At 46.9% G+C, this 144179-nt stretch overlaps 1 protein-coding gene across 2 annotated transcripts; it reads left to right on the top strand.

The window, feature by feature from the left end:
- The first annotated feature begins 63048 nt into the window (after positions 1-63048).
- Positions 63049-133169, top strand: LOC138655207 (gastrula zinc finger protein XlCGF66.1-like). Of its 2 annotated transcripts, XM_069743571.1 has the most exons (5): positions 63049-63075; positions 116698-116847; positions 118305-118481; positions 118563-118686; positions 132323-133169. In XM_069743571.1, the coding sequence occupies exons 2-5, from the start codon at positions 116770-116772 to the stop codon at positions 132529-132531; spliced, it is 588 nt and encodes a 195-aa protein (XP_069599672.1). In that variant the 5' UTR covers positions 63049-63075; positions 116698-116769; the 3' UTR covers positions 132532-133169. The 2 variants fall into 2 exon arrangements, with proteins under 2 accessions (XP_069599672.1, XP_069599671.1); XM_069743570.1 differs by having other exon boundaries at positions 118305-118686.
- The last annotated feature ends 11010 nt before the right edge of the window (positions 133170-144179 follow it).

Genomic DNA, 144179 nt, shown 5'->3' with positions numbered 1-144179 from the left:
CATAACGCTATGTCCTTGTGATCCCACCTGATACTTGGCCTAAAAGCCTTACGCTGACGAAACTGTTCGTCATAGCGTAACCAACCCTGTCCCCCATAGGTCCTGTAAGCCTCCCCTATGGCATCTAAGTAACAAAATAATGCCGAGCAATTTTCCGGGGCCTTCTCCCCGATTACGCTAGCCATAATAGCGAAAGCTTGCAGCCAATTTGAAAATGATCTGGGAATCAGCCTATATCTCCGTTTCTCCTCATCTTCTTTTTTAGAGTCCTCCCTTCTAGGTCTATCCAAATTAAATCTCTCTAGGGGTAAAAGAGAAAATATTTCTATGCACTCCCCTTTCCAGATTTTTTCCCTAACCTCTTGTTTTAAATGTGCCCCTAACGGGCCCTCGAAGCAGACATAGACCTCCCCCCTAGCCGCATCGTCTAGTTGCGGTACATCCTCCTTTTCCTTATCCTGCAAAGCTCCCTCACCTGGTGCATCAATTCCTGACCCAGGCCCTGGTGCTGTTCCGTCCTTCTCCCTTGATGAGCTCCCCGTGTCTGCCGCAGGACCCGCACTGCTGGATGTACCCGTAACTTCAGACAACTGTCTAGACCCCTCAAACGACCCCGTATTTCCCAACCAAGCAGCTGACGGCAAAGACCCCCTGCTAAGACCGGACCCCCACAAGCCCGCTAGCTCCCCTAAACCTCTAAGGATTAAACCCATACCCCCGCTAGCAACTCCCGAAGTAATGTCAGTATTCCTAGCTTCAGGGGAAACTATGCCTGGCAAATTAAAGATAGGGAAAATGTTCTCACCTAGCTGCCTGGGTGCTGTGAGCCCAGCAGCCGAAGATCCAGCTCCCAGCCGAAGGTGTCCTGCATCCCGACCGGCTTGATCCGCGATGTTGCCCGCCGGACTCCTGGCGGCCGTATCCGTGTCCTGGCGACTCGGTGATGCCGTCGACTGCCCTGGTGCTGCGGAAAGGGAAAAGGCCGAGCCAGCATCCTGCTGCCCGATGGAAGATGTGCGGCTCCTTGCCACGGATACGTCCCCGGCACTGCGTACCGAAGCGACGGAATGTCGCCTGCCGGAATCCGGAAAATTTCCGCCACCACCAGCAGAGGACGCAGATCCAGGAAAGTTCCGGCCATCACCAGCAGAGGGCGCAGATCCAGGAAAATCCCGGCCATCACCAGCAGAGGGCGCAGCTGCAGGAAAATCCCGGCCAACACCAGCAGAGGGCGCAGAACTTGCAATATCCAGGCCACCACCAGCAGAGGGCGCTGCTGCGTTGAAGACTCCAGAGCTGTGCACTGCAGAAGGCCGCACGCTGATGCCAGGGCCAGCCGACTGCCGCCCGCATAATCCTCGGCGCTGAGGGGCCACCGCACCTGACCCCCGTCTCCTCGGCTGTCGCTGCCTCCCACGCTGAGCGGTGCCAGCGGGCATGCTGGCGGCCGCCGTACCGGCTCCTGCTCCTGCCGCCCCACGTCGCCCGGACACTGAAGGAGGGGAGGAAGGATCCACCCCCCGTTGTAGGCCCCGCCGCACTGGAGGATTCCTCCCGGCGCCGCGCTGTGAGGTGGAGGGAACAGCGCTGCTTACCGGAGGGTCCGCAGAGGGGCTCCTATTTCGGCGCCGGGCCCTGGGGATGATGTCCGGGCTTAGGCGCGCCGGAGGCCTAGTCCTCCGCGGCCGGCGCCCGTCCTGCGGTGCCTGCGATGGTGCTCCCGATGTCCCCTGGAGAAGGCTGTTAACGGATGCATTCAGCCAATCTGTCCCCTGGGAGCTGGCTGCCGTCCGGAGACGCTGGAGGATCGCTTCAACATCCATTCTGGTAAGTGTGACAGAGATTCCTCACTTGTCACGCAGGCACCTAAAATGGATGCCTGCGTGAGGAGCGTGCCCCTTTTTATGTGCCCCCTCCCCACAGTCCCCTAGTTCCACCCCTTATTTTCAAAAAATGCCCCTAAAGCCACCCCTCAAGTTCCCAGTTAACCCCTTACCACCGTATCCCTTCTAACTGCTCCAGCTCCCCAGGTCCCACGTAACCCCGTCATGGCGGCCTCCCTTTACGTGCCGTGGGCCCCCAGTACGGCCTTTCTGGATGGGAGCAGCACATGACAGAACGGGGCGCAGGATGGCCGCAGCACATGACAGAACGGGCGCAGGATGGCCGCAGCACATGACAGAACGGGCGCAGGATGGCCGCAGCACATGACAGAACGGGCGCAAGATGGCAGCAGCACATGACAGAACGGGCGCAGGATGGCAGCAGCACATGACAGAACGGGCGCAGGATGGCCGCAGCACATGACAGAACGGGCGCAAGATGGCAGCAGCACATGACAGAACGGGCGCAGGATGGCAGCAGCACATGACAGAACGGGCGCAGGATGGCAGCAGCACATGACAGAACGGGCGCAGGATGGCAGCAGCACATGACAGAACGGGCGCAGGATGGCAGCAGCACATGACAGAACGGGCGCAGGATGGCAGCAGCACATGTCAGAACGGGCGCAGGATGGCCACAGCACATGACAGAACGGGCGCAGGATGGCCGCAGCACATGACAGAACGGGCGCAGGATGGCAGCAGCACATGACAGAACGGGCGCAGGATGGCCGCAACACATGACAGAACGGGCGCGGGATGGCAGCAGCACATGATAGAACGGGCGCGGGATGGCCGCAGCACATGACAGAACGGGCGCGGGATGGCAGCAGCACATGACAGAACGGGCGAAGGAAGGCAGCAGCACATGACAGAACGGGCGAAGGATGGCAGCAGCACATGACAGAACGGGCGCAGGATGGCAGCAGCACATGACAGAACGGGCGCAGGATGGGAGCAGCACATGACAGAACGGGCGCAGGATGGCAGCAGCACATGACAGAACGGGCGCAGGATGGCAGCAGCACATGACAGAACGGGCGCAGGATGGCAGCAGCACATGACAGAACGGGCGCAGGATGGCAGCAGCACATGACAGAACGGGCGCAGAGTGGCAGCAGCACATGACAGAACGGGAGCAGGATGGCAGCAGCACATGACAGAACGGGCGCAGGATGGGAGCAGCAAATGACAGAACGGGGGCGCAGGATGGGAGCAGCAAATGACAGAACGGGCGCAGGATGGGAGCAGCGCATGACAGAACGGGCGCAGGATGGGAGCAGCGCATGACAGAATGGAGGCGCAGGATGGGAGCAGCAAATGACAGGATGGGGGCGCAGGATGGAGCAGCACATACCAGGATGGAGACCATATACCAATATAAATGCTCGCCACCCGGGCGTAGAACGGGTTCAATAGCTAGTATATATATATATGTATAGGAGCAGCGACTCAGTATACTGGCCTCATCCATGGCATTATATACTGTGTATATATATATATATATATGTATAGGAGCAGCGACTCAGCATACTGGCCTCATCCATGGCATTATATACTGTGTATATATATATATATATATATATATATATATATATATATATATATATATATATATATATATGTATAGGATCAGCGACTCAGCTTACTGGCCTCATCCATGGCATTATATACTGTAATATATATATATATATATATATGTATAGGAGCAGCGACTCAGCATACTGGCCTCATCCATGGCATTATATACTGTATATATATATATATATATATATATATATATATATATATATATAGGTATAGGAGCAGCGACTCAGCATACTGGCCTCATCCATGGCATTATATACTGTGTATATATATATATATATATATATGTATAGGATCAGCGACTCAGCTTAGTGGCCTCATCCATGGCATTATATACTGTGTATATATATATATATATGTATAGGATCAGCGACTCAGCTTACTGGCCTCATCCATGGCATTATATACTGTATATCTATAATATAATGCTGGGAGCGTCACTCTGTCCGAAGCCTCTATAGACTGCGCAAGCGCAAGCGCCGGCGCAGTCTGGGCCTCACAGAGCGACGCTCCCGGGAGATCGCGGTATGCGTAAGCACTGAACGCATACCACGATCTCCACCGGAGAGTCAGGGACTGCCAGGAGGGAGGGTAAGTATACTCACCTTTCCCGGTTCCAGCGCTGCTTGCGGCTCCGGCTCCCGGCTCCTCTGCTCCCGGCTCCGGAGGGCGCGGACTGCGCAGGCGCCGATTCCTGCTGCCGGAATCGGCGCCTGCGTAGTCCGCGCTTTCCGGCGCCATTTTCTTGAAGACACACTCCGGCTCCACTGCAGGTGTGTCTTCAAGAAAATGGCGCCGGAAAGCGCGGACTGCGCAGGCGCCGATTCCTGCTGCCGGAATCGGCGCCTGCGCAGTCCCCGCTTTCCGGCGCCATTTTCTTGAAGACATACCTGCAGTGGAGCCGGACGATAGGTGAGTATGGTATTTTTTATTTTTTTTATATGGCAGCAGCATTCGGGGGCATACACACTGGAGCGGGGGGCATATAATACAATGGTGGCGCAGGATGGAAGCACCACATGACAGAACGGGCGCAGGATGGCAGCAGCACATGACAGAACGGGCGCAGGATGGCCGCAGCACATGACAGAACGGGCGAAGGATGGCAGCAGAGCATGACAGAACGGGCGAAGGATGGCCGCAGCACATGACAGAACGGGCGCAGGATGGCCGCAGCACATGACAGAACGGGCGCAGGATGGCAGCAGCACATGACAGAACGGGCGCAGGTTGGCCGCAACACATGACAGAACGGGCACGGGATGGCAGCAGCACATGACAGAACGGGCGCGGGATGGCCGCAGCACATGACAGAACGGGCGCGGGATGGCAGCAGCACATGACAGAACGGGCGAAGGATGGCAGCAGCACAAGACAGAACGGGCGAAGGATGGCAGCAGCACATGACAGAACGGGCGCAGGATGGCAGCAGCACATGACAGAACGGGCGCAGGATGGCAGCAGCACATGACAGAACGGGCGCAGGATGGCAGAAGCACATGACAGAACGGGCGCAGGATGGCAGCAGCACATGACAGAACGGGCGCAGGATGGCAGCAGCACATGACAGAACGGGCGCAGGATGGCAGCAGCACATGACAGAACGGGCGCAGGATGGCAGCAGCACATGACAGAACGGGCGCAGGATGGCAGCAGCACATGACAGAACGGGCGCAGGATGGCAGCAGCACATGACAGAACGGGGGCGCAGGATGGGAGCAGCAAATGACAGAACGGGCGCAGGATGGGAGCAGCGCATGACAGAACGGGCGCAGGATGGGAGCAGCGCATGACAGAATGGAGGCGCAGGATGGGAGCAGCAAATGACAGAATGGAGGCGCAGGATGGGAGCAGCACATGACAGGATGGGGGCGCAGGATGGAGCAGCACATACCAGGATGGAGACCATATACCAATATAAATGCTCGCCACCCGGGCGTAGAACGGGTTCAATAGCTAGTATATATATATATGTATAGGAGCAGCGACTCAGCATACTGGCCTCATCCATGGCATTATATACTGTATATATTATATATGTATAGGAGCAGCGACTCAGCTTACTGGCCTCATCCATGGCATTATATACTGTATATATATATATATGTATATATATATATATGTATAGGAGCAGCGACTCAGCATACTGGCCTCATCCATGGCATTATATACTGTGTATATATATATATATATATATATATATGTATAGGATCAGCGACTCAGCTTACTGGCCTCATCCATGGCATTATATACTGTGTATATATATATATATATATATGTATAGGAGCAGCGACTCAGCTTACTGGCCTCATCCATGGCATTATATACTGTATATATATATGTATAGGAGCGGCGACTCAGCTTACTAGCCTCATCCATGGCATTATATACTGTATATATATATATGTATAGGAGCGGCGACTCAGCTTACTAGCCTCATCCATGGCATTATATACTGTATATATATATATATGTATAGGAGCGGTGACTCAGCATACTGGCCTCATCCATGGCATTATATACTGTGTATATATACAGTTAGGGCCAGAAATATTTGGACAGTGACACAAGTTTTGTTATTTTAGCTGTTTACAAAAACATGTTCAGAAATACATTTATATATATATAATATGGGCTGAAAGTGCACACTCCCAGCTGCAATATGATAGTTTCCACATCCAAATCGGAGAAAGGGTTTAGGAATCATAGCTCTGTAATGCATAGCGTCCTCTTTTTCAAGGGACCAAAAGTAATTGGACAATGGACTCTAAGGGCTGCAATTAACTCTGAAGGCGTCTCCCTCGTTAACCTGTAATCAATGAAGTAGCTAAAAGGTCAGGGGTGGATTCCAGGTGTGTGGTTTTGCATTTGGAAGCTGTTGCTGTGAGCAGACAACATGCGGTCAAAGGAATTCTCAATTGAGGTGAAGCAGAACATCCTGAGGCTGAAAAAAAAGAAAAAATCCATCAGAGAGATAGCAGACATGCTTGGAGTAGCAAAATCAACAGTTGGGTACATTCTGAGAAAAAAGGAATTGACTGGTGAGCTTGGGAACTCAAAAAGGCCTGGGCGTCCACGGATGACAACAGTGGTGGATGATCGCCGCATACTTAATTTGGTGAAGAAGAACCCGTTCACAACATCAACTGAAGTCCAGAACACTCTCAGTGAAGTAGGTGTATCTGTCTCTAAGTCAACAGTAAAGAGAAGACTCCATGACAGTAAATACAAAGGGTTCACATCTAGATGCAAACCATTCATCAATACCAAAAATAGACAGGCCAGAGTTAAATTTGCAGAAAAACACCTCAAGAAGCCAGCTCAGTTCTGGAAAAGTATTCTATGGACAGATGAGACAAAGATCAACCTGTACCAGAATGATGGGAAGAAAAAAGTTTGGAGAAGAAAGGGAACGGCACATGATCCAAGGCACACCACATCCTCTGTAAAACATGGTGGAGGCAACGTGATGGCATGGGCATGCATGGCTTTCAATGGCACTGGGTCACTTGTGTTTATTGATGACATAAGAGCAGACAAGAGTAGCCGGATGAATTCTGAAGTGTACCGGGATATACTTTCAGCCCAGATTCAGCCAAATGCTGCAAAGTTGATTGGACGGCGCTTCATAGTACAGATGGACAATGACCCCAAGCATACAGCCAAAGCTACCCAGGAGTTCATGAGTGCCAAAAAGTGGAACATTCTGCAATGGCCAAGTCAATCTCCAGATCTAAACCCAATTGAGCATGCATTTCACTTGCTCAAATCCAGACTTAAGACGGAAAGACCCACAAACAAGCAAGACCTGAAGGCTGCGGCTGTAAAGGCCTGGCAAAGTATTAAGAAGGAGGAAACCCAGCGTTTGGTGATGTCCATGGGTTCCAGACTTAAGGCAGTGATTGCCTCCAAAGGATTTGCAACAAAATATTGAAAATAAAAATATTTTGTTTGGGTTATGTTTATTTGTCCAATTACTTTTGACCTCCTAAAATGTGGAGTGTTTGTAAAGAAATGTGTACAATTCCTACATTTTCTATCAGATATTTTTGTTCAACCCTTCAAATTAAACGTTACAATCTGCACTTGAATTCTGTTGTAGAGGTTTCATTTCAAATCCAATGTGGTGGCATGCAGAGCCCAACTCGCGAAAATTGTGTCACTGTCCAAATATTTCTGGCCCTAACTGTATATATATATATATATATATATATATATATATAGGAGCAGCGACTCAGCATACTGGCCTCATCCATGGCATTATATACTGTATGTATATATATATATATATATATATATATATATATATATATATATAGGAGCAGCGACTCCGCATACTGGCCTCATCCATGGCATTATATACTGTGTATATATATATATATATATATACAGTGGGGCAAAAAAGTATTTAGTCAGTCAGCAATAGTGCAAGTTCCACCACTCAAAAAGATGAGAGGCGTCTGTAATTTACATCATAGGTAGACCTCAACTATGGGAGACAAACTGAGAAAAAAAAATCCAGAAAATCACATTGTCTGTTTTTTTAACAATTTATTTGCATATTATGGTGGAAAATAAGTATTTGGTCAGAAACAAAATTTCATCTCAATACTTTGTAATATATCCTTTGTTGGCAATGACAGAGGTCAAACGTTTTCTGTAAGTCTTCACAAGGTTGCCACACACTGTTGTTGGTATGTTGGCCCATTCCTCCATGCAGATCTCCTCTAGAGCAGTGATGTTTTTGGCTTTTTGCTTGGCAACACGGACTTTCAACTCCCTCCAAAGGTTTTCTATAGGGTTGAGATCTGGAGACTGGCTAGGCCACTCCAGGACCTTGAAATGCTTCTTACGAAGCCACTCCTTCGTTGCCCTGGCGGTGTGCTTTGGATCATTGTCATGTTGAAAGACCCAGCCACGTTTCATCTTCAATGCCCTTGCTGATGGAAGGAGGTTTGCACTCATAATCTCACGATACATGGCCCCATTCATTCTTTCATGTACCCGGATCAGTCGTCCTGGCCCCTTTGCAGAGAAACAGCCCCAAAGCATGATGTTTCCACCACCATGCTTTACAGTAGGTGTGGTGTTTGATGGATGCAACTCAGTATTCTTTTTCCTCCAAACACGACAAGTTGTGTTTCTACCAAACAGTTCCAGTTTGGTTTCATCAGACCATAGGACATTCTCCCAAAACTCCTCTGGATCATCCAAATGCTCTCTAGCAAACTTCAGACGGGCCCGGACATGTACTGGCTTAAGCAGTGGGACACGTCTGGCACTGCAGGATCTGAGTCCATGGTGGCGTAGTGTGTTACTTATGGTAGGCCTTGTTACATTGGTCCCAGCTCTCTGCAGTTCATTCACTAGGTCCCCCCGCATGGTTCTGGGATTTTTGCTCACCGTTCTTGTGATCATTCTGACCCCACGGGGTGGGATTTTGCGTGGAGCCCCAGATCGAGGGAGATTATCAGTGGTCTTGTATGTCTTCCATTTTCTAATTATTGCTCCCACTGTTGATTTCTTCACTTCAAGCTGGTTGGCTATTGCAGATTCAGTCTTCCCAGCCTGGTGCAGGGCTACAATTTTGTTTCTGGTGTCCTTTGACAGCTCTTTGGTCTTCACCATAGTGGAGTTTGGAGTCAGACTGTTTGAGGGTGTGCACAGGTGTCTTTTTATACTGATAACAAGTTTAAACAGGTGCCATTACTACAGGTAATGAGTGGAGGAAAGAGGAGACTCTTAAAGAAGAAGTTACAGGTCTGTGAGAGCCAGAAATCTTGATTGTTTGTTTCTGACCAAATACTTATTTTCCACCATAATATGCAAATAAATTGCTAAAAAAAACAGACAATGTGATTTTCTGGATTTTTTTTTCTCAGTTTGTCTCCCATAGTTGAGGTCTACCTATGATGTAAATTACAGACGCCTCTCATCTTTTTAAGTGGTGGAACTTGCACTATTGCTGACTGACTAAATACTTTTTTGCCCCACTGTATATATATGTATAGGAGCAGCGACTCAGCATACTGGCCTCATCCATGGCATTATATACTGTATATATATATATATATAGATATGTATAGGAGCAGCGACTCAGCATACTGGCCTCATCCATGGCATTATATACTGTATATATATATATATATATATATATATATATATATATGTATAGGAGCGGCGACTCAGCTTACTGGCCTCATCCATGGCATTATATACTGTATATATATATATATATAGGAGCGGCGACTCAGCATACTGGCCTCATCCATGGCATTATATACTGTATACTGTATGTATATATATATATATATGTATATGTATACATGTGTATATGTATACATATATATATATATGTATAGGAGCAGCGACTCAGCATACTGGCCTCATCCATGGCATTATATACTGTATATATATATATATATATATATGTATAGGAGCAGCGACTCAGCATACTGCCCTCATCCATGGCATTATATACTGTATATATACACACTTTAAAAATAAGATCGACCAGACAAGGCAAGTCTTTATTGTTCAACCACCACAACCCCTTTGTATACCAGACCAATGCCCAAACCCCATAACCTCCCTATCCAACATCACTGAAGGGGGACTTAATTGTCTCCTCTCCAAATCCCATCTCACCACCTGTGCGCTCGACCCCATCCCATCTCCTCCCCAACCTCACCACCACACTTATCCCATCCCTAACCCACCTCTTCAACCTATCACTAACTTCTGGCACCTTCCTCTCTGCGTTCAAACATGCCACAATCACGCCTATCCTTAAAAAGTCAACCCTCGATCCAACTGCTATGTCCAGCTATCGCCCAATATCGCTGCTCCCATTTGCTTCCAAACTCCTGGAGCAGCACGTCCATGCTGAACTCTCCTCCCACCTCTCATCTAACTTGTACGACAATCTACAATCTGGTTTCCGCCCCCATCACTCAACTGAGACTGCCCTGACCAAAATCACTAACGACCTACTTACCGCCAAGGCTACTGGACAATACTCTGTACTCCTCCTTCTAGACCTGTCCTCTGCTTTCGACACAGTTGAGCACTGCCTCCTACTGCAGATGTTCTCCTCCTTTGGCATCAAAGACCTCGCCCTATCCTGGATCGCCTCGTACCTTTCCAACCGCACATTCAGCGTCTCCCACTCCCATACTACCTCCTCATCCCGCCCTCTCTCTGTTGGAGTCCCCCAAGGCTCTGTTCTAGGACCCCTACTCTTCTCAATCTATACACTTGGCTTGGGACAACTCATAAAGTCCCATGGATTCCAGTACCACCTCTATGCTGATGACACTCAGATCTACCTCTCTGGCCCAGACGTCACCGCTCTGCTGTCCAGAATCCCAGAGTGCCTATCAGCCATATCCTCCTTCTTCTCCTCTCGCTTCCTCAAACTCAATGTGGACAAATCTGAACTCATCATCTTTCCTCCATCCCACAAATCTTCCTTACCTGACCTATCTATCGCAGTCAATGACATCATGCTTTCCCCTGTACCCGAAGTCCGCTGCCTCGGAGTAACCTTCGACTCTGCCCTGTCCTTCAAACCACACATCCAAGCTCTTTCCACCTCCTGTCGCCTCCAGCTCAAAAATATCTCCAGGATCCGTCCTTTCCTCAACCCCCAATCTACTAAAATGCTTGTGCATGCCCTCATCATTTCCCGCCTTGACTACTGCAACATCCTTTTCTGTGGCCTCCCTGCTAACACCCTTGCACCTCTCCAGTCCATCCTTAACTCTGCTGCCCGACTAATCCATCTCTCTCCTCGCTACTCCTCCGCTTCCCCCCTCTGCAAATCTCTTCACTGGCTCCCATTCCCTCAGCGTATCCAGTTCAAATTGCTAATACTGACCTACAAAGCCATCCACAACCTGTCTCCTCCATATATCTCTGAACTAATCTCTCGATATCTTCCCTCACGTGATCTCCGGTCCTCCCAAGACCTCCTTCTCTCCTCCACACTTATTCGCTTCTCATCCAATCGCCTCCAAGACTTCTCCCAAATATCCCCCATCCTCTGGAACTCTTTGCCCCAACACGTCCGACTATCAACCACAGTCGGTGTCAAATGTATAATACAGTCTGTATAGAGTCTTGTGCGTGGGTGCCAGGAAACACAGAAGACACAGGCTTGTTTAAGTAGTACTTGTATTACTTCATACAAGTAAGGGTTAACACAGTTGCAGGCAGGATACAAGTCAGGCAGGAATAAACCTTAAGTCCATCTAGTTACAGAAACAGGTTAAAGGTTCTCTCTCTACTTCCCTTGCCAATGTTGATGGTAAGCTGAGAGATTCCTGAGTCCACACATGTCCAAGGATCTGAAGTAGAAGGTGGTAGGATAATAAGTCCAAGTCTTCCAGGAGCAAGGTGTCAAGTAAACTGCAGACTTGATTCTGAAGCACTGATTAAACAGCTGATGCTGCTTAAAAGGGCAAGTGGCAGAGAACAGGGCGGAAACATTGAAACTGAGAATTCCATGCAGGTTAAGGGCAAAGTAGATACAGCAGAACAGAAAGCAAAATGGCCGACAGGAAAAACTAGGTTCTAAAAAAAATAACTGCAGATATAGCAAATCGTCTAAAACCTTACATTACTCCCCTCTTAGGGACAGCCTCCGGATGACCCCAGACCCGGCTTGTCTGGGTACCTCTGATGGAACTGGCGAAGTAAGCGAGGAGCATTAATGTTATCAACCGGTTCCCATGAGTTGTCTTCAACTGAGTAGCCTTGCCACTTAATCAGGTATTGTAGCTGATTTCTATGCAACCTAGAATCCAGAATCCTTTCCACTACAAATTCCTCCTGACCATCAATCAGCACTGGGTCAGGATGAGGAGAAGAACGTCCAGGAAACATATTAGGTACTGCTGCCTTTAGTAGGGAAACGTGAAAAACAAGGTGAATTCTCATGGTTCTGGGCAGACGAAGACGACAAGCCACGGCACTTACAATCTTATTGATCCTGTAGGGACCAATGTACTTATGTCCCAATTTGGATGATGGAATCCTTAACTTAAGGTTCTTAGTTGACAGCCAGACCAAGTCTCCTACCTTGAAGGCTGGTGCGGGTTTACAAAATTTATCAGCTGCTCTTTTATATTTCTCCTGAGCGGATTCCAGATTCTCTTTTAGAAGATTGACATTCCGTTGTAGGGAAGCGATTCTGTCAGTCACAGCTGGCAGAGGCGTATCTATAGGAAATCGAGGAAGTATGTTAGGATGATAACCTAGATTAGCATAAAAAGGAGACTGCTTAGTGGAGGCACTCTGAGCGTTATTATAAGAAAATTCAGCCAAAGGAAGTAAATCCACCCAATCATCCTGTAGGTGGCAGATAAAGCAGCGGAGATACTGCTCCAGGGTCTGGTTGGTCCGTTCTGTCTGGCCATTTGTCTGAGGATGAAAGGCAGAAGAAAGATTTACTTTAACATCCAATGCGGCACAGAAGTTCTGCCAAAACCTTGAAGTGAATTGCACCCCTCGATCAGAAATGACCTCATCCGGTAGTCCATGCAAACGAAACACCTCTTGAATTATTAAATCTGCGGTCTGTTTAGCAGTGGGTAAGCCGCTACAGGGAATAAAGTGAGCTGCCTTTGTCAAACGATCCACCACCACCAAAATGGTGTTTTTCCCTTGCGAGGTTGGCAACTCCACAATGAAATCCATGGAAATGGATCCCCATGGACGGGATGGGGTGGGTAGGGGTTGTAATAGACCCGTCGGTGAAGAACGTGGTGTCTTGCATCTCGCACACACTTCGCATGAAGAGACATAATTTAGAACATCTTTTCTATAAGTGGGCCACCAAAAGAAACGAGAAAGGAATTCTTGAGTCTTTAGGACTCCTCTATGTCCCGCTATCTTGGAGTCGTGGATGAGCTGTAGTACTCTCAGTCTGACCCGTTTCAGGTATATACAAACGTTGGCCTTGAAACCACACACCATTCTTATAAACAAGACTTACATCCCTAGGAGGTTGAGCCAGAAAGGAATCCGAATGGTATGCCTCCTTGATGTCATTAAGTAGGTCTTGATTGTGAATCACTCCCAGGAACCTGGAATCGGGAAGAATAGTCTTAGAAGTAGTGAGTGGAGAGGTCTCAGTTGAATGGATCCTAGAGAGTGCGTCTGCTTTTCCATTGCACGACCCTGGCCTATAAGAGATTACAAAATTGAATTGATTCAAGAACAGACTCCAACGAGCCTGGCGAGGAGTCAGGCACTTAGCTGATCTGATAAATTCAAGATTGCGATGGTCGGTCAGGACGACTATCTGCTGTGCAGTTCCCTGAAGATGATGTCTCCATTCCTTGAAGGCAGCAATGATGGCCAACAATTCTCTAATGCCCACGTCGTAGTTCTTTTCTGCTGCAGACAACCGCTGTGAAAAAAAAAGCACAGGGATGCAAAACATTCTTCTCACCTGTTCTCTGGGAGAGTATAGCTCCGATGGCACAGTCAGAGGCATCCACTTCTACTATGAAGGCCAGTTCAGGGTTGGGATGCACTAGGATAGGTGCTGTGGTAAATTTACTCTTCAGGTGAGAAAATGCTTCTTGGGCTTGAGGAGTCCAGGTGAAGGTAGATCTTTTACGGGTAAGTTGCGTGATAGGTGACACTACCTCAGAAAAGTTCCTAATAAAACGCCTGTAGAAATTGGCAAACCCGATGAAGCGCTGTACTTCCTTCACATTCTTCGGAACTGGCCAGTTCTTGATGGCTTGGGTTTTACTCTCATCCATACAAATTCCTCGTGATGACATTACATACCCCAAAAATTGAATCTCGGTCTGATGGAATTCGCATTTTTCAAGTTTGATATAAAGATGATTCTGTCGTAGGCGTTCTAAGACCATCTTCACGTGTCCATGATGTTCCTCTGTAGAGTTAGAAAAAAATCAAAATATCATCTAAATAAATCACTACAAAAGTATCCAAAAGATCCCTGAAAATGTCGTTCACTAAATGTTGAAAAGTTGCTGGGGCATTACATAGACCGAACGGCATGACTAAGTATTCGAAATGTCCATAACGTGATCTGAATGCGGTCTTCCATTCATCCCCAGGTCTAATACGGACCAAATTATAGGCCCCACGGAGATCCAGTTTAGAAAAAATCTTGGCATGCCGTACTCTCTCCAATAACTCAGGGATCAAAGGCAGTGGGTAACGGTTTCTGATAGTAACCTTATTAAGCTCCCGGTAATCTATGCAGGGTCTAAGAGATCCATCTTTCTTCTTCACAAAGAAGATGGGTGCACCTGCAGGAGATGAGGAGTGGCGTATGAAGCCTTTGGCTAAATTCTCATCAATATAGTCCTTCAAAGCCTTTAGCTCGGGCCCTGCCAAAGGGTAGATCTTACCAAAGGGTATACCTGCTCCTGGCAATAGTTCAATTGGACAATCATATGGACGATGAGGGGGAAGCTGATCAGCGTTCCTCTTGTCACATACGTCGGCATACTCATGGTACATAGCTGGTAGCTCTGAAAGCGTGGAGGATCCCTCAGGAACAGCACAAACTGCAACTTCTGGACCTATCTGTTTCTCCGGGAAGTGCAACTCCTTGGTCTCCCAGTTAATTGTAGGGTTCTGAGCCTGCAGCCATGGCAACCCTAAAATGATGGGAAAATGGGGAGAAGCAATAAGCATAAAAGACAATCTCTCTTGATGATCTTTACCCATGAACACCTTCAAGGGTTCCGTCTCCTGATCCACTGGTCCAGAGTTTAACAGGGAACCATCCACAGTCTCCATCTGTACAGGAGTAGCTTTCTTCACGGGACGTATCCCATGTTTCTGGGCAAAAGAGATGTCCATAAAATTGCCACTTGCCCCTGAGTCAATCATGGCAGAGCTACACACCCATACCGAGTCAACCCAGAGTTTGATGGAGAGGGAGCAATGAGAGTTATGCTTCTTACAGCTCAACTGGGATACTGTTGGGGAAACTTGAAAAATTGCTGCATTTATACAATCATCAGGCTCTGAAATAATGGAGTTTAAGTCCGAGAAGTCAGTATCTATAGCTGCAGATCTCCCTAGAACTTGAGATTCGGATTTGACAGATCCCCTTTCGCAGCACTCACAGTGTATGACTGCTGCAGCAGTCTTACGAGAACGGTTGGGGCAGCTTGTAATGAAGTGCCCTGACTTACCACAATAGAAACATAGATTTTCTTTTAGTCGATGTTCCTTGCGGGCATCACTCACCCGTCTCTGTAAGGAGTCCACCTGCATTGGTTCAGGTTCTGGTTCCCGTGTGGTCCGGCTCACAGACTCCTTAGCTGGGGAGGAAGGCAGGTAATGATTAGAACGATTAATTTCAGACCATCTCTCCTGTCTGCGTTCAGTAAGACGGGCATCAATACGGATGCAGTAGTTAATAAAATCTCCCAACGCGGTGGGAGGGTCGGCACGAGCAAGTTCGTCTTTAATCATAGGAGACAACCCTTTACGGAAAATTGATTTCTTCGCGGAACTGTCCCAAGTGGTATCAAGAGCCCATCTCCTGAAATCCAAGGCATATTCAGCTACTGAGCGCTTACCTTGGCGCAAAGCCAACATGGCTGCTTCAGCTGTTGCACCTCGGTTTGGGTCATCAAAAACCTGCCCCATAGCTGAAATGAAAGCTTCAAGATTATTTAGACATTCATCCTCAGTCTCAATCAGGGGGTTTGCCCACATCAGAGCTTTGTTGGAGAGCAGCATGATTATGGTTAGCACCTTGGATCGTTCGGAGAGAAATTGTGAAGCATGAGCAGAGAAAAACAGTTTGCATTGATTAATAAATCCCCTAAATTTTTCCCGTTCACCGCCAAAACGGAAAGGTGGCAACTTTGGAAACCCAGAACCCGGGGATGTGGATGGTGCCAGGACTCGTTCCTCCAGAGCCTCAATCCTGTTTCGCAATTCCTGCGTATTTTGTCCGAAAACTTGCAAGTTGTGATTATTAAGATCTTGCTGGCTTGAAAAGCTGGTCTTTAAAGCCTGAATATCCGCAAGAATCTTATCAGTAACTCCACATAAATCTTTTACACGAGCCTCCATCTTCCCAGATATTTTACGGCAGAAAAGCTGGAAAAGAGGAAAGAGCGCACAATAGTGTTCACCTGTGGTAACACACCTGGCTGAAAAAAGGGAATGCGCTCACCTGAACTGGTTGTGAGAAGTCACAACCACTATCATCACAGAATGTATAAATTAATATCTTCCCAGATCCTTTAAGATAGAAATGCTGGAAAAGAAACAAGGGCGCACAATAGTGTTCACCTGTGGTAACACACCTGGCTGAAAAAAGGGAATGCGCTCACCTGAAATGGTTGTGAGAAGTCACAACCACTGTCGTCACAGAATGCATATATTAATATCTTCCCAGATCCTTTAAGATAGAAATGCTGGAAAAGAAACAAGGGCGCACAATAGTGTTTACCTGTGGTAACACACCTGGCTGAAAAAAGGGAATGTGCTCACCTGAACTGGTTGTGAGAAGTCACAACCACTATCATCACAGAATGTATAAATTAATATCTTCCCAGATCCTTTAAGATAGAAATGCTGGAAAAGAAACAAGGGCGCACAATAGTGTTTACCTGTGGTAACACACCTGGCTGAGAGGAAAAAAAAAAAGAATGTGCTCACCTGAAATGGTTGTGAGAAGTCACAACCACTGTCGTCACAGAATGCATATATTAATATCTTCCCAGATCCTTTAAGATAAAAATGCTGGAAAAGAAACAAGGGCGCACAATAGTGTTTACCTGTGGTAACACACCTGGCTGAAAAAAGGGAATGTGCTCACCTGAACTGGTTGTGAGAAGTCACAACCACTGTCGTCACAGAATGTATAAATTAATATCTTCCCAGATCCTTTAAGATAGAAATGCTGGAAAAGAAACAAGGGCGCACAATAGTGTTTACCTGTGGTAACACACCTGGCTGAGAGGAAAAAAAAAAAGAATGTGCTCACCTGAAATGGTTGTGAGAAGTCACAACCACTATCATCACAGAAGGTATAACTGGATATCTGGCATTCACAGTCCACAGCAGACTCTAACGTTGGCTTCAGAATCTTGTCAAATGTATAATACAGTCTGTATAGAGTCTTGTGCGTGGGTGCCAGGAAACACAGAAGACACAGGCTTGTTTAAGTAGTACTTGTATTACTTCATACAAGTAAGGGTTAACACAGTTGCAGCAGGATACAAGTCAGGCAGGAATAAACCTTAAGTCCATCTAGTCACAGAAACAGGTTAAAGGTTCTCTCTCTACTTCCCTTGCCAATGTTGATGGTAAGCTGAGAGATTCCTGAGTCCACACATGTCCAAGGATCTGAAGTAGAAGGTGGTAGGATAATAAGTCCAAGTCTTCCAGGAGCAAGGTGTCAAGTAAACTGCAGACTTGATTCTGAAGCACTGATTAAACAGCTGATGCTGCTTAAAAGGGCAAGTGGCAGAGAACAGGGCGGAAACATTGAAACTGAGAATTCCATGCAGGTTAAGGGCAAAGTAGATACAGCAGAACAGAAAGCAAAATGGCCGACAGGAAAAACTAGGTTCTACAAAAAATAACAGCAGATATAGCAAATCGTCTAAAACCTTACAGTCGGATCCTTCAGACGGAACCTGAAAACTCATCTCTTCAGGAAAGCCTACAGCCTGCACTGACACCGCTGCTGCCTCATCACTATTGAAGCTACCGCCTCACCAACACCGGAGCTACCGCCTCACCAACACCGGAGCCACTGCCTCACCAACACCGGAGCTCCTGCAACCCTCAACCTACTGTCTCCTTCCCCATAATCCTGTAGAATGTAAGCCCGCAAGGGCAGGGTCCTCGCCCCTCTGTATCAGTCCGTCATTGTTAGTTTGTTTACTGTATGTGATATTTGTAACTTGTATGTAACCCCTTCTCATGTACAGCACCATGGAATCAATGGTGCTATATAAATAAATAATAATAATAATATATATAGATTCAAGATTCAAAGAAGCTTTATTGGCAGGACCAAATACACATCAGCTTTGCCAAAGCTAGTGTATAAAGGCAATAGGGATAGGGACTGTGGGGATGTTGGGTAGGAGCTGTAGGGAAGGTGGATGGGGGCAGATCCATTGTGGGGGCTATAGTCCATGGTATAGGGGAGGTGGATGGGGGCAGATCCAGGGTGGGGGCTATAGTCCATGGCATAGGGGAGGTGGATGGGGCAGATCCAGGGTGGGGGCTATAGTCCATGGTATAGGGGAGGTGGATGGGGGCAGATCCAGGGTGGGGGCTATAGTCCATGGCATAGGAGAGGTGGATGGGGGCAGATCCAGGGTGGGGGCTATAGTCCATGGCATAGGGGAGGTGGATGGGGGCAGATCCATTGTGGGGGGTATAGTTCATGGCATAGGGGAGGTGAATGGGGGCAGATCCATTGTGGGGGCTGTAGTCCATGGCATCATAGTTCTTTCTCGCAGTCTATGACATTCGCTCACATACCGCGCTGCTATCTCCACTGCTCTCTCTTCTTCTCCCAGCAGGATATATGTTTTCTCTTCCTCCTTCATGGTGATGAAGTCTGGGAAGAGATGTGAGAGTCTCCTGAAGTGAGTGTCCCTCACTGCTGAGTATTTGGAGCAGTGTAGCAGGAAGTGGGTTTCGTCCTCTATGGCCTCCTGGTCACAGTGTTGGCACAGTCTTTCCTCCCTGGGCTTATAGCTCTGCCTGTGTCGGCCACATTCGATGGCCAGACTGTGGGCGCTGAGTCTATATCGGCTCAGGATCTGGCGGTCTCTGGGGTCCGGGAGTTTCTCCAGATATGGCGCCAGTCTGTAGTCTCTCTGTAGGCTCCGGTACATGCTCAGTTTCTGTGAGCTGATGATATCATTCTTCCAGTCACTGACATACCTCTCCTGGCCTTCGTCTGCCATCTTCCTAATTCCGGCTTTTGTCAGGTTGTTGTGATTGGTGTTCTGGTCCGGTTGGGTTTGGCTGGGCTGTTCCGAGGGTTCTGGTTTTTCTGTTTCACCTACATGTATCAGGGCTTTATGGTGATGGGAGCTTGGATTGCTCCTATGCAGATGAGCCCGGAATGACAGCGCCCTCTTTAGAACTATTAGGTGTAGAGGGAATCTGCCCAGCTCGGCCCGACAAGCACTGTTGGAGGTGCTCCGATGGACCTGGAGAAGGTGCTTGCAGAATTCCAGGTGGAATATTTCTGTTGGACTGGAATCCCATTTTGACCAGTCTGGGTAGGTGTGAGGACCCCAGACTTCGCTGCCATACAGGAGGATTGGGGCGATGATGGAGTCGAAGATTTTTAGCCAGACCCTCACTGGTGGCTTCAGATCGTAGAGTGTCCTTCGGATGGCATAGAAGGTTTTGCAGGCCTTGTCTTTCAGGGTCTCTATGGCTTGTTTGAAGCTCCCTGACCGGTGAATCTCTAGGCCCAGGTAGGTATATTTGTCTGTTCCTGTGAGGTCGCAGTTGTTGAGGATAAATGATGGGTGTTGGTCTGATCTTCTCTTTCTCCTCTGGAACACCATGGTGTTGGTTTTCTTTAGGTTGACCGGTAGAGCCCAGGTGGAGCTGAATTTCTCTAGGATTTTCAGGTTGTCCTGGAGGCCTTTCTCGGTTGGTGACAGCAGCAGCAGGTCATCTGCATACAGCAGGAATTTCACCTGAGCGTCGTGGAGGGTGAGACCTGGTGCTGAGGAGGATTTCAGGGCGGTAGCCAGCTCGTTGATGTAGATGTTGAAGAGCGTTCTTTTGCCGTTCACACTCACGCTGCAGCGGTTCTCGGTGTAGGAGCTTTTGATGACATCGTAGGTCTTTCCTCCTATTCCACTCTCCAGCAGTTTCAGGAATAAGCCCGGGTGCCACACTGAATCAAAGGCCTTTTTAAAGTCCACAAAGCAGGCATATATCTTCCCATTCTTTGTATTGTAGACGTGTCTCTGAATGAGGCTGTGCAGAGTATAGATGTGGTCAGTGGTGCGGTGGTTCGGCATGAACCCTGCTTGGCTCTTGCTGAGGACGTTGTGCTCGGTGAGGAAGGTGAGGTGTTGTGAATTCTGTGGCAGAGCTCCCTCCTGTGGTCACAAGTGGTACTTCGGCTGGTTCTCTCTGTGAGCTTCCGTTGGTGGAGGAAAGTGGTACTGCGGCTTCTGAGTTTCCTTCCTCAGGTGATGTGGTGAAGTCGTTAGGTGCTGCTCTATTTAACTCCACCTAGTGCTTTGATCCTGGCCTCCAGTCAATGTTCTAGTATTGGACCTGTTTCCTCCTGGATCGTTCCTGTGGCCTGCTGCTCTGCATAGCTAAGTTCCTCTTTGCTATTTGTTTGCTGTTTTTTTCTGTCCAGCTTGTCTATTTGTTTTTTTCTGCTTGCTGGAAGCTCTGGGACGCAGAGGGTGTACCTCCGTGCCGTTAGTTCGGTACGGAGGGTCTTTTTGCCCCCTTTGCGTGGTTTTTGTAGGGTTTTGTGTTGACCGCAAAGTTACCTTTCCTATTCTCGCTCTGTTCAGAAAGTTGGGCCTCACTTTGCTAAATCTATTTCATCTCTACGTTTGTCTTTTCATCTTAACTCACAGTCATTATATGTGGGGGCTGCCTTTTCCTTTGGGGTATTTCTCTGAGGCAAGGTAGGCTTATTTTCTATCTTCAGGCTAGCTAGTTTCTCAGGCCGTGCCGAGTTGCATAGGGAGCGTTAGGCGCAATCCACGGCTGCCTTTAGTGTGGTTGGAGAGGATTAGGGATTGCGGTCAACAGAGTTCCCACGTCTCAGAGCTCGTTCTTGTTTGTTGGGTTATTGCCAGGTCACTGTATGTGCGCTGACCTCTATGTCCATTGTAGTACTGAATTACCTTTCATAACAGTACTGGAGGCCAAAAGTACTAATGATTCCCAATAGAGGGAAAAAAGAAGTTCTGAGACCATTTTTTTTTCTTTGCACTGTGTTTTGCCTTTTTTTTCCCCTAGACATTTGGGTGGTTCAGGACACAGGTGTAGCAATGGACATTAAAGGTCTGTCTTCATGTGTGGATCAGCTCACGGCAAGAGTACAAAGTATTCAAGACTTTGTGGTTCAGAATTCTATGTTAGAACCAAGAATTCCTATTCCTGATTTGTTTTTTGGAGATAGAACTAAATTTCTGAGTTTCAAAAATAATTGTAAACTATTTCTGGCTTTGAAACCTTGCTCCTCTGGTGACCCAGTTAAACAAGTTAGGATCGTTATTTCTTTTTTGCGTGGCGACCCTCAGGACTGGGCATTTTCTCTTGCGTCAGGAGATCCTGCATTAAGTAATATCGATGCATTTTTCCTGGCGCTCGGATTGCTGTACGATGAGCCTAATTCTGTGGATCAGGCAGAGAAGAATTTGCTGGCTCTGTGTCAGGGTCAGGATGAAATAGAGGTATATTGTCAGAAATTTAGAAAGTGGTCCGTACTCACTCAGTGGAATGAAGGTGCGCTCGCAGCTATTTTCAGAAAAGGTCTCTCTGAAGCCCTTAAGGATGTCATGGTGGGATTTCCTATGCCTGCTGGTCTGAATGAGTCTACGTCTTTGGCCATTCAGATCGGTCGACGCTTGCGCGAGCGTACATCTGTGCACCATTTGGCGGTATTACCTCAGCTTAAACCTGAGCCTATGCAGTGCGATAGGACTTTGACCAGAGTTGAACGGCAAGAACACAGACGTCTGAATGGGCTGTGTTTCTACTGTGGTGATTCCACTCATGCTATCTCTGATTGTCCTAAGCGCACTAAGCGGTTCGCTAGGTCTGCCACCATTGGTACGGTACAGTCAAAATTTCTTCTGTCTGTTACCTTGATCTGCTCTTTGTCATCGTATTCTGTCATGGCATTTGTGGACTCAGGCGCTGCTCTGAATTTGATGGACTTGGAGTATGCTAGGCGTTGTGGGTTTTTCTTGGAGCCCTTGCAGTGTCCTATTCCATTGAGAGGAATTGATGCTACGCCTTTGGCCAAGAATAAGCCTCAGTACTGGACCCAGCTGACCATGTGCATGGCTCCTGCACATCAGGAGGTTATTCGCTTTCTGGTGTTGCATAATCTGCATGATGTGGTCGTGTTGGGGTTGCCATGGCTACAAGTCCATAATCCAGTATTAGATTGGAAATCCATGTCTGTGTCCAGCTGGGGTTGTCAGGGGGTACATGGTGATGTCCCATTTCTGACTATTTCGTCATCCACCCCTTCTGAGGTTCCTGAGTTCTTGTCTGATTACCGGGATTTATTTGATGAGCCCAAGTCCGATACCCTACCTCCGCATAGGGATTGTGATTGTGCTATCGATTTGATTCCTGGTAGTAAATTCCCAAAAGGTCGACTGTTTAATTTATCTGTGCCTGAGCACGCCGCTATGCGGAGTTATGTGAAGGAGTCTTTGGAGAAGGGGCATATTCGCCCGTCATCGTCGCCATTAGGAGCAGGGTTCTTTTTTGTAGCCAAGAAGGATGGTTCACTGAGACCTTGTATAGATTACCGCCTTCTAAATAAGATCACGGTTAAATTTCAGTACCCCTTGCCATTGTTATCTGATTTGTTTGCTCGGATTAAGGGGGCTAGTTGGTTCACCAAGATAGATCTTCGTGGTGCGTATAATCTTGTGCGTATTAAGCGAGGCGATGAGTGGAAAACTGCATTTAATACGCCCGAGGGCCATTTTGAGTATCTAGTAATGCCATTCGGACTTGCCAATGCTCCATCAGTGTTTCAGTCCTTTATGCATGACATCTTCCGAGAGTACCTGGATAAATTCCTGATTGTGTACTTAGATGACATTTTGCTCTTCTCGGATGATTGGGAGTCTCATGTGAAGCAGGTCAGAACGGTGTTTCAGGTCATGCGTGCTAATTCTTTGTTTGTGAAGGGATCAAAGTGTCTCTTTGGTGTTCAGAAGGTTTCATTTTTGGGGTTCATCTTTTCCCCTTCTACTATCGAGATGTACCCTGTTAAGGTCCAAGCCATCCATAATTGGACTCAGCCGACATCTCTGAAAAGTCTGCAAAAGTTCCTGGGCTTTGCTAATTTTTATCGTCGCTTCATCTGCAATTTTTCTAGTATTGCTAAACCATTGACCGATTTGACCAAGAAAGGTGCTGATTTGGTCAATTGGTCTTCTGCTGCGGTGGAAGCTTTTCAAGAGTTGAAGCGTCGTTTTTCTTCTGCCCCTGTGTTGTGTCAACCAGATGTTTCGCTTCCGTTCCAGGTCGAGGTTGATGCTTCTGAGATTGGAGCAGGGGCTGTTTTGTCGCAGAGAAGTTCTGATTGCTCGGTGATGAAACCATGCGCCTTCTTTTCCAGGAAGTTTTTGCCTGCTGAGCGAAATTATGATGTGGGCAATCGAGAGTTGCTGGCCATGAAGTGGGCATTCGAGGAGTGGCGTCATTGGCTTGAAGGAGCTAATCATCTCGTGGTGGTCTTGACTGATCATAAGAACTTGACTTATCTCGAGTCCGCCAAGCAGTTGAATCCTAGACAAGCTCGTTGGTCATTGTTTTTTGCCCGTTTTGACTTTGTGATTTCATACCTTCCGGGCTCTAAAAATGTGAAGGCGGATGCTCTGTCTAGGAGTTTTGTGCCCGACTCTCCGGGTGTATCTGAGCCGGCGGGTATCCTCAAAGAGGGAGTAATTGTGTCTGCCATCTCCCCTGATTTGCGGCGGGTGCTGCAAAAATTTCAGGCTAATAAACCTGATCGTTGCCCAGCGGAGAAACTGTTTGTCCCTGATAAATGGACGAGTAGAGTTATCTCTGAGGTTCATTGTTCGGTGTTGGCTGGTCATCCTGGAATCTTTGGTACCAGAGAGTTAGTGGCTAGATCCTTTTGGTGGCCATCTCTGTCGCGGGATGTGCGTACTTTTGTGCAGTCCTGTGGGATTTGTGTTCGGGCTAAGCCCTGCTGTTCTCGTGCCAGTGGGTTGCTTTTGCCCTTGCCGGTCCCGAAGAGGCCTTGGACACATATCTCTATGGATTTTATTTCAGATCTTTCCGTCTCTCAAAAGATGTCAGTCATTTGGGTGGTCTGTGATCGCTTCTCTAAGATGGTCCATTTGGTACCCTTGTCTAAATTGCCTTCCTCCTCTGATTTGGTGCCATTGTTTTTCCAGCATGTGGTTCGTTTACATGGCATTCCAGAGAATATCGTTTCTGACAGAGGTTCCCAGTTTGTTTCGAGGTTTTGGCGAGCCTTTTGTGGTAGGATGGGCATTGACTTGTCTTTTTCCTTGGCTTTCCATCCTCAGACTAATGGCCAGACCGAACGAACCAATCAGACCTTGGAAACATATCTGAGATGCTTTGTTTCTGCTGATCAGGATGACTGGGTGTCCTTTTTGCCTTTGGCTGAGTTCGCCCTTAATAATCGGGCCAGCTCGGCTACCTTGGTTTCACCGTTTTTCTGCAACTCTGGGTTCCATCCTCGTTTCTCTTCAGGGCAGGTTGAGTCTTCGGACTGTCCTGGTGTGGATACTGTGGTGGACAGGTTGCAGCAGATTTGGACTCATGTAGTGGACAATTTGACTTTGTCCCAGGAGAAGGCTCAACGTTTCGTTAAAAGCAGACACTGTGTGGGTCCCTGACTTCGGGTTGGGGACTTGGTTTGGTTATCTTCTCGTCATATTCCTATGAAGGTTTCCTCTCCTAAGTTTAAACCTCGTTTTATTGGTCCGTATAGGATTTCTGAGGTTCTTAATCCTGTGTCTTTTCGTCTGACCCTTCCAGATTCTTTTTCCATACATAACGTATTCCATAGGTCATTGTTGCGGAGATACGTGGCACCTATGGTTCCATCTGTTGATCCTCCTGCCCCGGTTTTGGTGGAGGGGGAGTTGGAGTATATTGTGGAGAAGATTTTGGATTCTCGTGTTTCAAGGCGGAAACTCCAGTATCTGGTTAAGTGGAAGGGTTATGCTCAGGAAGATAATTCCTGGGTCTTTGCCTCTGATGTCCATGCTCCCGATCTTGTTCGTGCCTTTCATATGGCTCATCCTGGTCGTCCTGGGAGCTCTGGTGAGGGTTCGGTGACCCCTCCTCAAGGGGGGGTACTGTTGTGAATTCTGTGGCAGAGCTCCCTCCTGTGGTCACAAGTGGTACTTCGGCTGGTTCTCTCTGTGAGCTTCCGTTGGTGGAGGAAAGTGGTACTGCGGCTTCTGAGTTTCCTTCCTCAGGTGATGTGGTGAAGTCGTTAGGTGCTGCTCTATTTAACTCCACCTAGTGCTTTGATCCTGGCCTCCAGTCAATGTTCTAGTATTGGACCTGTTTCCTCCTGGATCGTTCCTGTGGCCTGCTGCTCTGCATAGCTAAGTTCCTCTTTGCTATTTGTTTGCTGTTTTTTTCTGTCCAGCTTGTCTATTTGTTTTTTTCTGCTTGCTGGAAGCTCTGGGACGCAGAGGGTGTACCTCCGTGCCGTTAGTTCGGTACGGAGGGTCTTTTTGCCCCCTTTGTGTGGTTTTTGTAGGGTTTTGTGTTGACCGCAAAGTTCCTTTCCTATCCTCGCTCTGTTCAGAAAGTTGGGCCTCACTTTGCTAAATCTATTTCATCTCTACGTTTGTCTTTTCATCTTAACTCACAGTCATTATATGTGGGGGCTGCCTTTTCCTTTGGGGTATTTCTCTGAGGCAAGGTAGGCTTATTTTCTATCTTCAGGCTAGCTAGTTTCTCAGGCCGTGCCAAGTTGCATAGGGAGCGTTAGGCGCAATCCACGGCTGCCTTTAGTATGGTTGGAGAGGATTAGGGATTGCGGTCAACAGAGTTCCCACGTCTCAGAGCTCGTTCTTGTTTTTTGGGTTATTGCCAGGTCACTGTATGTGCGCTGACCTCTATGTCCATTGTAGTACTGAATTACCAGTCTAGCAGCGGGTTAGAGGGTAAATATTAAAACTTAACTTTTACTTTAGTACTAATAAAACTCACGAACAAAACCAAAAGTGAAACAAAAGTGCCAGTGCTTTAAAAAAGCCGAGAACGACCACAAAAAACACACAACAGATTACAGATAAAAACCAAATAGAACAATGTTTGTAGATCACTCATATGTTACAGGCATTGTTACCCATATGGTGCTACAACAACAGATGAGCAAGCTCAGCAAGTAATAGAAGGCGGGCCGCACCCCAACCTCTTAGATTCAACCCACCAATAGCACCAGAATACATATATGCCTCAGAAAATTGGTGCACATAGGCATATGTTCAAAAGGTGTCTATGCGTGGATAAATATTTTAGCAGCGTTTCAGTTTATACTCATCCTGTGGGACCAATGCTCTCAGCGGTGCCCCCCTCAGAGTTTTCCGGGACTTCGATGCGGATCATGCCGTACTATCATTAATCCCGGCAGAGGTCTATGTCTCCCGACGCGTTTCTTTTTTCAAATCATCAGGGGAGTGATGACATATGTTCTCTCACATATACGAGCGTTGCTAGTCCATATGACCTTTACCTGTCTTAAATAGCGTTCGTATGCTTCCTCCATGCAGCGCGTGCGTGGCTACCGGCAACTCATTTCCGGTTTCTATCGCCCGCGCGCTGCACATCTCAGGGTGACGTAACCGCCATGTGTATCTCCGGGCCGCGTGCTTCCGGTTATCGGAAAGTCACTTCCGGTCTCTCGGGGACGCAAATAGCGCCGCACATATTGCTGTGCTTAATGGTGCCGTAAAGCCTGAGTAGGCGGACATTTAGGGGGGTGCGCCCATCATTTCCCTTAGATGATTACATGCCGTACCCTGACCCAAACACGTCACAATCGTCTCTTGATCACATGATCAGAGACGCGATTCAAATAACCCCAATGAGCTCTTTGTTAGTCAGACCAGCTCTGGGTTCAAAACATCCGCAATAGTGCATATCAGCACATTCCCTGTGGATGCTGTCCTTTTCATAAAGGTAATGTGCATATTTACACAGTCCACATTCTTATCATACCAACGGCGGAGTATTGATTTTCATAGTGTCTCATTCTTCCAGAAAACCCTTCACGTAGATGTCAGATTAGTAAATGAGATATAGTGTTGTAATGATGAGCAACCAGAGCAAATATAAAACCGGAAAGATAGAGAAAGTAATAAAAACTTTGAAAAAAATTTTTTTTATATATATTACATATGGCTGAAAAAAAGACTCAAAAACAAAAAGAAAAAAGAAAAAAGACAAAAGCGGGGTTGGGAACCGATGGACCTCCTCCCTGTTATGAAGGCAATCCAGTGACACAGTGTGCCAGAAATCAGAGCACATACAGTGATCTGACAAAACCCAAAAACAATAGAACAAGCTCTGAGACGTGGAATCTCTGTAGACCGCAATACCTGAACCTATCCTAAACACAACTAAAGGCAGCTGTGGATTGCGCCTGACACTACCTATGCAACTCGGCACAGCCTGAGGAGCTGACTAGCCTGAAGATAGAAAAACAAGCCTGACTTGCCTCAGAGAAATACCTCAAAGGAAAAGGCAGCCCCCCACATATAATGACTGTTAGCAAGATGAAAAGACAAACGTAGGGATGAAATAGATTCAGCAAAGTGAGGCCCGATATTCTAGATAGAGCGAGGATAGCAAAGAGAACTTTGCAGTCTACAAAAAACCCTAAAGCAAAAACCACGCAAAGGGGGCAAAAAGACCCACCGTGCCGAACTAACGGCACGGCGGTACACCCTTTGCGTCTCAGAGCTTCCAGCAAAACGAATTGACAAGCTGGACAGAAAAAGTAGCAACAAAAGCAAAGAAGCACTTATCTAAGCAGAGCAGCAGGCCACAGGAAAGATCCAGAAGCTCAGATCCAACACTGGAACATTGACAAGGAGCAAGGAAGACAGAATCAGGCGGAGTTAAATAACAAAGCAGCCAACGAGCTCACCAGAACACCTGAGGGAGGAAGCTCAGAAGCTGCAGTACCACTTGTGACCACAGGAGTGAATTCAGCCACAAAATTCACAACAGTACCCCCCCCTTGAGGAGGGGTCACCGAACCCTCACCAGAGCCCCCAGGCCGACCAGGATGAGCCACATGAAAGGCACGAACAAGATCTGGAGCATGGACATCAGAGGCAAAAACCCAGGAATTATCTTCCTGAGCATAACCCTTCCATTTAACCAGATACTGGAGTTTCCGTCTAGAAACACGAGAATCCAAAATCTTCTCCACAATATACTCCAATTCCCCCTCCACCAAAACCGGGGCAGGAGGCTCAACAGATGGAACCATAGGTGCCACGTATCTCCGCAACAACGACCTATGGAATACATTATGTATGGAAAATGAGTCTGGGAGGGTCAGACGAAAAGACACAGGATTGAAAACCTCAGAAATCCTATACGGACCAATAAAACATAGTAACATAGTAACATAGTAACATAGTTAGTAAGGCCGAAAAAAGACATTTGTCCATCCAGTTCAGCCTATATTCCATCATAATAAATACCCAGATCTACGTCCTTCTACAGAACCTAATAATTGTATGATACAATATTGTTCTGCTCCAGGAAGACATCCAGGCAACGGGCACAGCGACGATGATGTCATAAAGGACGTAGAAATCCCGCGTCTGATTGGTCGAGGATTGATCAGTCCTCCTGACACTTCTGTATTGATCAGTCCTCCTGACACTTCTGTATTGATCAGTCCTCCTGACACTTCTGTATTGATCAGTCCTCCTGATACCTCTATATTGATCAGTCCTCCTGACACTTCTATGTTGATCAGTCCTCCTGACACTTCTATATTGATCAGTCCTCCTGACACTTCTGTATTGATCAGTCCTCCTGACACTTCTGTATTGATCAGTCCTCCTGATACCTCTATATTGATCAGTCCTCCTGACACTTCTATGTTGATCAGTCCTCCTGACACTTCTATATTGATCAGTCCTCCTGACACTTCTGTATTGATCAGTCCTCCTGACACTTCTGTATTGATCAGTCCTCCTGACACTTCTATGTTGATCAGTCCTCCTGACACTTCTATATTGATCAGTCTTCCTGACACTTCTATATTGATCAGTCCTCCTGACACTTCTGTATTGATCAGTCCTCCTGACACTTCTATGTTGATCAGTCCTCCTGACACCTCTATATTGATCAGTCCTCCTGACACTTCTATATTGATCAGTCCTCCTGACACTTCTATATTGATCAGTCCTCCTGACACTTCTATATTGATCAGTCCTCCTGATACCTCTATATTGATCAGTCCTCCTGACACTTCTATATTGATCAGTCCTCCTGACACTTCTATATTGATCAGTCCTCCTGACACTTCTATATTGATCAGTCCTCCTGATACCTTTATATTGATCAGTCCTCCTGACATTCTATATTGATCAGTCCTCCTGACACTTCTATATTGATCAGTCCTCCTGACACTTCTATATTGATCAGTCCTCCTGATACCTTTATATTGATCAGTCCTCCTGACATTCTATATTGATCAGTCCTCCTGACACCTCTATATTGATAAATCCTCCTGACACTTCTATATTGATCAGTCCTCCTGACACAGCCTCGACCAATCAGCAACGGGCACAGTCTGCCGCGAATTCTGGAATCATCATTGTCCATATACTACGGGGACATGCATATTCTAGAATACCCGATGCATTAGAATCGGGCCACAATCTAGTATATATATATATATGTATAGGAGCAGCGACTCAGCATACTGGCCTCATCCATGGCATTATATACTGTATGTATATATATATATATGTATAGGAGCGGCGACTCAGCATACTGGCCTCATCCATGGCATTATATACTGTATATATATATATATATATATATGTATAGGAGCAGCGACTCAGCATACTGGCCTCATCCATGGCATTATATACTGTATGTATATACAGTTAGGGCCAGAAATATTTGGACAGTGACACAATTTTCGCGAGTTGGGCTCTGCATGCCACCACATTGGATTTGAAATGAAACCTCTACAACAGAATTCAAGTGCAGATTGTAACGTTTAATTTGAAGGGTTGAACAAAAATATCTGATAGAAAATGTAGGAATTGTACACATTTCTTTACAAACACTCCACATTTTAGGAGGTCAAAAGTAATTGGACAAATAAACATAACCCAAACAAAATATTTTTATTTTCAATATTTTGTTGCAAATCCTTTGGAGGCAATCACTGCCTTAAGTCTGGAACCCATGGACATCACCAAACGCTGGGTTTCCTCCTTCTTAATGCTTTGCCAGGCCTTTACAGCCGCAGCCTTCAGGTCTTGCTTGTTTGTGGGTCTTTCCGTCTTAAGTCTGGATTTGAGCAAGTGAAATGCATGCTCAATTGGGTTTAGATCTGGAGATTGACTTGGCCATTGCAGAATCTTCCACTTTTTGGCACTCATGAACTCCTGGGTAGCTTTGGCTGTATGCTTGGGGTCATTGTCCATCTGCACTATGAAGCGCCGTCCAATCAACTTTGCAGCATTTGGCTGAATCTGGGCTGAAAGTATATCCCGGTACACTTCAGAATTCATCCGGCTACTCTTGTCTGCTCTTATGTCATCAATAAACACAAGTGACCCAGTGCCATTGAAAGCCATGCATGCCCATGCCATCACGTTGCCTCCACCATGTTTTACAGAGGATGTGGTGTGCCTTGGATCATGTGCCGTTCCCTTTCTTCTCCAAACTTTTTTCTTCCCATCATTCTGGTACAGGTTGATCTTTGTCTCATCTGTCCATAGAATACTTTTCCAGAACTGAGCTGGCTTCTTGAGGTGTTTTTCTGCAAATTTAACTCTGGCCTGTCTATTTTTGGTATTGATGAATGGTTTGCATCTAGATGTGAACCCTTTGTATTTACTGTCATGGAGTCTTCTCTTTACTGTTGACTTAGAGACAGATACACCTACTTCACTGAGAGTGTTCTGGACTTCAGTTGATGTTGTGAACGGGTTCTTCTTCACCAAATTAAGTATGCGGCGATCATCCACCACTGTTGTCATCCGTGGACGCCCAGGCCTTTTTGAGTTCCCAAGCTCACCAGTCAATTCCTTTTTTCTCAGTATGTACCCAACTGTTGATTTTGCTACTCCAAGCATGTCTGCTATCTCTCTGATGGATTTTTTCTTTTTTTTCAGCCTCAGGATGTTCTGCTTCACCTCAATTGAGAGTTCCTTTGACCGCATGTTGTCTGCTCACAGCAACAGCTTCCAAATGCAAAACCACACACCTGGAATCCACCCCTGACCTTTTAACTACTTCATTGATTACAGGTTAATGAGGGAGACGCCTTCAGAGTTAATTGCAGCCCTTAGAGTCCATTGTCCAATTACTTTTGGTCCCTTGAAAAAGAGGACACTATGCATTACAGAGCTATGATTCTTAAACCCTTTCTCCGATTTGGATGTGGAAACTATCATATTGCAGCTGGGAGTGTGCACTTTCAGCCCATATTATATATATAATTGTATTTCTGAACATGTTTTTGTAAACAGCTAAAATAACAAAACTTGTGTCACTGTCCAAATATTTCTGGCCCTAACTGTATATATGTATAGGAGCGGCGATTCAGCATACTGGCCTCATCCATGGCATTATATACTGTATATATATATATATGTATAGGAGCAGCGACTCAGCATACTGGCCTCATCCATGGCATTATATACTGTATATATATATGTATAGGAGCAGCGACTCAGCATACTGGCCTCATCCATGGCATTATATACTGTATATATATATATATATATATATATATATATATATATATATATATATATATATATATATACAGGTCCTTCTCAAAAAATTAGCATATAGTGTTAAATTTCATTATTTACCATAATGTAATGATTACAATTAAACTTTCATATATTATAGATTCATTATCCACCAACTGAAATTTGTCAGGTCTTTTATTGTTTTAATACTGATGATTTTGGCATACAACTCCTGATAACCCAAAAAACCTGTCTCAATAAATTAGCATATCAAGAAAAGGTTCTCTAAACGACCTATTACCCTAATCTTCTGAATCAACTAATTAACTCTAAACACATGCAAAAGATACCTGAGGCTTATATAAACTCCCTGCCGGGTTCATTACTCAAAACCCCCATCATGGGTAAGACTAGCGACCTGACAGATGTCAAGAAGGCCATCATTGACACCCTCAAGCAAGAGGGTAAGACCCAGAAAGAAATTTCTCAACAAATAGGCTGTTCCCAGAGTGCTGTATCAAGGCACCTCAATGGTAAGTCTGTTGGAAGGAAACAATGTGGCAGAAAACGCTGTACAACGAGAAGAGGAGACCGGACCCTGAGGAAGATTGTGGAGAAGGACCGATTCCAGACCTTGGGGAACCTGAGGAAGCAGTGGACTGAGTCTGGTGTGGAAACATCCAGAGCCACCGTGCACAGGCGTGTGCAGGAAATGGGCTACAGGTGCCGCATTCCCCAGGTAAAGCCACTTTTGAACCATAAACAGCGGCAGAGGCGCCTGGCCTGGGCTACAGAGAAGCAGCACTGGACTGTTGCTAAGTGGTCCCAAGTACTTTTTTCTGATGAAAGCAAATTTTGCATGTCATTCGGAAATCAAGGTGCCAGAGTCTGGAGGAAGACTGGGGAGAAGGAAATGCCAAAATGCCTGAAGTCCAGTGTCAAGTACCCACAGTCAGTGATGGTGTGGGGTGCCATGTCAGCTGCTGGTGTTGGTCCACTGTGTTTCATCAAGGGCAGGGTCAATGCAGCTAGTTATCAGGAGATTTTGGAGCACTTCATGCTTCCATCGGCTGAAATGCTTTATGGTGATGAAGATTTCATTTTTCAGCACGACCTGGCACCTGCTCACAGTGCCAAAACCACTGGTAAATGGTTTACTGACCATGGTATTACTGTGCTCAATTGGCCTGCCAACTCTCCTGACCTGAACCCCATAGAGAATCTGTGGGATATTGTGAAGAGAAAGTTGAGAGACGCAAGACCCAACACTCTGGATGAGCTTAAGGCCGCTATTGAAGCATCCTGGGCCTCCATAACATCTCAGCAGCGTCACAGGCTGATTGCCTCCATGCCACGCCGCATTGAAGCAGTCATTTCTGCCAAAGGATTCCCGACCAAGTATTGAGTGCATAACTGAACATTATTATTTGATGGTTTTTTTGTTTGTTATTGAAAAACACTTTTATTTGATTGGATGGGTGAAATATGCTAATTTATTGAGACAGGTTTTTTGGGTTATCAGGAGTTGTATGCCAAAATCATCAGTATTAAAACAATAAAAGACCTGACAAATTTCAGTTGGTGGATAATGTATCTATAATATATGAAAGTTTAATTGTAATCATTACATTATGGTAAATAATGAAATTTAACACTATATGCTAATTTTTTGAGAAGGACCTGTATATGTGTATAGGAGCAGTGACTCAGCATACTGGCCTCATCCATGGCATTATATACTGTATATATATATGTATAGGAGCAGTGACTCAGCATACTGGCCTCATCCATGGCATTATATACTGTATATATATATATATATATATATATATATATATGTATAGGAGCAGCGACTCAGCATACTGGCCTCATCCATGGCATTATCAGAGACCTGGGATTTCCTGGACAGACAGACAGACAGACGGAAAATCCCTTAGGCAATTATATATATAGACTAGATTGTGGCCCGATTCTAACGCATCGGGTATTCTAGAATATGCATGTCCCCGTAGTATATGGACAATGATAATTCCAGAATTCGCGGCAGACTGTGCCCGTCGCTGATTGGTCGAGGCAACCTTTATGACATCATCGTCGCCATGGTAACCATTATGACATCTACGTCGATACTGTGCCCGTCGCTGAATCAGAAACGTGAGATGTCTACGTCCTTTATGACATCATCGTCGCTGTGCCCGTTGCTGATTGGTCGAGGCTGTGTCAGGAGGACTGATCAATATAGAAGTGTCAGGAGGACTGATCAATATAGAGGTGTCAGGAGGACTGATCAATATAAAGGTATCAGGAGGACTGATCAATATAGAGATATCAGGAGGACTGATCAATATAGAGGTATCAGGAGGACTGATCAATATAGAAGTGTCAGGAGGACTGATCAATATAGAAGTGTCAGGAGGACTGATCAATATAGAAGTGTCAGGAGGACTGATCAATATAGAAGTGTCAGGAGGACTGATCAATATAGAGGTGTCAGGAGGACTGATCAATACAGAAGTGTCAGGAGGAATGATCAATATAGAGGTGTCAGGAGGACTGATCAATAAAGAAGTGTCAGAAGGACTGATCAATATAGAAGTGTCAGGAGGACTGATCAATATAGAAGTGTCAGGAGGACTGATCAATATAGAAGTGTCAGGAGGACTGATCAATATAGAAGTGTAAGGAGGACTGATCAATATAGAAGTGTAAGGAGGACTGATCAATATAGAAGTGTCAGGAGGACTGATCAATATAGAAGTGTCAGGAGGACTGATCAATATAGAGGTGTCAGGAGGACTGATCAATATAGAAGTGTCAGGAGGACTGATCAATATAGAAGTGTCAGGAGGACTGATCAATATAGAGGTATCAGGAGGACTGATCAATATAGAGGTATCAGGAGGACTGATCAATATAGAAGTGTCAGGAGGAATGATCAATATAGAAGTGTCAGGAGGACTGATCAATATAGAAGTGTCAGGAGGACTGATCAATATAGAAGTGTCAGGAGGACTGATCAATATAGAAGTGTCAGGAGGACTGATCAATATAGAAGTGTCAGGAGGACTGATCAATATAGAGGTATCAGGAGGACTGATCAATATAGAGGTGTCAGGAGGACTGATCAATATAGAGGTGTCAGGAGGACTGATCAATATAGAGGTATCAGGAGGACTGATCAATATAGAAGTGTCAGGAGGACTGATCAATATAGAAGTGTCAGGAGGACTGATCAATATAGAAGTGTCAGGAGGACTGATCAATATAGAAGTGTCAGGAGGACTGATCAATATAGAAGAGTCAGGAGGACTGATCAATATAGAAGTGTCAGGAGGACTGATCAATATAGAAGTGTCAGGAGGACTGATCAATATAGAGGTGTCAGGAGGACTGATCAATATAGAAGTGTCAGGAGGACTGATCAATATAGAAGTGTCAGGAGGACTGATCAATATTGAAGTGTCAGGAGGACTGATCAATATAGAAGTGTCAGGAGGACTGATCAATATAGAGGTGTTAGGAGGACTAATCAATATAGAAGTGTCAGGAGGACTGATCAATATAGAAGTGTCAGGAGGACTGATCAATATAGAGGTGTTAGGAGGACTAATCAATATAGAAGTGTCAGGAGGACTGATCAATATAGAAGTGTCAAGAGGAATGATCAATACAGAAGTGTCAGGAGGACTGATCAATATAGAAGTGTAAGGAGGACTGATCAATATAGAGGTGTCAGGAGGACTGATCAATATAGAAGTGTCAGGAGGACTGATCAATATAGAAGTGTCAGGAGGACTGATCAATATAGAATGTCAGGAAGACTGATCAATATAGAATGTCAGGAGGACTGATCAATATAGAGGTGTCAGGAGGACTGATCAATATAGAAGTGTCAGGAGGACTGATCAATACAGAAGTGTCAGGACGACTGATCAATATAGAAGTGTCAGGAGGACTGATCAATATAGAAGTGTCAGGAGGACTGATCAATATAGAGATATCAGGAGGACTGATCAATATAGAAGTGTCAGGAGGAATGATCAATACAGAAGTGTCAGGAGGAATGATCAATATAGAAGTGTCAGGAGGACTGATCAATATAGAAGTGTCAGGAGGACTGATCAATATAGAGGTATCAGGAGGACTGATCAATATAGAAGTGTCAGGAGGACTGATCAATATAGAGGTATCAGGAGGACTGATCAATATAGAAGTGTCAGGAGGACTGATCAATATAGAGGTATCAGGAGGACTGATCAATATAGAAGTGTCAGGAGGACTGATCAATATAGAAGTGTCAGGAGGACTGATCAATATAGAAGTGTCAGGAGGATTTATCAATATAGAGGTGTCAGGAGGACTGATCAATATAGAGGTATCAGGAGGACTGATCAATATAGAAGTGTCAGGAGGACTGATCAATATAGAGGTGTCAGGAGGACTGATCAATATAGAGGTGTCAGGAGGACTGATCAATATAGAAGTGTCAGGAGGACTGATCAATATAGAAGTGTCAGGAGGACTGATCAATATAGAAGTGTCAGGAGGACTGATCAATATAGAAGTGTCAGGAGGATTTATCAATATAGAGGTGTCAGGAGGACTGATCAATATAGAGGTATCAGGAGGACTGATCAATATAGAAGTGTCAGGAGGACTGATCAATATAGAGGTGTCAGGAGGACTGATCAATATAGAGGTGTCAGGAGGACTGATCAATATAGAAGTGTCAGGAGGACTGATCAATATAGAAGTGTCAGGAGGACTGATCAATATAGAAGTGTCAGGAGGACTGATCAATATAGAAGTGTTAGGAGGACTGATCAATATAGAAGTGTCAGGAGGACTGATCAATATAGAAGTGTCAGGAGGACTGATCAATATAGAAGTGTCAGGAGGACTGATCAATATAGAGGTGTCAGGAGGACTGATCAATATAGAAGTGTCAGGAGGACTGATCAATATAGAAGTGTCAGGAGGACTGATCAATACAGAAGTGTCAGGAGGACTGATCAATATAGAGGTATCAGGAGGACTGATCAATATAGAAGTGTCAGGAGGACTGATCAATATAGAGGTGTCAGGAGGACTGATCAATATAGAGGTATCAGGAGGACTGATCAATATAGAAGTGTCAGGAGGACTGATCAATATAGAAGTGTCAGGAGGACTGATCAATATAGAAGTGTCAGGAGGACTGATCAATATAGAGGTGTCAGGAGGACTGATGAATATAGAGGTCTCAGGAGGACTGATCAATATAGAAGTGTCAGGAGGACTGATCAATATAGAATGTCAGGAGGACTGATAAATATAGAAGTGTCAGGAGGACTGATCAATATAGAGATATCAGGAGGACTGATCAATATAGAAGTGTCAAGAGGAATGATCAATACAGAAGTGTCAGGAGGAATGATCAATATAGAGGTGTCAGGAGGACTGATCAATATAGAATGTCAGGAGGACTGATCAATATAGAAGTGTCAGGAGGACTGATCAATATAGAGGTGTCAGGAGGACTGATCAATATAGAGGTGTCAGGAGGACTGATCAATATAGAGGTGTCAGGAGGACTGATCAATATAGAAGTGTCAAGAGGAATGATCAATACAGAAGTGTCAGGAGGAATGATCAATATAGAAGTGTCAGGAGGACTGATCAATATAGAGGTGTCAGGAGGACTGATCAATATAGAGGTGTCAGGAGGACTGATCAATATAGAAGTGTCAAGAGGAATGATCAATACAGAAGTGTCAGGAGGAATGATCAATATAGAAGTGTCAGGAGGACTGATCAATATAGAAGTGTCAGGAGGACTGATCAATATAGAGATATCAGGAGGACTGATCAATATAGAAGTGTCAGGAGGAATGATCAATATAGAAGAGTCAGGAGGACTGATCAATATAGAAGTGTCAGGAGGACTGATCAATATAGAATGTCAGGAGGACTGATCAATATAGAAGTGTCAGGAGGACTGATCAATATAGAATGTCAGGAGGACTGATCAATATAGAATGTCAGGAGGACTGATCAATATAGAAGTGTCAGGAGGACTGATCAATATAGAAGTGTCAGGAGGACTGATCAATACAGAAGTGTCAGGAGGACTAACGCATCGGGTATTCTAGAATATGCATGTCCCCGTAATATATGGACAATGATGATTCCAGAATTTGCGGCAGACTTGCCCGTCGCTGATTGGTCGAGGCAACCTTTATGACATCATCGTCGCCATGGCAACCATTATGACATCATCGTCGCTGTGCCCGTTGCGGCCTCGACCAATCAGAGACGCGGGATGTCTACGTCCTTTATGACATCATCGTCGCTGTGCCCGTTGCTGATTGGTCGAGGCCTGGCGGCCTCGACCAATCAGAGACGCGGGATTTCTACGTTGATGCTGTGCCGGTGTCTGAGTGGTCGAGGCCTGGCGGCCTCGACCAATCAGAGAGCCGGGATTTCCAGGACAGACAGACAGACAGACAGACGGAAAAACCCTTAGACAATTATATATATAGATAGGAGCAGCGACTCAGCATACTGGCCTCATCCATGGCATTATATACTGTATATATATATATGTATAGGAGCAGCGACTCAGCATACTGGCCTCATCCATGGCATTATATACTGTATATATATATGTATAGGAGCAGCGACTCAGCATACTGGCCTCATCCATGGCATTATATACTGTATATATATATGTATAGGAGCAGCGACTCAGCATACTGGCCTCATCCATGGCATTATATACTGTATATATATATATATATATATGTATAGGAGCAGCGACTCAGCATATTGGCCTCATCCATGGCATTATATACTGTATATATATATATGTATATGTATAGGAGCAGCGACTCAGCATACTGGCCTCATCCATGGCATTATATACTGTATATATATATATGTATAGGAGCAGCGACTCAGCATACTGGCCTCATCCATGGCATTATATACTGTATATATATATATGTATAGGAGCAGCAACTCAGCATACTGGCCTCATCCATGGCATTGTATACTGTATATATATATATATATGTATAGGAGCAGCGACTCAGCATACTGGCCTCATCCATGGCATTATGTACTGTATATATATATATATATGTATAGGAGCAGCGACTCAGCATATTGGCCTCATCCATGGCATTATATACTGTATATATATATATATATATATATATGTATAGGAGCAGCGACTCAGCTTACTGGCCTCATCCATGGCATTGTATACTGTATATATATATATATATATATATATATATATATGTATAGGAGCAGCGACTCAGCATATTGGCCTCATCCATGGCATTATATACTGTATATATATATATATATATATATATATATATATGTATAGGAGCAGCGACTCAGCTTACTGGCCTCATCCATGGCATTGTATACTGTATATATATATATATATATATATATATATGTATAGGAGCAGCGACTCAGCATATTGGCCTCATCCATGGCATTGTATACTGTATATATATATATATATATATATATATATATATATATGTATAGGAGCAGCGACTCAGCATATTGGCCTCATCCATGGCATTATATACTGTATATATATATATATATATATATATGTATAGGAGCAGCGACTCAGCTTACTGGCCTCATCCATGGCATTATATACTGTATATATATATATATATATATATATGTATAGGAGCAGCGACTCAGCTTACTGGCCTCATCCATGGCATTGTATACTGTATATATATATATATATATATATATATATATATATATGTATAGGAGCAGCGACTCAGCATATTGGCCTCATCCATGGCATTATATACTGTATATCTACTATATAAAGCTGAATGTGTGTGTATGTGTGTGTGTATGTCCGGGATTGGCATCTGCACCGTAGCAGCTACAGCCACAAAATTTTGCACAGTCACACGTCTGGACCCCGAGAGCGTCATAGCCTATGTTGTGAGGCGAAATTTTAACCCTGCGCTTTCCAATTCACCAAACAATTTTGCCCCTATCTACATAATGGGGAAAAAGTGAAAGGAAAAGTGTTGGAGACGTCGCAGCTACAGCCACAAAATTTTGCACGGTCACACGTCTGGACCCCGAGAGCGTCACAGGCTATGTTGTGAGGTGAAATTTTAACCCCGCGCTTTCCAATTCACCAAATAATTTTGCCCCTATCTACATAATGGGGAAAAAGTGAATTGAAGTGTTGGAGGCAAATTGACAGCTGCCAGATGTGAACAAGGGGGACTTAAAGAATGAGAGCGATGGTGCCAAAGAGTATATACTGTACAGTTGCTAAGGTGGGGCCACCACATGGGATACTCACCACACACGGGGATATGAACACACACACAAAATGCGCCACACACTACCACGTGCTTGAACACATATACCACCCTCAGCACACATTTCACCACACATACACCAACCTCGCCACATAAAAGTCGAAACACAAAAGTCGCCGCTCAAAACTCGCCACGCGCAAAACTCGCCACATGCAAAACGAGGCTCACGCAAAACTTGCACCCGCGGAAAAATTGCCACATGCACAAAAGTTGCAACACATGCAAAAGTTGCCTCAAACAAAACTTGCACATACTCAAAAGGCACCACACAAAACTCGCCACGCGCAAAACTCGCCATGCACAAAACTTGCTGCACACAACTTGCTACACTAACCTGTCACATGCAAGTCGACACACAAAAAGTTGCTACACGCATGTCGCCACACAAAACTCATCTCACAAAAGTCGCCACATGCATGTCGCCACATGCAACTCAACACACACAACTTGACAAACGAAACTCGCCCTAAAACACACACAAGTCTGGTATTATCCTTCAAAAATAAAAATCTGATTAATAAGCAGACAAACTACAAGAGCAACAAATGTACCATATAGGAAATACACCAGCTGTCAGTCACATGACCTGTCTATTATGTGTATGTGTGAGCTAATATATACTGCCATGGGGAAGGCTTCCTGTTGGCTGGTGATTTATCAGGCTGCCAATTTAGCTTACAAATACTGAGGTAAAAATACTGACCAAATAACGTGTGAACGAGGTCTAACACAGGAGATCACACAGGTATATACTATATACAGGGGAGATGACACACAGGTATATACTATATACAGGAGAGATTACACAGGTATATACTATATAGAGGAGGAGATGACATACAGGTACATACTATATACAGGAGGAGATGACTTACAGGTATATACTATATACAAGAGGAGATGACACACAGGTATATACTATATACAGGAGCAGATGACCTACAGGTATATACTATATACAGGAGGAGATGACATACAGGTATATGCTATATATAGGAGATGACATACAGGTATATACTATATACAGGAGGAGATGACATACAGGTATATACTAGATATAGGAGGAGATGACATACAGGTATATACTATATAAAGTGGAGACAACACACAGCAGGTATACACTATATACAGGGGAGATGACATACAGGTGTATACTATATATAAGGGAGATGACAAACATGTATATACTGAGGTGAAAATGAGAGGTGTGAGGTGATAATGAAAAGTTGTGAGTGCAAAATGAGAGGACTGAGGGAAAATAGTGGAGTGATCGGAAAATGACAGATGTGAGGTCGAAATGACAAGTGTTAGGCGGAAATGAAAGGTGTGAGGAAGAAAATAAGAGAAGTGAGGTGCTATAACTAAACACAGATATTTACTATGCCTAGGCAATGCCGGACTCTTCAGCTAGTATATATATATATATATATATATATATATATATATATATATATATATATATATATATATATATATATATATATATAGGAGCGGCGACTCAGCATATTGGCCTCATCCATGGCATTATATACTGTATATATATATATGTATAGGAGCAGCGACTCAGCATACTGGCCTCATCCATGGCATTATATACTGTATATATATATATATATGTATAGGAGCAGCGACTCAGCATACTGGCCTCATCCATGGCATTATATACTGTATATATATATGTATAGGAGGAGCGACTCAGCATACTGGCCTCATCCATGGCATTATATACTGTATATATATATATATATGTATAGGAGCGGCGACTCAGCTTACTAGCCTCATCCATGGCATTATATACTGTGTGTATATATATATATATATATATATGTATAGGAGCAGCGACTCAGCATACTGGCCTCATCCATGGCATTATATACTGTGTATATATATATATATATATATATATATATGTATAGGAGCAGCGACTCAGCTTACTGGCCTCATCCATGGCATTATATACTGTGTGTATATATATATATATATATATATATATATATATGTATAGGAGCAGCGACTCAGCATACTGGCCTCATCCATGGCATTATATACTGTGTATATATATATATATATATATATATATATGTATAGGAGCAGCGACTCAGCATACTGGCCTCATCCATGGCATTATATACTGTATATATATATATATGTATAGGAGCAGCGACTCAGCATACTGGCCTCATCCATGGCATTATATACTGTATATATATATATATGTATAGGAGCAGCGACTCAGCATACTGGCCTCATCCATGGCATTATATACTGTGTATATATATATATATATATATATATATAGGAGCAGCGACTCAGCATACTGGCCTCATCCATAGCATTATATACTGTGTATATATATATGTATGTATATATATATATATATATATATATATGTATAGGAGCAGCGACTCAGCTTACTGGCCTCATCCATGGCATTATATACTGTGTGTATATATATATATATATATATATATATATATATGTATAGGAGCAGCGACTCAGCATACTGGCCTCATCCATGGCATTATATACTGTGTATATATATATATATACAGTGGGGCAAAAAAGTATTTAGTCAGTCAGCTATAGTGCAAGTTCCACCACTTAAAAAGATGAGAGGCGTCTGTAATTTACATCAAATGTAGACCTCAACTATGGGAGACAAACTGAGAAAAAAAAATCCAGAAAATCACATTGTCTGTTTTTTTAACAATTTATTTGCATATTATGGTGGAAAATAAGTATTTGGTCAGAAACAAACAATCAAGATTTCTGGCTCTCACAGACCTGTAACTTCTTCTTTAAGAGTCTCCTCTTTCCTCCACTCATTACCTGTAGTAATGGCACCTGTTTAAACTTGTTATCAGTATAAAAAGACACCTGTGCACACCCTCAAACAGTCTGACTCCAAACTCCACTATGGTGAAGACCAAAGAGCTGTCAAAGGACACCAGAAACAAAATTGTAGCCCTGCACCAGGCTGGGAAGACTGAATCTGCAATAGCCAACCAGCTTGAAGTGAAGAAATCAACAGTGGGAGCAATAATTAGAAAATGGAAGACATACAAGACCACTGATAATATCCCTCGATCTGGGGCTCCACGCAAAATCCCACCCTGTGGGGTCAGAATGATCACAAGAACAGTGAGCAAAAATCCCAGAACCACGCGGGGGGACCTAGTGAATGAACTGCAGAGAGCTGGGACCAATGTAACAAGGCCTACCATAAGTAACACACTATGCCACTAAGGACTCAGATCCTGCAGTGCCAGACGTGTCCCACTGCTTAAGCCAGTACATGTCCGGGCCCGTCTGAAGTTTGCTAGAGAGCATTTGGATGATCCAGAGGAGTTTTGGGAGAATGTCCTATGGTCTGATGAAACCAAACTGGAACTGTTTGGTAGAAACACAACTTGTCGTGTTTGGAGGAAAAAGAATACTGAGTTGCATCCATCAAACACCATACCTACTGTAAAGCATGGTGGTGGAAACATCATGCTTTGGGGCTGTTTCTCTGCAAAGGGGCCAGGACGACTGATCCGGGTACATGAAAGAATAAATGGGGCCATGTATCGTGAGATTTTGAGTGCAAACCTCCTTCCATCAGCAAGGGCATTGAAGATGAAACGTGGCTGGGTCTTTCAACATGACAATGATCCAAAGCACACCCCCAGGGCAACGAAGGAGTGGCTTCGTAAGAAGCATTTCAAGGTCCTGGAGTGGCCTAGCCAGTCTCCAGATCTCAACCCTATAGAAAACCTTTGGAGGGAGTTGAAAGTCCGTGTTGCCAAGCGAAAAGCCAAAAACATCACTGCTCTAGAGGAGATCTGCATGGAGGAATGGGCCAACATACCAACAACAGTGTGTGGCAACCTTGTGAAGACTTACAGAAAACGTTTGACCTCTGTCATTGCCAACAAAGGATATATTACAAAGTATTGAGATGAAATTTTGTTTCTGACCAAATACTTATTTTCCACCATAATATGCAAATAAATTGTTAAAAAAACAGACAATGTGATTTTCTGGATTTTTTTTTCTCAGTTTGTCTCCCATAGTTGAGGTCTACCTATGATGTAAATTACAGACGCCTCTCATCTTTTTAAGTGGTGGAACTTGCACTATTGCTGACTGACTAAATACTTTTTTGCCCCACTGTATATATATATATATATATATATATATATATATATATATGTATAGGAGCAGCGACTCAGCATACTGGCCTCATCCATGGCATTATATACTGTGTATATATATATATATATATATATATATATGTATAGGAGCAGCGACTCAGCATACTGGCCTCATCCATAGCATTATATACTGTGTGTATATATATATATATATATATATATATGTATAGGAGCAGCGACTCAGCATACTGGCCTCATCCATGGCATTATATACTGTATATATATATATATATATATATATATATATATATATATATATATGTATAGGAGGAGCGACTCAGCATACTGGCCTCATCCATGGCATTACATACTGTATATACAGTGCCTACAAGTAGTATTCAACCCCCTGCAGATTTAGCAGGTTTAATAAGATGCAAATAAGTTAGAGCCTTCAAACAAGAGCAGGATTTATTAACAGATGCATAAATCTTACAAACCAAAAAGTTTTGTTGCTCCGTTAAATTTTTATAAATTTTAAACATAAAAGTGTGGGTCAATTATTATTCAACCCCTAGGTTTAATATTTTGTGGAATAACCTTGTTTGCAATTACAGCTAATAATCGTCTTTTATAAGACCTGATCAGGCCGGCACAGGTCTCTGGAGTTATCTTGGCCCACTCCTCCATGCAGATTTTCTCCAAGTTATCTAGGTTCTTTGGGTGTCTCATGTGGACTTTAATCTTGAGCTCCTTCCACAAGTTTTCAATTGGGTTAAGGTCAGGAGACTGACTAGGCCACTGCAACACCTTGATTTTTTGCCTCTTGAACCAGGCCTTGGTTTTCTTGGCTGTGTGCTTTGGGTCGTTGTCTTGTTGGAAGATGAAATGACGACCCATCTTAAGATCCTTGATGGAGGAGCGGAGGTTCTTGGCCAAAATCTCCAGGTAGGCCGTGCTATCCATCTTCCCATGGATGCGGACCAGATGGCCAGGCCCCTTGGCTGAGAAACAGCCCCACAGCATGATGCTGCCACCACCATGCTTGACTGTAGGGATGGTATTCTTGGGGTCGTATGCAGTGCCATCCAGTCTCCAAACGTCACGTGTGTGGTTGGCACCAAAGATCTCGATCTTGGTCTCATCAGACCAGAGAACCTTGAACCATTCAGTCTGAGTCCTCCAAGTGATCATGAGCAAACTGTAGATGAGCCTTGACATGACGCTTTGAAAGTAAAGGTAACTTACGGGCTCGTCTGGAACGGAGACCATTGCGGTGGAGTACGTTACTTATGGTATTGACTGAAACCAATGTCCCCACTGCCATGAGATCTTCCCGGAGCTCCTTCCTTGTTGTCCTTGGGTTAGCCTTGACTCTTCGGATATGCCTGGCCTCGGCACGGGAGGAAACTTTCAAAAGCTGTCCAGGCCGTGGAAGGCTAACAGTAGTTCCATAAGTCTTCCACTTCGGATGATGCTCCCAACAGTGAGACAGGTAGGCCCAACTCCTTGGAAAGGGTTTTGTACCCCTTGCCAGCCTTGTGACCCTCCACGATCTTGTCTCTGATGGCCTTGGAATGCTCCTTTGTCTTTCCCATGTTGACCATGTATGAGTGCTGTTCAGAAGTTTGGGGAGGGTCTTAAATAGTCAGAAAAGGCTGGAAAAAGAGATAATTAATCCAAACATGTGAAGCTCATTGTTCTTTGTGCCTGAACTACTTCTTAATACTTTAGGGAAACCAAACAGAATTCTGGTGGGTTGAGGGGTTGAATAATAAATGACGCTCTGAAAAGACTTTTCACAATTTACAAAAAAAAAAAAAAACATTCTTTTTTGCTGCAGTGCATTTCACACTTCCAGGCTGATCTACAGTCCAAATGTCACAATGCCAAGTTAATTCCAAATGTGTAAACCTGCTAAATCTGCAGGGGGTTGAATACTACTTTTAGGCACTGTATATATATATATGTATAGGAGCAGCGACTCAGCTTACTGGCCTCATCCATGGCATTATATACTGTATATATATATATATATAGGAGCAGCGACTCAGCATACTGGCCTCATCCATGGCATTATATACTGTATATATATATGTATAGGAACAGCGACTCAGCATACTGGCCTCATCCATGGCATTATATACTGTATATATATATATATATGTATAGGAACAGCGACTCAGCATACTGGCCTCATCCATGGCATTATATACTGTATATATATATATGTATAGGAACAGCGACTCAGCATACTGGCCTCATCCATGGCATTATATACTGTATATATATATATATATATATATATATATATATATATATATGTATAGGAGCAGCGACTCAGCATACTGGCCTCATCCATGGCATTATATACTGTATATCTATATATATAGGAGCAGCGACTCAGCATACTGGCCTCATCCATGGCATTATATACTGTATATCTATATATATAGGAGCAGCGACTCAGCATACTGGCCTCATCCATGGCATTATATACTGTATATATATATATGTATAGGAACAGCGACTCAGCATACTGGCCTCATCCATGGCATTATATACTGTATATCTATATATATAGGAGCAGCGACTCAGCATACTGGCCTCATCCATGGCATTATATACTGTATATATATATATATATATGTATAGGAGCAGCGACTCAGCATACTGGCCTCATCCATGGCATTATATACTGTATATCTATATATATAGGAGCAGCGACTCAGCATACTGGCCTCATCCATGGCATTATATACTGTATATATATATATGTATAAGAGCGGCGACTCAGCATACTGGCCTCATCCATGGCATTATATACTGTATATATATATATGTATAGGAACAGCGACTCAGCATACTGGCCTCATCCATGGCATTATATACTGTATATCTATATATATAGGAGCAGCGACTCAGCATACTGGCCTCATCCATGGCATTATATACTGTATATCTATATATATAGGAGCAGCGACTCAGCATACTGGCCTCATCCATGGCATTATATACTGTATATATATATATATGTATAAGAGCGGCGACTCAGCATACTGGCCTCATCCATGGCATTATATACTGTATATATATATATATGTATAGGAGCGGCGACTCAGCATACTGGCCTCATCCATGGCATTATATACTGTATATATATATGTATAGGAACAGCGACTCAGCATACTGGCCTCATCCATGGCATTATATACTGTATATCTATATATATAGGAGCAGCGACTCAGCATACTGGCCTCATCCATGGCATTATATACTGTATATCTATATATATAGGAGCAGCGACTCAGCATACTGGCCTCATCCATGGCATTATATACTGTATATATATATATGTATAAGAGCGGCGACTCAGCATACTGGCCTCATCCATGGCATTATATACTGTATATATATATATATATGTATAGGAACAGCGACTCAGCATACTGGCCTCATCCATGGCATTATATACTGTATATCTATATATATAGGAGCAGCGACTCAGCATACTGGCCTCATCCATGGCATTATATACTGTATATATATATATGTATAAGAGCGGCGACTCAGCATACTGGCCTCATCCATGGCATTATATACTGTATATATATATATATGTATAGGAACAGCGACTCATCATACTGGCCTCATCCATGGCATTATATACTGTATATCTATATATATAGGAGCAGCGACTCAGCATACTGGCCTCATCCATGGCATTATATACTGTATATCTATATATATAGGAGCAGCGACTCAGCATACTGGCCTCATCCATGGCATTATATACTGTATATATATATATGTATAAGAGCGGCGACTCAGCATACTGGCCTCATCCATGGCATTATATACTGTATATATATATATATGTATAGGAGCGGCGACTCAGCATACTGGCCTCATCCATGGCATTATATACTGTATATATATATATATGTATAGGAGCAGCGACTCAGCTTACTGGCCTCATCCATGGCATTATATACGGTATATATATATATGTATAGGAGCAGCGACTCAGCATACTGGCCTCATCCATGGCATTGTATACTGTGTATATATATATATGTATAGGAGCGGCAGAGCCGTGTGTGTAGAGCAGAGCCGTGTGTGTGTGTAGAGCAGAGCCGTGTGTGTGTAGAGCAGAGCCGTGTGTGTGGAGCAGAGCTGTGTGTGTGTGGAGCAGAGCCGTGTGTGTGTGTAGAGCAGAGCCGTGTGTGTGTGTGGAGCAGAGCCGTGTGTGTGTGTGTGTAGAGCAGAGCCGTGTGTGTGTGTAGAGCAGAGCCGTGTGTGTGTAGAGCAGAGCCGTGTGTGTGTGTGGAGCAGAGCTGTGTGTGTGTGGAGCAGAGCCGTGTGTGTGTGTAGAGCAGAGCCGTGTGTGTGTGTAGAGCAGAGCCGTGTGTGTAGAGCAGAGCCGTGTGTGTGTAGAGCAGAGCCGTGTGTGTGTGTAGAGCAGAGCCGTGTGTGTGTGTAGAGCAGAGCTGTGTGTGTGTGTAGAGCAGAGCCGTGTGTGTGTAGAGCAGAGCCGTGTGTGTGTGTAGAGCAGAGCTGTGTGTGTGTGTAGAGCAGAGCCGTGTGTGTGTAGAGCAGAGCCGTGTGTGTGTGTAGAGCAGAGCCGTGTGTGTGTAGAGCAGAGCCGTGTGTGTGTGTAGAGCAGAGCCGTGTGTGTGTGGAGCAGAGCCGTGTGTGTGTGTGGAGCAGAGCCGTGTGTGTGTGGAGCAGAGCCGTGTGTGTGTGTAGAGCAGAGCCGTGTGTGTGTGTAGAGCAGAGCCGTGTGTGTGTAGAGCAGAGCCGTGTGTGTGTGTAGAGCAGAGCTGTGTGTGTGTGTAGAGCAGAGCCGTGTGTGTGTAGAGCAGAGCCGTGTGTGTGTGTAGAGCAGAGCCGTGTGTGTGTAGAGCAGAGCCGTGTGTGTGTGTAGAGCAGAGCCGTGTGTGTGTGGAGCAGAGCCGTGTGTGTGTGTGGAGCAGAGCCGTGTGTGTGTGGAGCAGAGCCGTGTGTGTGTGTAGAGCAGAGCCGTGTGTGTGTGTAGAGCAGAGCCGTGTGTGTGTAGAGCAGAGCAGTGTGTGTAGAGCAGAGCCGTGTGTGTGTGTAGAGCAGAGCCGTGTGTGTGTGTAGAGCAGAGCCGTGTGTGTGTGTAGAGCAGAGCCGTGTGTGTGTAGAGCAGAGCCGTGTGTGTGCAGAGCAGAGTCGTGTGTGTGTGTGGAGCAGAGCCGTGTGTGTGTGTAGAGCACAGCCGTGTGTGTAGAGCAGAGCCGTGTATGTGTGTAGAGCAGAGCCGTGTGTGTGTGTGGAGCAGAGCCGTGTGTGTGTGTAGATCAGAGCCGTGTGTGTGTAGAGCAGAGCTGTGTGTGTAGAGCAGAGCCGTGTGTGTGTGTAGAGCAGAGCCGTGTGTGTGTGTGGAGCAGAGCCGTGTGTGTGTAGAGCAGAGCCGTGTGTGTGTGTAGAGCAGAGCAGTGTGTGTGTGTAGAGCAGAGCCGTGTGTGTGTGTAGAGCAGAGCCGTGTGTGTGTGTGGAGCAGAGCCGTGTGTGTGTGTAGAGCAGAGCCGTGTGTGTGTGTGGAGCAGAGCCGTGTGTGTGTGTAGAGCAGAGCCATGTGTGTATGTGTGTAGAGCAGAGCCGTGTGTGTGTGTAGAGCAGAGCCGTGTGTGTGTGTAGAGCAGAGCCGTGTGTGTGTGTGTGTGGAGCAGAGCCGTGTGTGTGTGTAGAGCAGAGCCGTGTGTGTGTGTAGAGCAGAGCCGTGTGTGTGTGTAGAGCAGAGCCGTGTGTGTGTGTAGAGCAGAGCCGTGTGTGTGTAGAGCAGAGCCGTGTGTGTGTGTAGAGCAGAGCCGTGTGTGTGTGTGGAGCAGAGCCGTGTGTGTGTAGAGCAGAGCCGTGTGTGTGTGTAGAGCAGAGCCGTGTGTGTGTAGAGCAGAGCCGTGTGTGTGTGTAGAGCAGAGCCGTGTGTGTGTGTGGAGCAGAGCCGTGTGTGTGTGTAGAGCAGAGCCGTGTGTGTGTGTGTGTGGAGCAGAGCCGTGTGTGTGTGTGTGTAGAGCAGAGCCGTGTGTGTGTGTAGAGCAGAGCCGTGTGTGTGTGTAGAGCAGAGCCGTGTGTGTGTAGAGCAGAGCCGTGTGTGTAGAGCAGAGCCGTGTGTGTGTAGAGCAGAGCCGTGTGTGTAGAGCAGAGCCGTGTGTGTGTGTAGAGCAGAGCCGTGTGTGTGTGTGGAGCAGAGCCGTGTGTGTGTGTAGAGCAGAGCCGTGTGTGTGTGTGTGGAGCAGAGCCGTGTGTGTGTGTAGAGCAGAGCCATGTGTGTATGTGTGTAGAGCAGAGCCGTGTGTGTAGAGCAGAGCCGTGTGTGTGTAGAGCAGAGCCGTGTGTGTGTGTAGAGCAGAGCCGTGTGTGTAGAGCAGAGCCGTGTGTGTGTGTAGAGCAGAGCCGTATGTGTGTGTAGAGCAGAGCCGTGTGTGTGTGTAGAGCAGAGCCGTGTGTGTGTGTAGAGCAGAGCCGTGTGTGTGGAGCAGAGCCGTGTGTGTGTGTAGAGCAGAGCCGTATGTGTGTGTAGAGCAGAGCCGTGTGTGTGTGTAGAGCAGAGCCGTGTGTGTGTGTAGTGCAGAGCCGTGTGTGTGTAGAGCAGAGCCGTGTGTGTGTGTAGAGCAGAGCCGTGTGTGTGTAGAGCAGAGCCGTGTGTGTGGAGCAGAGCCGTGTGTGTGTGTAGAGCAGAGCCGTGTGTGTGTGTAGAGCAGAGCCGTGTGTGTGTGTGTGTAGAGCAGAGCCATGTGTGTGTGTGTGTGTGTGTAGAGCAAAGCCGTGTGTGTGTAGAGCAGAGCCGTGTGTGTGTGTAGAGCAGAGCCGTGTGTATGTAGAGCAGAGCCGTGTGTGTGTGTAGAGCAGAGCCGTGTGTGTGTGTAGAGCAGAGCCGTGTGTGTGTAGAGCAGAGCCGTGTGTGTGGAGCAGAGCCGTGTATGTGTGTAGAGCAGAGCCGTGTGTGTGTGTAGAGCAGAGCCGTGTGTGTGTGTAGAGCAGAGCCGTGTGTGTGTGTAGAGCAGAGCCGTGTGTGTGTAGAGCAGAGCCGTGTGTGTGCAGAGCAGAGCCGTGTGTGTGTGTAGAGCAGAGCCGTGTGTGTGTGTGGAGCAGAGCCGTGTGTGTGTGTGTAGAGCAGAGCCGTGTGTGTGTGTAGAGCAGAGCCGTGTGTGTAGAGCAGAGCCGTGTGTGTGTAGAGCAGAGCCGTGTGTGTGTGTAGAGCAGAGCCGTGTGTGTGTAGAGCAGAGCCGTGTGTGTGCAGAGCAGAGCCGTGTGTGTGTGTAGAGCAGAGCCGTGTGTGTGTGTGGAGCAGAGCCGTGTGTGTGTGTAGAGCAGAGCCGTGTGTGTGTGTAGAGCAGAGCCGTGTGTGTGTGTAGAGCAGAGCCGTGTGTGTGTGTAGAGCAGAGCCGTGTGTGTGTGTGGAGCAGAGCCGTGTGTGTGTGTAGAGCAGAGCCGTGTGTGTGTGTGGAGCAGAGCCGTGTGTGTGTGTAGAGCAGAGCCGTGTGTGTGTAGAGCAGAGCCGTGTGTGTGTGTAGAGCAGAGCCGTGTGTGTGTAGAGCAGAGCCGTGTGTGTGTGTAGAGCAGAGCCGTGTGTGTGTGTGTGTGTGTAGAGCAGAGCCGTGTGTGTGTAGTGCAGAGCCGTGTGTGTGTAGAGCAGAGCCGTGTGTGTGTGTAGAGCAGAGCCGTGTGTGTGTGTAGAGCAGAGCCGTGTGTGTGTAGAGCAGAGCCGTGTGTGTGTAGAGCAGAGCCGTGTGTGTGTGTGTAGAGCAGAGCCGTGTGTGTGTGTAGAGCAGAGCCGTGTGTGTGTAGAGCAGAGCCGTGTGTGTGTAGAGCAGAGCCGTGTGTGTGTAGAGCAGAGCCGTGTGTGTGTGTAGAGCAGAGCCGTGTGTCTGTGTAGAGCAGAGCCGCGTGTGTGTGTAGAGCAGAGCCGTGTGTGTGTGTAGAGCAGAGCCGTGTGTGTGTGTAGAGCAGAGCCGTGTGTGTGTAGAGCAGAGCCGTGTGTGTGTGTAGAGCAGAGCCGTGTGTGTGTAGAGCAGAGCCGTGTGTGTGTGTAGAGCAGAGCCGTGTGTGTGTGTAGAGCAGAGCCGTGTGTGTGCAGAGCAGAGCCGTGTGTGTGTGTAGAGCAGAGCCGAGTGTGTGTGTAGAGCAGAGCCGTGTGTGTGTGTAGAGAAGAGCCGTGTGTGTGTAGAGCAGAGCCGTGTGTGTGTGTGGAGCAGAGCCGTGTGTGTGTGTAGAGCAGAGCCGTGTGTGTGTGTAGAGAAGAGCCGTGTGTGTGTAGAGCAGAGCCGTGTGTGTGTGTGGAGCAGAGCCGTGTGTGTGTAGAGCAGAGCCGTGTGTGTGTGTAGAGCAGAGCCGTGTGTGTGTAGAGCAGAGCCGTGTGTGTGTGGAGCAGAGCCGTGTGTGTAGAGCAGAGCCGTGTGTGTGTAGAGCAGAGCCGTGTGTGTGTAGAGCAGAGCCGTGTGTGTAGAGCAGAGCCGTGTGTGTGTGTAGAACAGAGCCGTGTGTGTGTGTAGAGCAGAGCCGTGTGTGTGTGTAGAGCAGAGCCGTGTGTGTGAAGAGCAGAGCCGTGTGTGTGTGTAGAGCAGAGCCGTGTGTGTGTGTAGAGCAGAGCCGTGTGTGTGTGTAGAGCAGAGCCGTGTGTGTGTGTAGAGCAGAGCCGTGTGTGTGTGTAGAGCAGAGCCGTGTGTGTGTAGAGCAGAGCCGTGTGTGTGTAGAGCAGAGCCGTGTGTGTGTAGGGCAGAGCCGTGTGTGTAAAGCAGAGCCGTGTGTGTGTGTAGAGCAGAGCCGTGTGTGTGTGTAGAGCAGAGCCGTGTGTGTGTGTGTAGAGCAGAGCCGTGTGTGTGTGTAGAGCAGAGCCGTGTGTGTGTAGAGCAGAGCCGTGTGTGTGTAGAGCAGAGCCGTGTGTGTGCAGAGCAGAGCCATGTGTGTGTGTGTAGAGCAGAGCCGTGTGTGTGTGTAGAGCAGAGCCGTGTGTGTGTAGAGCAGAGCCGTGTGTGTAGAGCAGAGCCGTGTGTGTAGAGCAGAGCCGTGTGTGTGTGTAGAGCAGAGCCGTGTGTGTGTGTGGAGCAGAGCCGTGTGTGTGTAGAGCAGAGCCGTGTGTGTGTGTAGAGCAGAGCCGTGTGTGTAGAGCAGAGCCGTGTGTGTGTAGCAGAGCCGTGTGTGTGTGTAGAGCAGAGCCGTGTGTGTGTGTGGAGCAGAGCCGTGTGTGTGTGTAGAGCAGAGCCATGTGTGTATGTGTGTAGAGCAGAGCCGTGTGTGTGTGTAGAGCAGAGCCGTGTGTGTGTAGAGCAGAGCCGTGTGTGTGTGTAGAGCAGAGCCGTGTGTGTAGAGCAGAGCCGTGTGTGTGTGTAGAGCAGAGCCGTATGTGTGTGTAGAGCAGAGCCGTGTGTGTGTAGAGCAGAGCCGTGTGTGTAGAGCAGAGCCGTGTGTGTGTGTAGAGCAGAGCCGTGTGTGTGTGTAGAGCAGAGCCGTGTGTGTGTGTAGAGCAGAGCCGTGTGTGTAGAGCAGAGCCGTGTGTGTGTGTAGAGCAGAGCCGTGTGTGTGTGTAGAGCAGAGCCGTGTGTGTGGAGCAGAGCCGTGTGTGTGTGTAGAGCAGAGCCGTGTGTGTGTGTAGAGCAGAGCCGTGTGTGTGTGTGTGTAGAGCAGAGCCATGTGTGTGTGTGTGTGTGTGTAGAGCAGAGCCGTGTGTGTGTAGAGCAGAGCCGTGTGTGTGTAGAGCAGAGCCGTGTGTGTGTGTAGAGCAGAGCCGTGTGTGTGTGTAAAGCAGAGCCACGTGTGTGTAGAGCAGAGCCGTGTGTGTGTGTGTAGAGCAGAGCCGTGTGTGTGTGTGTAGAGCAGAGCCGTGTGTGTGTGTGTAGAGCAGAGCCGTGTGTGTGCAGAGCAGAGCCGTGTGTGTGTGTAGAGCAGAGCCGTGTGTGTGTGTGGAGCAGAGCCGTGTGTGTGTGTAGAGCAGAGCCGTGTGTGTGTGTAGAGCAGAGCCGTGTGTGTAGAGCAGAGCCGTGTGTGTGTAGAGCAGAGCCGTGTGTGTGTGTAGAGCAGAGCCGTGTGTGTGTAGAGCAGAGCCGTGTGTGTGCAGAGCAGAGCCGTGTGTGTGTGTAGAGCAGAGCCGTGTGTGTGTGTGGAGCAGAGCCGTGTGTGTGTGTAGAGCAGAGCCGTGTGTGTGTGTAGAGCAGAGCCGTGTGTGTGTGTAGAGCAGAGCCGTGTGTGTGTGTAGAGCAGAGCCGTGTGTGTGTGTGGAGCAGAGCCGTGTGTGTGTGTAGAGCAGAGCCGTGTGTGTGTGTGGAGCAGAGCCGTGTGTGTGTGTAGAGCAGAGCCGTGTGTGTGTGTGTGTAGAGCAGAGCCGTGTGTGTGTGTAGAGCAGAGCCGTGTGTGTGTGTAGAGCAGAGCCGTGTGTGTGTGTAGAGCAGAGCCGTGTGTGTGTAGAGCAGAGCCGTGTGTGTGTGTAGAGCAGAGCCATGTGTGTGTGTGTGTGTGTGTAGAGCAGAGCCGTGTGTGTGTAGTGCAGAGCCGTGTGTGTGTAGAGCAGAGCCGTGTGTGTGTGTAGAGCAGAGCCGTGTGTGTGTGTGTAGAGCAGAGCCGTGTGTGTGTAGAGCAGAGCCGTGTGTGTGTAGAGCAGAGCCGTGTGTGTGTGTGTAGAGCAGAGCCGTGTGTGTGTGTAGAGCAGAGCCGTGTGTGTGTAGAGCAGAGCCGTGTGTGTGTAGAGCAGAGCCGTGTGTGTGTAGAGCAGAGCCGTGTGTGTGTGTAGAGCAGAGCCGTGTGTCTGTGTAGAGCAGAGCCACGTGTGTGTGTAGAGCAGAGCCGTGTGTGTGTGTAGAGCAGAGCCGTGTGTGTGTGTAGAGCAGAGCCGTGTGTGTGTGTGTAGAGCAGAGCCGTGTGTGTGTAGAGCAGAGCCGTGTGTGTGTGTGGAGCAGAGCCGTGTGTGTGTAGAGCAGAGCCGTGTGTGTGTGTAGAGCAGAGCCGTGTGTGTGTAGAGCAGAGCCGTGTGTGTGTGGAGCAGAGCCGTGTGTGTAGAGCAGAGCCGTGTGTGTGTAGAGCAGAGCCGTGTGTGTGTAGAGCAGAGCCGTGTGTGTGTAGGGCAGAGCCGTGTGTGCAGAGCAGAGCCGTGTGTGTGTGTAGAACAGAGCCGTGTGTGTGTGTAGAGCAGAGCCTTGTGTGTGTAGAGCAGAGCCGTGTGTGTGTGTAGAGCAGAGCCATGTGTGTGTGTGTGTGTGTGTAGAGCAGAGCCGTGTGTGTAGAGCAGAGCCGTGTGTGTGTGTAGAGCAGAGCCGTGTGTGTGTGTGTAGAGCAGAACCATGTGTGTAGAGCAGAGCCGTGTGTGTGTGTAGAGCAGAGCCGTGTGTGTGTGTAGAGCAGAGCCGTGTGTGTGTGTAGAGCAGAGCCGTGTGTGTGTGTAGAGCAGAGCCGTGTGTGTGTGTGTAGAGCAGAGCCGTGTGTGTGTGTGTAGAGCAGAGCCGTGTGTGTGTGTGTAGAGCAGAGCCGTGTGTGTGTGTAGAGCAGAACCGAGTGTGTATAGAGCAGAGCTGTGTGTGTGTGTAGAGCAGAGCCGTGTGTGTGTAGAGCAGAGACGTGTGTGTGTAGAGCAGAGCCGTGTGTGTGTGTAGAGCAGAGCTGTGTGTGTGTGGAGCAGAGCCGTGTGTGTGTGTAGAGCAGAGCCGTGTGTGTGTAGAGCAGAGCCGTGTGTGTGTGTAGAGCAGAGCCGTGTGTGTGTGTAGAGCAGAGCCGTGTGTGTGTGTGGAGCAGAGCAGTGTGTGTGTGTGGAGCAGAGCCGTGTGTGTGTGTAGAGCAGAGCCGTGTGTGTGTGTAGAGCAGAGCCGTGTGTGTAGAGCAGAGCCGTGTGTGTGTGTAGAGCAGAGCCGTGTGTGTGTGTGGAGCAGAGCCGTGTGTGTGTAGAGCAGAGCCGTGTGTGTGTGTGGAGCAGAGCCGTGTGTGTAGAGCAGAGCCGTGTGTGTGTAGAGCAGAGCCGTGTGTGTGTGTGTAGAGCAGAGCCGTGTGTGTGTAGAGCAGAGCCGTGTGTGTGTGTAGAGCAGAGCCGTGTGTGTGTGTAGAGCAGAGCCGTGTGTGTGTGTAGAGCAGAGCCGTGTGTGTGTAGAGCAGAGCCGTGTGTGTGTGTAGAGCAGAGCCATGTGTGTGTGTGTAGAGCAGAGCCGTGTGTGTGCAGAGCAGAGCCGTGTGTGTGTGTAGAGCAGAGCCGTGTGTGTGTGTAGAGCAGAGCCGTGTGTGTGTGTGTAGAGCAGAGCCGTGTGTGTGTAGAGCAGAGCCGTGTGTGTGTAGGGCAGAGCCGTGTGTGTAGAGCAGAGCCGTGTGTGTGTGTAGAGCAGAGCCGTGTGTGTGTGTAGAGCAGAGCCGTGTGTGTGTGTGTAGAGCAGAGCCGTGTGTGTGTGTAGAGCAGAGCCGTGTGTGTGTAGAGCAGAGCCGTGTGTGTGTGTGTAGAGCAGAGCCGTGTGTGTGCAGAGCAGAGCCGTGTGTGTGTGTAGAGCAGAGCCGTGTGTGTGTAGAGCAGAGCCGTGTGTAGAGCAGAGCCGTGTGTGTAGAGCAGAGCCGTGTGTGTGTAGAGCAGAGCCGTGTGTGTGTAGAGCAGAGCCGTGTGTGTGTAGAGCAGAGCCGTGTGTGTGTGTAGAGCAGAGCCGTGTGTGTGTGGAGCAGAGCCGTGTGTGTGTAGAGCAGAGCCGTGTGTGTGTGTAGAGCAGAGCCGTGTGTGTAGAGCAGAGCCGTGTGTGTGTGTAGAGCAGAGCCGTGTGTGTGTGTGGAGCAGAGCCGTGTGTGTGTGTAGAGCAGAGCCGTGTGTGTGTGTGGAGCAGAGCCGTGTGTGTGTGTAGAGCAGAGCCATGTGTGTATGTGTGTAGAGCAGAGCCGTGTGTGTGTGTAGAGCAGAGCCGTGTGTGTGTAGAGCAGAGCCGTGTGTGTGTGTAGAGCAGAGCCGTGTGTGTAGAGCAGAGCCGTGTGTGTGTGTAGAGCAGAGCCGTATGTGTGTGTAGAGCAGAGCCGTGTGTGTGTGTAGAGCAGAGCCGTGTGTGTGTGTAGAGCAGAGCCGTGTGTGTAGAGCAGAGCCGTGTGTGTGTGTAGAGCAGAGCCGTGTGTGTAGAGCAGAGCCGTGTGTGTGTGTAGAGCAGAGCCGTGTGTGTGTAGAGCAGAGCCGTGTGTGTGGAGCAGAGCCGTGTGTGTGTGTAGAGCAGAGCCGTGTGTGTGTGTAGAGCAGAGCCGTGTGTGTGTAGAGCAGAGCCGTGTGTGTAGAGCAGAGCCGTATGTGTGTGTAGAGCAGAGCCGTGTGTGTGTGTAGAGCAGAGCCGTGTGTGTGTGTAGAGCAGAGCCGTGTGTGTAGAGCAGAGCCGTGTGTGTGTGTAGAGCAGAGCCGTGTGTGTAGAGCAGAGCCGTGTGTGTGTGTAGAGCAGAGCCGTATGTGTGTGTAGAGCAGAGCCGTGTGTGTGTGTAGAGCAGAGCCGTGTGTGTGTGTAGAGCAGAGCCGTGTGTGTAGAGCAGAGCCGTGTGTGTGTGTAGAGCAGAGCCGTGTGTGTGTGTGGAGCAGAGCCGTGTGTGTGTGTAGAGCAGAGCCGTGTGTGTGTGTAGAGCAGAGCCGTGTGTGTGGAGCAGAGCCGTGTGTGTGTGTAGAGCAGAGCCGTGTGTGTGTGTAGAGCAGAGCCGTGTGTGTGTGTAGAGCAGAGCCGTGTGTGTGTGTAGAGCAGAGCCGTGTGTGTGTGTGTAGAGCAGAGCCGTGTGTGTGTAGAGCAGAGCCGTGTGTGTGTAGAGCAGAGCCGTGTGTGTGTGTAGAGCAGAGCTGTGTGTGTGTGTAGAGCAGAGCCACGTGTGTGTAGAGCAGAGCCGTGTGTGTGTGTAGAGCAGAGCCGTGTGTGTGTGTGTAGAGCAGAGCCGTGTGTGTGTAGAGCAGAGCCGTGTGTGTGCAGAGCAGAGCCGTGTGTGTGTGTAGAGCAGAGTCGTGTGTGTGCAGAGCAGAGCCGTGTGTGTGTGTAGAGCAGAGCCGTGTGTGTGTGTAGAGCAGAGCCGTGTGTGTAGAGCAGAGCCGTGTGTGTGTAGAGCAGAGCCGTGTGTGTGTGTAGAGCAGAGCCGTGTATGTGTAGAGCAGAGCCGTGTGTGTGCAGAGCAGAGTCGTGTGTGTGTGTAGAGCAGAGCCGTGTGTGTGTGTAGAGCAGAGCCGTGTGTGTGTGTGGAGCAGAGCCGTGTGTGTGTGTGGAGCAGAGCCGTGTGTGTGTGTAGAGCAGAGCCGTGTGTGTGTGTGGAGCAGAGCCGTGTGTGTGTGTAGAGCAGAGCCGTGTGTGTGTGTGTGTAGAGCAGAGCCGTGTGTGTGTGTAGAGCAGAGCCGTGTGTGTGTGTGTGTAGAGCAGAGCCGTGTGTGTGTAGAGCAGAGCCGTGTGTGTGTGTAGAGCAGAGCCACGTGTGTGTGTAGAGCAGGGCCGTGTGTGTGTGTAGAGCAGAGCCGTGTGTGTGTGTAGAGCAGAGCCGTGTGTGTGTGTAGAGCAGAGCCGTGTGTGTGTAGAGCAGAGCCGTGTGTGTGTGTGGAGCAGAGCCGTGTGTGTGTAGAGCAGAGCCGTGTGTGTGTGTAGAGCAGAGCCGTGTGTGTGTAGAGCAGAGCCGTGTGTGTGTGGAGCAGAGCCGTGTGTGTAGAGCAGAGCCGTGTGTGTGTAGAGCAGAGCCGTGTGTGTGTAGAGCAGAGCCGTGTGTGCAGAGCAGAGCCGTGTGTGTGTGTAGAACAGAGCCGTGTGTGTGTGTAGAGCAGAGCCGTGTGTGTGTGTAGAGCAGAGCCGTGTGTGTGTGTGTAGAGCAGAGCCGTGTGTGTAGAGCAGAGCCGTGTGTGTGTGTAGAGCAGAGCCGTGTGTGTGTGTAGAGCAGAACCATGTGTGTAGAGCAGAGCCGTGTGTGTGTGTAGAGCAGAGCCGTGTGTGTGTGTAGAGCAGAGCCGTGTGTGTGTAGAGCAGAGCCATGTGTGTGTGTAGAGCAGAGCCGTGTGTGTGTAGAGCAGAGCCGTGTGTGTGTGTGTAGAGCAGAGCCATGTGTGTGTGTGTGTAGAGCAGAGCCGTGTGTGTGTGTAGAGCAGAGCCGTGTGTGTGTAGAGCAGAGCCGTGTGTGTGTGTAGAGCAGAGCCATGTGTGTGTGTAGAGCAGAGCCATGTGTGTGTGTGTGTAGAGCAGAACCATGTGTGTAGAGCAGAGCCGTGTGTGTGTGTAGAGCAGAGCCGTGTGTGTGTGTGTAGAGCAGAGCCGTGTGTGTGTGTAGAGCAGAGCCGTATGTGTGTAGAGCAGAGCCATGTGTGTGTGTGTGTAGAGCAGAGCCATGTGTGTGTGTGTGTAGAGCAGAACCATGTGTGTAGAGCAGAGCCGTGTGTGTGTGTAGAGCAGAGCCGTGTGTGTGTAGAGCAGAGCCGTGTGTGTGTGTAGAGCAGAGCCGTGTGTGTGTGTAGAGCAGAGCCGTGTGTGTGTAGAGCAGAGACGTGTGTGTGTAGAGCAGAGCCGTGTGTGTGTGTAGAGCAGAGCCGTGTGTGTGTGGAGCAGAGCCGTGTGTGTGTGTAGAGCAGAGCCGTGTGTGTGTAGAGCAGAGCCGTGTGTGTGTGTAGAGCAGAGCCGTGTGTGTGTGTAGAGCAGAGCCGTGTGTGTGTGTGGAGCAGAGCTGTGTGTGTGTGTGGAGCAGAGCCGTGTGTGTGTGTGGAGCAGAGCCGTGTGTGTGTGTAGAGCAGAGCCATGTGTGTATGTGTGTAGAGCAGAGCCGTGTGTGTGTGTAGAGCAGAGCCGTGTGTGTGTAGAGCAGAGCCATGTGTGTGTGTGTGTAGAGCAGAACCATGTGTGTAGAGCAGAGCCGTGTGTGTGTGTAGAGCAGAGCCGTGTGTGTGTAGAGCAGAGACGTGTGTGTGTAGAGCAGAGCCGTGTGTGTGTGTAGAGCAGAGCTGTGTGTGTGTGGAGCAGAGCCGTGTGTGTGTGTAGAGCAGAGCCGTGTGTGTGTAGAGCAGAGCCGTGTGTGTGTGTAGAGCAGAGCCGTGTGTGTGTGTAGAGCAGAGCCGTGTGTGTGTGTGGAGCAGAGCCGTGTGTGTGTGTGGAGCAGAGCCGTGTGTGTGTGTAGAGCAGAGCCGTGTGTGTGTGTAGAGCAGAGCCGTGTGTGTGTGTAGAGCAGAGCCGTGTGTGTGTGTGTAGAGCAGAGCCGTGTGTGTGTGTAGAGCAGAGCCGTGTGTGTGTAGAGCAGAGCCGTGTGTGTGTGTAGAGCAGAGCCATGTGTGTGTGTGTAGAGCAGAGCCGTGTGTGTGTAGAGCAGAGCCGTGTGTGTGTGTGTAGAGCAGAGCCGTGTGTGTGTAGAGCAGAGCCGTGTGTGTGTAGGGCAGAGCCGTGTGTGTAGAGCAGAGCCGTGTGTGTGTGTAGAGCAGAGCCGTGTGTGTGTAGAGCAGAGCCGTGTGTGTGTGTAGAGCAGAGCCGTGTGTGTGCAGAGCAGAGCCGTGTGTGTGTGTGGAGCAGAGCCGTGTGTGTGTGTGGAGCAGAGCCGTGTGTGTGTGTGGAGCAGAGCCGTGTGTGTGTGTGGAGCAGAGCCGTGTGTGTGTGTAGAGCAGAGCCGTGTGTGTGTGGAGCAGAGCCGTGTGTGTGTGTAGAGCAGAGCCGTGTGTGTGTAGAGCAGAGCCGTGTGTGTGTGTAGAGCAGAGCCATGTGTGTGTGTGTAGAGCAGAGCCGTGTGTGTGTAGAGCAGAGCCGTGTGTGTGTGTGTAGAGCAGAGCCGTGTGTGTGTAGAGCAGAGCCGTGTGTGTGTGTGTGTAGAGCAGAGCCGTGTGTGTGTGTAGAGCAGAGCCGTGTGTGTGTAGGGCAGAGCCGTGTGTGTAGAGCAGAGCCGTGTGTGTGTGTAGAGCAGAGCCGTGTGTGTGTGTAGAGCAGAGCCGTGTGTGTGTGTGTAGAGCAGAGCCGTGTGTGTGTGTAGAGCAGAGCCGTGTGTGTGCAGAGCAGAGCCGTGTGTGTGTGTAGAGCAGAGCCGTGTGTGTGTGTGGAGCAGAGCCGTGTGTGTGTGTGGAGCAGAGCCGTGTGTGTGTGTGGAGCAGAGCCGTGTGTGTGTGTGGAGCAGAGCCGTGTGTGTAGAGCAGAGCCGTGTGTGTGTGTGGAGCAGAGCCGTGTGTGTGTGTGGAGCAGAGCCGTGTGTGTGTGTAGAGCAGAGCCGTGTGTGTGCAGAGCAGAGCCGTGTGTGTGTGTAGAGCAGAGCCGTGTGTGTGTGTGGAGCAGAGCCGTGTGTGTGTGTGGAGCAGAGCCGTGTGTGTGTGTGGAGCAGAGCCGTGTGTGTGTGTGGAGCAGAGCCGTGTGTGTAGAGCAGAGCCGTGTGTGTGTGTGGAGCAGAGCCGTGTGTGTGTAGAGCAGAGCCGTGTGTGTGTGTAGAGCAGAGCCATGTGTGTGTGTGTAGAGCAGAGCCGTGTGTGTGTAGAGCAGAGCCGTGTGTGTGTGTGTAGAGCAGAGCCGTGTGTGTGTAGAGCAGAGCCGTGTGTGTGCAGAGCAGAGCCGTGTGTGTGTGTAGAGCAGAGCCGTGTGTGTGTGTGGAGCAGAGCCGTGTGTGTGTGTGGAGCAGAGCCGTGTGTGTGTGTGGAGCAGAGCCGTGTGTGTGTGTGGAGCAGAGCCGTGTGTGTGTGTGGAGCAGAGCCGTGTGTGTAGAGCAGAGCCGTGTGTGTGTGTGGAGCAGAGCCGTGTGTGTGTAGAGCAGAGCCGTGTGTGTGTGTAGAGCAGAGCCATGTGTGTGTGTGTAGAGCAGAGCCGTGTGTGTGTAGAGCAGAGCCGTGTGTGTGTGTGTAGAGCAGAGCCGTGTGTGTGTAGAGCAGAGCCGTGTGTGTAGAGCAGAGCCGTGTGTGTAGAGCAGAGCCGTGTGTGAAGAGCAGGAGAGCCCCTGGCTCAGTCCCGCACTGACTGCTCTGAGTGATGACGTCACCGCAGGTCCTTCTCCTCCCGCACTGACTGCTCTCAGTGATGACGTCACTGCAGGTCCTTCTCCTCCCGCACTGACTGCTCTCAGTGATGACGTCACCGCAGGTCCTTCTCCTCCCGCACTGACTGCTCTCAGTGATGACGTCACCGCAGGTCCTTCTCCTCCCGCACTGACTGCTCTCAGTGATGACGTCACCGCAGGTCCTTCTCCTCCCGCACTGACTGCTCTCAGTGATGACGTCACCGCAGGTCCTTCTCCTCCCGCACTGACTGCTCTCAGTGATGACGTCACTGCAGGTCCTTCTCCTCCCGCACTGACTGCTCTCAGTGATGACGTCACTGCAGGTCCTTCTCCTCCCGCACTGACTGCTCTCAGTGATGACGTCACTGCAGGTCCTTCTCCTGCACTGAGTGCTCTCAGTGATGACGTCACCGCAGGTCCTTCTCCTCCCGCACTGACTGCTCTCAGTGATGACGTCACCGCAGGTCCTTCTCCTCCTCCTCAGCACACGGTGAGTGTCTCCCTGTCTCCGTCCCTGTGCACATTACACCCCGGGTAATTCTGCGCTTTTGTTTGGACACTTGGAGCCTTTTCTCATTTTCCCTTGTAGGCCGCAGGCTGCACACTGTCCTTGTTTTCACCTTGTGTTTCTGATGCTTTTATTCCCTGTTTTGCCCCTCAGTGTAACGCACTTTAGTTTACAAATTTCTTCTTATGTTTCTTTAGAAGTTTCTGCCTGAAATATAGAGAATAGAATAATAAGAGAATAAATTCCATTAAATTGTGCAATCATTTCCCTCCTCTATGTGGAGCCTCTCCATCTTCAGGAGATATTGTTATGGCTCATTCTGTGGCCGCCGCGGACAGTGGGAAAGCTGGGTTACAGTTTACTGATTATACAGTCTGAGATGGTAGCAGAGCATTGGAAAGTTGGGTTATAGCTCAGTAGTAATCCATCCTGAGACTGGAAAAGCTGTGCTATGAATGATATGTTGAAGGCTGCAGCTCACAATGGGTGAGAGGGGCTACAGCACAGTGTGATTCCATAGTCTGCTGCTGCCACTGGGAAAGCTGGGTTACAGCTTAGTGATGATACATCCGGTGAATCCAGCTGCCACTGGGAAAGCTTTCTTACAGCTTAGTGATGATACATCCAGCGAATCCTGCTGCCACTGGGAAAGCTGGGTTACAGCTTAGTGATGATACATCTGGCGAATCCTGCTGCCACTGGGAAAGCTGGGTTACAGCATAGTGTGATTCCATAGTCTGCTGCTGCCACTGGGAAAGCTGGGTTACAGCTTAGTGATGATACATCCGGTGAATCCAGCTGCCACTGGGAAAGCTTTCTTACAGCTTAGTGATGATACATCCAGCGAATCCTGCTGCCACTGGGAAAGCTGGGTTACAGCTTAGTGATGATACATCTGGCGAATCCTGCTGCCACTGTGAAAGCTTTGTTACAGCTTAGTGATGATACATCCGGTGAATCCTGCTGCCACTGGGAAAGCTTTCTTACAGCTTAGTGATGATACATCCAGCGAATCCTGCTGCCACTGGGAAAGCTGGGTTACAGCTTAGTGATGATACATCCGGTGAATCCTGCTGCCACTGTGAAAGCTTTCTTACAGCTTAGTGATGATACATCCGGTGAATCCTGCTGCCACTGGGAAAGCTTTCTTACAGCTTAGTGATGATACATCCAGCGAATCCTGCTGCCACTGGGAAAGCTGGGTTACAGCTTAGTGATGATACATCCGGTGAATCCTGCTGCCACTGTGAAAGCTTTCTTACAGCTTAGTGATGATACATCCGGTGAATCCTGCTGCCACTGGGAAAGCTGGGTTACAGCTTAGTGATGATACATCTGGCGAATCCTGCTGCCACTGGGAAAGCTGGGTTACAGCTTAGTGATGATACATCCGGTGAATCCTGCTGCCACTGGGAAAGCTTTCTTACGGCTTAGTGATGATACATCCAGCGAATCCTGCTGCCACTGGGAAAGCTGGGTTACAGCTTAGTGATGATACATCTGGCGAATCCTGCTGCCACTGTGAAAGCTTTGTTACAGCTTAGTGATGATACATCCGGTGAATCCTGCTACCACTGGGAAAGCTTTCTTACAGCTTAGTGATGATACATCCAGCGAATCCTGCTGCCACTGGGAAAGCTGGGTTACAGCTTAGTGATGATACATCCGGTGAATCCTGCTGCCACTGGGAAAGCTTTCTTACAGCTTAGTGATGATACATCCAGCGAATCCTGCTGCCACTGGGAAAGCTGGGTTACAGCTTAGTGATGATACATCTGGCGAATTCTGCTGCCACTGGGAAAGCTGGGTTACAGCTTAGTGATGATACATCCGGTGAATCCTGCTGCCACTGGGAAAGCTTTCTTACGGCTTAGTGATGATACATCCAGCGAATCCTGCTGCCACTGGGAAAGCTGGGTTACAGCTTAGTGATGATACATCTGGCGAATCCTGCTGCCACTGTGAAAGCTTTGTTACAGCTTAGTGATGATACATCCGGTGAATCCTGCTGCCACTGGGAAAGCTTTCTTACAGCTTAGTGATGATACATCCAGCAAATCCTGCTGCCACTGGGAAAGCTGGGTTACAGCTTAGTGATGATACATCTGGCGAATCCTGCTGCCACTGGGAAAGCTGGGTTACAGCTTAGTGATGATACATCCGGTGAATCCTGCTGCCACTGGGAAAGCTTTCTTACGGCTTAGTGATGATACATCCAGCGAATCCTGCTGCCACTGGGAAAGCTGGGTTACAGCTTAGTGATGATACATCTGGCGAATCCTGCTGCCACTGTGAAAGCTTTGTTACAGCTTAGTGATGATACATCCGGTGAATCCTGCTGCCACTGGGAAAGCTTTCTTACAGCTTAGTGATGATACATCCAGCGAATCCTGCTGCCACTGGGAAAGCTGGGTTACAGCTTAGTGATGATACATCCGGTGAATCCTGCTGCCACTGGGAAAGCTTTCTTACAGCTTAGTGATGATACATCCAGCGAATCCTGCTGCCACTGGGAAAGCTGGGTTACAGCTTAGTGATGATACATCTGGCGAATTCTGCTGCCACTGGGAAAGCTGGGTTACAGCTTAGTGATGATACATCCGGTGAATCCTGCTGCCACTGGGAAAGCTTTCTTACGGCTTAGTGATGATACATCCAGCGAATCCTGCTGCCACTGGGAAAGCTGGGTTACAGCTTAGTGATGATACATCTGGCGAATCCTGCTGCCACTGTGAAAGCTTTGTTACAGCTTAGTGATGATACATCCGGTGAATCCTGCTGCCACTGGGAAAGCTTTCTTACAGCTTAGTGATGATACATCCAGCGAATCCTGCTGCCACTGGGAAAGCTGGGTTACAGCTTAGTGATGATACATCTGGCGAATCCTGCTGCCACTGGGAAAGCTGGGTTACAGCTTAGTGATGATACATCCGGTGAATCCTGCTGCCACTGGGAAAGCTTTCTTACGGCTTAGTGATGATACATCCAGCGAATCCTGCTGCCACTGGGAAAGCTGGGTTACAGCTTAGTGATGATACATCTGGCGAATCCTGCTGCCACTGGGAAAGCTGGGTTACAGCTTAGTGATGATACATCCGGTGAATCCTGCTGCCACTGGGAAAGCTTTCTTACGGCTTAGTGATGATACATCCAGCGAATCCTGCTGCCACTGGGAAAGCTGGGTTACAGCTTAGTGATGATACATCTGGCGAATCCTGCTGCCACTGTGAAAGCTTTGTTACAGCTTAGTGATGATACATCCGGCGAATCCTGCTGCCACTGGGAAAGCTGAGTTACAGCTTAGTGATGATACATCCGGCGAATCCTGCTGCCACTGGGAAAGCTGGGTTACAGCTTAGTGATGATACATCCGGTGAATCCTGCTGCCACTGGGAAAGCTTTCTTACGGCTTAGTGATGATACATCCAGCGAATCCTGCTGCCACTGGGAAAGCTGGGTTACAGCTTAGTGATGATACATCTGGCGAATCCTGCTGCCACTGTGAAAGCTTTATTACAGCTTAGTGATGATACATCCGGTGAATCCTGCTACCACTGGGAAAGCTTTCTTACGGCTTAGTGATGATACATCCAGCGAATCCTGCTGCCACTGGGAAAGCTGGGTTACAGCTTAGTGATGATACATCCGGCGAATCCTGCTGCCACTGGGAAAGCTGGGTTACAGCTTAGTGATGATACATCCGGTGAATCCTGCTGCCACTGGGAAAGCTTTCTTACGGCTTAGTGATGATACATCCAGCGAATCCTGCTGCCACTGGGAAAGCTGGGTTACAGCTTAGTGATGATACATCTGGCGAATCCTGCTGCCACTGTGAAAGCTTTATTACAGCTTAGTGATGATACATCCGGTGAATCCTGCTGCCACTGGGAAAGCTTTCTTACAGCTTAGTGATGATACATCCAGCGAATCCTGCTGCCACTGGGAAAGCTGGGTTACAGCTTAGTGATGATACATCTGGCGAATCCTGCTGCCACTGTGAAAGCTTTGTTACAGCTTAGTGATGATACATCCGGTGAATCCTGCTGCCACTGGGAAAGCTGAGTTACAGCTTAGTGATGATACATCCGGCGAATCCTGCTGCCACTGGGAAAGCTGGGTTACAGCTTAGTGATGATACATCCGGCGAATCCTGCTGCCACTGGGAAAGTGGTAGTTGGAGGCAGGTATATCTTGCCCAGGTGTTTGTCCTATGTGAATTAGGCCACTCCGTATCTTCAGGGTGCTAATGGGTTAATGATTGCAGGAATAAAAGATGACCAGCTGGGGGTTTCCAGCGTCTGCCTGGGGCACACAGATTGCCTGTCTGTGTGAGACAAACGTGAGTGAGAGCTCTGCTCAAGAATTGTGTGATGTTAGCTGGGTGGGAGAAGCCCCCCCAGTTGTTAAGTTAGCAACGTGTTTGTTTAGTTAGTGCCGGACAGGCTAGGATTCATTTTTATGTTTTGTTTTTCTGTGTTGCTTTCACTTTAATAAATCTGACCTGAGGTCAGCCTACTTGGAAACCTGCTGTACGCCTCAGAAATTCAATGCACAAACCACGTGACCTTTGACCCCAGCAAAGGCGATCCCGGAGTGTTGTGTCACATTGTGGTGGAGAATGCGGGCATACCGTGGCACAGGCAACAGCATGGAAGACGTGGTGAAAGCCTTAGTACAGTCCACTACGAAGCTAATCGCTTGATGGCCGCACAGCTGAAGGAGTTAGTGGACATGACGGTTGCAGACCGCCAACTTCTCCAACAGGTGGCGCAGCGCCTGGTGAGCATGCCTGACGCTGACCCGGAAGCAGAGTCCAGGAGGATCCATGTGAGTCGATACTGGCAAAAGCTGACTGCAGAAGATGACGTCGAGGCATACCTGACAACGTTTGAGCGGACGGCATTGAGAGAGAAGTGGCCGAAGGCACGATGGGCCGATTTGATTGCCCCGGAGGTCGCTCAGGACTTTGAGAAACTGAAAGCTGAGATCCTGGCCCGGCTGGGTGTGACGACGGCTGTCCGGGCACAGAGGGTACATCAGTGGACATACCAGCAAGATAAACCGGCGCGGTCTCAGATGTTCGACCTGATCTACTTAACAAAGAAATGGCTGCAACCCAAGGTACTGACAATACCCGAAATAATCCAGCGGGTTGTCCTGGACAAGTACCTGAGAGTACTACCCCCAGCGCTGAAAAGGTGGGTAAGCCAAGGAAATCCCACGACAGCGGATCAACTTGTGGAGTTGGTCGAGCGTTATTCCGTGGCAGAAGGACTTCCCGACGACACCGCCAGCCCCCGGTCTGTGCCTCCTGCTCGTGGAACCGGTAAGACTGTTCCAGGGACCACGGGTGAAGGAAAATCGCTTAAAACTGTGGGGGAGGAGTCCGGGACTGCTCGCACTCCGAGACCAAGAGTATTGGACGGTGGTCTCAGTAGGGGACCTGTTAGGTGTTTCCGCTGCCATGAGAAGGGTCATGTTTCTGCGAACTGTCCTGTTACCGCTGAACCCATGCAGTGCGACGTTATAGACTCTAGAAAACGCATGTCTTTGGTTACACAGCTAGTGAGTGTGAATGCGGGTCAAAATGATACAGCGAAACACCTGTGTGAATTATCTGTTGATGGGAAAAATGTTGTGGCATTACTAGACTCTGGAAGTGTGGTGACTCTGGTGAAAGCTAGTCTGGTGGCACTTCCGTCTGGTCCGTCTGACAAGTTTTCTGTGACGTGTGTGCATGGTGACACCCGCTCGTACCGGTCATATGGATTTCTACTCCCTATGGGTCAGTGCAGCACAAAGTGGGACTCGTTCCAGCATTGTTACAGGATGTAATCCTGGGCAGGGATTTTCCCTATTTCTGGCAGTTGTGAGAGAATCAGTTGCTCCTTCACGGTAGCTGTACCCGTGAATCTTCTCCCATGCCGTCTGGAGGTCCCGAGCCCCTAGAGGAGACCCCACAGGAAGATGTTGCTGGGGAGGTTAGTGAATCTAACCTTCAGTACCCCTTCTCCGTCATGGTGGGGGAAACTGAGGAACCTCAGCGAGAGGCGGAGGCAGACAGCCATCCGGCACCCTGCCTGCCAGATTTGGGAGTCCAGGTGGATGACTTCCACAGCGAGCAAATTAAAGATCCTACCCTGACTCCGGCTAGGAAAAATGTAAAAATGATAGATGGGGTACCCGTAGAACCTGACACTAGGCTAGCGTACCCGTATATGGTTCTGGAAAATGATTTGCTCTACCAGGTAGAAAAAAAAGGGGAAGACACAGTGCAACGGTTAGTGGTACCCAAACCTTATCGGCGGAAGGTACTGGATTTGGCCCACGGACATATAATGGGGGGACATCTGGGGGTACAGAAAACCACAGAAAGGATATTGCATTGTTTTGTGTGGCCTGGAATACATTATGATGTGCGTAACTATTGTGAGTCCTGTCCAGAGTGCCAAATCGCGGCCCCTAAATCTCAGTTCCGTAGCCCTTTGGTACCCCTTCCTATCATCGGGGTCCCTTTTGAGAGAATTGGGATGGATTTGGTTGGGCCCCTTCCCCGATCCGCACGTGGGCACCAACATATCCTCGTCATCGTGGACTATGCCACTCGTTACCCGGAAGCCGTCCCTTTGCGTAACACAGTTACCAAGACGATCGCCAAGGAATTGGTACAAGTGTTTAGTCGGGTGGGAATTCCAAAACAGATACTCACCGACCAGGGGACTCCCTTTATGTCAAGGGTAATGAAGGAGCTCTGCAGGCTCTTACAAATAGACCCGTTGCGTACGTCTGTCTATCACCCTCAAACAGATGGCCTGGTTGAGCGCTTCAACAGAACCTTAAAACAGATGCTCCGGAAGGCGATAGACAAAGATGGGAAGAACTGGGATTACTTGTTACCCTATTTGCTGTTTGCCATTAGGGAAGTTCCCCAGTCTTCCACAGGGTTTTCGCCTTTCGAACTGTTGTACGCCCGTCGTCCCCGGGGACTGCTGGACGTCGCAAAAGAAACCTGGGAAGGTCAAGTCACTCCCTTTAAAATGGTGATCGACCATGTAACACAAATGCAGGATCGTATTGCCGCTGTCATGCCCATTGTTAGGGACCATATGTTACAGGCCCAGGGAGCCCAGAGGCAAAGTTATGATAGAGGCGCTAAGGTCCGTACATTTGCACCCGGCGATAGGGTGTTGGTCCTAATCCCTACGGTGGATAGTAAATTCCTGGCGAAATGGCAGGGCCCATTTGAGGTCCGAGAAAGAGTTGGTGAAGTGAACTATAAAGTGTACCAGCCGGGTAAGAGAAAACCAGAACAGATTTATCATGTGAATCTGATAAAATCCTGGAAAGACCGCTCTGCCCTAACGGCGGATCTGCCCCGTCCGGTTTGTTCACCTACTGTACCGGAGGTGCAGGTTGCCGAGACTCTCTCAGAACGACAAAAATCTGAGGTTAAGCAATTTTTGTTACAGAACCGACAGTTTTTCTCCGAAAAACCTGGCCGGACTAAGTTGGTGAAACATGAGATTGTCACAGAGCCTGGCGTCACTGTTCATGTGAAGCCCTACCGGATTCCGGAAGCCCGCCGTGAAGCCGTCTCCCGGGAAGTGATGGCAATGTTGGACTTAGGAGTCATTGAAGAGTCGCACAGCGCCTGGTCCAGTCCAATTGTGCTGATACATAAACCGGATGGCTCCATCCGGTTTTGTAATGACTTTAGGAAACTGAATGCAGTTTCTAAATTTTATGCGTACCCTATGCCCCGGGTCGATGAGTTGATCGACCGGCTTGGTAAAGCCCGATACATTACGACCCTGGATTTAACAAAGGGGTACTGGCAGATTCCTCTGGCCGAGGCGGCCAGAGAGAAGACGGCATTTGCTACACCGGAAGGTCTGTTCCAGTATGTCTATATGCCGTTTGGACTTCACGGAGCTCCCGCAACGTTCCAGAGATTGATGGATCGAGTCTTGAGGCCTCACAGACAGTACGCTTCTGCCTACCTGGATGACATCGTAATTTACAGCATGGACTGGGAAACTCATCTCCAGAAGGTACAAGCGGTGATTGATGACCTGCGAGATGCAGGTTTAACGGCAAACCCCAAGAAATGCCACATCGGGCTTGAAGAAGCCCGATACTTGGGCTACGTGATTGGCCGACGAGTGGTTAAACCCCAGATCGACAAAATACAGGCAATTCAGGGCTGGCCACAACCAGTGAACAAAAAACAAGTACAGGCTTTCCTGGGGATTGCCGGCTATTATCGCCGGTTCATACCCAATTTTGCAGCCATGGCTACTCCCTTGACGGATCTTACCAAGGGGAAGGGTTCCGTCATGGTAAAATGGACCTCAGCTGCTGAAGAGGCCTTCCACAGCCTGAAACGGGCTTTGTGCTCTCAGCCCGTACTAGTGACTCCTGATTTCAGCAGCGAGTTTGTGGTGCAAACTGATGCCTCTGATACTGGTGTCGGAGCTGTACTTTCCCAGGTGAGGGACGGAGTCGAACACCCGGTCCTCTATCTCAGTCGGAAACTGAATGTACATGAGCAGAGGTATGCGGTGGTTGAAAAAGAGTGCCTAGCCATTAAATGGGCTCTTGACTCCCTCAAGTATTACCTGGCCGGTAGGAAGTTTAGGCTGGTCACAGACCATGCCCATCTCAAGTGGATGCACCTCCACAAAGACCGTAATAGTCGGGTAACCCGGTGGTTCCTTGCCCTGCAGGCTTACTCTTTTACGGTGGAGCACCGACCTGGGGTGCAGATGGGGAACGCCGATGCCCTATCCCGAGTGCACTGTTTCAAGAGTGTTCTTGCTCGACCGGAGTGGTCTGAGCAAGGGGGGGGGGGGGTGGGTATGTAAGACTCATGCTGGTGTGGTAGTTGGAGGCAGGTATATCTCGCCTAGGTGTTTGTCCTATGTGAATTAGGCCACTCAGTATCTTCAGGGTGCTAATGGGTTAATGATTGCAGGAATAAAAGATGACCAGCTGGGGGTTTCCAGCGTCTGCCTGGGGCACACAGATTGCCTGTCTGTGTGAGACAAACGTGAGTGAGAGCTCTGCTCAAGAATTGTGTGATGTTAGGTGGGTGGGAGAAGCCCCCCCAGTTGTTAAGTTAGCAAAGTGTTTGTTTAGTTAGTGCAGGACAGGCTAGGATTTATTTTTATGTTTTGTTTTTCTGTGTTGCTTTCACTTTAATAAATCTGACCTGAGGTCAGCCTACTTGGAAACCTGCTGTACGCCTCAGAAATTCAATGCACAAAACACGTGACCTTTGACCCCAGCAAAGGCGATCACGGAGTGTTTTGTCACAGTATATAATATTATTATTATGATTTATTTATATAGCACCGTTAATTCCATGGTGCTGTACATGAGAAAAGGGGTTACATACAGGATTATAGATAATATTTACAGTAAACAAATTTACAGTGACAGACTGGTGCAGAGGGGAGAGGACCCTTTCCTTGCGGACTTACATTCTACAGGGTAATGGGGAAGAGACAGAAGGTCGGGGGTGCGGCCTCTCTGGTGGTGGTGAGGCGAAAGCTCGGGTGGTGGTGAGGCGGCAGCTCTGGTGATGGTGAGGCGGCAACTCGGGTGGTTGGTGAGGCGGCAGCTCTGGTGGTGGTGAGGCGGCAACTCGGGTGGTTGGTGAGGCGGCAGCTCTGGTGGTGGTGAGGCGGCAACTCGGGTGGTTGGTGAGGCGGCAGCTCTGGTGGTGGTGAGGCGGCAGCTCAGGTGGTGGTGAGTTGGCAGCTCTGGTGGTGGTGAGGCGGCAGCTCAGGTGGTGGTGAGTTGGCAGCTCTGGTGATGGTGAGGCGACAGCTCTGGTGGTTGGTGAGGTGGCAGCTCTGGTGGTTGGTGAGGCGGCAGCTCGGGCAATTGGTGAGGCGGCAGCTCAGGCAATTGGTGAGGCGGCAGCTCAGGTGTTGGTGAGGCGGCAGCTCAGGTGGTTGGTGAGGCGGCAGAATGGTTATTGCAGGCTGTAGGCTTTCCTGAAGAGATGGGTTTTCAGGTTCCGTCTGAAGGATCCGAGGGTGGTGGATAATCGGACATTTTGAGGCGTGGAATTCCAGAGGATGGGGGCTATTCGGGAGAAATAAGTGTGGAGGAGAGTAGGAGGTCTTGGGAGGATCGGAGATTACGTGAGGGAAGTTCAGAGATATAGGGGGGACAGGTTGTGGATGGTTTTGTAGATCAGTGTTAGTAGTTTGAACTGGATTCGTTGGAGAATTGGGAGCCAGTGGAGGGATTTGCAGAGGGGAGAAGCAGGGGAGTAGCGAGGAGAGAGGTGGATTAGCCGGGCAGCAGAGTTGAGGACAGACTGGAGCGGTGCAAGAGAGTTAGTGGGGAGGCCACAGAGGAGGGTGTTGCTGTAATCGAGGCGGGAAATGATGAGGGCATGCATAAGAGTTTTAGTAGATTGTGAGCTGAGGAAGGGACGGATTCTGGCAATATTTTTGAGTTGGAGGCGACAGGAGGTGGCAAGAGTTTAGACGTGCGGTTTTAAGGACAGTGCAGAGTCGAGAGTTACCCCGAGGCAGCGCATTTCAGGTGCGGGAGAGAGCGTGATGCCGTTTACCATAATAGATAGGTCAGGTAGGGGGGATACGTGAGATGGGGGAAAGATGATGTTTTGTCTACATTGAGTTTTAGGAAGCGAGAGGTGAAGGAGGATATGGCTGATAGACACTTCGGGATTCTGGACAGCAGAGGGGTGACATCTGGGCCAGAGAGGTAGATCTGAGTGTCGTCCGCATAAGGTGATACTGGAAGCCATGGGACTTTATGAGTTGTCCTAGGCCAAGGGTATAGATGGAAAAGAGTAGGGGCCCTAGGACAGAGCCTTGAGGGACTCCAACAGAGAGAGGGCAGGATGAGGAGGTAGTGTGGGAGTGGGAAACACTAAATGTGCGGTCGGAAAGGTATGAGGCAATCCAGGACAGGGCAAGGCCTTTGATGCCGAGGGAAGAAAGAATCTGTAGCAGTAGGCAGTGGTTGGAGATTGAAGGTTGTCTACAGAATGCGGTAGATAAGCCACTGATGCCGGTGGCCTTAGCTCATACGATTTTAGGGCTGACAGATTCCCTTTAAAGTCAGGGAAAAAGTAGCAGCGTACCAGTTAAAACAGAGGGAGAGAAGTACATGGGATTCTGGTATGCAGTGGCTATTCCAGATTAGGAGACAGTTCAGACGTACCTGTGGATGAAAGCAGATGGATCAGTGCATGACCGCATGAAGGAGAATATACCATAGGTTACCATTGTGGTGTATTTCTGATGATAGATTTAAAAAGATGTCACTTTAAATGATGTCACATCTGACCAGCTCCATTCAACTTATATATATATAATGTCCCCCAACCTGGTATATGTGTCCCCCAACCTGGTATAGGAATCCCCATCCTGGTATATATAATCCCCCATCCTGGTATATGTGTCCCCCATCCTGGTATATGTGTCCCCCATCCTGGTATATGTGTCCCCCATCCTGGTATAAATGTCCCCCATCCTGGTATATGTGTCTCCCATCCTGGCATATGTGTCCCCCATGCTGGTATATTTGTCCCCCATCCTGGTATATGTGTCCCCCATCCTGGTATATATGTCCCCCATCCTGGTGTATGTGTCCCTCATCCTGGTATATGTGTCCCCCATCCTGGTTTATATAATCCCCCATCCTGGTATATATAATCCCCCATCCTGGTATATGTGTCCACCATCCTGGTATATATGTCCCCCATCCTGGTATATATGTCTCCCTTCCTGGTATAAATGTCCCCCATCCTGGTATATGTGTCTCCCATCCTGGTATATATGTCCCCATCTTGGTATATATGTCTCCCATCCTGGTATATATGTCTCCCATCCTGGTATATGTGTCCCCCATCCTGGTATATATGTATCCTATCCTGTTATATAGGTCCCCCATCCGGGTATATATGTCCCCATCCTGGTATATATAATCCCACATCCGGGTATATATGCCTCCCATCCTGGTATATATGTCCCCTATCTTTGCATGTCCCTCTTCCTGTACACCTTTGTGGTATATATGTTCCCTGCTCAACAAAAAAACCCTTTCTTCTCACCATCCTCTGCTCCCTCGACATGCGACATCCTCTTCGTCATCGTCTTCTGGGCCTGTGGGAAGGGGAGTAGCCGACCCCAGTACCTACTTCAGCTGGATGTGCGTCCTCTGACTCTCATCCAGCTGAAGTAGGTGCTGGGGTCGCTGGTCCCCCTCCAGCATGGAGGCAAAAGAAAGATTTCTATTTTCTGTTAATGAGGACATTTTCATACAATCATATACAGTTAAGTCCATATATATATTTGGACAGAGACAACATTTTTCTAATTTTGGTTATAGACATTACCACAATGAATTTTAAACAAAACAATTCAGATGCAGTTGTAGTTCAGATTTTCAGCTTTCATTTGAGGGTATCCACATTAAAATTGGATGAAGGGTTTAGGAGTTTCAGCTCCTTAACATGTGCCACCCTGTTTTTAAAGGGACCAAAAGTAATTGGACAGATTCAATAATTTTAAATAACATGTTCATTTTTAGTACTTGGTTAAAAACCCCTTGTTGGCAATGACTGCCTGAAGTCTTGAACTCATGGACATCACCACACGCTGTGTTTCCTCCTTTTTGATGCTCTTCCAGGCCTTCACTGCGGTGGTTTTCAGTTGCTGTTTGTTTGTGGGCCTTTCTGACTGAAGTTTAGTCTTTAACAAGTGAAATGCTGCTCAATTGGGTTGAGATCAGGTGACTGACTTGGCCATTCCAGAATATTCCACTTCTTTGCTTTAATAAACTCCTGGTTGCTTTGGCTTTGTTTTGGGTCATTGTCCATCTGTAGTATGTAGTTTGGCTGCATGTGGCTGGATCTGAGCACACAGTATGGCGGCTCTGAAGACCTCAGAATTCATTCGTCTGCCCTGTGTCACATCATCAATAAACACTAGTGACCCAGTGCCACTGGCAGCCATGCATGCCCGCGCCATCACACTGCCTCCGCCGGGTTTATGCATGCCCGCGCCATCACACTGCCTCCGCCGGGTTTACTGATGATGTGGTATGCTTTGGATCATGAGCTGGACCACGCCTTCGCCATAGTTTTCTCTTTCCATCATTCTGGTAGAGGTTGATCTTGGTTTCATCTGTCCATAGAATGTTCTTCCAGAACTGTGCGGCTTTTTTAGATGTTTTTTAGCCTTTTTATTCTTGATTCTTATGAGTGGCTTGCACCGTGCAGTGAACCCTCTGTAGTTACTTTCATGCAGTCTTCTCTTTATGGTAGATTTGGATATTGATACGCCTTCCTCCTGGAGAGTGTTGTTCCCTTGGTCGGCTGTTGTGAAGGGGTTTCTCTTCACCATGGAGATTATTCTGCCATCATCCACCACTGTTGTCTTCCGTGGGCGCCCAGGTCTTTTTCCATTGATGAGTTCACCAGTGCTTTCTTTCTTTCTCAGGATGGACCAAACTGTAGATTTTGCCACTCCTAATATTGCAACAATTTCTCGGATGGGTGTTTTCTGTTTTCGCAGCTTAAGGATGGCTTGTTTCACCTGCATGGAGAGCTCCTTTGACCGCATGTTTACTTCACAGCAAAACCTTCCAAATGCAAGCACCACACCTCAAATCAACTCCAGGCCTTTTATCTGCTTAATTGAGAATGACATAACGAAGGGATTGTCTACACCTGTCCATGAGATAGCCCTGGAGTCAATTGTCCAATTACCTTTGGTCCCTTTAAAAACAGGGTGGCACATGTTAAGGAGCTGAAACTCCTAAACCCTTCATCCAATTTTAATGTGGATACCCTCAAAAGAAAGCTGAAAGTCTGAACTTCAACTGCATCTGAATTGTTTTGTTTAAAATTCATTGTGGTAATGTCTATAATCAAAATTAGAAAAAAGTCGTCTCTGTCCAAATATATATGGACTTAACTGTATAAAAAGAACTATATGAAGCTCCTTTTGCTGCCCAGCCAGGAACCTTACTGTTTCCACACGAATGTGACTGATCACACGGCCATCACGTCATCCACGGTCCTTGCGGCATTTACCACCCTCTGCACACGTCCTTTTTTACACTGAGTTTTTCTTCATATATTGTCCATGTCCCGCTATCTTGTAATAAGTAGTAATAATATAGCGGTATATGTGGCGTGCCCTGTCCCTGCTTTTGTGAGTTTTCTCTTTTCTCTACCTCCTTATAGCTTATTTTATACTAATGTATATATGTTATAACATTATTTTCTGTGTTATCATGCTAATTGCACATTGTTATTGTCAATGCATTGCTACACAAACATTTGTGAACCCTTCAGAATTTTCAATTTTTCTGCATAAATTTGACCTAAAACTACACAAGATTTTCACACCATTCCTAAAAGTAATAAAACAAATGAGTAAAAAATATTAGAATTTTTCATTTTATTTTTTTATGAAAGTGATCCAATATTACATGACTGTGAGTGAAAAAAGTATGTGAACCTTTAGAGTCTGGTGCTGTCAATCTATGAGATGACAATCGGGTGAGAGTGGGCAGCCTGTTTTATTCAAAGAATAGGGATCTATCAAAGTCTGATGTCCTCAAACCATATTTGTGGAAGTGTATTATGGGAAGAACAAAGGAGATTTCTGATGAACTCCAAAGAAGATATGTTCATAAAGCTAGAAATGTTTACAAAATCACCTCCAAAGGGTTTGGACTCCACCAATCCAGTCAGAATGGTTGCGTACAAATCGAGTAATGAAAAGGAAGAAAAGAGACATACACAACACCAGGGATCACCAAAAAATAATAAATCCTAGATAAATAATATAATACATTTTATTAAGGTCAAACAAGACACTGCAAACAATTAAAAACATTTAAAAACTAAAACGGTACATATCCCAAATAGGGAATACCCCCCAAGACCCAGAAAATGACTTCATACCAGACAATACATACAGATATAGCATGTAGATTCACACTACAATATGTGATATCAATGAATAAACAATATACAGCTGTTCAGGGCTCAAAAACAATAAGATGTGCTCTATAGGCGTATAGAGATTATATCCATAATGGATAAAAAGTAGAGCTCCCAAAAAAAGGCCCACACACACAATGTATCAATAAAATACGGGTAGGGCAGTGTCCTAAGTTAGATGGATCTAATACTTTAGATGTGTACACATCCCGTATGCCTAATGAGCCAAAGGACAACCTCCAGCTACCTGTGGGTAGTATAACAGAAGTACAACATAGGGTGCAGGGCGACGCCTAAACCACAAAACCGGCAGGTAAAGAACACATGCACAGATAGAATAAAGAGATCAGGTAAAAACCTGCCTGTAAGCAGTAGCTAAATCTGACCGATAAGGGGAAGGCATAAAGGTGGGTAATATACAGATAAAAAACAAGCGAGAGTTCAGAACGCCATATAGAACCTGCCCATGAAAGGAACAGCACTAGTCCGGTAGGAAGTCAGTCATGGGGGGCAAAAAGAAGCCCAACGCGTGTCGCCACGGAGTGGCTTCGTCAGGGGCAGAGGTAACAATGTCCGTATGTTGACGCTTATATATACAACTATCTAAATAAGTTACCATAACAGCTGAGCGGATCCTCCTCAGGGAACAACAGCAGGCTCCATAATAGACGCAATAGCGCCATGTTGGAGACCAGAAGTGTAACCATGGTACCGGATGTGACGCCGGCGGGTATACCAAGATGGAAAGTATCGGCTAGTGCGCATGCGCTAAGAGCGGTCACCTACTGCAAATTACCAAGAGAGCTGGTCAGAAGTTGTACAAACATGGAGGCGCCACAGCACAATGCGCAAGCGCATTTAGTGCGTACAGAGCGTCCAGCATATCGTAAAAATTTTTTAGAGTTCAAGAAAATACTTATTTTCCACCATAATATGCAAAAAAAATGATAAAAAAACAGACAATGTGATTTTCTGGATTTTTTTTTCTCAGTTTGTCTCACATAGTTGAGGTCTACCTATGATGTAAATTACAGACGCCTCTCATCTTTTTAAGTGGTGGAACTTGCACTATTGCTGACTGACTAAATACTTTTTTGCCCCACTGTACGTATAGAATGTCCGGATCGTACAAAGATCGACAAAGATGTATGTACCGCATACATTGACAGAGGTCCCCAGTATTGTTATATTCATATATATCCCCAATTTCATAACAAAAATGCTTAAATGGAGGGGTAGTAATAAACATTTACGCATGCGCCAGAGCGAAATAGTAGTAGGTGCGATGCCTCACACCAAAATAATAAAATATATAGAGTGTGCTACACACAAGGCATAACAAACTCAGTACCAATGGATGTGGCGTACCATATAGTATCTGTGATAGTCTGCATAACTATGACTAAAGACGCCAAATAAGATGGTACGCGTGTCCTATGTCGTAGTATCTAGAGCAGTTACTGAAAATAATATTTTCCATTGATATAACATATATCCAAAATAAATACTATATGAAGCGTAATAATAAGAACACCCATATAGGTACATTGTATAATTGGATCCCAAAAGAAATTTAGAATGCCATAGAGTGGTAATAGTGCAAATATAGCTCCAACGGGCATCTATGCACCCAAAGAGATAATGTTGTCTAACAGACATGGCAAATGTAGTCCAAAAAGGTGGAGGCAGTGAATATACGATATAGAACTCTGACGATAATGATAGTACTGGGTCACGTGCCACAACACAATTTATAGCAAGCATTCCCACGCTTGGAATCTTTTGAAAACCACAGCAGTCCAAAGGACCAAATGCGGTTAACGACGCATGAAAATATTTATACAGCATATATACGCGCCATCCCAAGTGGTACTGCACACAAAGCAATACGATATGGATTGTCTCACAAGATTGTAGCCAAAGGTTATACAACTTTCTTTATTATTGTTTATCGTCCAGGGAAAGACATTCTTCGATAGGAAGTTCTTTCGTCAGTTATTTGGTACGGCGATGGGGGCACGTTGTGCACCATCATATGCCAATCTATTTCTTGGATGGTGGGAGGAGTTGATTGTCTATAAACCTCAGGCGTTTACATCCAATGTTTTGGTGTGGCAACGCTACATTGATGACATTCTGCTGCTATGGACTGGCCCTTTGGAGGATTGTAATAGGTTCATTATGGACCTAAACGAGAACTCTTGTAACATCAAACTCACATCTGTTGTCTCTGATCATAGCATTGATTTTCTTGATCTTAAACTTTCCATCCAGAACTCAGGTATCGTGAGCTCTCTATTCAGAAAAACCACCGCCACCAATAGTCTCCTCCACTATACAAGTTTCCATCCGCACTATCTGAAGAAGGGGATCCCAAAGGGACAGTTCCTTCGGTTAAGAAGAAACTGCAGTACTGATACAGACGTCTTGCAACAGTCCAAAGATCTCTTGTGCCGATTCAAGAAGAGGGGGTATCCTGGAAGGGCTATCTCGGGTGCTTTTCAACATGCCTTACAGCAAGATAGGAGTAACCTGCTCACAAAAAAGGTACGTGATGTTTCTCGTCCCCTTTCTGTAATTACCACCTTTAATAATCGGTGGGCGGATATCCGTAAAATACTCAACAACAATTGGGATATCCTTATGAGTGAAAAAAGAATCGTGCCTTTTGTGTCCAGATCACCTTGTTTGCTGGCCAGAAGAGCCAAAAATTTGAGGGACTCTCTGTGTCACAGCCACTACCAACGGCCCACTACAAGACTAAACAGGGGCACTAGGATTTATGGCTCCTATCCATGTGGCAACTGTACCATCTGCCAATATATGATAGCACAGGATGGCTTTTCAGTCTCTACCCTCTCTTTTCAGATTCGACCCAGAGAATTTTTCACCTGTAGATCCAGAAACATCATTTATGCGATATTCTGCGATTGTCCGAAAATTTACGTCGGACAAACGACACAAGAACTCAGAAGACAGACACAGCAACATCTATCCAATATCTCCACGGCCCGTAGAGATCGAGAGAGGAAGAAGGTGTTAACATCAGTGGCAATGCATTTCTTGGATGTCCATCAGGGCAACACGTCCGGGTTCAAAGTTATGGGACTTGAAAGTGTTCGGACTAATATTAGAGGAGGTGATATCACAAACAACTTACTCCGCTGTGAAACTAAGTGGATCTTTAACTTAAAGAGTCTGGCACCTCAAGGGCTCAATGAGGAAATGCTTTTCACCGGTTTCTATAAAAAACTGTGACTTGGGAAATCTGTCGTCAAAGTTGTCAGCCTGCTCCTGGTGGCTTCCAAGAGGTTCTGTCCATATTATCCTCCTTTGTAATGAGTATATGACTCTATTATTAAGGATCTATACCATATGGGTTGTTCTTTCTGGGGGCAGTGTATCTGGTCTATATATATGGGGTGCGCCCTTGATCAAGTCATTTTTTTGCTTTCTGTGACTTCTCTCTTTTATCTTTTCCCCTCCTCCTCTTTTAGGAGTCTAGATTCTCGATATCTTGTAGCTGGTCACGTGTATAAGACTTTGAGATATTGTTGTGCTTTCTACACCTTTATTCGCCTATTGCTGTAGTCTATTGCCTTACAGCATTGATCATGTGACCCTTAAGGCTCGATGGCCTCTTTCTTTAGGTACCTATCGTTCTTCAACTGATATGAGAATGTCTTTCCCTGGACGATAAACAATAATAAAGAAAGTTGTATAACCTTTGGCTACAATCTTGTGAGACAATCCATATCGTATTGCTTTGTGTGCAGTACCACTTGGGATGGTGCGTATATATGCTGTATAAATATTTTCATGCGTCATTAACCGCATTTGGTCCTTTGGACTGCTGTGGTTTTCAAAAGATTCCAAGCGTGGGAATGCTTGCTATAAATTGTGTTGTGGCACGTGACCCAGTACTATCATTATCGTCAGAGTTCTATATAGTATATTCACTGCCTCCACCTTTTTGGACTACATTTGCCATGTCTGTTAGACAGCATTATCTCTTTGGGTGCATAGATGCCGGTTGGAGCTATATTTGCACTATTACCACTCTATGGCATTCTAAATTTCTTTTGGGCTCCAATTATACAATGTACCTATATGGGTGTTCTTATTATTACGCTTCATATACTATTTATTTTGGATATATGTTATATCAATGGAAAATATTATTTTCAGTAACTGCTCTAGATACTACGACATAGGACACGCGTACCATCTTATTTGGCGTCTTTAGTCATAGTTATGCAGACTATCACAGATACTATAAGGTACGCCACATCCATTGGTACTGAGTTTGTTATGCCTTGTGTGTAGCACACTCTATATATTTTATTATTTTGGTGTGAGGCATCGCACCTACTATTTCGCTCTGGCGCATGCGTAAATGTTTATTACTACCCCTCCATTTAAGCATTTTTGTTATGAAATTGGGGATATCTATAATATAACGCTGGGAGCGTCACTCTGTCCGAAGCCTTTCTAGACTGCGCAAGCGCCGGCGCAGTCTGGGCCTCACAGAGTGGCGCTCCCAGGAGATCGCGGTATGCATAAACACTGAACGCACACCACGATCTCCAACAGAGAAGCAGGGACCCCAAGGAGGGTGAGTATCGGCTATATTCACCTGGCCCCGTTCCACCGCTGCGCGCCGCCATCTTCCCGGTCCTCGGCCTGTGACCTTCAGTTCAGAGGGCATGATGACGCGCTTAATGCGCGCAGTTGTGGAACGGGGCCAGGTGAATATAGTAAGTGCTGGGGGGCCTGAGCTGGCGGCGATACCGGAACCTGACTCCCACAGCGCGCCGATGTCCCCGCCTGCTCAGGCCCCCCAGCACTCGGCGCCCAGCGACCATAGGTGAGTATGGTATTTTTTTTTTATATATATTGCAGCAGCATACGGGGCATATACAATGGAGCATCTTATGGGGCCATAAACCATAATGGAGCATCTTATGGGGCCATAAACCATAATTGAGCAGTGTACGGGGGCATATACTATGGAGCATTTTATGGGGGCCATAAACCTTTATGGAGCAGCGTATGGGGCATATGGATGGGAGCAGCAAATTAAAGAATGGTGGCGCAGGATGGGAGCAGCACATGACAGAAGGGGGCGCAGGATGGGAGCAGCACATGACAGAATAGGGCAGCACATGACAGAACGGTGGCGCAGGATGGGAGCAGGACATGACAGGATGGGGACGCAGGATGGGAGCAGCACATGACAGAACGGGGGCGCAGGATGGCGGCAGCACATGACAGAACGGGGGTGCAGGATGGAAGCAGCACATGACAGAACGGGGCGCAGGATGGCGGCAGCACATGACAGAACGGGGGCGCAGGATGGAAGCAGCACATGACAGAACGGGGGCGCAGGATGGGAGCAGCACATGACAGGATGGGGGCGCAGGATGAGAGCAGCAAATGACAGAATGGAGGCGCAGGATGGGTGCAGTACATGTCAGAATGGAGGCGCAGGATGGGTGCAGCACATGTCAGAATGGAGGCGCAGGATGGGTGCAGCACATGTCAGAATGGAGGCGCAGGATGGGAGCACCACATGACAGAATAGGGCAGCACATGACAGAATGGGGGCGCAGGATGGGAGCAGCACATGACAGAATAGGGCAGCACATGACAGAACGGGGGGCGCAGGATGGGAGCAGCACATGACAGAACGGGGGCGCAGGATGGGAGCAGCACATGACAGAACGGGGGCGCAGGATGGCAGCAGCACATGACAGAACGGGGGCGCAGGATGGAAGCAGCACATGACAGAACGAGGGCGCAGGATGGGAGCAACACATCACAGGATGGGGGCGCAGGATGAGAGCAGCAAATGCCAGAATGGAGGCGCAGGATGGGTGCAGCACATGTCAATGGAGGCGCAGGATGGGTGCAGCACATGTCAGAATGGAGGCGCAGGATGGGTGCAGCACATGTCAGAATGGGGGCGCAGGATGGGAGCAGCACATGTCAGAATGGAGGCGCAGGATGGGTGCAGCACATGACAGGATGGGGACGCAAGATGGGTGCAGCACATGACAGGATGGGGACGCAAGATGGGTGCAGCACATGACAGGATGGGGACGCAGGATGGGTGCAGCACATGACAGGATGGGGACGCAGGATGGGTGCAGCACATGACAGGATGGGGACGCAGGATGGGTGCAGCACATGACAGGATGGGGACGCAGGATGGGTGCAGCACATGACAGGATGGGGACGAAGGATGGAGCAGCACATGACAGGATGGGGACGCAGGATGGAGCAGCACATACCAGGATGGAGACCATATACCAATATAAATGCTCGCCACCCGGGCGTAGAATGGGTTCAATACCCATTAATAACCAGGGATTCAAGCTTCAGGAGGCTAATTTGCATATTCCAGGTGCCTTCTGGGAGAAGCGAAGTCTCCCTAAGCTAGAAGATCGTTGGGTACAGCCGGGACCAGCTGCTTCGAAAGCATCACCAAACCAGGGATTCAAGCTTCAGGAGGCTAATTTGCATATTCCAGGTGCCTTCTGGGAGAAGCGAAGTCTCCCTAAGCTAGAAGATCGTTGGGTACAGCCGGGACCAGCTGCTTCGAAAGCATCACCAAACCAGGGATTCAAGCTTCAGGAGGCTAATTTGCATATTCCAGGTGCCTTCTGGGAGAAGCGAAGTCTCCCTAAGCTAGAAGATCGTTGGGTACAGCCGGGACCAGCTGCTTCGAAAGCATCACCAAACCGCGCGCCGAATTTTTGCCTGTAGGACATTATTGCAAGAGAGCTTGGCTGAGTAGATTACACAAGAAGGAAAACACACAGCAAGTCAGCAGGATCTAGGAGCAACATGGCAGATGTGACAACCTACATGGTGAGCTGCAGCATGTGCTACATGTTCACAGATCGACCAGAAGAAGAATCCAATTTCATCTGTCAGAAGTGTAGACTAGTTGCCCTTTTAGAAGAAAAGGTGCGGGGTCTGGAAGAAAGAATAGCAACTTTGAAACTCATCAAAGAGAATGAAGACTTTCTAGACAGAACAGAAGCATCTCTACTGGTCACAGAAGGTGCAAAAAGTGTCAGAGAACCTCCAAAAGCAGATGAGTGGAAGCATGTGACCAAAAGAAGCAAGAAGACCATGGAGAAATCACCAACCACACAACTGAAGAACCGATATCAAATCTTTGTAGAGGATGAAGATGGCACACCTAAGAATGAAGCAATACCAGCAAGCAAAAAAGAAAAGGGCACACAGCAACAAGTGACAGCAAAAAGTACAGCCAAGAAGCAACGAAGAGTGGTGGTGGTGGGAGACTCACTACTGAGAGGCACCGAAGCAGCCATCTGCAGACCGGACATAACTGCAAGAGAAGTATGCTGCCTTCCAGGTGCGATGATCAAGGATGTGACCGATAGGATACCAAAGCTCTTCAGCTCCAAGGACGTCCACCCATTTCTTCTGATACATGTTGGCACCAATGACACGGCAAGGAAGGACCTACCGACAATCTGCAAGGACTTTGAAGAGTTGGGGAAGAAAGTAAAGGAACTGGATGCACAGGTAGTTTTTTCTTCTATCCTTCCAGTAGACGGGCATGGCACCAGGAGATGGAACAGGATCCTTGATGCAAACAACTGGCTAAGACGATGGTGCAGACAACAAGGATTTGGATTCCTGGACCACGGTGTGAATTACTGGTATGATGGACTCCTCGCCAGAGACGGACTACACCTCAACAAACCTGGGAAACACACATTCGCCAGAAGACTCGCTACACTCATCAGGAGGGCGTTAAACTAGAAGAAGAGGGGACGGGAAGAAAAACATTAGACTCGAACAAAGACGACCCAGGAAAACATACTCAGAAGGGAGGTAAGAACATTTCTAAAACAATCCACAGTGAGGAGATTGGAACAAAACAAAATCCTCTAAACTGCATGCTCGCAAACGCCAGAAGCCTGACAAACAAGATGGAAGAACTAGAAGCAGAAATATCTACAGGTAACTTTGACATAGTGGGAATAACCGAGACATGGTTAGATGAAAGCTATGACTGGGCAGTTAACTTACAGGGTTACAGTCTGTTTAGAAAGGATCGTAAAAATCGGAGAGGAGGAGGGGTTTGTCTCTATGTAAAGTCTTGTCTAAAGTCCACTTTAAGGGAGGATATTAGCGAAGGGAATGAGGATGTCGAGTCCATATGGGTTGAAATTCATGGAGGGAAAAATGGTAACAAAATTCTCATTGGGGTCTGTTACAAACCCCCAAATATAACAGAAAGCATGGAAAGTCTACTTCTAAAGCAGATAGATGAAGCTGCAACCCATAATGAGGTCCTGGTTGGTTGGGCATTTAGGAAATAGCGACCACAATATTGTGCAGTTTCACCTGTCTTTCACTAGGGGGACTTGTCAGGGAGTCACAAAAACACTGAACTTTAGGAAGGCAAAGTTTGAACAGCTTAGAGATGCCCTTAATCTGGTAGACTGGGACAATATCCTCAGAAATGAGAATACAGATAATAAATGGGAAATGTTTAAGAACATCCTAAATAGGCAGTGTAAGCGGTTTATACCTTGTGGGAATAAAAGGACTAGAAATAGGAAAAACCCAATGTGGCTAAACAAAGAAGTAAGACAGGCAATTAACAGTAAAAAGAAAGCATTTGCACTACTAAAGCAGGATGGCACCATTGAAGCTCTAAAAAACTATAGGGAGAAAAATACTTTATCTAAAAAACTAATTAAGGCTGCCAAAAAGGAAACAGAGAAGCACATTGCTAAGGAGAGTAAAACTAATCCCAAACTGTTCTTCAACTATATCAATAGTAAAAGAATAAAAACTGAAAATGTAGGCCCCTTAAAAAATAGTGAGGAAAGAATGGTTGTAGATGACGAGGAAAAAGCTAACATATTAAACACCTTCTTCTCCACGGTAGAAAATGAAATGCTAGGTGAAATCCCAAGAAACAATGAAAACCCTATATTAAGGGTCACCAATCTAACCCAAGAAGAGGTGCGAAACCGGCTAAATAAGATTAAAATAGATAAATCTCCGGGTCCGGATGGCATACACCCACGAGTACTAAGAGAACTAAGTAATGTAATAGATAAACCATTATTTCTTATTTTTAGGGACTCTATAGCGACAGGGTCTGTCCCGCAGGACTGGCGCATAGCAAATGTGGTGCCAATATTCAAAAAGGGCTCTAAAAGTGAACCTGGAAATTATAGGCCAGTAAGTCTAACCTCTATTGTTGGTAAAATATTTGAAGGGTTTCTGAGGGATGTTATTCTGGATTATCTCAATGAGAATAACTGTTTAACTCCATATCAGCATGGGTTTATGAGAAATCGCTCCTGTCAAACCAATCTAATCAGTTTTTATGAAGAGGTAAGCTATAGACTGGACCACGGTGAGTCATTGGACGTGGTATATCTCGATTTTTCCAAAGCGTTTGATACCGTGCCGCACAAGAGGTTGGTACACAAAATGAGAATGCTTGGTCTGGGGGAAAATGTGTGTAAATGGGTTAGTAACTGGCTTAGTGATAGAAAGCAGAGGGTGGTTATAAATGGTATAGTCTCTAACTGGGTCGCTGTGACCAGTGGGGTACCGCAGGGGTCAGTATTGGGACCTGTTCTCTTCAACATATTCATTAATGATCTGGTAGAAGGTTTACACAGTAAAATATCGATATTTGCAGATGATACAAAACTATGTAAAGCAGTTAATACAAGAGAAGATAGTATTCTGCTACAGATGGATCTGGATAAGTTGGAAACTTGGGCTGAAAGGTGGCAGATGAGGTTTAACAATGATAAATGTAAGGTTATACACATGGGAAGAGGGAATCAATATCACCATTACACACTGAACGGGAAACCACTGGGTAAATCTGACAGGGAGAAGGACTTGGGGATCCTAGTTAATGATAAACTTACCTGGAGCAGCCAGTGCCAGGCAGCAGCTGCCAAGGCAAACAGGATCATGGGGTGCATTAAAAGAGGTCTGGATACACATGATGAGAGCATTATACTGCCTCTGTACAAATCCCTAGTTAGACCGCACATGGAGTACTGTGTCCAGTTTTGGGCACCGGTGCTCAGGAAGGATATAATGGAACTAGAGAGAGTACAAAGGAGGGCAACAAAATTAATAAAGGGGATGGGAGAACTACAATACCCAGATAGATTAGCGAAATTAGGATTATTTAGTCTAGAAAAAAGACGACTGAGGGGCGATCTAATAACCATGTATAAGTATATAAGGGGACAATACAAATATCTCGCTGAGGATCTGTTTATACCAAGGAAGGTGACGGGCACAAGGGGGCATTCTTTGCGTCTGGAGGAGAGAAGGTTTTTCCACCAACATAGAAGAGGATTCTTTACTGTTAGGGCAGTGAGAATCTGGAATTGCTTGCCTGAGGAGGTGGTGATGGCGAACTCAGTCGAGGGGTTCAAGAGAGGCCTGGATGTCTTCCTGGAGCAGAACAATATTGTATCATACAATTATTAGGTTCTGTAGAAGGACGTAGATCTGGGTATTTATTATGATGGAATATAGGCTGAACTGGATGGACAAATGTCTTTTTTCGGCCTTACTAACTATGTTACTATGTAATAGCTATTATATGAATATAACAATACTGGGGACCTCTGTCAATGTATGCGGTACATACATCTTTGTCGATCTTTGTACGATCCGGACATTCTATACGTATACTTCTATAATATAACAACTGATTGGTCATCGGTTCTAGCATGCATATCACTTCTATCATCTCTTTATTTGATATTCGCGTCAAATCTGAGCATCTGAACTAATATATAGCATTGTGGACTATCACCTTTTTTCAAGGTCTATATATGGGGTTTATTAATTATTTGTTTATTGTGTATATGCCTTATTATTACCTATGGCAAGTAGGACGTTGTATAAGCATCTAATGTGCTCTGGCGCCTGCGCACCATTTTGTTGCGCCCCTATTCTTTGGTACGCCTTACTTTCTACACCTTCAGTGCCTTGTAATAGGCGACCCTTCTTTGCGCATGCGTATATTATTTGCGGCCTTCCATCCTGTCACACCCGTTGGCGAGCATATAAAATAACATCTAACAACATGTATCGCTTCTTTCATGTTGTATACGGGGCGTACTAGCCTTTTGTGTTCATATCTCTTGAACTCTAAAAATTTTTACGATATGCTGGATGCTCTGTACGCACTAAATGCGCTTGCGCATTGTGCTGTGGCGCCTCCATGTTTGTACACCTTCTGACCAGCTCTCTTGGTGATTTGCAGTAGGTGACCGCTCTTAGCGCATGCGCACTAGCCGATACTTTCCATCTTGGTATACCCGCCGGCGTCACATCCGGTACCATGGTTACACTTCTGGTCTCCAACATGGCGCTATTGCGTCTATTATGGAGCCTGCTGTTGTTCCCTGAGGAGGATCCGCTCAGCTGTTATGGTAACTTATTTAGATAGTTGTATATATAAGCGTCAACATACGGACATTGTTACCTCTGCCCCTGACGAAGCCACTCCGTGGCGACACGCGTTGGGCTTCTTTTTGCCCCCCATGACTGACTTCCTACCGGACTAGTGCTGTTCCTTTCATGGGCAGGTTCTATATGGCGTTCTGAACTCTCGCTTGTTTTTTATCTGTATATTACCACCTTTATGCCTTCCCCTTATCGGTCAGATTTAGCTACTGCTTACAGGCAGGTTTTTACCTGATCTCTTTATTCTATCTGTGCATGTGTTCTTTACCTGCCGGTTTTGTGGTTTAGGCGTCGCCCTGCACCCTATGTTGTACTTCTGTTATACTACCCACAGGTAGCTGGAGGACCCGTTGCAGCAGTCATTCATGAACTTGCTGTAAACTAAAATTATTTAATTTTTGATTATAAAAAATTAATTGACCACAGAAATATAAACACACATGAAATAAATGAGGAAATATAAGTATTTTTACATTATGCACAAATAAGGCAACGATGTAATATTGACTGTACAAATTGCAGTATTAAAAACTGCCTAATAGAAATACAATAATTTCCTGGTGGTCAAAATAAACAAAAACTGAATCCGTAAATATGGAGACGATAGATAATTGGTGTGGAAAATCAAAAGTAGCAAAATGACAAGTCGTCCAACCCCAGCACGTTTTTTGCCATCGTTCTTCTCAAGCATTTGTCAATTATAATAGTATCTCCCCACTGAGGGGCAGCGCAGTTCTGTTATTGGGGTGTATAATATGGCTGCTCTATAGTATCTCACCACTGAGGGGCAGCCCAGTCCTCCCTCTGTTATTGGGGTGTATAATATGGCTGCTCTATAGTATCTCACCACTGAGGGGCAGCCCAGTCCTCCCTTTGTTATTGGGATGTATAATATGGCTGCTCTATAGTATCTCACCACTGAGGAGCAGCCCAGTCCTCCCTCTGTTATTGGGGTGTATAATATGGCTGCTCTATAATATCTCACCACTGAGGGGCAGCCCAGTCCTCCCTCTGTTATTGGGATGTATAATATGGCTGCTCTATAATATCTCACCACTGAGGGGCAGCCCAGTCCTCCCTCTGTTATTGGGGTGTATAATATGGCTGCTCTATAGTATCTCACCACTGAGGGGCAGCCCAGTCCTCCTCCTGTTATTGGGATGTATAATATGGCTGCTCTATAGTATCTCACCACTGAGGGGCAGCCCAGTCCTCCCTTTGTTATTGGGGTGTATAATATGGCTGCTCTATAGTATCTCACCACTGAGGGGCAGCCCAGTCCTCCCTTTGTTATTGGGGTGTATAATATGACTGCTCTATAGTATCTCACCACTGAGGGGCAGCCCAGTCCTCCCTCTGTTATTGGGATGTATAATATGGCTGCTCTATAATATCTCACCACTGAGGGGCAGCCCAGTCCTCCTCCTGTTATTGGGATGTATAATATGGCTGCTCTATAATATCTCACCACTGAGGGGCAGCCCAGTCCTCCCTCTGTTATTGGGATGTATAATATGGCTGCTCTATAGTATCTCACCACTGAGGAGCAGCCCAGTCCTCCTCCTGTTATTGGGATGTATAATATGGCTGCTCTATAATATCTCACCACTGAGGGGCAGCCCAGTCCTCCCTTTGTTATTGGGATGTATAATATGGCTGTTCTATAGTATCTCACCACTGAGGAGCAGCCCAGTCCTCCTCCTGTTATTGGGATGTATAATATGGCTGCTCTATAGTATCTCACCACTGAGGAGCAGCCCAGTCCTCCCTCTGTTATTGGGGTGTATAATATGGCTGCTCTATAATATCTCACCACTGAGGGGCAGCCCAGTCCTCCCTCTGTTATTGGGGTGTATAATATGGCTGCTCTATAGTATCTCACCACTGAGGGGCAGCCCAGTCCTCCCTCTGTTATTGGGATGTATAATATGGCTGCTCTATAATATCTCACCACTGAGGGGCAGCCCAGTCCTCCCTCTGTTATTGGGGTGTATAATATGGCTGCTCTATAGTATCTCACCACTGAGGGGCAGCCCAGTCCTCCCTCTGTTATTGGGATGTATAATATGGCTGCTCTATAATATCTCACCACTGAGGAGCAGCCCAGTCCTCCTCCTGTTATTGGGATGTATAATATGGCTGCTCTATAATATCTCACCACTGAGGGGCAGCCCAGTCCTCCCTTTGTTATTGGGATGTATAATATGGCTGTTCTATAGTATCTCACCACTGAGGAGCAGCCCAGTCCTCCTCCTGTTATTGGGATGTATAATATGGCTGCTCTATAATATCTCACCACTGAGGGGCAGCCCAGTCCTCCCTCTGTTATTGGGGTGTATAATATGGCTGCTCTATAGTATCTCACCACTGAGGGGCAGCCCAGTCCTCCCTCTGTTATTGGGATGTATAATATGGCTGCTTTATAATATCTCACCACTGAGGGGCAGCCCAGTCCTCCTCCTGTTATTGGGATGTATAATATGGCTGCTCTATAATATCTCACCACTGAGGGGCAGCCCAGTCCTCCCTCTGTTATTGGGATGTATAATATGGCTGCTCTATAGTATCTCACCACTGAGGAGCAGCCCAGTCCTCCTCCTGTTATTGGGATGTATAATATGGCTGCTCTATAATATCTCACCACTGAGGGGCAGCCCAGTCCTCCCTTTGTTATTGGGATGTATAATATGGCTGTTCTATAGTATCTCACCACTGAGGAGCAGCCCAGTCCTCCTCCTGTTATTGGGATGTATAATATGGCTGCTCTATAGTATCTCACCACTGAGGAGCAGCCCAGTCCTCCCTCTGTTATTGGGGTGTATAATATGGCTGCTCTATAATATCTCACCACTGAGGGGCAGCCCAGTCCTCCCTCTGTTATTGGGGTGTATAATATGGCTGCTCTATAGTATCTCACCACTGAGGGGCAGCCCAGTCCTCCCTCTGTTATTGGGATGTATAATATGGCTGCTCTATAATATCTCACCACTGAGGGGCAGCCCAGTCCTCCCTCTGTTATTGGGATGTATAATATGGCTGCTCTATAATATCTCACCACTGAGGAGCAGCCCAGTCCTCCTCCTGTTATTGGGATGTATAATATGGCTGCTCTATAATATCTCACCACTGAGGGGCAGCCCAGTCCTCCCTTTGTTATTGGGATGTATAATATGGCTGTTCTATAGTATCTCACCACTGAGGGGCAGCCCAGTCCTCCCTCTGTTATTGGGATGTATAATATGGCTGCTCTATAGTATCTCACCACTGAGGAGCAGCCCAGTCCTCCTCCTGTTATTGGGATGTATAATATGGCTGCTCTATAATATCTCACCACTGAGGGGCAGCCCAGTCCTCCCTCTGTTATTGGGGTGTATAATATGGCTGCTCTATAATATCTCACCACTGAGGGGCAGCCCAGTCCTCCGCCTGTTATTGGGGTATATAATATAACTGCTCTATAGTATCTCACCACTGAGGGGCAGCCCAGTCCTCCCTCTGTTATTGGGGTGTATAATATGGCTGCTCTATAGTATCTCACCACTGAGGAGCAGCCCAGTCCTCCCTCTGTTATTGGGGTGTATAATATGGCTGCTCTATAGTATCTCACCACTGAGGGGCAGCCCAGTCCTCCTCCTGTTATTGGGATGTATAATATGGCTGCTCTATAATATCTCACCACTGAGGGGCAGCCCAATCCTCCTCCTGTTATTGGGATGTATAATATGGCTGCTCTATAGTATCTCACCACTGAGGGGCAGCCCAGTTCTGTTATTGGGGTGTATAATATGGCTGCTCTATAGTATCTCACCACTGAGGGGCAGCCCAGTCCTCCCTCTGTTATTGGGGTGTATAATATGGCTGCTCTATAGTATCTCACCACTGAGGGGCAGCCCAGTCCTCCCTCTGTTATTGGGATGTATAATATGGCTGCTCTATAATATCTCACCACTGAGGGGCAGCCCAGTCCTCCCTCTGTTATTGGGGTGTATAATATGGCTGCTCTATAATATCTCACCACTGAGGGGCAGCCCAGTCCTCCCTCTGTTATTGGGGTGTATAATATGGCTGCTCTATAGTATCTCACCACTGAGGAGCAGCCCAGTCCTCCCTCTGTTATTGGGGTGTATAATATGGCTGCTCTATAGTATCTCACCACTGAGGGGCAGCCCAGTCCTCCTCCTGTTATTGGGATGTATAATATGGCTGCTCTATAATATCTCACCACTGAGGGGCAGCCCAATCCTCCTCCTGTTATTGGGATGTATAATATGGCTGCTCTATAGTATCTCACCACTGAGGGGCAGCCCAGTTCTGTTATTGGGGTGTATAATATGGCTGCTCTATAGTATCTCACCACTGAGGGGCAGCCCAGTCCTCCCTCTGTTATTGGGGTGTATAATATGGCTGCTCTATAGTATCTCACCACTGAGGGGCAGCCCAGTCCTCCCTCTGTTATTGTGATGTATAATATGGCTGCTCTATAATATCTCACCACTGAGGGGCAGTCCAGTCCTCCCTCTGTTATTGGGGTGTATAATATGGCTGCTCTATAATATCTCACCACTGAGGGCAGCCCAGTCCTCCCTCTGTTATTGGGATGTATAATATGGCTGCTCTATAGTATCTCACCACTGAGGGGCAGCCCAGTCCTCCCTCTGTTATTGGGGTGTATAATATGGCTGCTCTATAGTATCTCACCACTGAGGGGCAGCCCAGTCCTCCTCCTGTTATTGGGATGTATAATATGGCTGCTCTATAGTATCTCACCACTGAGGGGCAGCCCAGTCCTCCCTCTGTTATTGGGGTGTATAATATGGCTGCTCTATAGTATCTCACCACTGAGGGGCAGCCCAGTCCTCCTCCTGTTATTGGGATGTATAATATGGCTGCTCTATAGTATCTCACCACTGAGGGGCAGCCCAGTCCTCCTCCTGTTATTGGGGTGTATAATATGGCTGCTCTATAGTATCTCACCACTGAGGGGCAGCCCAGTCCTCCTCCTGTTATTGGGATGTATAATATGGCTGCTCTATAATATCTCACGACTGAGGGGCAGCCCAGTCCTCCTCCTGTTATTGGGATGTATAATATGGCTGCTCTATAATATCTCACCACTGAGGGGCAGCCCAGTCCTCCCTCTGTTATTGGGATGTATAATATGGCTGCTCTATAGTATCTCACCACTGAGGGGCAACCCAGTCCTCCCTCTGTTATTGGGGTGTATAATATGGCTGCTCTATAATATCTCACCACTGAGGGGCAGCGCAGTTCTGTTATTGGGGTGTATAATATGGCTGCTCTATAGTATCTCACCACTGAGGGGCAGCCCAGTCCTCCCTCTGTTATTGGGGTGTATAATATGGCTGCTCTATAATATCTCACCACTGAGGGGCAGCGCAGTTCTGTTATTGGGATGTATAATATGGCTGCTCTATAGTATCTCACCACTGAGGGGCAGCCCAGTCCTCCTCCTGTTATTGGGGTGTATAATATGGCTGCTCTATAGTATCTCACCACTGAGGGGCAGCCCAGTCCTCCCTCTGTTATTGGGGTGTATAATATGGCTGCTCTATAGTATCTCACCACTGAGGGGCAGCCCAGTCCTCCCTCTGTTATTGGGGTGTATAATATGGCTGCTCTATAGTATCTCACCACTGAGGGGCAGCCCAGTCCTCCCTTTGTTATTGGGATGTATAATATGGCTGCTCTATAGTATCTCACCACTGAGGGGCAGCCCAGTCCTCCCTCTGTTATTGGGATGTATAATATGGCTGCTCTATAGTATCTCACCACTGAGGGGCAGCCCAGTCCTCCCTCTGTTATTGGGATGTATAATATGGCTGCTCTATAATATCTCACCACTGAGGGGCAGCCCAGTCCTCCCTCTGTTATTGGGGTGTATAATATGGCTGCTCTATAGTATCTCACCACTGAGGGGCAGCCCAGTCCTCCTCCTGTTATTGGGATGTATAATATGGCTGCTCTATAATATCTCACCACTGAGGGGCAGCCCAGTTCTGTTATTGGGGTGTATAATATGGCTGCTCTATAGTATCTCACCACTGAGGGGCAGCCCAGTCCTCCCTCTGTTATTGGGGTGTATAATATGGCTGCTCTATAGTATCTCACCACTGAGGGGCAGCCCAGTCCTCCCTCTGTTATTGGGATGCATAATATGGCTGCTCTATAGTATCTCACCACTGAGGGGCAGCCCAGTCCTCCTCCTGTTATTGGGGTGTATAATATGGCTGCTCTATAGTATCTCACCACTGAGGGGCAGCCCAGTCCTCCCTCTGTTATTGGGATGTATAATATGGCTGCTCTATAATATCTCACCACTGAGGGGCAGCCCAGTTCTGTTATTGGGGTGTATAATATGGCTGCTCTATAGTATCTCCCCACTGAGGGGCAGCCCAGTCCTCCCTCTGTTATTGGGGTGTATAATATGGCTGCTCTATAGTATCTCACCACTGAGGGGCAGCCCAGTCCTCCCTCTGTTATTGGGGTGTATAATATGGCTGCTCTATAGTATCTCACCACTGAGGGGCAGCCCAGTCCTCCCTCTGTTATTGGGATGTATAATATGGCTGCTCTATAATATCTCACCACTGAGGGGCAGCCCAGTTCTGTTATTGGGGTGTATAATATGGCTGCTCTATAGTATCTCCCCACTGAGGGGCAGCCCAGTCCTCCCTCTGTTATTGGGGTGTATAATATGGCTGCTCTATAGTATCTCACCACTGAGGGGCAGCCCAGTCCTCCCTCTGTTATTGGGGTGTATAATATGGCTGCTCTATAGTATCTCACCACTGAGGGGCAGCCCAGTCCTCCCTCTGTTATTGGGATGTATAATATGGCTGCTCTATAGTATCTCACCACTGAGGGGCCGCCCAGTCCTCCTCCTGTTATTGGGGTGTATAATATGGCTGCTCTATAGTATCTCACCACTGAGGGGCAGCCCAGTCCTCCCTCTGTTATTGGGATGTATAATATGGCTGCTCTATAGTATCTCACCACTGAGGGGCAGCCCAGTCCTCCCTCTGTTATTGGGGTGTATAATATGGCTGCTCTATAATATCTCACCACTGAGGGGCAGCCCAGTTCTGTTATTGGGGTGTATAATATGGCTGCTCTATAGTATCTCACCACTGAGGGGCAGCCCAGTTCTGTTATTGGGGTGTATAATATGGCTGCTCTATAGTATCTCACCACTGAGGGGCCGCCCAGTCCTCCCTCTGTTATTGGGGTGTATAATATGGCTGCTCTATAGTATCTCACCACTGAGGGGCAGCCCAGTTCTGTTATTGGGGTATATAATATGGCTGCCCTATAGTATCTCACCACTGAGGGGCAGCCCAGTTCTGTTATTGGGGTGTATAATATGGCTGCTCTATAGTATCTCACCACTGAGGGGCAGCCCAGTCCTCCCTCTGTTATTGGGGTGTATAATATGGCTGCTCTATAGTATCTCACCACTGAGGGGCAGCCCAGTTCTGTTATTGGGGTGTATAATATGGCTGCTCTATAGTATCTCACCACTGAGGGGCAGCCCAGTTCTGTTATTGGGGTGTATAATATGGCTGCTCTATAGTATCTCACCACTGAGGGGCAGCCCAGTTCTGTTATTGGGGTATATAATATGGCTGCCCTATAGTATCTCACCACTGAGGGGCAGCCCAGTTCTGTTATTGGGGTGTATAATATGGCTGCTCTATTGTATCTCACCACTGAGGGGCAGCCCAGTCCTCCCTCTGTTATTGGGGTGTATAATATGGCTGCTCTATAGTATCTCACCACTGAGGGGCAGCCCAGTTCTGTTATTGGGGTGTATAATATGGCTGCTCTATAGTATCTCACCACTGAGGGGCAGCCCAGTCCTCCCTCTGTTATTGGGGTGTATAATATGGCTGCTCTATAATATCTCACCACTGAGGGGCAGCCCAGTTCTGTTATTGGGGTGTATAATATGGCTGCTCTATAGTATCTCACCACTGAGGGGCAGCCCAGTTCTGTTATTGGGGTGTATAATATGGCTGCTCTATAGTATCTCACCACTGAGGGGCAGCCCAGTCCTCCCTCTGTTATTGGGGTGTATAATATGGCTGCTCTATAATATCTCACCACTGAGGGGCAGCCCAGTTCTGTTATTGGGGTGTATAATATGGCTGCTCTATAGTATCTCACCACTGAGGGGCAGCCCAGTTCTGTTATTGGGGTGTATAATATGGCTGCTCTATAGTATCTCACCACTGAGGGGCAGCCCAGTCCTCCCTCTGTTATTGGGGTGTATAATATGGCTGCTCTATAGTATCTCACCACTGAGGGGCAGCCCAGTCCTCCCTCTGTTATTGGGATGTATAATATGGCTGCTCTATAATATCTCACCACTGAGGGGCAGCCCAGTCCTCCCTCTGTTATTGGGATGTATAATATGGCTGCTCTATAGTATCTCACCACTGAGGGGCAGCCCAGTCCTCCCTCTGTTATTGGGATGTATAATATGGCTACTCTATAGTATCTCCCCACTGAGGGGCAGCCCAGTCCTCCCTCTGTTATTGGGATGTATAATATGGCTGCTCTATAGTATCTCACCACTGAGGGGCAGCCCAGTTCTGTTATTGGGGTGTATAATATGGCTGCTCTATAGTATCTCACCACTGAGGGGCAGCCCAGTTCTGTTATTGGGGTGTATAATATGGCTGCTCTATAGTATCTCCCCACTGAGGGGCAGCCCAGTCCTCCCTCTGTTATTGGGGTGTATAATATGGCTGCTCTATAATATCTCACCACTGAGGGGCAGCCCAGTTCTGTTATTGGGGTGTATAATATTGCTGCTTTATAGTATCTCCCCACTGAGGGGCAGCCCAGTCCTGTTATTGGGGTGTATAATATGGCTGCTCTATAGTATCTCACCACTGAGGGGCAGCCCAGTCCTCCCTCTGTTATTGGGGTGTATAATATAACTGCTCTATAGTATCTCACCACTGAGGGGCAGCCCAGTCCTCCCTCTGTTATTGGGATGTATAATATGGCTGCTCTATAGTATCTCACCACTGAGGGGCCGCCCAGTCCTCCCTCTGTTATTGGGGTGTATAATATGGCTGCTCTATAGTATCTCACCACTGAGGAGCAGCCCAGTCCTCCCTCTTATTGGGGTGTATAATATGGCTGCTCTATAGTATCTCACTACTGAGGGGCAGCCCAGTCCTCCCTCTGTTATTGGGGTGTATAATATGGCTGCTCTATAGTATCTCACCACTGAGGGGCCGCCCAGTCCTCCCTCTGTTATTGGGATGTATAATATGGCTGCTCTATAGTATCTCACCACTGAGGGGCAGCCCAGTCCTCCCTCTGTTATTGGGGTGTATAATATGGCTGCTCTATAGTATCTCACCACTGAGGGGCAGCCCAGTCCTCCCTCTGTTATTGGGGTGTATAATATGGCTGCTCTATAGTATCTCACCACTGAGGGGCAGCCCAGTCCTCCCTCTGTTATTGGGGTGTATAATATAACTGCTCTATAGTATCTCACCACTGAGGGGCAGCCCAGTCCTCCCTCTGTTATTGGGGTGTATAATATAACTGCTCTATAGTATCTCACCACTGAGGGGCCGCCCAGTCCTCCCTCTGTTATTGGGGTGTATAATATGGCTGCTCTATAGTATCTCACCACTGAGGGGCAGCCCAGTTCTGTTATTGGCGTGTATAATATGGCTGCTCTATAGTATCTCACCACTGAGGGGCAGCCCAGTTCTGTTATTGGGGTGTATAATATGGCTGCTCTATAGTATCTCCCCACTGAGGGGCAGCCCAGTCTTGTTATTGGGGTGTATAATATGGCTGCTCTATAGTATCTCACCACTGAGGGGCAGCCCAGTCCTCCCTCTGTTATTGGGGTGTATAATATAACTGCTCTATAGTATCTCCCCACTGAGGGGCAGCCCAGTTCTGTTATTGGGGTGTATAATATGGCTGCTCTATAGTATCTCCCCACTGAGGGGCAGCCCCAGGGCCGGCGTCAGCACCCGGCACAGCGGGCAAATGCCGGGGCCCTGGGGAGAGAGGGGGGCCCACTCATGCTGTCATAGATACAGCTGGGAGAGCAGAGCAGGAGATAACATGCTCTCTTGGCCTATAAAGTCACTGCTGGCTGCGTTCTCTTAACCCCTATGTGCCAGCTCTGACACAAGCATCTTATCACTCAGTGAGTGCAGCCAGGCAGGCACAAATAGGGGTTAAGAGAAGGCAGCCAGTGTGACATTGTTTGTGGGGGGAGAGAGCACATTCTCTGCTCTGATCTCCGCCCCTGGCTGGCTGCCGTGCTGCTGAAGTTATGAGGCAGATTCAGGAGGAGCTCCTAGTCCTACCAGTGCATGAGTGAGTGGCGCTGCTATATACTATGTGGGCAGCGCTGCTATATACTACGTGGGCTGCTATATGCTACGTGGGCTGCTATATACTACATGGGCTGCTATATACTACGTGGGCAGTGTTATATACTACATGGCTGTGTTTATATGCGATCATGAATCGGGGTATGTGTTAAAGGGGGGGCCCACTGAGACTCTTTCGCCCGGGGCCCTCAAAAACCTGGAGCCGGCCCTGCTGGAGGTTGTCCTTTGGCTAATTAGGCATACGGGATGTGTACACATCTAAAGTATTAGATCCATCTAACTTAGGACACTGCCCTACCCGTATATTATTGATACATTGTGTGTGTGGGCCTTTTTTTGGGAGCTCTACTTTTTATCCATTATGGATATAATCTCTATACGCCTATAGAGCACATCTTATTGTTTTTGAGCCCTGAACAGCTGTATATTGTTTATTCATTGATATCACATATTGTAGTGTGAATCTACATGCTATATCTGTATGTATTGTCTGGTATGAAGTCATTTTCTGGGTCTTGGGGGGGTATTCCCTATTTGGGATATGTACCGTTTTGGTTTTTAAATGTTTTTAATTGTTTGCAGTGTCTTGTTTGACCTTAATAAAATTTGTTATATTATTTTTTTTTATTCAAATAAATTTTTATTAAGAATAACAAGATAAATGACATGTTACATTCTCATTTTCAATACAAAGCTTTCCCCCCCCCCCTTCAAACATTCCCCTTCAATCCCACCACCCCCCCAACCCCACCCAACAAAGCAGCTCACCTTGCTTAGCACTTCCATCATTAGACCAATATACTATCTAATCCCTCGGCCAATAATATAAGCCACATTTAACATTACCATTAATTAGGAACCTTAATTAACTCTCCCTCTATAATACCCCTATCCCATAGCAATCCACGGAGACCACATTTTATTGAACATTTCGATTTTCCCTCTTTTTTTATAAAACCCCTTTTTCAGTGTCAGGCCCTGCTTCACATACTGGAGGAACTCTCCTCTTGACGGCGGTTCTTCCCTAATCCAATTTCGAGCTATTACCTTCCTAGCCATGTATAACAATCTGGCTATAGCTATCTTCAGGTTGTTATCCACTCCAATCTCATCCACACATCCCAACAAGCACACAAGTGGATCCCTTGGCACCTTACATCCATACGCACCTTCCATACGACTCAAAACTACCACCCAAAAAGCAGCCAGTCTCGGACACGTCCACATCATATGGAGTATATCAGCATCTGCAGTTTTACACCTCGGGCATTCAGAATCATCACGCAAACCAGCCTTATATAGCACCATCGGTGACTTATAAACCCTGTGTATCACATAGAGCTGTGACAGTCTATACGGTTCGCTCAGTGACAATCGTGGGACCCATTCTAGCACCGACTCCCAAGTCTCGTTCTCCATTGGACCCAGATCCCTCTCCCACTTAGCTCTCGCCATTATTGGAAACCCCAATAGGAAAGTGTGCAACAGATCTTTATACAAAGTAGATATGACTCCCCCAGTAGTCCCTTCATTACACACATACTCCAGTACTATATCCCTCTGAATTCCAATACCTCCGTTTCTACTCTGAGCTCCAAAAGCATGCCTCATCCGCAAATACTGAAATTCCCCCACAGTCCCAAGACCAAATTCCGCCTGTAATTGGGAAAATGATTTCAATTCACCACGCTCAATTATTTGATACACGTACTGAATCCCTTTGACCTGCCATTCTGTCAGTACCCCCAGTGCCTCAAACTCCTGTAAGTTGCTGTTATGCCATAGCGGTGAGAATCTAGTCAAATCCGTGACCCCCGGTATATGTCTCAGCCTACCCCACAGCCTGCGTATCAACAACACAGTTGGGTATAATTTCCCCAGAGCCCCCAGGGATCCATCCTCCAAACATTGTACCACTGGCCTTCTTTTTGTCACCACTTCCATCAGCTGCTGTACCGCCCCAGATGACCCTTCATGCGCCCAGCCTTTTAAATGCTGACTCTGGGCTGCAAGATAATATATTTCAGGGTTAGGCAATGCCAATCCCCCATCTTCCTTGGGTCGCTGAAGTGTCTCCAGTTTGATACGCGGATGCTGTCTCCCCCATATCAAATTCCTGAACAGAGAGTTAATCTGTCTAAATCTCCCACGTGGTATCCAAACTGGCGCATTATGAAGAATATACAGTATTTTTGGCATCAAAATCATTTTAATAAGATTCACCCTACCTACCACAGATAAATGCAGTTTAAGCCAAGCATCCGCTTTCGCTTTAAGAACACCTAAGATTGGAGTCAGATTTCTATGTATATACTCAGTGACCGGCATAGATACCCATATTCCAAGGTACTTAAATTGGCTAGTCACCTCCAGTCGCCCATCCTCCAGTGGCTCCCCACCATCATCATCCACCTTAAACAAGACAGACTTACTCCAGTTTATCCTAAGTCCCGACACCGATCCGAAACGCTCAATAATCCCAATGGCTCCCTCCAAGGACGTACCCGGGTCAGCCAGAAATAGCAGAATGTCATCCGCATACAACGCCACCCTTTCTTCAATCATCCCATATTTAAACCCAGTCACCTCATCAGATCGTCGAAGCTTAGCAGCCAGTGGTTCCACATCCAGAGCAAACAAAAGAGGAGAGAGCGGACACCCCTGTCTCGTCCCTTTAGCCAGTTGTATGGTCTGTGATAACTCCCCATTTACCCTAACCCTAGCCATCGGCATCGAGTACATCATAGTAACATAGTAACATAGTTAGTAAGGCCGAAAAAAGACATTTGTCCATCCAGTTCAGCCTATATTCCATCATAATAAATCCCCAGATCTACGTCCTTCTACAGAACCTAATAATTGTATGATACAATATTGCTCTGCTCCAGGAACACATCCAGGCCTCTCTTGAACCCCTCGACTGAGTTCGCCATCACCACCTCCTCAGGCAAGCAATTCCAGATTCTCACTGCCCTAACAGTAAAGAATCCTCTTCTATGTTGGTGGAAAAACCTTCTCTCCTCCAGACGCAAAGAATGCCCCCTTGTGCCCGTCACCTTCCTTGGTATAAACAGATCCTCAGCGAGATATTTGTATTGTCCCCTTATATACTTATACATGGTTATTAGATCGCCCCTCAGTCGTCTTTTTTCTAGACTAAATAATCCTAACTTCGCTAATCTATCTGGGTATTGTAGTTCTCCCATCCCCTTTATTAATTTTGTTGCCCTCCTTTGTACTCTCTCTAGTTCCATTATATCCTTCCTGAGCACCGGTGCCCAAAACTGGACACAGTACTCCATGTGCGGTCTAACTAGGGATTTGTACAGAGGCAGTATAATGCTCTCATCATGTGTATCCAGACCTCTTTTAATGCACCCCATGATCCTGTTTGCCTTGGCAGCTGCTGCCTGGCACTGGCCGCTCCAGGTAAGTTTATCATTAACTAGGATCCCCAAGTCCTTCTCCCTGTCAGATTTACCCAGTGGTTTCCCATTCAGTGTGTAATGGTGATATTGATTCCTTCTTCCCATGTGTATAACCTTACATTTATCATTGTTAAACCTCATCTGCCACCTTTCAGCCCAAGTTTCCAACTTATCCAGATCCATCTGTAGCAGAATACTATCTTCTCTTGTATTAACTGCTTTACATAGTTTTGTATCATCTGCAAATATCGATATTTTACTGTGTAAACCTTCTACCAGATCATTAATGAATATTTTGAAGAGAACAGGTCCCAATACTGACCCCTGCGGTACCCCACTGGTCACAGCGACCCAGTTAGAGACTATACCATTTATAACCACCCTCTGCTTTCTATCACTAAGCCAGTTACTAACCCATTTACATACATTTTCCCCCAGACCAAGCATTCTCATTTTGTGTACCAACCTCTTGTGCGGCACGGTATCAAACGCTTTGGAAAAATCGAGATGATACAAAACTATGTAAAGCAGTTAATACAAGAGAAGATAGTATTCTGCTACAGATGGATCTGGATAAGTTGGAAACTTGGGCTGAAAGGTGGCAGATGAGGTTTAACAATGATAAATGTAAGGTTATACACATGGGAAGAGGGAATCAATATCACCATTACACACTGAACGGGAAACCACTGGGTAAATCTGACAGGGAGAAGGACTTGGGGATCCTAGTTAATGATAAACTTACCTGGAGCAGCCAGTGCCAGGCAGCAGCTGCCAAGGCAAACAGGATCATGGGGTGCATTAAAAGAGGTCTGGATACACATGATGAGAGCATTATACTGCCTCTGTACAAATCCCTAGTTAGACCGCACATGGAGTACTGTGTCCAGTTTTGGGCACCGGTGCTCAGGAAGGATATAATGGAACTAGAGAGAGTACAAAGGAGGGCAACAAAATTAATAAAGGGGATGGGAGAACTACAATACCCAGATAGATTAGCGAAATTAGGATTATTTAGTCTAGAAAAAAGACGACTGAGGGGCGATCTAATAACCATGTATAAGTACATAAGGGGACAATACAAATATCTCGCTGAGGATCTGTTTATACCAAGGAAGGTGACGGGCACAAGGGGGCATTCTTTGCGTCTGGAGGAGAGAAGGTTTTTCCACCAACATAGAAGAGGATTCTTTACTGTTAGGGCAGTGAGAATCTGGAATTGCTTGCCTGAGGAGGTGGTGATGGCGAACTCAGTCGAGGGGTTCAAGAGAGGCCTGGATGTCTTCCTGGAGCAGAACAATATTGTATCATACAATTATTAGGTTCTGTAGAAGGACGCAAATCTGGGGATTTATTATGATGGAATATAGGCTGAACTGGATGGACAAATGTCTTTTTTCGGCCTTACTAACTATGTTACTATGTTACTATGTTACTATGAGATATACCAAGTCCAATGACTCACCGTGGTCCAGCCTATAGCTTACCTCTTCATAAAAACTGATTAGATTGGTTTGACAGGAGCGATTTCTCATAAACCCATGCTGACATGGAGTTAAACAGTTATTCTCATTGAGATAATCCAGAATAACATCCCTCAGAAACCCTTCAAATATTTTACCAACAATAGAGGTTAGACTTACTGGCCTATAATTTCCAGGTTCACTTTTAGAGCCCTTTTTGAATATTGGCACCACATTTGCTATGCGCCAATCCTGCGACACAGACCCTGTCGCTATAGAGTCCCTAAAAATAAGAAATAATGGTTTATCTATTACATTACTTAGTTCTCTTAGTACTCGTGGGTGTATGCCATCCGGACCCGGAGATTTATCTATTTTAATCTTATTTAGCCGGTTTCGCACCTCTTCTTGGGTTAGATTGGTGACCCTTAATATAGGGTTTTCATTGTTTCTTGGGATTTCACCTAGCATTTCATTTTCCACCGTGAATACCGTGGAGAAGAAGGTGTTTAATATGTTAGCTTTTTCCTCGTCATCTACAACCATTCTTTCCTCACTATTTTTCAAGGGGCCTACATTTTCAGTTTTTATTCTTTCACTATTGATATAGTTGAAGAACAGTTTGGGATTAGTTTTACTCTTCTTAGCAATGTGCTTCTCTGTTTCCTTTTTGGCAGCTTTAATTAGTTTTTTTAGATAAAGTATTTTTCTCCCTATAGTTTTTTAGAGCTTCAATGGTGCAGAACAATATTGTATCATACAATTATTAGGTTCTGTAGAAGGACGTAGATCTGGGTATTTATTATGATGGAATATAGGCTGAACTGGATGGACAAATGTCTTTTTTCGGCCTTACTAACTATGTTACTATGTTACTATGTTACTTTAGTAGTGCAAATGCTTCCTTTTTACTGTTAATTGCCTGTCTTACTTCTTTGTTTAGCCACATTGGGTTTTTCCCATTTCTAGTCCTTTTATTCCCACAAGGTATAAACCGCTTACACTGCCTATTTAGGATGTTCTTAAACATTTCCCATTTATTATCTGTATTCTTATTTCTGAGGATATTGTCCCAGTCTACCAGATTAAGGGCATCTCTAAGCTGTTCAAACTTTGCCTTCCTAAAGTTCAATGTTTTTGTGACTCCCTGACAAGTCCCCCTAGTGAAAGACAGGTGAAACTGTACAATATTGTGGTCGCTATTTCCTAAATGCCCAACCACCTGCAGATTTGTTATTCTGTCAGGTCTATTAGATAGTATTAGGTCTAAAAGTGCTGCTCCTCTGGTTGGATTCTGCACCAATTGTGAAAGATAATTTTTCTTGGTTATTAGCAGAAACCTGTTGCCTTTATGGGTTTCACAGGTTTCTGTTTCCCAGTTAATATCCGGGTAGTTAAAGTCCCCCATAACCAGGACCTCATTATGGGTTGCAGCTTCATCTATCTGCTTTAGAAGTAGACTTTCCATGGTTTCTGTTATATTTGGGGGTTTGTAACAGACCCCAATGAGAATTTTGTTACCATTTTTCCCTCCATGAATTTCGACCCATATGGACTCGACATCCTCATTTCCTTCGCTAATATCCTCCCTTAAAGTGGACTTTAGACAAGACTTTACATAGAGACAAACCCCTCCTCCTCTCCGATTTTTACGATCCTTTCTAAACAGACTGTAACCCTGTAAGTTAACTGCCCAGTCATAGCTTTCATCTAACCATGTCTCGGTTATTCCCACTATGTCAAAGTTACCTGTAGATATTTCTGCTTCTAGTTCTTCCATCTTGTTTGTCAGGCTTCTGGCGTTTGCGAGCATGCAGTTTAGAGGATTTTGTTTTGTTCCAATCTCCTTGCTGTGGATTGTTTTAGAAATGTTCTTACATCCCTTCTGAGTATGTTTTCCTGGGTCTTCTTTGTTCGAGTCTAATGTTTTTCTTCCCGTCCCCTCTTCTTGTAGTTTAACGCCCTCCTGATGAGTGTAGCGAGTCTTCTGGCGAATGTGTGTTTCCCAGGTTTGTTGAGGTGTAGTCCGTCTCTGGCGAGGAGTCCATCGTACAAGTAATTCACACCGTGGTCCAGGAATCCGAATCCTTGTTGTCTGCACCATCGTCTTAGCCAGTTGTTTGCATCAAGGATCCTGTTCCATCTCCTGGTGCCATGCCCGTCTACTGGAAGGATAGAAGAAAAAACTACCTGTGCATCCAGTTCCTTTACTTTCTTCCCCAACTCTTCAAAGTCTTTGCAGATTGTCGGTAGGTCCTTCCTTGCCATGTCATTGGTGCCAACATGTATCAGAAGAAATGGGTGGACGTCCTTGGAGCTGAAGAGCTTTGGTATCCTATCGGTCACATCCTTGATCATCGCACCTGGAAGGCAGCATACTTCTCTTGCAGTTATATCCGGTCTGCAGATGGCTGCTTCTGTGCCTCTCAGTAGTGAGTCTCCCACCACCACCACTCTTCGTTGCTTCTTGGCTGTACTTTTTGCTGTCACTTGTTGCTGTGTGCCCTTTTCTTTTTTGCTTGCTGGTATTGCTTCATCCTTAGGTGTGCCATCTTCATCCTCTACAAAGATTTGATATCGGTTCTTCAGTTGTGTGGTTGGTGATTTCTCCATGGTCTTCTTGCTTCTTTTGGTCACATGCTTCCACTCATCTGCTTTTGGAGGTTCTCTGACACTTTTTTAACCTTCTGTGACCAGTAGAGATGCTTCTGTTCTGTCTAGAAAGTCTTCATTCTCTTTGATGAGTTTCAAAGTTGCTATTCTTTCTTCAAGACCCCGCACCTTTTCTTCTAAAAGGGCCACTAGTCTACACTTCTGGCAGGTGAAATTGGATTCTTCTTCTGGTCGATCTGTGAACATGTAGCAGATGCTGCAGCTCACCATGTAGGTTGTCACATCTGCCATGTTGCTCCTAGATCCTGCTGACTTGCTGTGTGTTTTCCTTCTTGTGTAATCTACTCAGCCAAGCTCTCTTGCAATAATGTCCTACAGGCAAAAATTTGGTGATGCTTTCCAAGCAGCTGGTCCCGGCTGTACCCAACGATCTTCTAGGTTAGGGAGACTCTTCGCTTTTCCCAGAAGGCACCTGGAATATGCAAATTAGCCTCCTCAAGCTTGAATCCCTGGTTTCAAATCAGTCGAATCCAGGATATGAACTGCGGTCCAAACCCCATACTCCGGAGCACCTGCCAGAGATATCCCCACTCCACACTATCGAACGCCTTATGAGCGTCTAAAGATGCAATAACTCTCTGGCCACAGTTGTCGGATCTGAGTTGCAAATTCATATACAGCCTTCGTAAGTTGATCGCAGTGGACCGATCAGGCATAAAGCCGGACTGGTCTGAGTGCACCAGGCCGGAAATAACACTTGTCAACCTCATCGCCAACACCTTAGCCAGAAGTTTAACGTCTGTAGTAAGCAAGGAGATTGGCCGATATGAATCCGGCTGTGTCGGGTCCTTCCCCTCCTTAGGAATCACCACTATTATGGCCTCCCGCATAGATGCCGGTAGACGACCGCCACTCCTAGCCTCCTCCAGAAGTACCCTTAATTTAGGGATCAACACTTCCCCAAAGTTTTTATAAATTTCAGCAGGAAATCCATCTACGCCAGGTGCCTTCCCATTAGCCATAGACTGCAGTGCCCGACCCAATTCCTCCTCCGTAATGGGAGCTTCCAAATCTTCTCTATCTATGTCACTCAGCCTTGGGAGCTCCAATTCCTCAAGGAACGCCACCATGTCCTCCACCGACCCATCTACCTGAGAGGAATATAGGTCCGCATAAAAATCCGCAAAAATGTCCAAAATCTCTGAAGTCTCAGAGACAGCCACACCGCTCCCCGATACCAAAGAATGAACAAAGGAAGTGTTTCTCTGGGCAGAAGCCACCATCGATAGCAAATGACCCACAGATTCGCCATCCTGGTAAAAAGCCAGATTCATGAATTCCCTCTTCCTTTCAGCCTTGCCGAGCAATACCTCCTCCAACTGACTCTGAGCTGCCTTTAGCCTCCTCCCAGCTTCCGGAGTACCCGCTATTACCATCTCATCCTCGGCTATTCTCAGCCCTTCAACCGCCAACCTCTCTGTCTCTCTTGATTTCCTCTTACACCTGCTAATATCCCTGAACAGCAGTCCCCTCAAGTACGCCTTCATGGCTTCCCACACAGTAAGAACATCTACACTTCCCTCGTTGATCTCAAAAAATTCCACCAACTCCTTCTTTATCTTTTCCAAGTCCATACTGTGTAGCCAATTAGGGTGAATCTTCCACTCCTTCCTGCTCCCGATCTGTGTCCCCACCAGCCGAAATTCCACCTCAACTGGACTATGGTCTGAAAGAGCCCTAGGCAAATATCTCACCTCCCCTACCATCGTGTCCAGTAAACAGTTACCCAGCGCCAAGTCAATCCTAGACAAAGTACCATGAGCTGGCGAGTAGCATGAGTACGTCCTTTCCCCAATATGTCTAACTCTCCATAAATCAATCATACCTACTTCCCGGACATAGGTCCCAAACATAGTGATATGTCCCCCTGTTCTATTCTGGGGATTTTTGTTTTTATCCCAAAAGTCATCACAGATATTATTAAGGTCGCCAATAATTAGAGATGGTAACGGTCCCCAACGCTCTACCCTCTCCAGCACCTCTCTTATCTTCTTACTTGAGTATGGGGGCGGAATATACATTGCCGCTATACACATCAACACTCCATTTATTTTACATTTCACCACCACATACTGACCATCCACATCCTCTTTTACCATTACCTCCTCATACTGCACCCCCGCAGGTATTAACACAGACACACCCCTAGAATACGTCGAGAAAGTAGAATGATACGCCCTCTGTATCCAGCGCCTATTCAATACGTTTACCCTCTCCCGCACTAAATGTGTCTCCAGCAGACATATCATTGAGACCTTCTGTTCTCGGACATACTGCAGACTTGCCGCCCGCCGTGTTTTATCCGCCAGACCTCTCACATTCCAACTCAATATTTTAATACAATCTCCCATAATGTGGCTCATCATTTCTTAAAGTATCCAATTTCCCAAGTATGAGCTGCCCCAACCCTCCCACCTCCCCTGCCCCCTCCCAACTTGCCCCCCTAACCCCCCCAATATAACGCATTCTTCCTCTCATCAAGAGTGGGGCTCCACTGCCCACTGCGAACACTCTCCCTTACTTAACCCTCTCCATTCGCGTCCCGCTGCCATAGCAATCACAATTGCCCCCCCAACTTTCACTTTATTATTCATTTCAACTTATATTAACATATAGAAAAAGTACCAAACCAGTTCACAGTACCCAGCATAACCCTCCTCCCCCGTACTTAGTAGTTGGTACTGTCCCCTCCGGCCATTCCTTCAATATGGCCCAGCAAAACCCCCAACAGTTGCTCAACTCTTTAACCATTGCTAACTATCGACAGAGAAAACAAATCCCAATTGGATCTCGCCGAAATGTCAGTCGCCCATTCCCTTAAGTTTTTTCTCATGAGTATCAAGCCACTGGGTAGCGTCCTCCGGCGTCAAGAAAAAGTGGGTCTTATTAAAAGCCACCAGTCTCAGCTTGGCAGGAAACATCACTGAGTACTGCACTCCCAGCTCCCTCAGTCGCCGCTTGACTCCAGTAAACTTCATCCGCTGTTTCTGAACCGCAGCGGAATAATCCAGATAAATGGCGATTTTCTGACCTCCAGCCGTCAGATCCTCCATCTCTCTAGCCTTTCTAAGGATAATGTCTCTGTCTCTGTAATTGAGTATTTTAGCAAGCATGGTACGGGGATTCGCTCCTGGGGCAGGGGGCTGCGGCGGGACCCTATGAGCCCGTTCAACAGCAAAAACTTTAGTCAACACTGTGTTCCCAATCTTCTCCAGCAGCCAGTTCTCCACAAACTCAGTGGGATTTCTCCCCTCAGTCTTTTCAGGCAGCCCCACTATACGTATATTATTTCTTCTGGATCTATTTTCCAGATCCTCATTTTTAGCAGCGAGCTCGGCTATTGCTTGGGCGAACTTCTTTTCAGCTTTTTGTAGCTTAACTATGTGATCTTCTGCCGTGCTCACCCTCTCCTCCACCACTCCTATATGTTTGTCCATTTTCTGCAGAGCCGCATTAATCTGTGCCGTGTCCCCTTTAACTTCCTGCATCTGCTGGGCCAAGGAGTTCAGGGATTGCTGACATGAAGAGATCAGGGTGATTACATCCCTAAGGGTCGGCTCCTCTCCCTGTGATATGGCTTCAGGTCCCCCACTAGCCCCAGCCATGCTGCCTCTCTCCTTCCCCCTCTGTACCTCATGCTGCTCAGCCTTGCTTGCTTCCTCCTCCTCCTGGTCAGCTCCAGCTCCAGCTCCTGGTTCTGCCTCCTCAGCAGCCTCCACTCTGGCATACTGCTGCAGCTTTGCGGCCACCTCCATGCGCCGCTGACATGCGGCGTTCTCCTTCTCGGCGTCCTCCCTAGCATTGGCACCATCTTGGCCGGCTCCTGCATCGCTGGTGCCAGCGTCTTTCTGCCGCCTCCTGGTCATCGCTGCCGACTCCGGACCCGCCGCTCCGCACCGCTGCACTCTCCGGACCTTCAGCCAGCCGGATTTAGGTGAGTTTACCCGAAAATCGGGGTTAAAGCAGGATTTTTGTCCTTCTGGCAGCAGGAGCACTCTTCCCTGCTTCCACTCACATGGCCAGCTAGGACACGCCCCCCATTTGTTATATTATTTATCTAGGATTTATTATTTTTTGGTGATCCCTGGTGTTGTGTATGTATCTTTTCTTCCTTTTCATTACTCTGGTTTGACATACTCCAGGTGGATCCCAGTCTTTTGATAATACGATGGTGCCCTCCATCCCTGTTTTCTTCTGTACAAATGGAGGACCAACAACAGTAATGGACGACCAACAAAGATTTTACTCCAGGAGCAATTCATATAGTGGTCCATGAGGTCCAGCATCAAATTCAGGTGTGACTCCAGTTTGGCCCAAATGGGCTCATGCCCAGACCCCAGAATATGATGCGGGCCATCACTATAGTGTGAGCTCAGTGGCCCAAAGTCATTTAAACCTTTCAATAACGCCCCTTCAGTGCCCGTTTTTGTTACAGTTTTATAACTTTTGTAGCTGTTTTATGCGTATTCACATCAGGGCACCTAACTGCATTGTATTTTATTATTGTTATTTTTTTCATTAACCCCTTCCCGACCTTTGACGCACCGTATGCATCATGAAAACCTGTGCCATTCCGACCTGTGACGCAGCATATGCGTCATGGCAGGATTGGGCTCCTGCAGGCCGAGTGAAAGGGTTAACTGTAATTTCACCTGGCCTGCAGGGACACGGGGAGTTGTACTTTAGCCCAAGGGGGCTTCAACCCCCCCCCTCCCCCCCCCCCCCCCCCGTGGCTACGGTTGCTCTGATTGGCTGTAGAAAGTGACCTTTCACTTTCAATCAGAGCGATAGTAATATTTCACCAATGAAAATTGGTGAAATATTACAATCCACCCATGGCTGGAGATCGTGATCTGACCCCCCCACCGCCACCGATCTCCTCCCCTCCGGTCCTCCGTCCTGTCATCTACTGTCCCCCGCTCCCCTCCGATCTCCTGTCCGCCCCACCCCCCGCTGTCCGCTCCCCTCCCGCTGGCCGATCACCCCTCCCCCCCCCTCATACTTACCGACCTGGGCCCCTCCCGGTGTCCGTCCGTGTGTTCGATGGGCGCCGCCATCTTCCAAATGCGCCCGCCGAATCTGCCGGCAGATTCGTTACAGGTACATTTTGATCACTGTGTAAAAAAAATAATAAATAAACCCCCCTTTATCACCCCCATGGATAGGGACAATAATAAAATAAAGAAAACATTTTTTTTTTCCTTTGCCCCACTAGGGTTAGGGTTAGGGTTGGTTCACACTGCGTCTAAGCAGTCCATTAGATGGACTACGTTACACCGTGTTTATGCCACGGTCCGTTACGGCCGCCATAGACAGCAATGTCGGATGCATCACTAGCGTCATTGAGTGACGGACCCGGAAACGCGGGCTGCAGCGTTTCCGGGTCCGTGTCTGCTAGTGCAGATAGAGCTAGCAGATGCTCTATCTGCGCTAGCGCAATGCAAACATTGGCACTTGCGCTAGCAGCCCGTTAGTGTATGTGCTGAACGGGCTGCTGCTAGCGCAGTGTGAACCTGGCCTTAGGGTTACGGCTAGAATTAGGGTTAGAATTAGGCTATGTGCACACGGTGCAGATTTGGCTGCAGATCCGCAGCGGATTGGCCGCTGCGGATTCGCAGCAGTTTTCCATCAGGTTTACAGTACCATGTAAACCTATGGAAAACCAAATCCGCTGTGCCCATGGTGCGGAAAGTACCGCGCGGGAACGCTGTGTTGTATTTTCCGCAGCATGTCAATTCTTTGTGTGGATTCCGCAGCGTTTTACACCTGTTCCTCAATAGGAATCCACAGGTGAAATCCGCACAAAAAACACTGGAAATCAGCGGTAAATCCGCAGGTAAAATGCAGTGCCTTTTACCTGCGGATTTTTTAAAAAAAAAAAAATCTCACACGAATCCGCTACGTGGGCACATAGCCTTAGGGTTAGGGTTGGAATTAGGGCTAAGGTTGGAAATAGGGTTAAGATTAGGCTGTGGTTAGGGTTGTGGTTAGGGGTGTGTTGTGGTTAGGGTTGGGATTAGGGTTAGGATTAGGGTTGGGATTAGGGTTAGGGGTGTGTTGTAGTTAGGGTTGGGATTAGGGTTAGGATTAGGGTTGGGATTAGGGTTAGGGGTGTGTTGGGGTTAGGGTTGTGGTTAGGGGTGTGTTGGGGTTAGGGTTGTGATTAGGGTTATGGCTACAGTTAGGATTAGGGTTAGGGGTGTGTTGGGGTTAGTGTTAGAATTGAGGGGTTTCCACTGTTTAGGCACATCAGGGGTCTCCAAACGCAACATGGCGCCACCATTGATTCCAGTCAATCTTGCATTCAAAAAGTCAAATGGTTTTCCCTCCCTTCCGAGCCCCGACGTGCGCCCAAACAGTGGTTTACCCCCACACATGGGGTACCAGCATACTCAGAAAAAACTGGGCAACAATTATTGGGGTCCAATTGCTCCTGTTACCCTTATGAAAATAAAAAATTGCTTGCTAAAACAATTTTTGAGGAAAGAAAAATGATTTTTCATTTTCACGGCTCTGCGTTGTAAACTTCTGTGAAGCACTTGGGGGTTCAAAGTGCTCACCACACATCTAGATAAGATCCTTGGGGTCTAGTTTCCAAAATGTGGTCACTTGTGGGGGGTTTCTACTGTTTAGGCACATCAGGGGCTCTGCAAACGCAACGTGACGCCCGCAGACCATTACATCAAGGCTGCATTTCAAAAGTCACTACTTCCCTTCCGAGCCCAGACGTGTGCCCAAACAGTGGTTTACCCCCACATATGGGGTATCAGTGTACTCAGGACATACTCGCCAACAACTATTGGGGTCCAATTTCTCCTGTTACCCTTGTGAAAATAAAAAAAATGCTTGCTAAAACATCATTTTTGAGAAAGAAACATGATTTTTTATTTTCACGGCTCTGCGCTGTAAACGTCTGTGAAGCACTTGGGGGTTCAAAGTGCTCACCACATATCTAGATAAGTTCCTTGGGGGGTCTAGTTTCCAAAGTAGGGTCACTTGTGGGGGGTTTCTACTGTTTAGGCACATCAGGGGCTCTGCAAACGCAACATGACGCCCACAAACCATTCCATCAAAGTCTGCATTTCAAAAGTCACTACTTCCCTTCCGAGCCCCGACGTGTGCCCAAACAGTGGTTTACCCCCACATATGGGGTATCACCGTACTCAGGACAAACTCGGCAACAACTATTGGGGTCCAATTTCTCCTGTTACCCTTGTGAAAATAAAAAATTGCTTGCTAAAACATCATTTTTGAGGAAAGAAACATGATTTTTTATTTTCACGGCTCTGTGTTGTAAACTTCTGTGAAGCACTTGGGGGTTCAAAGTGCTCACCACATATCTAGATAAGTTCCTTGGGGAGTCTAGTTTCCAAAGTGGGGTCATTTGTGGGGGGGTTCTACTGTTTAGGCACATCAGGGGCTCTGCAAACGCAACGTGTCGACCGCAGACCATTCCATCAAAGTCTGCATTTCAAAAGTCACTACTTCCCTTCTGAGCCCCAACGTGTGCCCAAACAGTGGTTCCCCCACATATGGGGTATCAGCGTACTCAGGACAAACTGGACAACAACTTTTGGGGTCCAATTTCTCTTGTTACTCTTGTGAAAATAAAAATTGTGGGCTACAAAATAATTTTTGAGGAAAGAAAAATGATTTTTTATTTTCACGGCTCTGCATTATAAACTTCTGTGAAGCACTTGAGGGTTTAAAGTGGTCACCGCACATCTAGATTAGTTCCTTGGGAGGTCTAGTTTCCAAAATGGGGTTACATGTGGGGAAGCTCCAATGTTTAGGCAAACAGGGGCTCTCCAAACGCAACATGGTGTCAGCTAACGATTGGAGCTAATTTTTCATTCAAAAAGTCAAATGGCGCTCCTTCCCTTCCGAGCCCTGCCGTGTGCCCAAACAGTGGTTACCCCTACATGTGAGGTATCAGTGTACTCAGGAGAAATTGCCCAACACATTTTAGGATCCATTTTATCCTGTTACCCATGTGAAAATGAAAAAAATTGAGGCTAAAAGAATTTTTTCGTGAAAAAAAAGTACTTTTTCATTTTTATGGATCAATTTGTGAAGCACCTGGGGGATCAACGTGCTCACTATCCATCTAGATAAGCTCCTTGGGGGTCTAGTTTCCAAAATGGGGTCAAATTTGGGGGAGCTTTAATGTTTAGGCACACAGGGGCTCTCCAAACGCGACATGGTGTCCGCTAAAGATTGGAGCCAATTTTTCATTGAAAAAGTCAAATGGCGCTCCTTCCCTTCCGAGCCCTGTCGTGCGCCCAAACAGTGGTTCCCCCCCACATATGGGGCATCGGTGTAATCAGGAAAAATTGTACAATAACTTTTGGTGTCCAGTTTCTCTTTTTACCCTTGGGAAAATAAAAAAATTGTTGCTAAAACATCATTTTTGTGACTAAAAAGTTAAATGTTCATTTTTTCCTTCCATGTTGCTTCTGCTGCTGTGAAGCACCTGAAGGGTTAATAAACTTCTTGAATGTGGTTTTGAGCACCTTGAGGGGTGCAGTTTTTAGAATGGTGTCACTTTTGGGTATTTTCAGCCATATAGACCCCTCAAACTGATGGTTTTGTAAATTTTGCTGTAAAAATGAGAAATCGCTGGTCAAATTTTAACCCTTATAACTTCCAAGCAAAAAAAAAATTTGGTTCCAAAATTGTGCTGATGTAAAGTAGACATGTGGGTAATGTTATTTATTAACTATTTTGTGTCACATAACTCTCTCGTTTAACAGAATAAAAATTCAAAATTTGAAAATTGCAAAATTTTCAAAATTGTAGCCAAATTTCCATTTTTTTCACGAATAAACGCAAAAATTATCGACCTAAATTTACCACTAACATGAAGCCTAATATGTCACAAAAAACAATCTCAGAACTGCTAGGATTCGTTGAAGCGTTCCTGAGTTATTACCTCATAAAGGGACAGTGGTCAGAATTATAAAAGACGGCCAGGTCATTAAGGTCAAAATAGGCTGGGTCATGAAGGGGTAAAGAAAGAAAAGAAATTGCCAAATAAGAAACCAACTTCAGCATCGGATTATCTCCAGTAATTGTAATTTTTCCATAAGATTTTCGGTATGTTTTTATATTGGTTCATCTTTTTTTCTACTCAGGGTCTTGCACTGAATAATCCTGTCCGTTAGTTCTTTTAATGTCAAATAATTTTACTGGTTCACCCACCAAGGATGGATAGAGAGAAGAAGAAGATGGAGGAGAGGATAATAAACCTCACCCTGGAGATAATCTTCCATCTTACTGGAGAGGTGAGAGGCTCTGATGTCATCACATGACCTCATTATCTATGGGAATAACAGGATATGACCGGAGAGGTGAGAGGTTCTGATGTCATCGCATGACCTCATTATCTATGGGAATAACAGGATATGACCGGAGAGGAGAGAGGCTCTGATGTCATCACATGACCTCATTATCTATGGGAATAACGGGATATGACCGGAGAGGTGAGAGGCTCTGATGTCATCACATGACCTCATTATCTATGGGAATAACGGGATATGACCGGAGAGGTGAGAGGTTCTGATGTCATCACATGACCTCATTATCTATGGGAATAACGGGATATGACCGGAGAGGTGAGAGGCTCTGATGTCATCACATGACCTCATTATCTATGGGAATAACGGGATATGACCGGAGAGGTGAGAGGCTCTGATATCATCACATGAGCTCATTATCTACGGGAATAACAGGGGATATGACCGGAGAGGTGAAAGGTTCTGATGTCATCACATGACCTCATTATCTATGGGAATAACAGGATATGACCGGAGAGGAGAGAGGCTCTGATGTCATCACATGACCTCATTATCTATGGGAATAACGGGATATGACCGGAGAGGTGAGAGGCTCTGATGTCATCACATGACCTCATTATCTACGGGAATAACAGGGGATATGACCGGAGAGGTGAGAGGTTCTGATGTCATCACATGACCTCATTATCTACGGGAATAACAGGATATGACCGGAGAGGAGAGAGGCTCTGATGTCATCACATGACCTCATTATTTATGGGAATAACAGGGGATATGACTGGAGAGGTGAGAGGCTCTGATGTCATCACATGACCTCATTATCTATGGGAATAACAGGGGATGTGACCGGCGAGGTGAGAGGTTCTGATGTCATCACATGACCTCATTATCTATGGGAATAACAGGATATGACCGGAGAGGAGAGAGGCTCTGATGTCATCACATGACCTCATTATTTATGGGAATAACAGGGGATATGACTGGAGAGGTGAGAGGCTCTGATGTCATCACATGACCTCATTATCTATGGGAATAACAGGGGATGTGACCGGCGAGGTGAGAGGTTCTGATGTCATCACATGACCTCATTATCTATGGGAATAACAGGATATGACCGGAGAGGAGAGAGGCTCTGATGTCATCACATGACCTCATTATTTATGGGAATAACAGGGGATATGACTGGAGAGGTGAGAGGCTCTGATGTCATCACATGACCTCATTATCTATGGGAATAACAGGGGATGTGACCGGCGAGGTGAGAGGTTCTGATGTCATCACATGACCTCATTATCTATGGGAATAACAGGATATGACCGGAGAGGAGAGAGGCTCTGATGTCATCACATGACCTCTTTATCTATGGGAATAACAGGGGATATGACCGGAGAGGTGATGGACTCTGGAGATGTCTGTAGTGATATTATTAATGTCTCCACACTCAGGATTACATAGTAGTGAAGATCTCTAGTGATCGCTGTCAGGCCCCTGTGTCTGAAGGACGGGGAGGAACCCTGAGCCCAATCCTGGAGCCTCCACCTCACTCCCAGATACATGAGGAGATCAATGACCAGAAGATCCTAGAACTCGCCAACAAGATGATTGAGCTGCTGACTGGAGAGGTGACGCTGCTGGGAATGCTGGGACATTATACAGGACAGCACTGGAGGATTCTGGGTGATGACGGTATCATTGTGTGTCAGGTTCCTATAAGGTGTCAGGACGTCACCGTCTATTTCTCCATGGAGGAATGGGAGTATCTAGAAGGACCCAAGGATCGGTACCAGGAGGTGATGATGGAGGAGCACCGGCCCCGCACATCACCAGGTAATAGTCAGGACTAAATACACACGGCCTATAATTCTCTGTATGTAATAACGATGTCAGTCCCGTCTGTGTCTCCTCAGTTCTCTCCAGTAAAAGGACAACCCGAGGGACTTCTCCGATCATCGGGGACTTTTACAATATTTGTTTTGCAGATTTTGGATCCGGAAAAAGATCTGAACAATATTAATGGTCCAGAGAGAAATGTGTGGGGCAATCAGCGGTGTAAAGAGGAGACCCCTAATATGAGGGGCAATCAGCGGTGTGAAGAGGAGACCCCTAATGTGAGGGGCGATCAGCGGTGTAAAGAGGAGACCCCTAATATGAGGGGCGATCAGCGGTGTGAAGAGGAGACCCCTAATGTGAGGGGCGATCAGCGGTGTAAAGAGGAGACCCCTAATGTGAGGGGCGATCAGCGGTGTAAAGAGGAGACCCCTAATATGAGGGGCGATCAGCGGTGTGAAGAGGAGACCCCTAATGTGAGGGGCGATCAGCGGTGTAAAGAGGAGACCCCTAATATGAGGGACGATCAGCGGTGTGAAGAGGAGACCCCTAATGTGAGGGGCGATCAGCGGTGTAAAGAGGAGACCCCTAATATGAGGGGCGATCAGCGGTGTGAAGAGGAGACCCCTAATGTGAGGGGCGATCAGCGGTGTAAAGAGGAGACCCCTAATGTGAGGGGCGATCAGCGGTGTAAAGAGGAGACCCCGAATGTGAGGGGCGATCAGCGGTGTAAAGAGGAGACCCCTAATGTGAGGGGCGATCAGCGGTGTAAAGAGGAGACCCCTAATGTGAGGGACGATCAGCGGTGTAAAGAGGAGACCCCTAATATGAGGGGTGATCAGCGGTGTAAAGAGGAGACCCCTAATGTGAGGGACGATCAGCGGTGTAAAGAGGAGACCCCTAATGTGAGGGGCGATCAGCGGTGTAAAGAGGAGACCCCTAATGTGAGGGGCGATCAGCGGTGTAAAGAGGAGACCCCTAATGTGAGGGGCGATCAGCGGTGTAAAGAGGAGACCCCTAATGTGAGGGGCGATCAGCGGTGTAAAGAGGAGACCCCTAATGTGAGGGACGATCAGCGGTGTAAAGAGGAGACCCCTAATATGAGGGACGATCAGCGGTGTAAAGAGGAGACCCCTAATATGAGGGACGATCAGCGGTGTAAAGAGGAGACCCCTAATATGAGGGACGATCAGCGGTGTAAAGAGGAGAACCCTAATATGAGGGGCGATCAGCGGTGTAAAGAGGAGACCCCTAATGTGAGGGACGATCAGCGGTGTAAAGAGGAGACCCCTAATGTGAGGGACGATCAGCGGTGTAAAGAGGAGACCCCTAATGTGAGGGGCGATCAGCGGTGTAAAGAGGAGACCCCTAATGTGAGGGGCGATCAGCGGTGTAAAGAGGAGACCCCTAATGTGAGGGGCGATCAGCGGTGTAAAGAGGAGACCCCTAATGTGAGGGACGATCAGCGGTGTAAAGAGGAGACCCCTAATGTGAGGGGCGATCAGCGGTGTAAAGAGGAGACCACTAATATGAGGGATGATCAGCGGTGTAAAGAGGAGACCCCTTATATGAGGGGCGATCAGTGGTGTAAAGAGGAGACCCCTAATATGAGGGGCGATCAGCGGTGTAAAGAGGAGACCCCTAATGTGAGGGGCGGTCAGCGGTGTAAAGACGAGACCCCTACAGATCACCGCCCAGGTGAGTGGTGACCGCGGGATAAAAAGAGAAGTCGGATATTCTTCTCCGTCGCCAGCTCTTTAGTGTTTGTGTTCTGTTAATTTTTAGTTATATATTCAGACAAAATACAAATTAAATATGGTTGCAAAATACAGCCAGAATGTGGATGTGAAAGATACAAGAACTGTTTAACCCCTTAGTGACAGAGCCAATTTGGTACTTAATGACCGGGCCAATTTTTGCAATTCTGACCACTGTCACTTTATGAGGTTATAACTCTGGAACGCTTCAATGGATCCCGCTGATTCTGAGATTGTTTTTTCGTGACATATTGTACTTCATGTTGGTGGTAACATGTCTTCGATATTACTTGCGATTATTTATGAAAAAAACGGAAATATGGCGAACATTTTTAAAATTTTGCAATTTTCAAACTTTGTATTTTTATGCCCTTAAATCAGAGAGATATGTCACGAAAAATAGTTAATAAATAACATTTCCCACATGTCTACTTTACATCAGCACAATTTTGGAAACAAAATTTTTTTTTGTTAGGGAGTTATAAGGGTTAAAAGTTGACCAGCAATTTCTCATTTTTACAACACCATTTTTTTGTTAGGGACCACATCTCATTTGAAGTCATTTTGAGGGGTCTATATGATAGAAAATAATGAAGTGTGGCACCATTCTAAAAACTACACCCCTCAAGGTTCTCAAAACGACATTCAAGAAGTTTATTAACCCTTTACGTGCTTCACAGGAACTGAAACAATGTGGAAGGAAAAAATGAACATTTAACTTTTTTTTGCAAACATCTTAATTCAGAACCATTTTTTTTATTTTCACAAGTGTAAAAACAGAAATGTAACCATAAATTTTGTTATGCAATTTCTCCTGAATACGCCAATACCCCATATGTGGGAGTAAACCACTTTTTGGGCGCACCGCAGAACTTAGAAGTGAAGGAGCGCCGTTTGACTTTTTCAATGCAGAATTGGCTGGAATTGAGATTGGACGCCATGTTGCGTTTGCAGAGCCCCATGATGTGCCTAAACAGTGGAAACCCCCCACAAGTGACACCATTTTGGAAACTAGACCCCTTAAGGAACTTATCTAGATGTGTGGTGAGCACTTTGAACCCCCAAGTGATTCACAGAAGTTTATAACGTAGAGCCGTGAAAATAAAAAATCGCTTTTGTTTACACAAAAATGATCTTTTCGCCCACAAATTCTTATTTTCACAAGGGTAACAGGAGAAATTAGACCACAAAAGTTGTTGTGCGATTTCTCGATACCCCATATGTGAGAGTAAACCACTGTTTGGGCGCACCGCAGAGCTTGGAAGTGAAGGAGCGCCGTTTTACTTTTTCAATGTAGAATTGGCTGGAATTGAGATTGGACGCCATGTCGCGTTTGGAGAGCCCCTGATGTGCCTAAACAGTAGAAATCCCCCACAAGTGACCCCATTTTGGAAACTAGACCCCCCATGGAACTTATATAGATGTGTGGTGAGAACTTTGAATGCCCAAGTGCTTCACAGAAGTTTATAATGCAGAGTCATAAAAAAAATATATATATATATTTTTCCACAAAAAGGATTTTGTAGCCCCCAAGTTTTTATTTTCACAAGGGTAACAAGAGAAATTGGACCCCAGAAGTTGTTGTCCAATTTATCCCGAGTATGCTGATGCCAAATATGTGGGGGTAACCCACTGTTTGGGCGCACGGCAGAGCTTAGAAGGGAGGGAGCACCATTTGACTTTTTGAGCGCAAAATTGGCTGTCGTGTTTGGAGACCCCCTGATGTACCTAAACAGTGGAAACCCCCCAATTCTAGCTCCAACCCAACTCCAACACACCCCTAACCCTAATCCCAACCCGATCCATAATCCTAATCACTAACCCTAACGATAATCCCAACCCTTACCCCAAAACAACCCTAATGTCAACCCTAACCATAACCCTAATCAAAACCCTAAATCCAACACACCCCTAATCCTAATCTCAACACTAACCTCAAACCTAACCCTAATCCCAATACACCCCTAATCACAACCCTAACCTTAACCCTAATCCCAAACCTAACCCTAATCCCAAGCGTAACCCTAATGCCAACCCTAACCCTAATACCAACCCTAATCCAAACCCTAACCCTAATCCCAACTCTAACCCTAACTTTAGCCCCAACCCTAAAGCTACTTTCACACTTGCGTCGTTTGGCATCCGTCGCAATCCGTCATTTTGGACAAGAAACAGATCCTGCAAATGTGCCCGCAGGATGTGTTTTTTGCCCATAGACTTGTATTGCCGACGGATCGTGACGGATGGCCACACGTCGCGTCCGTAGTGCACTGGATCAGTGTTTTGGCGGACCGTCAGCACAAAAAAACATTCATTGTAACGTTTTTTTGTATGTCGCATCCGCCATTTCTGACCACACATGCGTGGCCGTAACTCCGCCCCCTCCTCCCCAGGACATAGATTGGGCAGCGGATGCGTTGAAAAACTACATCCGCTGCCCACGTTGTGCACAATTTTCACAACGTGCGTCGGTATGTCGAGCCGATGCATTGCGACGGCCCCGTACCGACGTGTGAAAGAAGCCTAACCCTAAATTTAGCGCCAACCCTAACTCTAAATTTAGCCCCAACCCTAACCCTAAATTTAGCCCTAACCCTAACCCTAGCCCTACCCCTAACCCTAATTTTAGCCCCAACTGCTCTTCTCCTGCCGGCCGGCAGATGGAGACAGATGGCGGGCGCACTGCACATGCGCCCGCCATTTTCTTTTGCCCAGAAGATGCCGGCGGCCAGGAGGAGCAGCAGGAGGATCCAGGGACACAGGTGAGTATGGCAGGGTCCCCGAATCCCCCTATTTCTCTGTCCTCTGATGTGCGATCACATCAGAGGACAGAGAATTACACTTAGCTTTTTTTTTTTTTTTTTTTGCGGTCGCCGGTAAACAGTTAATTACCGGCGATTGCAAAACAGGGGTCGCTAAAACCGACCCCCGATCATGCTCTTTGGGGTCTCGGCTACCCCCGGAGCCGAGACCCCAAAGATTCTCGCGGGGCCGGCGGGCGCACTGCGCATGCGCCCATTTTCAAGATGGCGGCGCCCACCGGGAGCCACGAGGAGCATCGGGAGAGATAGGTAAGTATTGGGGGCTACCTGGGACCCCTTTTCTCTATCCTCCGATGTGCGATCACATCGTAGGATAGAGAAATTAAAAAGAGATCGCGTTTTCTTTTGCGATCGCCGGTAAACGGTTAATTACCGGCGATCGCAAATGCGGGGTGGGTTAAAAACCCCCCGAATCATGTTCTCTGGGGTCTCGGCTACCCCCGGCAGCTGAGACCCCGGAGAAAATCCGACTCTGGGGGGCGCTATTTACTTTTTCCACAGCACCGTTAATTAACGGCGCTGTGGTTTAAGTACCCTTAGCGGCCGCCGTTAAAAGGCGTATCGGCGGTCGCTAAGGGGTTAATGTCTGCTGTTGTTTTATAGCAGCATTTATCTGGGATTGAAAGAGAAATAAGAACTGTATGTAGGGGTGAAAAAACTATGGAAACAGTTGCACATTTTTCAAGAACGCCTCTTTTCCTAAAATCTGAAAGCTCCTGAGAAAAGTTGTCCAAACGATAGTGAATACATTTTGAAGTATAGACTGCTCTAATGAGCGTTAGTGGGGCCTCCTACACATGAAAAACTTACGGAAACCAAATCTTTCTGTGGAAATGGCCAAACATTTTCTATTTGGAATATTCTTTTTATGTAGGGTAAGGTAGATAATGTACCGAGAAAGGCAGTCACAGCTTGCCGAGTACATTGTTGCAAATTTGTATGCTCCTTTTTGCATTTTATTCCAGCATGAGTTTTATTAAGATAAGCGAATACGATGTCAATTTTAGATAAGAAAAGCCATTTGTTCTTTGTACATTACAATTCCACTCTTCCTCCATGCATTGTAAAGCCTCATAGTTGTCGGATAAATGATCATCTGGTCGACAGCTTCTTCTACCGAACTCAGCATACACCGAAGTGCACTAACAGCTCCTAAAGGACATCATAAATTATATGCAGGCTTGGACTGGCTCCTCCGGTGGGCCCACGTGCACGAATGGGTCACCACCCTCTTATATAAGCAGCACTTGACACTTTATAATTGAATCATTATGTACGGACACAGGCAGCATCTTATTAATTGAACAATCTACCCAGTTCATTGTTATACAAATTTGTGATTAAGGATAATGTCACATTTGCACGTAGTTGAAAAGTGGGGTTCTGGAGATGGTTCTTCGTGGGCCAGACACTGATTATGTGTCATATACAGTGCCGTACATTGTAATGTGTGTCCTGAAGCCAAGTCCAGATATGATAAATCCAGTACATACTGTATATCCACAATAACAGAATCCATGAGCCCTGTATGGGCCTTTGTAGCATTCTAGATCCTATAAAGACGTACGTTTCACCCTCTACTGGTACTAGAAGTACTTCACCATCTTATTAAATGGTGCAGGTTTTTTCCTTGCTGGCAGTGCAAGGGTCAATCTGTCAGCTCTTTAATGTTTGCCACTCCCCTCTACTATACATGATCACCTTTGGAATTGTCAGTGCTAGCTCTCACTGCCTGGTTTGGAGTTGGAGGTGTAGTTCTTGTTTGGAGATTTGTTATTGTTGCTCAGTTTTTTTTGTGTGCACATCCTCATCCTCTCCTACTTGGTTTCTCCTTCCTTTTACTCCCGTGTGTTCCACTCTGTTGTTTAATGAGTGTATTTTATAAGATTCTTATTTTCATTTATCTCTGTCCGTCTTCCCTTGTTTGTCTGGTTAGTGTTCTCCTATACACTTTGGCTTCTCACCTTCCTGGGTGGGGGAGGGAACAGATAAGGGTTGATATAGGAGCACAGCAAAGCACGTGAACCAGGTGTCTCATTCTTCAAAAGTAATCCAAGGAAACAGGGATAGTCTAGAGCTCCCCTATTTTTAGGGACCTGGTTAGCGCCCACAGTCACAAGGTATTTCGTGACATTAACACTGGCCCATAACTTTTTTGATCCATCATGGATCCGGCGGCTGCTCTGACAGGTTAAGTGCAGCCACTCAGCTTGGCAGACTTGCGCCCAGTTGTTTGGCAACCCCTAACACTTCAGGCTTAGGGCTCTCGGGCAACCCTTAGTTGAGCCCAAGATCACATTGCCAGATAGGTTCTCTAGGAGTTGGGATGTTTGTTGTTTTCAGGGAAACCTGTAAACTTTATTTTATATTACATAATCACTACTCAGGTACCGAGGAGCAATGGGTGGGGATCGCCTGGGCATTTTGTATTCCGTGTGACTCTGTCTCTTCAGACGGTTGAGGATTTTTTTTCAGGCTCTGGGTCATATATACGATGACCCCGACCTTGTTTCTCTGGCCGAATCTAAACTGTGAGCTTCCGCAGGGAGACCGGACAGTGGAGGTGTATTGCTCCGAGTCTCGTAGGTGGTCCAGTTCTGTCAAGGGCTTTCTGTGAGGGTAAAGGATGAAGGCGGCCATGTCTCTGGCTATCCAGGTGGACTGCCGTCTTCAGCAGAGACATAAACAGACACCCCAATTTTCGAGGGATCCGGGGTCAAGGGAACCTAGGGCTTACTCAACCAAAGAACCAATGCATTTGGCGGGAATGGCTTGTTTATTTGTCCCACTGCAGTTTGGCATACAGGGGAAGTGTGTTTTGTTGGTGAGAAGGATCGTTTTGTGGGTACTTGTCCTTCCATACATAACCGCAAACAGCCACGAGAAAAGTAAGGAGCCCGGGTTGTGGGTAAGTTAACAACCCAGGTGTATATATTTCCTCTGTGGTAAGGTCACAATTTTTTTACCAGCCAAGATCCATTTTGGTAAAATTAAAGTGGTTATTTAAGCCTTTCTAGACAGTGAGGCAGTGTTTTATTAGATTAATGCCAGGTTCGTCCAGGACAAGGGTCTCAAGACACATAAACTGTCTAGTCTATGCCCACAATTGCCATTGACTCTGTACCCTTGAGCCAGGGGTATTTTACTCAGGTCATTCGAATGATACATCTGCTGATAGGGGCAATGCACTCAGAATTAATCAAGTGTTATGTGCTAGATAGTTTGCCCTCTCCTGTGGCATTTGAACTACCTTGGCGTATGCTGAACAATGCTGTAGTGGACTGACAGACTCGGGAGGTGGTAAAGTGGAGCGAGTATTGTCAAGGACACTGGTTGGGCACCCGGTTAGCCAGGGTGGATACCCGGTCTCTGCCGGAATACCTGTCTGACTTCGGGGATGTGTTTTCAGAACAGGGGTGTCAAGACCTCCTTCCTCATAGTCCTTATGATTGTGCTATTAATCTTATTGATGGGGCCATTATCTAATATTCAATGGGGCTATTATATAATTTTTCTGTTCCAGAGAGGCAGGCCATAAAGGTCTACACCATGTTCCAAATTATTATGCAAATTGGATTTAAGTGTCATAAAGATTTAATTGTTTTGTTTTTCAAAGAAACTCGTGGATGGTATTGTGTCTCAGGGCTCAATGGCTCACTGAAATCAATCTTAAACACATGTGATAATTAGTTTTCCAGGTGATTCTAATTAAAGGAAAACTACTTAAAAATGATGTTCCACATTATCAAGCAGGCCACAGGTTTCAAGCAATATGAGAAATAAAAAGGATTTCTCTACTGCTGAAAAGCGTTAAATAGTGCAATGCCTTGGTCAAGGGATGAAAACATTAGATATTTCACGAAAACAGAGTGATAATTAGGGTTGAGTGAAAAGGATCGGACAAATTGAAAAATCTCCGACTTTCGGCAAAGTCGGGTTTCATGAAACCCGACCCAATCCTAATGTGGGATCGGCCACGAGGTCGGCGATCAGCGCGCCAAAGTCGTGTTTCGTATGACGTTTTCAGCACAATTTCTCAGCCAATGAAGGAGGATGCAGAGTGTGGGCAGCGTGATGACATAGGTCCTGGTCCCCACCATCTTAGAGAAGGGCATTGCAGTGATTGGCTTGCTTTCTGCGGCGACGCAGGGGCTATAAAGGGGCATGCACGCCGACCGCCATCTTACTTCTGCCGATCTTAGCATAGGGAGAGGTTGCTGCAGCTGCATCAGAAGAAGGGATATAGTTAGGGAGGGAAGATTAACCCCGAAACTGCTTGTGCTGTAGCGATTTCCACTGTCCAACACCACCTTTTCTTTGCAGGGACAGTGGAGTTTATATTTTTGTGCATCAGCTCTGTAGCTTATTAGGCTGCCTTATAAGGCTCCCTGATAGCTGCATTGCTGTTTGTACGCCGCTGTGCAAACCAACTGCTTTTTGAAAAGCAAAAATCCTGTTGCTCCTTTCTGCACAGTTATCTTGTTTATTTGACCACTCCACACTTTTGTGTGCAGCAGTCCTTTTTATTGCTGGCTGCCAAACTTGTCCTGAGCTCATTGTAGGGAGATTGAAATTGTACTACAGTCCTTGTATTTTTTGATATATCTTCCAGCCACGTTCTGCCACTAACATTGTGTAGTGAAATACACTGGGCCTGAGTTTGGGTGTATTCTCCTCCCCAAAAAAGGGAGATTTAAATTGGCACTAAGTGGATCTACGTCAGTTCTGTTTGTCGTATATCTTCCAGCCACGTTCTGCCACTTACATTGTGTAGTGAAATACACTGGGCCTGAGTTTAGGTGCAGTCTCCCCCCCAAAAAAGGGAGATTTAAATTCTCAACAAGTTTATATACACCTACCTTGTTTTATAGTACCATATAACGGTTGTTATTTTGGTTACATTATCCCAAAAATGAGGAAGTCTGGTGGAAGAGGCCGTGGGCGGTCGTTGCCAGCTGGTAATGATGGTGGTAGTGGAAAAAGCAAAATAGCACATAAGGCTCGAGGTGTTGAGCCAGCGTCATCGTCTGGCTACACAAGGCCTCAAAGGCTCCCTTATCTGGGAGTAGGAAAACCGCTTTTAAAGCCGGAACAGCAGGAAAAAGTTTTGGCTTTCCTTGCTGACTCAGCCTCTAGCTCTTGACCCTGGTAATGTCGAGCAGTTGGGGTAGATAAACAGCACAAACCTTCCCTTTTAATAACCCCCCCCCATAACCCATGCCCTCTTACCCCTAAATAAAGACTCAAACTACATATTCTTTTGGAATAATGTCGGCCACTGCAGCCTTTTTATTTAAATACAAACAAACATAATAAATTATAACATCCAATAACTTTAAACTAGGAGGGGTCCTTGGAGCTCCCATGGATCTGGTGATCAAACACACAGCACAACGTGAACGTTACCAAAACCAAATTACTCCCAGCCGATACCGCCTGGCTCAGGAGCACCAAAACCCCAGCGGGTTCCCTGTTCACGTTACAATTCCCGGGGAACCGACCACCCCCGCCGGAACCCCCCAAGTCACCAGATCCAAAACCAGTTTTAACACAAAATACCGGGGAGCCATAAGCCAATGAATCCCCCCAACCCAATTTCCATCAACTCCAAGGACTCCCCCCAGCCACCACAACGAGGGACTTTGAAACCTTAAAGACCTGAGACCCCACCACTCCGAAACGCTATGGCCTTCTCCACACCTTCCTGCAGCCCAAGTGCCCAAAAATCAATCCCAACGGCATTCAGATGCACACCGTCTGCCAGCCAGAACGCCCCGTCACCTTTTTCCAACTCAAAATGCCTTACGGCTACTCCACCATTCCTGGCCACAAACGCGGACACCGCTCTGTTGACCTTGATCCTGGCCTTATTAAGTTTTTCCAAGGACCGCATATTCCTCCACCGTTTTCGCGGTACAATCTCCGACCAGACCACCGATATCCCCGGATATAACCGCCACAACCGCAACAAGTCCTGCTTGATGTCCTTAATTAGTTCTCTAAATGGGCGCATACCCAAATCATTACCTCCCACGTGTAGCACCAAAATCTACGGTGACCTGTCCAAAACTACCGCAGCATTGATCTCCTTCAGCACCCTGTTCCAGGACAAACCTCTAAAACCAATCCACCGGACCACTGCTACCGACCGATCGAAACCGAGTTGTCTACCCTTCGACCGTACGTCAGCGCGCCGGGCTCCCCAATGCACATAGGAATGGCCGAAAATCCACACCAAAAACGGTAAGGAACCTAAAAATACAAACACAAAGTTCAATCCACCACCTAAAGACCGCGATTTATCAAAACGAACCTTTCCAGGACGAAAACACACACCCCCACTTAACACCTAACATAACTGCGATATCTATTCGACTTCCATCTCCCAATACGCTTGATAGCCTCCGCATCCAAACCTCCCGCAGCCGCATCCGTAGCTGCCCCAATCCGAAAGGAATGAGGAGTAAAACGCGAATCATCCAACCCCAATACATCAAGCGCTCTCTTGAAAATCATCTGAAACTGATATCTTGACAAAGCAGAACCGTCCTCATGACAAAGTAAAGATCCCTCCCTGCGAGGCCCTAGCCCCCAAAAACTTTTCAAACAACTAACTGGGCACATCAGTGAACCAACTACCGCACCCAACTCAATTTTTCTACCGCGCCCCATCTGATCCGTCTTGGATCGACGCAACCAGAACTCCACACGCCCTTCAGACAAGAGAACATCCCTTGCCAAAACTCCCCCAGCTGTATACTTATTAGGAGACACCAGTTCACTAATTCTCATTGCACCAAAATATGCCAACGAGAAAGCCAAACTGAAAAGACGTTGTTCAAACAGTGACCCACAACAGTCCCCCAAAATCTCACCCAATCGCTCCAACATCGCAAAAGACACGGGACGCCGGGAATCCAACCTACCATATTGTCTCCGGAAACCTTTTACGGCTTGCCTCACCAGGAAAGCTTTAGACAAATCACACTGCCCCCTCAATTTGAAACCAAACGCCAAAGCCGCCAGCAAGCGTGATACCTTCGCCCACGACCAACCCTCATCCAAACCACGGCTAATCCAGGACAACAAAATCCCCACCTGATCATCAGCATTACCTCCACCCGGGCAGGATGCCAAGACCCCTTCCCAAGAAGACCAAGCCATCTGATAAGCCTCCCATGTTTTGGGAGCCAACGACGACCTTATCAGATCTTCAGCATCCCCGATGCCACGAGCCAAAGGTCCGCTGGGCAATCCAAACCGATGGTTTCTGCCTCCGGAGCCAAAGACCGGAAACGCTCGAACTGGAAACGAGAAAGAGAATCAACTAACGACCAACCACTAGATTGGGCACGGGGAATCACCTCACGGAGTCATTTCCATGTGGTGGTTGCAATATTTGCCCCTACATGGTTGCAGCTGATAATGTTACCCTCCCAATGTTTCCAGGCACTTTAAACCTTATTCAAACTGTCGCTCGAGGAATCTACTATATTGTCTAATTCTGTCTGTTTGTAATGGAAATCCCGCGTCCCTGATTGGTCGCGCCAGCCGCACACGATCAATCAGCGACAGGCGCAGTCATAGTGTGTCAGTCACAGTGTGATGTAGTTCAGTCACGTTTACTGGACAAGTTCCATCAGTCACAGTGCCATGCAGTTCACTCACGTTTACTGAACAAGTTCTGTAAGTCAAAGTGCCACATAGTTCACTCACGTTTACTGAACAAGTTCTGTCAGTCACAGTGCAATGCAGTTCAGTCACGTTTACTGAACAAGTCCTGTCTGTCACAGTGCCACATAGTTCAGTCACGTTTACTGAACAAGTTCTGTAAGTCACAGTGCCACATAGTTCACTCACGTTTACTGAACAAGTTCTGCCAGTCACAGTGCCACATAGTTCAGTCACGTTTACTGAACAAGTTCTGTCAGTCACAGTGCCACGCAGTTCAGTCACGTTTACTGAACAAGTTCTGTTAGTCACAGTGCCATGCAGTTCAGTCACGTTTACTGAACAAGTCCTGTCTGTCACAGTGCCACATAGTTCACTCACGTTTACTGAACAAGTTCTGCCAGTCACAGTGCCACATAGTTCAGTCACGTTTACTGAACAAGTTCTGTAAGTCACAGTGCCACCCAGTTCAGTCACGTTTACTGAACAAGTTCTGTCAGTCACAGTGCCACGTAGTTCAGTCACGTTTACTGAACAAGTTCTGTCAGTCACAGTGCCACGTAGTTCAGTCACGTTTACTGAACAAGTTCTGTCAGTCAGAGTGCCACGCAGTTCAGTCACGTTTACTGAACAAGTTCTGTCAGTCACAGTGCCATGCAGTTCAGTCACGTTTACTGAATAAGTTCTGTCAGTCACAGTGCCACGTGGTTCAGTCACGTTTACTGAACAAGTTCTGTCAGTCACAGTGCCACGCAGTTCAGTCACGTTTACTGAAGAAGTTCTGTCAGTCACAGTGCCATGCAGTTCACTCACGTTTACTGAACAAGTTCTGTGAGTCACAGAGCCACGTAGTTCAGTCACGTTTACTGAACAAGTCCTGTCTGTCACAGTGCCACGCAGTTCAGTCACGTTTACTGAACAAGTTCTGTCAGTCACAGTGCCACATAGTTTAGTCACGTTTACTGAACAAGTTCTGTCCACATATTCTAGAATACCCGATGCGTTAGGATCAGGCCACCATCTAGTGTGATATATATTCTTATCTGTCAATGCCCAAAGATATACAGTATGTGGGACAAAGTAGCCAAGAAATCAAACGCAGAATTCAGCAGCACATTTCCAATATAGAACACCATGGGAGTAGACATCACAAAATACGTGTAATGATGGTGGACCAGGTTATTGGCAACATTCGGGGTGGGAATCCAACTAAGGACCTCCTTCGCCGGGAGTCCCGTTGGATTTTCAATTTAAAGAGCATGTCCCCTGGAGGTCTAAAGGAGGAATTCTCGTTTTCTGGGTTCTATGGTTAAAATACACACCATAATTATATGTCTTTTTGTTTAGTTATATGGCTCATCTCTATTCTATTTCTATTTTTTTTAGATATACCCTGGACCAGTAGACATTGGTATTCGTTGTTCTGTGATGGAAGCACATTCACTTTCCCTGGAGAGGATTTACATCTTACTCTCACCTTGGTGCTTGCTTGGAGTATTATGGCTATTTTCATCAGAGAATTAGGCTGGGTTCACATTGCGTTATGGGCGCCCGTTATACGGACTACGTTACACCGCGGCATAAACACGGTGTAACGTAGTCCGTTAAGGCCGCCATTAATTCCTATGTGGGATGCATCGCACAATGGGCGTGCGCTAGGGATGTGCCGTCATTGAGTGACGGACCCTGAGACGCGGGCTGCAGCGTTTCCTAGTCCGTCACTGCTAGCGCAGATAGAGCTAGCAGATGCTCTATCTGCGCTAGCGTGCTGCCATACCGGCACTTGCATCAGCAGCCCGTTAACGTATGTGTTGAACGGGCTGCTGTAAACGCAATGTGAACCCGGCCTTATTTTCTAGTCATCAGATCTCTTTCCTGAAGCGTCTATTCACAGTACCATATCTTCATTTATGTTTTTTTGAGTTTTCCTTTATTCTAATTGTTCAGCTGGGTCCGACACTTATCTAACAAGTGTTTGTTTCCTATATTCTGGATCATTAATCGTGGATGATTGGCAGTTCAGTACGACTTGAGACTTATGTATATGTACCATGTATTGTCATGGGCCAGCCTCCTCGATTTGTTTCAGATTTTTTTCCCTGCATTTTGACCTTTTTCATCTATTTATAAAGTCATGTTTAGTCTCGGGCAGTTTGTTGAAGGAGACTTTCGGGTTTCTTTTTTGTATTTTTGTATTTTGCCTAATGGTTCAATAAAGATTCAGTATGCATTATACAGTGTGATAGTTATTAAATATTCTCATGTGGTTCTGTGTTATCTTACTCTATTACATCATCTATCTCTTTATTATTATTTTATTATTATTTTTTTATATTTATTTTCATTAACTTTATTATATACAGTACAGACCAAAAGTTTGGACACACCTTATCATTTAAAGATTTTTCTGTATTTTCATGACTCTGAAAACTGTAAATTCACACTGAAGGCATCAAAGCTATGAATTAACACATGTGGAATTATATACTTAACAAAAAAGTGTGAAACAACTGAAATGATGTCTTAATTCTAGGTTCTTCAAAGTAGCCACCTTTTGCTTTGATGACTGCTTTGCACACACTTGGCATTCTCTTGATGAGCTTCAAGAGGTAGTCACCGGGAATGGTCTTCCAACAATCTTGAAGGAGTTCCCAGAGAAGCTTAGCACTTGTTGGCCCTTTTGCCTTCACTCTGCGGTCCAGCTCACTCCAAACCACTGTAGAGGCCAGGTCATCTGGCGTAGCACCCTATCACTCTCCTTCTTGGTCAAATAGCCCTTACACATCCTGGAGGTGTGTTTGGGGTCATTGTCCTGTTGAAAAATAAATGATGGTCCATCTAAACGCAAACCGGATGGAATAGCATGCTGCTGCAAGATGCTGTGGTAGCCATGCTGGTTCAGTATGCCTTCAATTTTAAATAAATCCCCAACAGTGTCACCAGCAAAGCACCCCCCACACCATCACACGTCCTCCTTCACGGTGGGAACCAGGCATGTAGAGTCCATCCGTTCACCTCTTCTGCGTCGCACAAATACACGGTGGTTGGAACCAAAGATCTCAAATTTGGACTCATCAGACCAAAGCACATATTTCCACTGGTCTAATGTCCATTCCTTGTGTTCTTTAGCCCAAACAAGTCTCTTCTGCTTGTTGCCTGTCCTTAGCAGTGGTTTCCTAGCAGCTATTTTACCATGAAGGCCTGCTGCACAAAGTCTCCTCTTAACAGTTGTTGTAGAGATGTGTCTGCTGCTAGAACTCTGTGGTGTTGACCTGGTCTCTAATCTGAGCTGCTTTTAATCTGCGATTTCTGAGGCTGGTGACTCAGATAAACTTATTCTCAGAAGCAGAGGTGACTCTTGGTCTTCCTTTCCTGGGGCGGTCCTCATGTGAGACAGTTTCTTTGTAGTGCATGATGGTTTTTGCAACTGCACTTGGGGACACTTTCAAAGTTTTCCCAATTTTTCGGACTGACTGACCTTCATTTCTTAAAGTAATGATGGCCACTTGTTTTTCTTTACTTAGCTGCTTTTTTCTTGCCATAATACAAATTCTAACAGTCTATTCAGTAGGACTATCAGCTGTGTATCCACCAGACTTCTGCTCAACCCAATTGATGGTCCCAACCCCATTTATAAGGCAAGAAATCCCACTTATTAAACCTGACAGGGCACACCTGTGAAGTGAAAATCATTCCCGGTGACTACCTCTAGAAGCTCATCAAGACAATGTCAAGAATGTGCAAAGCAGTCATCAAAGCAAAAGGTGGCTACTTTGAAGAACCTAGAATATAAGATATATTTTGAGTTATTTCACACTTTTTTGTTAAGTATATAATTCCACATGTATTAATTCATAGTTTTGATGCCTTCAGTGTGAATTTACAATTTTCAGAGTCATGAAAATACAGAAAAGTATTTAAATGAGAAGGTGTGTCCAAACTTTTGGTCTGTACTCTATATATGTTTCATTTTTTTATGTTATATATTTTTTTCATTTTCTTTCTTTTTCAATAATTTGTGCCTTCACATGCTTTTCACCCTTCTTTATTAATTTAATTCATTTAATTTTTTAGCCATTTTGTGCTTCTGTGTATCGCAATCATTGCCGATGCATATTAGCCTCATAGTTGATATTTTCTGTGCTATCTTTCTATGTTTAGTCCATATATTATTCAATCTATTTATATCAATGAATAATTGCAATATAGTCGCTCAGGCTCACCTTTTTTATGTTGATAACAGATATACTGCGCGTACGCTAACAAATTCATTATGTGTTTGTATTTTACTGTCTGTCTGATCCTGGTGTTGCTAGGTGACGGCGCCCGCGCTTTTGCGGCTTTGTTTTGGGCCTGTGCTGCTAGACACAATTCATAGCGCGACCCGCGCACGCGTCACGTGGCAATCTCTGCATGCGCGATTGTACTTTCAACTGACTTTATTGACTATTGACGACAGACGGACACTGACAAGATGGCTGCTACCATGTGCTTTCTGTCTGCTCCCTTGCCAGCCGGCTTTCTCTCCAGGTGATTAACTTACTAATTGATATGTTTGTATATATATACACAGTATACAGTGGGGCAAAAAAGTATTTAGTCAGTCAGCAATAGTGCAAGTTCCACCACTTAAAAAGATGAGAGGCGTCTGTAATTTACATCATAGGTAGACCTCAACTATGGGAGACAAACTGAGAAAAAAAATTCCAGAAAATCAGATTGTCTGTTTTTTTATCATTTTATTTGCATATTATGGTGGAAAATAAGTATTTGGTCAGAAACAAAATTTCATCTCAATACTTTGTAATATATCCTTTGTTGGCAGTGACAGAGGTCAAACGTTTTCTGTAAGTCTTCACAAGGTTGCCACACACTGTTGTTGGTATGTTGGCCCATTCCTCCATGCAGATCTCCTCTAGAGCAGTGATGTTTTTGGCTTTTCGCTTGGCAACACGGACTTTCAACTCCCTCCAAAGGTTTTCTATTGGGTTGAGATCTGGAGACTGGCTAGGCCACTCCAGGACCTTGAAATGCTTCTTACGAAGCCACTCCTTCGTTGCCCTGGCGGTGTGCTTTGGATCATTGTCAGCTGGTACTCCATTACTGCTGCCTGCTGCTCACACAACCGCTCCAACATATGTAACGTTGAATTCTACCTGGTGGGTAGGTCACATATGATGCGATGTTCCGGAAGGCGGAATCAGTGCTGCAGAGCTGCAATGCGCGATCTTGCCATGCTGGAACGCCGCAAGTGAGCACACTCAAGGCGGACCTTGTGCAGCAGTGCATCAAGATCCGGATAGTCCCTCAAAGAACTCTGCACGACCAAGTTGAGCACATGTGCCAGACATGGGATGTGAGTGAGATTGCCTAGGCCCAGAGCTGCCACCAGATTTCGGCCATTGTCACACTCTACCATGCCTGGCTGGAGATTCGCTGGCACAAACCACACGTCGCTCTCCTAATTGATGGCATTCCAGAGCTCCTGTGCTGTGTGGCTTCGATTCCCCAAAGAAATTAATTTCAATACGGCCTGTTGACGTTTGGCCATGACTGTGTTCATATCGGTCGTAACAGGTAAGCCTTCACGGTTCCATGTGGAGGTAGACTGTGATGGCTCCTGCAGCAATGATTCAGAGGAACTGGAGTATGAGGAGTCAATGTGTACAGACTGGATTCCTGCAATCCTTGGAGTTGGCAGAACATGTACAGCGCCACTCTCAAGATCTGTACCCGGCTCCACAACAATTACCCAATGGGCAGTGAGGGAAAGGTATCCTCCCAGTCCATGGTTACTGGTCCACACATCGGTGGTCAGGTGGACCTGGCTACTGACGCGTTTAGTAGCGCATGTTTAATTTTTCCCTCCACATGCTTTTGCAGGGCAGGGACGGCTTGCCTGCTGAAATAAAAGCGGCTGGGCACGTTGTACTGTGGGACTGCCAATGCCATGAAGTTACGGAAGGTGTCAGTCTCCACCAGCCTGAATGAGAGCATTTCAAGGGACAGTAGTTTTGCAATGCCTGCATTCAGAGCCTGTGCTCGGGGGTGATTTGCTGAGTATGGGCGCCTTTTCTCCCATGTCTGTGCTACCGATGGCTGTAGAGGCCTCCTGGTGTAGTCTCACCGGATGCTTCCTGTCGCCCCTGTGCAGTATTGGGGGCCCCTTTTCTTTTCTGCCCTGTGACCCCTGTATGTGGAAGGGAGACCTGTGTATCTAATAGTTTAACAAACCTTTCTCTCGTTTAGTACTGGGCCCTGTCCTGGGTTCAACCACCGGAGGGAGCCCAAGAGCAGAATTCACAACAGGGGGCTGCCTATCCTTTGGGGATCTGCTCTGAGGCAAGATAGTATTCCTATTTCCACCTTTAGGGGTATTTAGTTCTCCGGCTGTGTCGAGGTGTCTAGGTTTTGTTAGGCACACCCCACGGCTACTTCTAGTTGCGGTGATAAGATCAGGGTTTGCGGTCAGTATAGTTACCACCTACTCCAGTGAAAGTTTTCATGCTGCTCCAAGGTAACCTGATCATAACAAAGCTCCCTCTGTAGGACTGTGGGTTTCGGTAACTGCGGCCTGCTCGCGGCCTTACAACTTATTTTTTCATGTGGACCTTCTGCTGCATATCTGAGTTCCAGCACCATTAGCTGGTTCTTTAGCAGTCAATCTTGAATAGGTCCCCCTGGGTTTCAGTACTGTCAGCTGGTTCCAGCCAGAGCCTTTGGCTTAGGTGCCTCCTTCTCAGTATCCGAGTTCCAACAACGTCTGGTGGTCCTTGGTAGTGCTTTCTGGCACGGGTACCTCCTGCTTAGTAACTGGGTTCCAGAACCATCAGCTGGTCCTCGGTAGTTCCATTGGCTCTTGTACCTTCTGCTACCCATCCGGGTTCCAGTACCGTCAGCTTGTTCCAGGCAGAGCCTTTGGCTTAGGTGCCTCCTTCTCGGCATCCGAGTTGCACCAACGTCTGGTGGTCCTTGGTAGTGCCTTCTGGCACGGGTACCTCCTGCTTAGTAACTGGGTTCCAGAACCATCAGCTGGTTCTCGGTAGTTCCATTGGCTCTTGTACCTTCTGCTACCCATCCGGGTTCCAGTACCATCAGCTGGTTCTCGGCAGTGTCTTTTGCTCTTGTACCTTCTGCTACCCATCCTGGTTCCAGTACCGTCAGCTGATTCCAGGCAGAGCCTTTGGCTTTGGTGCCTCCTTCTCGGTATCTGAGATCCACCAACGTCTGGTGTTCCTTGGTAGTGCTTTCTGGCATGGGTACCTCCTGCTTAGTAACCGGGTTCCAGTACCATCAGCTGGTCCTCGGTAGTTCCATTGGCTCTTGTACCTTCTGCTACCCATCCTGGTTCCAGTACCGTCAGCTGGTTCTTGGCAGTGTCTTTGGCTCTTGTACCTTCTGCTACCCATCCTGGTTCCAGTACCATCAGCTGGTCCCAGGCAGAGCCTTTGGCTTTGGTGCCTCCTTCTCGGTATCCGAGATCAACCAACTTCTGGTGGTTCTTGGTAGTGCTTTCTGGCACGGGTACCTCCTGCTTAGTAACCGGGTTCCAGTACCATCAGCTGGTCCTCGGTAGTTCCATTGGCTCTTGTACCTTCTGCTACCCATCCTGGTTCCAGTACCGTCAGCTGGTTCTCGGCAGTGTCTTTGGCTCTTGTACCTTCTGCTACCCATCCTGGTTGCAGTACCATCAGCTGGTCCCAGGCAGAGCCATTGGCTTAGGTGCCTCCTTCTCGGTATCCGAGTTCCACCAACGTCTGGTGGTCCCTGGTAGTGCTTTCTGGCATGGGTACCTCCTGCTTAGTAACCGGGTTCCAGTATCATCAGCTGGTCCTCGGTAGTTCCATTGGCTCTTGTACCTTCTGCTACCCATCCTGGTTCCAGTACCGTCAGCTGGTTCCAGGCAGAGCCTTTGGCTTAGGTGCCTCCTTCTCGGTATCCGAGTTCCATCAACGTCTGGGGTACTTGGTAGTGCTTTCTGGCACGGGTACCTCCTGCTTAGTAACCGGGTTCCAGTACCATCAGCTGGTCCTCGGTAGTTCCATTGGCTCTTGTACCTTCTGCTACCCATCCGGGTTCCAGTACCGTCAGCTGGTTCTCGGCAGTGTCTTTGGCTCTTGTACCTTCTGCTACCCATCCTGGTTCCAGTACCGTCAGCTGGTTTTAGGCAGAGCCTTTGGCTTTGGTGCTTCCTTTCCGGTATCCGAGATCCAACAACGTCTGGTGGTCCATGGTAGTGCTTTCTGACACGGGTACCTCCTGCTTAGTAACCGGGTTCTAGTACCATCAGCTGGTCCTCGGCAGTTCCATTGGCTCTTGTACCTTCTGCTACCCATCCGGGTTCCAGTACCGTCAGCTGGTTCTCGGCAGTGTCTTTGGCACGCGTACTCCCTCCTGCCCAGCCTGGTTCCAGCACGCCAGCTGTTTCTGGGTAGTGTCAAGGTCACTTTGCCTCCAATACGTTGTCTAGTCAGCTGGTTCCAGGCAGAGCCTTTGGCTTAGGTGCCTCCTTCTCGGTATCCGAGTTCCACCAATGTCTGGTGGTCCTTGGTAGTGCTTTCTGGCACGGGTACCTCCTGCTTAGTAACCGGGTTCCAGTACCATCAGCTGGTCCTCGGTAGTTCCATTGGCTCTTGTACCTTCTGCTACCCATCCGGGTTCCAGTACCGTCAGCTGGTTCTCGGCAGTGTCTTTGGCTCTTGTACCTTCTGCTACCCATCCTGGTTCCAGTACCATCAGCTGGTTCCAGGCAGAGCCTTTGGCTTTGGTGCATCCTTCCCGGTATCTGAGATCCACCAACGTCTGGTGGTCCTTGGTATTGCTTTCTGACACGGGTACCTCCTGCTTAGTAACCGGGTTCCAGTACCATCAGCTGGTCCTCGGCAGTTCCATTGGCTCTTGTACCTTCTGCTACCCATCCGGGTTCCAGTACAGTCAGCTGGTTCTCGGCAGTGTCTTTGGCACGGGTACTCCCTCCTGCCCAGCCTGGTTCCAGCACGCCAGCTGTTTCCGGGTAGTGTCAAGGTCACTTTGCCTCCAATACGTTGTCCTGTCGGGTTGCGGTCGGGTTAGCCGACTCCATGGTGCCTGCAGTTTAGATGCTTCCTATGTGGGCTGCGGGATCTGGCAATCAAGGCTGGTTCCATAGTGCCAATTGGACAAGCTCCCCCTGTAGGACTGTGGGTTTCGGTAACTGCGGTCAACTCGCGGCCTTGCAACTTTTTTTTCATGTGGACCTTCTGCTGCCTACCGTCAGCTGGTTCCAGGCAGAGCCTTTGGCTTTGGTGCCTCCTTCTCGGTATCCGAGTTCCACCAACGTCTGGTGGTCCTTGGTAGTGCTGTCTGGCACGGGTACCTCCTGCTTAGTAACCGTGTTCCAGTACCATCAGCTGGTCCTCAGTAGTTCCACTGGCTCTTGTACCCTCTGCTACCCATCCTGGTTCAAGTACCGTCAGCTGGTTCCAGGCAGAGCCTTTGGCTTAGGTGCCTCCTTCTCGGTATCCGAGTTCCACCAATGTCTGGTGGTCCTTGGTAGTGCTTTCTGGCACGGGTACCTCCTGCTTAGTAACCGGGTTCCACTACCATCAGCTGGTCCTCGGTAGTTCCATTGGCTCTTGTACCTTCTGCTACCCATCCTGGTTCAAGTACCGTCAGCTGGTTCCAGGCAGAGCCTTTGGCTTAGGTGCCTCCTTCTCGGTATCCGAGTTCCACCAATGTCTGGTGGTCCTTGGTAGTGCTTTCTGGCACGGGTACCTCCTGCTTAGTAACCGGGTTCCAGTACCATCAGCTGGTCCTCGGTAGTTCCATTGGCTCTTGTACCTTCTGCTACCCATCCTGGTTCAAGTACCGTCAGCTGGTTCCAGGCAGAGCCTTTGGCTTAGGTGCCTCCTTCTCGGTATCCGAGTTCCACCAATGTCTGGTGGTCCTTGGTAGTGCTTTCTGGCACGGGTACCTCCTGCTTAGTAACCGGGTTCCAGTACCATCAGCTGGTCCTCGGTAGTTCCATTGGCTCTTGTACCTTCTGCTACCCATCCGGGTTCCAGTACCGTCAGCTGGTTCTCGGCAGTGTCTTTGGCACGGGTACTCCCTCCTACGGTATCATGTCCTAGGGTCACATAGATGCATTATTGTACATGGATGGGGGTGTTATCATTGTTGCTTTTAAATGTTTTTAGTCATGTTTGTGCTTTGGTGATAATAAAGTAGTTTTTGATATTTTTTGTACCTCGGGTGTGGACTTTCTACATACACATTAGTCTTTCCTCCAGTTATTGCTCCTCCTTTCTATGCGTTAGTAGCACCCTGTGATTATAATTGCATTTGAAATATATACTGTGGTGCACCCTGCCCTTTATTGTTTAGCCAGACTTGAAGATTGATGTTCACCAGAGGAAACCATCTATCATGAAGGAGCTGGAGCAGTTTTGCCTTCAGGAATGGTCAAAAATCCCAGTGGCAAGATGTGGAACGCTCATAGAGACTTATCCAAAGCGACTTGCAACCATTATTGCCTCAAAAGGAGGCTCCACAAAGTACTGACTTTAGGGGGATGAATAGTTATGCACACTGAAGTTGTCAGGTATTTTGTCCCATTTGTTGCTTACTTCACAATAAAAAAAACCAAATCTTCACAATTGTAGGCATGTTCTTTACATGAACTGATGGACACCATCAAAAAAACCCAGAAAGGGTTAAACTTGCAGGAGTGAAGTGAGGCGCCCCATAAGTGGAGAGTGGTCAGAGAGACTCGGAGGTAAGTATTCTATTCTTCCCATCATTCCCACAGCTGCGGAATTACATAGTAACAAACCTATACGGGACAATTAGCTGTGGACAGCATAATAACAGGAAAAAGTCTTAACTTTAGGGTAAGGTAATGGCCAAACATCTAAGTGCTACCTCCTCTAACTTCTTTCCAAAGGAGTAAGTCCCTCCCGCATCCCAGCTAAACTCATAGCCAATGTATCGTATTGTTGAAGTCATCCATTAGTACTAGGGGGCAGCCAGGGGCTTTACTAACAAAATTCGATTATTTTCTGAAGGACCGTTCCTGTGTATGGAGGAGAGATATAAACCGCATCAATAAGGATTAAAATATTATAGAATCTCCCCCGCAGACAGATGTATCGTCCCTTTTTAGCTATTTCTTGGTCAATACAGTGAAAGGGAATTGTATGATTAATTAAAATACTAACTCCGCGTGAATATTTGGAGAATGTTGCATGATAGCTCGAGCCCACTTAGGCTGGGGTTAATAGATATATATTATGCTCCTTCATGTGAGTCTCTTGGAGGCATAATATTACGTGCTGACATTTCTTCATGGTATCGAAGATCGCCTTCCTTTTATCAGGTTCATGTACTCCCCTTACGTTCCACGACAATAAGGTAATCTTTTTAGCCTTGAGAGTCAGCCTTGTGGAATAGATAGGGGTATTCCAGAAAAGGCTATCTCCATCGGTGGCATTGCACAAGATTAGAAGAACCACTCTAGATCTGATGTAAACCTAAACAGCAATCTGAGGGCCGGTTGTGCCCCCTTTATGCTTCAACATAACCCAAATTTCAACACTAACATTTTGGCCACTGCGACCATGCCCTAACAGGCGCTCTCTAAGGGACCAGGGCCTAAGTCGAAACCTTGGATGTAGCAGTCACAATGGGGGTAACCAAGCAACCTTCTAAATTCTCCATCGTTCTAAAGTAGCAAAACTAAAGAAGGATATTGAATTCATAGCAGCAACCCACAGGTGGGCCAGATATTACCTAGAGTAGGAGCAAACCATTGTCCACAGTTGTTTTTTTATTTTCCACGAACTGCGCACTTCTCTTCTGTACATCAGCAAAATAATCTGTGAATATGGAGATTCTTGGACCATTTATGGAGCTTCATAGGATGGTATCCCTATAGTGAAGTATCTTGGCCAGGACTGTGCATGGCTGACTTCCAGGCGGTAGTGGCCTTGTCTGCACCCGTTCCACTGCAAAGAGGGGGCTAAGAGTATCCTTCCCACACACCATCACTAGCCAGGTTTCAAAGAATTCTGTGGTCTTTGCGCCCTAGGATTTTTAAGGGACTCCAACAATCCAGATATTTTTCCTGCACGGGCGGTTCTCCAAATCATCCTGGTTGATGCGATTTGCCTCTGATAACTTGGTGTGTTGCTGCAAATCTTGCCTCATTGGAAGTAGGATGTCCTATAATTCATTAACGCTCTTCCCGAGGTCTGTGGTCCTCTCTGAGATACTGCGTATATCTTGTCTGACCACTGAAATGTTCTTCATAATTCCTCCTACCTGCAGCACCAGAGATGAAAGAGAGCTACTACAATCCCCAATGGCTTGCATGATATCTTGGGCTCTGTAGCTCCTAGTTGGCATGTAGGAGAAACAGCATGGACTCCCCGGTTCTCATCTGGTTCATACTCAGGCTGATCTGTAGTAAGCAGGTGGGAGAAGGAATTTGGGTCTGGATGAATCCCTCTCAACGTGTCATCCCGTTTCTTCCACTCCTGATCTTGCAAATCTTTCTAAACTAGCCACATCCTCCTTTTAGTGCTCACCCGCTCAGCTTGCACTCTCTGCCACAATTGTGTCGACCCCACCTTGTAGATTGCACTCCTGGCCTTTGAGCACGTTCCCTTTCTTCATGGCGGGCTCCGTGCCAGGGAAAAGGCTGTTTACAGTGTCCAGGCATAAGCAGGTAAGTATACCCGACCAGAGGGTGAAAAAAAGGGCAGCTTGAGGATCGTATAAGGATCTGCACACGGAGCTGACCGGGCATGCATCCTCTCACATCGCTGGCAGACCATGCCCCCACGGCAAGTGCAAATCTTAAAAATGGTGAGGACTGGTATAGTAGACCACAGAGTTTATGTAATATCGCTGTATAGACTGTGATGTGCACTAGTAAGGTTTAGCGGGAGAAGACACTCGGCGTACACACTAAACCCCATTCTCACAATACATTGAACATACTTTGGGAAAGCAACCACAGCCAATATAGCAAAGCCAAAGAAGATCTCCCAAGCAGGAATGAGATTAAAATGCCTTTATTATATATACACTTGGCAATAAGTAACAATGATAAAAGACACAAATGTGCACAATGGGATTATTTGTATAATAAAATCAATATGAATAATAGTACAGACTGACCCCTTGAAAATTATATCCTATATTATACTACCATGACAGGTTTAAACATCGCCCAAGGATGACATATATTATTAGCTGGATTTAT

The sequence above is a fragment of the Ranitomeya imitator genome, unplaced genomic scaffold, assembly GCF_032444005.1.
Source record: "Ranitomeya imitator isolate aRanImi1 unplaced genomic scaffold, aRanImi1.pri SCAFFOLD_703, whole genome shotgun sequence".
NCBI lineage: Eukaryota > Metazoa > Chordata > Amphibia > Anura > Dendrobatidae > Ranitomeya > Ranitomeya imitator.
Note: the sequence above shows the minus strand (reverse complement) of the source record. Positions and strands in the feature narration are given on the sequence as shown.

Coding starts and splice junctions, on each gene's coding strand:
- LOC138655207 (XM_069743570.1), top strand. CDS start 116,770: ATGGATAGAGAGAAGAAGAAGATGGAGGAGAGGATAATAAACCTCACC. Junction 116,848..118,304: donor TCTTCCATCTTACTGGAGAG/GTGAGAGGCTCT, acceptor CTCCACACTCAG/GATTACATAGTAGTGAAGAT. Junction 118,687..132,322: donor CCGGCCCCGCACATCACCAG/GTAATAGTCAGG, acceptor TATTTTTTTTAG/ATATACCCTGGACCAGTAGA.